Source organism: Lynx canadensis, chromosome B2, assembly GCF_007474595.2.
Source record: "Lynx canadensis isolate LIC74 chromosome B2, mLynCan4.pri.v2, whole genome shotgun sequence".
Lineage (NCBI taxonomy): Eukaryota > Metazoa > Chordata > Mammalia > Carnivora > Felidae > Lynx > Lynx canadensis.
Genome location: NC_044307.1, coordinates 52,579,208 through 52,723,386, shown reverse-complemented (window position 1 = coordinate 52,723,386; position 144,179 = coordinate 52,579,208). Strand labels below are relative to the sequence as shown.

Sequence of the window (144,179 nt, the reverse complement as noted above, 5' to 3'; positions counted from 1 at the left end):
TCATCCATTCATCCATTGAAGGACATCTTGATTTCTTCCAAGTTTTGGCAAGTATGAATAAAGTTTCCATAAATATTCCTAATTCCATAAATTATCACTGTAATTTTTTTTTAATTCTACAGTTCAGTAGACACACATATAGGAAGCCCAAGACTTATTTCCATGAATAAATAAGCCCTAGAAGCTGGCTAAAAAGAACTCTTGGTGGTAACCCATTTTAAAATACTTTATTTCTCTCTCACTAGAGTGAAGAAAAAGCATTATAAAAGCATTCTGTAACTTGAAATTCCAGACAAGTGGGTATTTAATATATAATTATAAAATCTTGTTTAAAGACTGAAAATAGTCAAAACAATTCAAATAATAATAAACACAGTCCATTTTACTTAATTTAGAAAACTACTCAAAATACAATTTACTATATAAATTATATTTATAAAATATATTAAAAACTATACATAAAATATATTAAAAATATAAAAATATATAAAAAATTATAAAATATATATAAATATATATTAAAACATAAAAAAAATCAAACTATGAAACAATGATAGCTTACAGAGGAAGGAAGATAAGGCAAATTATGAGATCACTAACAATTTTTATAAATATCACAGCTAACATTTATATGGTGTTTACTATGTACAGGTTCTGTTTTAAATGTTTTTTTTTTTTTTATTTTTTTAAAAATTTTTTTTTTCAACGTTTATTTATTTTTGGGACAGAGAGACAGAGCATGAACGGGGGAAGGGCAGAGAGAGAGGGAGACACAGAATCGGAAACAGGCTCCAGGCTCTGAGCCATCCGCCCAGAGCCTGACGCGGGGCTCGAACTCACGGACCGCGAGATCGTGACCTGGCTGAAGTCGGATGCTTAACCGACTGCGCCACCCAGGCGCCCCTTAAATGTTTTTATATACATTAATAAATTTACTCCTTACAATTATGCAATGTGTTGATACAATTTTAAACTTGATTTCACCAATAAAACTTTTCAGTTACCATGAAGAGGCAAGATGGATCTTCCCCAAATTTTGGTTTAGATGTCGAGATAGTTGACACCACACATACATAGAGATTATGAAAATGTTTGTAACACATGATAACATTTTTTAGGAAGAAGAAGGTAGACTCCCAAGTAGATACAAGAATGGCTTGAGAGAGAAGAGAAAAGAAACTGACTAGCTGTTTGAGATGGTTAGACAGTAGGAGTGAGGTGCAGGTTCCTGAACATGGTTTGAGCCTCCCATGGTTTGAGTGCAAAAGAAGGAATCCTTCAGGCTTTACTATGAGATTTCCTAGCCACAAGGAAGAAGGGGAATAGGGCATGATAGGGCCTGGCAACTAACAGCAGTCAACAAAAATGGAGTCTGATTTATTACAAACAGAAAGGTTTTTAAGTGTTCAGTGTAGATAGCTTACCCTGGTCATAGAGCTTATCTATGGGAATAAACTGCAGATCTGGGACTAAAACCTAGGTGTTCCTTCCAGCACCCATGCTCTTAACCAAGATACTAATTTTCTGATTGTAAAAGCATTGCTTGCTTACTGTATAAAAAACAGAGTGTATAAATAAATTGAGAATCGAAAATATAAATTATTCATATGACTCATGGAAAACCAGTTATATTTAGTTTATTTTTGTACTACCCTTTAACATTTATCCTATTTTAACACCCTATAAGCTGCTTTGAATCTTCCTAAGTTACATATTGAACATTTTTCAAAGAATTAAATATGCTCCCAAATGGTAGACAGAATTGTAAGATGCCCTCCATCATCTCTAGCCCTTAGTGTTGTGTCCTATGCTGTCTTCCACAATGGAGTATGGACAGAGTTTCATCAATAAAATATGCAAAGGAACTGGGATGCCACTCTCATAATTATGTTACTTTATGTAACAAGGTAGGAGTATTGTACACATATAATTACAATGTTTTGTGGCACCTGGGTGACTCAGTTGGTTGAGCGTCTGACTCTTGATTTCATCTTACGTCAGGATCTCACAGTTCCTGAGATTGAGAACGGCTCAGGCTCTGTGCTGACAGCATGGAGGTTACTTGGGATTCTCTCTCTCTCCCTCTCTCTATCTTTGCCCTTCCGGCCCACGCTTCACGCATGCACACGCACGTACACACACACACACACACACACACACACGCGCGCGCGCGCGCGTACACACACACATTCTCTCTCTCTCTCTCTCTCTTAAAATGAATAAACTTAAAAATAAAATAAAGATCTTTTGAGTTCATCAAAAGGGATATTATCCTAGGTGGCCATGATGTGATCAGGTGAGTCCTTTTTTAATTTTTTTTTTTACATTTATTTATGTTTGAGAGAGAGAGACAGAGCACGAGCGGGGGAGGGGCAGAGAGAAGGAGACAGAATCCAAAGCAGGCTCCAGGCTCTGAGTGAGCTGTCAGCACACAGCCCAATGCAGGGCTAGAACTCACGAACCGCAAAATCATGACTGAAGCTGAAGTCATATGCCCAACCAACTGAGCCACCCAGGCGCCCCCAGGTGAGTCCTTTTTTTTAAAAAAGGCCTTGGCCTTTCCTGAAGAAAGACATTCTTCTGTATTGTTTGATTTCATAAGTGCAAACTCACATCCTTCCCATATATCTACCTACCCACCTACCCAAACACCCAAAGGGTCAATCCTCACTATTTGTTGATTCTATTTTTGTGAATTTCCTACCCACTAAAATGTGTATGTAACCCCAAAATCAATACTCCCCCAATTTGTGGTCATTTACACACATGTGCAGAGTGCTGAAAACTGTGAGCAGCCCAACAAACACATTCCCGGGTGAGGTCAAACATTCTGCCTCCTTATTTTAGCTCTCACACTGTAAACAAGTATTCTTTTCAAAGACTATGTGTTATGTTTTTGCATTTTTGTGCTTATTGGAGTGATTTTGGTTTAAAATCGCTTCCAGCCATTAGGCTGAAGTGCTGTCTAGAGTTCCTAAGTGCAAAAAGCCTGTGATGTGCCTTATGGAGAAAATGCCTGTGTTAGATAAGTTTTGTTCAGGCATAAGTTATAGTGCAGTTGGCCATGAGTGCATGTTAATGCAGTGAGATAGTACACTGAAAAAAAGGAAGAATGTTCTATACATGAACATTCTTCAGTCCAGAATGTGCTAAAGTAACATCTACAGTGCATGATGAAACTATGGAAAAGATGGAAAAGTGGTTAAATTTGGGGTTCCTGAGACGATTATAGATTAAGAAAAATAAAAGAGGCATAGTGGTCAGCATATGTGAGGCTGAAAGCCAAAGAAATTTGTCATCACATTATCTGGAGTCAGGAAAATGTAAAACCTTCCTCAGTACTGGCTGGTTCACACATTTCCAAAGGTGGTAACTACATGGAACATGTTAAACTGGCAAGCTAGGCAATTAAAAAAGTACTTGATAAGTGTTTAATAGGAAAAAGGTTATTATGGAAGAACAGATTTCCAATAGTCATAAGACTAGCCTATTTCACAAGAACATTGATAAACTAGCCTACATAATGCAAATGGCACTTTAGCTGACGAAAATGTGACTAAAGTCTTGCAAGAACCTTACCCAGTATTTCCCTTGGAGCAATAGCTCAGGAGTTGCTGATGCAGCATTTACATGACTTTATAGGACATCATTATGATGAATAGCCAGAATCAACTATGTATGTATAAAATGTGTGTATATATTATATATATATACACATTATAATTATATATGTTGTTATATAACACACTCACTACAAACCAGTTTGTTTACTGCTAGCAACTAAAAATACACTATAAAGACACTGGATCAAAGGCAGAACGTTAATCACTCTTAATACAACTTGCCAAAGTTGTTCTTCAGAAAGGAAAGATATAAAGACTTTCCCAAACAAACCAAAGCTGAGGAAGTGTGTCACCATTACATCTGCCTTTCAAGAAATGCTAAAGAAAGTTCTTTAGATGGAAATGAAAGGAAATTAACAGGGTAAAAACATTGTAATGGTGGTGCCTAAATCATTTCAACTCTAGCCTAAAAATTAAATATACATATATAATATATATAATTTATATATAATGTGTATGTATAAATATACATTATATATAATATATATAAATATATATATATACAATAACCATAATTGGTTTTTGATTCTTCATGTAAGGAGATCAGAAGTAAGCACTCCATCCTGACAACAAATAAAGCAGAGTGAAAAATCAACAGTACCTCTTGGATCCTTAAGAGAAGGGAGGACACAGGGCAAATCAATGCCCCCAAATTAGAGAGACCAGGAAACACAGGGAGTCATGGCTGGCCAGAGCAGGGATTCAGGAGCAGAAAAAAGCCCTGGGAACCAGAGCTGGAGTAGGAAAACCTGAGCTATAATTGAATTGCTGGAGGCTCAGTGTGGATAATTATGAGCTAAAACCTCAAGGGGGTCCCAGGCATCAGAGGGCCCCTACAATACTGTGAGATTTACCTCTAATAGCTTAGAGAAATTCCCAGAGCACGTATCAAGAAAAGTCCCCTCAGGCTTCTAGTGTGGGAGGAGAAAAGGAATCACTTTGAAATATTCCAAAGTAATCAGGATCTTCTTAACAAGACCTACTTTCAGGAGAAACTAGTTAACAAGAGCCTAAGCATCTGGGGTATTATCAAGGCATAACTGACCTGGGTAAGAGAAACACCCAACTCCAACACACCCTAGCCAACCTCTCCCCCAACTCTGATTAATATGCTCAGAACTCTAATGGATAAAGCTGATAGCATGTAACAAAAGATGGGCAATGTAAACAGGGAGATAGAATTCCTAAGAATCAAAAAGAAGTGGTGGAAAAATCACTGTAACAGAAGTGAAGAATGCCTTAAATGGGCGTATTAGTAGACTGAACAGGGCTAAGAAATAAACCTCTGAGCTAGAAGTTATATGAACAGACTCCAAAAAAAAAAAAAACTGAAAAGCAAAGAAAACCAAGACAGAAAATAAAATACAAGAGAATATCCCAGCACTGTGGGTCAACTACAATAGTGTAAAGTAAGAAAAATGGGAACACAAAAGGAGAAGAAAAAGAAACAAAAGAAATATTTGAAACAATAAATACTGAGAATTTGCCAAATTAATGCCAGAAACCAAACCAAAGATCTGGGCAGCAAAGAGAATACTAAGCAGGGTAGATGCCAATAAAACCACACCTAGGCATATCATTTTTAAATTAGAGAAAATCAAAGATTACCAAGAAAAAAAATCCTCAAAGATGCCAGAAGGGAAAAAAATAGCTTATCTACAGAGAAATAAAGATAAGAATTACATCCAATATCTCCTCAGAAACCATGCAAGCAAGAAGAGAGTGGAGTCAAATATTTAAAGTGTTGAGAGATAAAAACAAAATAAAACAACACCCCAACCTAGAATTCTGTAACCTTATAGAATTATCATCCAGAATGAAAGGATAAATAAATATTTTCTCAAACAAAATGTGAGGGAATTTGTTGCCAGTAGAATTGCCATGAAGGAAAAATTAAAAGAAGTTTCTAATACAGAAGGAAAATGATAAATATGAGAAATTAGATGATTTTTTACAAAACTAAACAAAGTCCCACCATATGACCCAACAATCATGATTCTTGGTATTTACTCAAACTTGTTGAAAACCTATGACCATGCAAAAATCTGTAGATGAATGTTTACAGCAACTTTATTTAAAATTGCCAAAACTTGGCAGCAACCAAGATATCCTTCAGATAATCTGCAATACACCCAGACAATAGGATATTATTCAATGCTAAAAAGAAATAAGTTAATGAGCCATGAAAAGACATGAAGAAAATTTAAAGGCACATTTGTAAGTCAAAGAAGCCAGTTTGATAAGGAGTCCAAGTGTACAACATCCTGGCAAAGGTAAAACTATGGAAGCAGTTTTTAAAAATCAGTGGTTGCTTCATGAAAAGATGTTCAGCGTCGCTCCTTATCAGGGAAATACAAATCAAAACCACACTCAGGTATCACCTCACGCCAGTCAGAGTGGCCAAAATGAACAAATCAGGAGACTATAGATGCTGGAGAGGATGTGGAGAAACGGGAACCCTCTTGCACTGTTGGTGGGAATGCAAATTGGTGCAGCCGCTCTGGAAAGCAGTGTGGAGGTTACTCAGAAAATTAAAAATAGACCTACCCTATGACCCAGCAATAGCACTGCTAGGAATCTACCCAAGGGATACAGGAGTACTGATGCATAGGGGCACTTGTACCCCAATGTTCATAGCAGCACTCTCAACAATAGCCAAATTATGGAAAGAGCCTAAATGTCCATCAACTGATGAATGGATAAAGAAATTGTGGTTTATATACACAATGGAATACTACGTGGCAATGAGAAAAAATGAAATATGGCCTTTTGTAGCAACGTGGATGGAACTGGAGAGTGTGATGCTAAGTGAAATAAGCCATACAGAGAAAGACAGATACCATATGGTTTCACTCTTATGTGGATCCTGAGAAACTTAACAGGAACCCATGGGGGAGGGGAAGGAAAAAAAAAAAAAAAAAAAAGGACGTTAGAGTGGGAGAGAGCCAAAGCATAAGAGACTGTTAAAAACTGAGAACAAACTGAGGGTTGATGGGGGGTGGGAGGGAGGGGAGGGTGGGTGATGGGTATTGAGGAGGGCACCTTTTGGGATGAGCACTGGGTGTTGTATGGAAACCAATTTGTCAATAAACTTCATATAAAAAAAAAAAAAAAGAATAGATATCCAAATGGAAAAAAAAAAATAAATAAAAAATAAAAATAAAAATCAGTGGTTGCTAGTGATAGGTTGAAGAGAGAAGGATGAATAGGCAGAGCACAGAGAATTTTTAGGTCAAAAAGAAAAGTTATGAATGACCTTTTAATGATGAATGTATGTTATTATACATTTGCCTAAACCCAAAGGATATAGAACACCAAGAATGAACCCTACCATTTAAAAAATGAACCCTAAAGTAAACTATGTAATGATGATGTGTAAATGTAGGTGCATTGTTTGTGCCAAATGTACCATTCTAGTGAGTAATGTTGGTAATTGGAGAGGGTATGTATCTGTGGGTCATGGAGTATATGGGAAAAATCTGCACCATCTCCTCAATTTTGTAATAAACCTAAAGCTAATGTAAATAATTAAGTGTTTTTTTTTTTAATTTTTTTTTCAACATTTATTTTTGGGACAGAGAGAGACAGAGCATGAACGGGGGAGGGGCAGAGAGAGAGAGGGAGACACAGAATCGGAAACAGGCTCCAGGCTCTGAGCCATCAGCCCAGAGCCTGACGCGGAGCTCGAACTCACGGACCGCGAGATCGTGACCTGGCTGAAGTCGGACGCTTAACCGACTGCGCCACCCAGGCGCCCCAATAATTAAGTGTTTTAAAAAATAGAATAACAAAAGCAAAAATGAACTATTGGGACCTCATCAAAAGTCTTCTGCACAGTGAAGTAAACAATCAGCAAAACTAAAAGGCAACCAACGGAATGGGAGAAGGCATTTGCAAATGACATATCAGATAAAGGGTTAGTATCCAAGACCTACAAAGAATTTACCAAACTCAACACCCAAAAAACAAATAATCCAGTGAAGAAATGGGCAGAAGACATGAATAGACACTTCTTCAAAGAATACATCCAGATGGCCAACCGACACATGAAAAATGCTCAACATCATTCATCATCAGGGAAATACAAATCAAAACCTCAATGAGATACCACCTCACACCTGTCAGAATGGCTAACATTAACAACTCAGGCAACAACACATGTTGGCAAGGATGCAGAGAAAGACGATCTCTTTTGCACTGCTGGTGGGAATGCAAACTGATGCAGCTGCTCTGGAAAACAGTATGGAGGTTCCTCAAAAAAATTAAAAATAGAACTACCCTATGACCCAGCAATTGCACTACTAGGTATTTATCCAAGGGACACAAGTATGCTGTTTCAAAGGGACACATGCACCCTAATGTTTACAGCAGCACTATCCACAATAGCCAAAGTATGGAAAGAGCCCAAATGTCCATCGATGGATGAATAGATAAAGAAAATGTGGTATATATATACAATGGAGTATTACTCAGCAATCAAAAAGAAGGAAATCTTGATATTTGCAACTATGTAGATGGAACTGGAGGGTATTATGCTAAACGAAATTAGTCAGAGAAAGACAAATAGCATATGACTTCATTCATATGAGGACTTTAAGATACAAAACAGATGAACATAAGGGAAGGGAAGCAAAAATAATATAAAAACAGGGAGGGACAAAACGTAAGAGACTCTTAAATATGGAGAACAAACAGAGGGTTGAGGGTTACTGGAGGGGTTGTGGGAGGAGGGATGGGCTAACCTGTTAAGGGGCAGTAAGGAATCCACTCCTGAAATCATTGTTGCACTATATGCTAACTAATTTGGATGTAAATTTAAAAAATAAGTAAAAATCCCTCCCCTCCCCAAAAAAGAATTTTAACCAGGGGGGAAAAACATAAATCTGCTCTACATAAAAAAATAAATACCTGAATAAAATTAAACAAAGAAATAGAAGGGAGACATTTGAAATAAAGATGACAAAAAGAATCATACTAATCTATAAGAAAAGGGCTAAGGTATAAATAGAAAAAAAAAAAACCTGAGAACTTAAATGATCAAAATAAACATGAAGAAACATAAAAACACAACTTCAATAGTAAATAAAACATGAATTTAAAAACAAACTATTTTACATTTGCTAAATTCATAGAAAAGTGAATTTACATGAGAATGGTTAATGCTAGCAAGTATGTTGTAAAATAAACAGTATCTTTAATGTTTTTTAATTTTTATTTAATTTTTTGAAGTGTTTTTTTATTTATTTTTGAGAGAGAGAGGAGAGCGCAAGCAAGTGACAGAGCATGAGCAGGGGAAGGGCAGATAGAGAGGGAGATAGAGAACCAAAGCAGGCTTCAGGTTCTGAGCTGTCAGCTTAGAGCCCAAAGCAGGGCTCGAACCCACAGACTGCAAGATCATGACCTGAGGTGAAGTCTGACGCTTAACCAACTGAGCCACCCAGGTGCCCCTAATGTTTTCTTTTATTTTGAGAGAGAGAGAGAGAGAGAGCGTGTGAGCGAGCATGGGCAGGGAGTGACAGAGAGAAGGAAAGAGAGAGGGTCCCAAGTAGGCTCTGCACTGCCAGCACAGAGCCCTATGAGGGCTCAAACCCATGAACTCTGAGATCATGACCTGAGCTGACACCAAGAGTCAGACACTTAACCGGCTGAGCCCTCCAGGTGCCCCTAAAATAAACACTTTTATATCCTGTACTGATTATTGAAATTGAACTATTTGCCAATACATTTCAAACTTTTACTCATTCGACCCAAATTTGTGACTATGTATATACACGTATATACATAAAATATATTTAGGGGCGCCTGGGTGGCTCAGTCGGTTAAGCGTCCGACTTCGGCTCAGGTCATGATCTCGCGGTCCGTGGGTTCGAGCCCCATGTCCGGCTCTGTGCTGACAGCTCAGAGCCTGGAGCCTGTTTCGGATTCTGTGTCTCCCTCTTTCTCTGACCCTCCCCTGTTCATGCTCTCTGTCTCAAAAATAAATAAATGTTAAGAAAAAAATTTTTAAATAAAATATATTTAAATGGGGATGTTTTATACAAAATTTATAACGGAAGGAAAAATAAATGTCTAATACTAGGAGGATATTTAACTGCATTATAGTTCAAACATATTATAGATTATTACGTAAGCATTAAAATTGATGTTTATGATAACTTATTTTATGGGGACAAGCTTATAAGAAGTTTTAAAAACGCAGCCTAATTATGTATATAGTTTGCTTTTGACTTAAAAGAAATGATAATCTATGAGAATAAACCAGAAACTAAGGGGAAATTCATGAAAATGTCAAAAAAGCTTTCATATAGTTGATGAATTTATTTTTTGAGTATTTTCACTGTATTTTCTACAGCTTCTGTAGCACAAGATAATAGTCTAATGAATAGGAAGAGAAACTATTTTAAAAAATTAATCACCTAAAAATACCTTCTTTCTCAGCATCCTTCCTTTTAATTTCTTCCTTTTGTATGAGTGTGCTATGGTTGTTGTAACAAGGTGCCCATCACGGATGGCTTAAAATAACAGCAATGTATCGTATCACAGTTCTGGAGGCTAGACGTCCAAATCAAGGTGTCAGCAAGTTCATGCACCCTCCCAAGCCCGCAGGGGAGAATTCTCTCCTGCTCTCTTTGTAGCAGTTGCCATATGGGCTCTGGTCAGTCTTTGGTGTTCCTCAGCTGATGATAATACTATGCCAACCTTCTCATCCATCATCACATGCTGTTTCTGCTTGCTCTCATATCATTTTCCTCCTGTGCATGTCTGCCTCTGTGCTTAAATTTCTCCTTTTTATGAGGACACCGGTCATATTGGATTAGGGCTCACTGTAATTACTTCATTTTAACTTGATCATGTCCATAAAGACTCTGCTTCTAAACAAGGTCACATTCTGCGGTATTTCAACGTGTTTTTTGCGGGGAAGGCGAGGGAGACAATTTCAACTCATAAATTTCTGCTTGCAAAGTTATGATGCCCTACCAACTTCTGTCTTCAGAGAGATTATCTCTTAACGCTGAACATCTCTCTTAACTCTTGTCAACATGTCCTGAGTCTATGCCATGGCTTAGAGGCTTCTCAGTTGAATATTTCCTTATCGGAAAGGGCGTGGTTAAGGGCAGGGGTAATGTTCATTAATGGCTCTTGGGGTCAGACACTAGGGATGGACTGGAAGATATTTTTCACCACCTCTCCAATCCTATCACATAAGAAGAGTGACAAAGTGCTTCACCTAATTCAGGAGAAGCAGAATGAAGCAGCTGTCAGGACCCTGGTTCGCTGGAGACAACTAAGGAGGACAAGATTGAGGATCATTGAGAAGGGGCAGAAATGTCATGTTGGATAATATGTTGAGCTACCCTTGAACTGCTTAATAAGGTGCTATTTTGCTTAGAGATATCTCTCTTGGAAACAGGTAACAGTTTCAAAGGAGAAAATAATAGCATGAACCTAGGACCAGTTTCCTTGCTTTCTCTTTAAGTCTGCACTCAAAATATAAGAAGGGGAGATACATAAGAAGTGCGGTAATTTAGGTAGTCTTGGTAATTCACAGTAAAAACATTAAAAAAAGAATTAAGTATTCAGGGGATACTAGGCATTACTTACTCACTGAATGGGTTACAGATTTAATCCCCAGAGTAAATCTTTAATTTTGAAGACAGTAAATGACAAATGTGGGAACAATGAACTATTAATATTTTTTCATCCTCCCCCTCTGCCAACCCCTATTCCTTTGGCAGACCATATAACGAATAGCTTTCTGGGACAAATTATGAACAAACTATAAATGGGAGGGTTTTTTTTTGTTTTGTTTATTTTAAAGGTACTTTGGATTCAGGGTCAGTATATACTATTTAGATCTATATACCAAATTACATGGCAATTTATTCTAGTTAATTCCTACATTTAAAATGTATTTGCTGCGTGGTGTTGCATCTACACACCGACTTGTAGGAATGACTTCCAGAGGCAACTCTCTGGCAGAATCAGTCCTAAACTATTACCTCAGCAGGGCTTTGAGGCATCATACTGGGAGAAATGCCATTTCTGGTCGGGACAGTGATTTCTCTGGCCCTGTCCATGCAGGCTCACTATAGCAGAATGAGTGGCTTTGACCTAGTGATGATTATTTGAGGCCGAGCCTAAATTACAGATTTGTGTCCGTCCTGTATCTGTAAAAACAGGATCATCCGAATAGAACACCTGCATTTGAAATCTTCTACGTACACATTTAACTACTATTGTTATCTTCAAGCCAGGATTGTATTAGAATGTCATTTTTTGTTGTTGTTATTCTGAGTCAAATGAAGATTTATAACAAAAAAATCTTAGGTCCAAGTACAATTCAGGTAAAACTGCCATTTCAAATAGATGGTCTCTGAAATTCCCAAGCAGGCAATCATTAAAGCTGTAAGGCAAACATCAGGGCTGCACGATTCTCAAAAGATTTTTTTTTTTACTTTCTTTTCCATATATGCTTTAGTCTTTATGATACTGAATTCAGGGAAATGCTGTAAGCTTCCAAACACAGGATTCTCATGCATGACTTCCTCATTATGCCTAAATTGTTTCTTAGCAAAGCAGCTAGGTCTATAGGCCCAACTTCCTCTCAAACTATTTTTCTGGTGTATATTCCTATCTTGAATTTGTTCAGTACTTGGCCCTTATTGGGATAAATCAGAATGCAGAATTTCAGGGCACCCGGGTGGCTCAGTTGGTTAGGTGTCTCACTCTTGACTTTGGCTCAGGTCACGATCTCACACTTGGGGAGTTCGAGCCCTTTGTTGGGCTCTGTGCTGGCAGCGTGGAGCCTACTTGGGATTCTCTCAATCCCCCTCTTTTTCTCCCCCACCCCTGCTTGTTCATTCTTTTTCTCTCTCTTGCTCTCTCTCTCTCTCTCAAAATAAATAGACAAACTTAAAAAATTAGAATGCAGAATTTCATTTTATTTTTATATAAGACAACTACTTTAAAGTCGCTGGCAGTTTCTTTCTTGTACAGATACCAAATCCTAAACTTTAAAAAGGTTGCCACAATGCACTCCCCAGTTATCACGTCAAAATAAAGCAAGTAAATCATAATGCATGTCTCGTCTTTGTAAACATCTTTGGCTTAGGAGTGGGTGTGGGGTGATGGTAGATTATTAATGCAGTGTCTTCCATAATGTACATCTTTGCATCCAGACATTTGCTTAGGGATAAAGGAGAAAACAGAAAGGATCAGGAGGAGAACATACACTCCTTCTCCCTGAAGTCTGGATCTCAGAAACAAGTTGGATGGACTAGAGGTAGCTCCCACGAAAGGAGACCTAAAGGAAGTTATTTTAAGATGGGGGATCTGACCCATACCATTAAGGGGGCCTAGCTCTGCACTGCATGCCGGATACTGGGGTCCCTCCTTCCAAACCAGTTACACAGCATGATCGGATGGGTCTTAGCAGAAGAGGCTACCGAAAGAAATAAAAGCATTGCTGTATATGAACTGAGCCTAGGCCTGAAGCCAGAAGTGTTTCTTATTCAAATGACAAAAGCTTCAACATGAAAATGAGTATCATTTGTTTTCTACCTGGGTGCATAAATGAAGCACACTAACTGTACTAGAAACAACACTTTTTGCATATTTGTAGATGGCAAATATAATTCTTATATTTAAGAATATATTATCTATCTATATTAAGAATATATTATCTATTATCTATTATCTATATTTAAGAATATATTATCTATATTATCTATTATAGTAGTATAATTCTTCAAATCGGTTATTATCTCCCTGAGAATAAGCACCATATCTTCTGTATGTTTTTGTGTTTTATGATAGTATCATTAACTGTAATAATTTATGTGTACAGTAACACATGATTCTTTTTATTAACTAATAGTTTTGTGTGACTTTATGGTTCATGATGTGCTTTCATACATACACACACATACAATTGTCTACCGCAGAGAGAGGCAGTTGTGCCAGAATGCTTCTGGACTTGGGAAAATAACAGATCTTTCCATAAAGTTGCAACTAATAATCCCAAGAACCAAAATTTAAACTCGGGCTTATAGAATCTGGAAGCGTCACTTTTCCACAACTGCCATCAGCAGCAATTGGTGGCCCTCAAGCCAAATATGAGCCACAGATTGATTTTTTCCTTTTTTGACTCACCACCAGGAGAGACACCCTCTCCTCAGTTGTCCAGGTAGAGCAACAACTGTATCCCTCAATGACATAGATTCCTCACCTTTCACCTCAAGACTGAAGGCCTTATACTTTACCATCAACTGTGCAACCTGGAAAGCTTCTGTACAAACTTAGGGACACTGCTTAAACCGAAAGTGTCTAAGGGTTAAAAGGAAGCAAAGTAAGCAGAAAGGAAACCTGAGGACTGATGAGAAAATCATTTGTTATGAGAGATCCTCATAAAGATCTCTATGAACTTTGCTGCTTATAGAATACAAAGGAATGCCAAACTGAATTTTGCTTTTAAGCAAATAAAAAGCCACTTAAGATCCCTTTCAGATCACAGGTAGCATATATAACCAGGAAAAGAATTATGTAAGTCTACGGTTTTACTCTCGCAGTATCTGTTTTTAAAAATACACTGTTTGCTTGGCTTATTATATCTTTAGAAAACAGACAGTAACTTGCTCTTCGGTGATACAAATCAAGGGAGTTATGATAGAAAAATCACCAAGGATCCACAAAATCTGCCAGGCGAAGGTAATGGAAGTAGTTAGGATGAATTCACACTTGAGAAAGAAATCCCCTGGCTCCACAGGTCACACCTGGCAACAGCTGCAAGGTCCAAATACTTCTTGGTGTTTCTGTCCCCAATTATTGTACTGCAGGAGTGCCATGAGCCTCTGGTTCAGAAATAACTGAATAGATAACAAGTCCCAAGTCAAGCTAAAGCTGAAAGCAATGCTACGATAGAATCATATTGCTTAGCACCACCTTTAATAGGAACTTAAAAGGGAAGTCTACCCCTTTTGCCCAACCTCTGATTTTCCAGACATTTCTCCTTCATTGAGCTCTTAAAACAATTAGATAAAGCTCAGGCTCAGAGAATGGAATCACCCTTAATTTTGGCAGATCTTAAAAGAGAATTAATATTCTGGTTCACACTGGGGGCCTTTTAAGCACTGGATTGACTTACATTACATCACCTTTATTAGAAGTATGTTTCTCTGTCCTTGCCCATCTTCTCTGATTCCTATGGCATTTTTGAAGACCAGAAAAGAAGGCTCCTTAAGGAGTTCTTTGGATAAAAATGTTCTTCACGTGGAAAATAGATGGAGATTTAAGATTTTTTCCTCTTCTGATGTATTGGTGGTAGTTAAGAAGAGCTCTAAGGCTCTATCAGGCTCCCCAAGAGTTTTCAGATCAATCTGTGGGAGGGCCAGGTATTAGCCATAATCACTGATAATCTTTTGGTCAGTGTGGGCCACGTGTTTAACTCAGGTGGCTCTGGTTCAGGCTTGCTAGAATCAGTACAAAGCAAAGCCCAAGAGCTTTACCAGCTCTAATATAAGGCCGGCAGCTGATTCTGGCTTAGCCGGGGCTTAAGAATACAATTGCAGTATGCATAGGGCAAGGGGGACTGCTCTCCAGGGGCCTGATTGGCAACTACAGCCTAGCAAGTCAAACCCCAATGCAGAAAATTACTTAAGTCTACGCACATGACGTCACTGGGCATCTAGTTGATCTGTTTTGTTGTTGTTGTTTTTATGTAGGAGACAGGCCATGGTGTTTGGGCAGCATTAAGGGTCAGTTAGGCTGAGCCTAACAGGCAAACAGGTTGTGAAGTAGAAATTGAGATTAAAAGGGAGTCACAGAAACTGGGAAAGCCTGGCAAGGTAGAGTAGGACACGTCTGCAGTTTCATGAGCTCAGCACACCAAATCAGGTTACACTAAAGACCCCGTCCCCAAGACCAGTTCAGCACAGTTCCCCTTATCTCCCGCTAGTCCCATGCCTCCCGCTAGCCAGGTTCAGGGTTGGGTATCCTACCTTGGGTTCCAGAGGTCAGTCTGAATGCTCTGAGTGCAGCATGTTGGCAACATGGAGAGAATATATGCTTTTCTGAGCTGAACATAGAATGCAACCCTCACAGACCTAACCTTGGCATGACTGTTTTGACAGGATCTTCACTCTTACCTATGGGAGCAGAATCGGTTCAAACAAACATTACGCTTACCTAGTTCATGTTGCTCAGTACAACATCTCCTACTCGTGCCTGTATATAACTACCCTCACCAAAATCACTTTGATTTCTTATTCGTTCATAAGTGTGGTTTCAAAGAGAGCAGTTGACAGTCAAGAGATCCAATATGAGAAATTGCCAAGTGTCATGGAACACATTTTATGTGAAAGAGCTTTTAGCATATTTGTTGAAATAACTTTCATGTATCTATTTCTTAGAAGATTGTGTCTACTTTGTAATTCGTTTCCAGCACTGTTGGAACAATGCCAATAAACTAAGTGATGGCAATGTGGATGTTACTCTACATGGGAAAAGTAGATATACTTTATTATCAAATAAAATATGAGAGAAGGGAGTGAACCAGGAAGGTGACAGAGAAGGTTCCTGAGCTCCCCTTCTCCCATGGACACACTGAATGTAGAGCTACACACAGAACAATTCCCTCTGAAAGAAATCCGGAAATCAGCCAAACCATTCCTACACATGAGACAAATGAGAAAATACCCATATTGAAATGGGTAGGAAAGGCTGAGCATTCTCTTACCATAACTGCTCCCCGCCCCGCCCTCCAACACCGCACAGTTGACAGGGGACCTCCAACTCCCAGATTCTCCCTGAAGAGCAAAGAGTTTGGATTCCATGTCTAATGCCCCGACTTTCAGGACTCACACTGGAGGGGAGGGCTCCCCAAACACTTAGCTTTGAAAGCCAGTGAGGCTTGTGTCCATGAGGCCCATAAGACTACATTAATAAAGAAGCAATTTTTTTTTTAATTTATTTTTGAGAGAGAGCACAAGCAGGGAAGGGGCAGAGAGAAGGAGACAGAAGATCCGAAGCAGGCTCTGTGCTGACAGTAGCAATCCTGAAACAGGGCTCGATCTCACGAGCCTTGAGATCATGACCTGAGCTGGAGTCATACGCTCAACTTACTGAGCCACCCAGGTGCCCCAGTAAAGAAGTCATTCTTAATGGATACACAAGCATTTGCAACAGCTACCTCTTTGGGGGTCAGAACTCAGTGAACAGGCAAATTCATCAACCTGCCAGTTCTCTCTGGAAAGAGTTTTATCTACATATTTTAAATAAACAGCTTCTGAGCTCAGGCTTCTTATTTAGCAGGCATATGGGGCTGGCTGTGATCCCCCGCTCAGAGACCTGAGAAGCCAGTAGATACCTCTCCCACTTTCTCTCCTTCCAGCAAGCTCTCCCTGGAAGGAACTTATACACATAAACTTGACTCCAGCTTTTTTGGCCTGAAGGACAGGTCCCCAGATCACCTGGCTGTCAGCCAGCAGGGCTTTATTCTTAAATCCCATGACTATAGCACACAAAGGAGTACTTACCAGGTACACAGAAAGCTCTCCACAGCCAACTTCCTATGGCTCATCGCACAGGGAGCAAGTTAAAACACCCACCTTCCAGTCTTTCCCTGAAAGGGGTTTATCTGCAGACTTTAAAATCTGCTGTCTGAGGGCCACGTTTCTAATTTAGCAGCCATCAAGGTGCTGGCCACCAGCCTCCTCAGGAACTAAAGAAAAGACACCTCTCCTGCCTTCTCCCTCCAGCCTGCTCTAATAATAAAACTAAGTCACCAGTATCTCCCTGGAAGAAACTTGTACACACATCTGGCACCCCATCTTTTGTGGCTGCCACCTGAAAGATGGGACTCCAGACTTCCTGCCCATACATCCACCCACTCACCCCATACACCTGGGCCCAGAACAGAGGAACAGTCAAAAACACCCAGCTCCTGCTTTGTCCATGGAAGGGGCTTACCACATGCTTTCTTTCCCAGGTGCTGCCTGACAATCCAATTTCTAATCTGCAATCAATATATAAGTATCAGTTGTGTTTCTATGCAGCAACAACAAACTGTCCAAGAAAGGAGGAAAATTCATTTACAGTGGCATCAGAAATTAAATACTTTGGAATAATTTTGTTTGTTTTTTACTTTTTAAAATTTCATTATTTTTCTGGAATAAATTTGACCAAGAAAGTTAAAGATCCGTACACTGAAATCTATAGGGCATTTACGAAAAAAATTAAAGACACAAATCAATGGAAAGATATTTTGTGTTCAAGTACTGAAGGAATCAATATTGCTAAAATGTCCATACCACCCAAGCAATCTACAGATTTAATGCAATTCCTACCAAAATTCTAACGGCATTTTTCACAAAAATAGAAAAAAAAAAACCCTAATATTGGTACAAAACAACTAAAGACCCAAAATAGCCAAAGCAATATTGAGAAAGGAAAAAAAAAAGGCTAAAGGCATTACACTTCCTGATTTCAGACTGTACTATAAAGCTATACTAATCAATCTAGTATGGTACTGACATAAAAGCAGAAATGTAGATAAAAGAGACAGAATGAAGAGCCCACAGATAAATCCACACAACATAAGGTGAACTTGACAAGGGTGTCAAGAACACACAATGAGAGAAGAAAAGTCTCTTAAGAAATGGTGTTGGCAAGACTGGATATCCACAGACAAAAGGGTCAAACTGGATCCCTCTATTATACCACTAACAAAAATTAACTCAAAACAGATTGAAGACTTCAAGGTGAGACCTGAAGCCTTAAGCTGCTAGAAGAAAACATAGGGATAAGCTCCTTGATATTGGTCTAAGGAATTAGTTTTGGGATTTTATACCAAAAGCAAAGGCAACAAAAACAGAAGTAAATAGGTGGGGCTACATCAAACTAAAAAGCTTCTGCACAGCAAAGGAAGCAATCGACAAAATGAAAAGTCAGACAGAATGGAAGAAAAATATGTGCAAACCCCCACATCCCAGATGAAGTATTAATATCCAAAATATACAAAGAACTCATATCATTCAATATCAAAAACATAAATAAGTCAATAAAAAGGGGCAAAGGATCCTAAGAGATAGGCTTCCAAAGAAAGCAATCAAATGGCCAATGCATACATGAAAAGGTGCCCAAGATCACTAATCATCAGGAAAATGCAAATCAAAACCACACTGAAATATCAACTCACATCTATTAGGATAACTATTACAAAGAAGGTAAGAGAAAATGCTGGTGAGGATATGGAGAAAAGGGAACACCTATATACTCTTGGTGGGAATGTAAAGTGGTATAGCTATTATGGAAAACAGTATGAAGGGTTCTCAAAAAATTTTAAGTAGGACTACTATATGATCTAGCAATACCACTTCAAGGTATATCAAAAGAAATTAAATCGATATCTTGAAGAGGTATCTGTATTCCCATGTTCTTAGCAGCCTTATTCATAATAGCCAAAGGTATGGAAACAATATAATTGTCCTACAGATGAATGGATAAGGAAAATGTGCCCTATGTATATGTATATATACATATACATATATATTCCTTTTTTAATGCTGAATAACAGTTCATCATACATATATATGTACATGTATATGTATATGTACATATATATGTATGAATGATTTATGTACATATACATATATATGTATGAATGATGAACTGTTATTCAGCATTAAAAAAGAAAAAAAGGAGCTCTTGTCATTTGCAACAGCATGAATCAAACTGGAGAACATTATGCTAAGTGAAATAAGCCAGACAGAAAAAAGTCAAATACCACATGTTTAACTTATATGTGGAATCTGGAAAAATAAAAAAAAAAAAAGTCAAACTCAAAGAAACAGAGAATAGAAACGAATAGAAAAGTGGCTTCCAGGGGCTGACGGGTGGGAGAGACAACAAGAAGTTAGTAAAAGGGTACAAACATTCAGGTATAAAATAAGTAATGTCTGAAGATCTAATGTATAACATGGTGACTATAGTTGATAACACCATATTGTATGGCTGAAATTTGCTAAGACAACAAAACTTAAATGTGTTCTCTCTCTCTCTCTCTCACACACACACACACACACACAAGTGCACACCCACACAACGGTAAATATCTGAAGTGCTGGGTGTGTGAATTAACTCAATGGGAGGAATCCTTACAACATGTATGTGTATGAAGTCATTATGCTGTATACTTCATCTTACAATTTCATTTGCCAATTATACCTCAATAAAGTTGAAAAAAAAAAGTGAGAAAGGAAGAAATCATGGTGAGCAGCTGCTCAAATCTGGCAGTTACCATAGTTCAGAACAAATGTTTGTGGGAGAATCACTTAGAGATCTCTCCCTTTTGAGTCATCCTACAGTTTGTGAATTACAGCATTATTAAAATTACCTTAGGTGAATAGTTTCCCTGATTGATTCTTAGAGACCTAATTATGAATGTTAAATGTAAACTATGTACAGGCAGAAAAAAAGTATAAAGATTATTTTAAATGATGTATTATAATTTTAATTATTCCATATTTCAAAGAAACAATGATCTCTGTCTGGAAACTGATTTGTTTGTTTGTTTTTTTTTTTTTTTTTTTTAAATGAATGTGAGAGGCTCTTGGATGGGTCATCAGTTAAGCGTCTGGCTTCAGCTCAGGTCAAGATCTCCTGATTCCTTAGTTCTAGCCCTGCATTGGGCTGTCTGTTGTCAGCGCGGAGCCAGCTTCCAATGCTCTGCCCCTTCTCTCTCTTCCCCTCCCCCAGTCACATTCTCTCTCAAAAATAAAAAAAAGTTTAAAAAACATTAAAAAAAGTGTGAAAATATCCAACGAGTCAAATATTTTTAGTGTTCATCAGTAATGGAATAATGAAATATTATTAAAAATATGAGGGGCGCCTGGGTGGCGCAGTCGGTTAAGCGTCCGACTTCAGCCAGGTCACGATCTCGCGGTCCGTGAGTTCGAGCCCCGCGTCGGGCTCTGGGCTGATGGCTCAGAGCCTGGAGCCTGTTTCCGATTCTGTGTCTCCCTCTCTCTCTGCCCCTCCCCCGTTCATGCTCTGTCTCTCTCTGTCCCAAAAATAAATAAACGTTGAAAAAAAAATTAAAAAAAAAATATGAAAACCATTTCTCTATACATTTCTTAATTTACTGGAGAAAATATGTGGCAAAATGTTTAACTGCTAGAAGTTACGTAGTTTCTAAAAGAGATGGATACATTAATTTGATCTCCTGAAGTATATTTTTAACAACGTTATCCACTGCAGAAAAAAAGCATTGGAACAATGGTATGTACATCATCACTAGTACTAAGATATTTTTGTTTTGTATAAATAAAAATGTGGGAGTTTTATTCAACAATTTGAAAAAGACTTTTTTTTCATTAACTATGACTTCAGACCTGTAATTAAGAGAACACATAATTGAATATGACTTCCTCTGTATATAGTACAGGGCTGGCCTTCTTGTTCTTTTATATTTCAAGCTCAATTTTAACAAAGCATCAGGAAGGAAGCTAGATATAAGGCTGCCTTGAATTTATAAAATAGTTTTCTTCCCAGGAACTCAAAATTACTTGCATTATTCTTACAAGACGCTTGTCAGTTTGCCAGTCTTTATTGTGTTCTAGTATGTGCTAAGATGTCTCTGGCAGAACAAATACCAACTCCTCCTACCTTCTAATCAAGGGACTTGAGCAGAACTAAGCAGATCTATATGGGCTGTGAGTCTGATTTACTTTTAGACATGAGACCTCATACATCTATATATGAGATTGTTTGTGGGAACCCTATCAGAGTAGTCACAGCAGAAGGATAAACATTCCACGAATTTGCTACTGTATCAAATATATTTAGTACTCTCTGGGTAAAGGGTGGTGTTGCCTCCAGAGCCAGTTGGTGGATCACTTTTGTGCCCCACATTACTGTATGAACACATTCATTTTCACCAAACTCAGCTCCAATTTATATTATTTTTCTTACCGTTTGTATCTACCAAATTACCCCCCCACAATGAAGATTTTGTAACCAGTGTAAATATCCAAAGAATGACACAACTAGTCCTTGTCTTTCATAGATATGTATGATAAAAATGATGTTGATAAACATACTATTAGCCAACACTGACTGAAAATTTCCTGAGAGCCAGAAACTATTCTCAGCCCTTTATCTGCATCATTTCATTTAACGCTGAACACAACTCATATAAATGATTTTTTTAATGAGATATTGAGAGATCACATAAGTTGGCTAAGGCCATAGCTAGTAAAACCCTCCCCATATGCAAGTTCAACATTGTCCATTTCCAAGTCATTTATGACCAAGGCAAAGAATACCAGGCAACTGACAAACACACTAGTCACAATACACAAAGTGAGAAAGAAGGATTTGTGGTGTAAAGAATTTGCAACAGAGACAAGATCTCTACCTGAGACGCAGTCTTGAACCGGTACCATTGCATGCCAAAAGAGAGACTTTACCCGTGGACTTGGGCTGATTCAGATTTTGCAGTGCCTGAAACATACTCAATCGTATGACCCTCTCTTTAAAAAAAGACTATAAAAGTATGAATAAAACTAAGGGATGAAGGTGTATATTTATTGGGAATAAGAAATCCCGACAAATAAAAATAAAGAAAGAAAACTGCCAAGCACCACAAATATCACACAAGGCAGGAAAAGAACATATCGGAACTATTAACAAACTGATAACACTGTCTAATACTTTACTTCCAACAATTTTCAGTGCATATTCTTTGCCTCTCCACGTGACAATAATTTTATGGTGCAATTTTCTAAAAAGAAAATAGAATGGTAATATTCCATTGCTCCTCTGGCATGACTGATGGAAAGCTGGCTGCATTTTTAAAAACTGTTGACTCAAAAGTTTCTTTATGTGTCACACTTCTTTACTGATAATGCCATGTCTGCTCAGAAAGGGCTCCCTGTGTGGAGGCACGTCATCAGAGGGCTGCAATGAAAGCTGCCAGTCCAATTCGGCTATGTCCTCCCTGTACCATCGCCTCTTCCCATGCCAGCCTTCACCAGGCCATTGATGCACAGCGTGTGATGCACCCGTGAAGCCTGGTCATGGTAACCTCTGTGTAGGAAGCAGTGGAGCAGATTCTGAATAAAATATTTTTTAAGTCAAAGATGGGATCCAGATAGATAATCTAGATAATCTACCAGGCACAGATCTAACTATTCAAGGTAAAAGTTGTAGTCTATTGGTTTGTCCTCAGCCCCAAGCCACCATCATGGGATAAATGTGTACCTCTTTGGGAAACCACCATCATGGGATAGAGGGTGGTACCCAAGCTGGGCAGCATACCATTCCCAGCACCTCTGCACATCCCCCATAGATGCTTTATTAGCTTATTGATAAAGCTCTATCTGATTACAATAATTTACATATTTATAGAGAAGTAGGAGGTGGCAAATAACACCCCGCGGATTATGCAACAGTGGAAGTTTCCTAACTAGGGAAAGCACTTGTTAGAAAAAGAAAATCCAGGTGAGTCCGAATATTAGCACTGTCTTTAGCCTAGAGGACTTGGGTTCTTCCATTAAGCAAGCTCTGTCCTGCTAGCCAACATTCTTTATCAAAACTTTAAGAGAGAGAGAGAGAGCCAACAGGAGCATTTAGGAGAAAAACTCTCCTCAAGGCTATAAAAGATAATGGGCTTTGGATCCAGATAGATTATGTCTGGTTCTACCACTTAGTATTTCTATTAAATGAAAGCAATACATACTATGGACTGTTGGGTAGAGATTAAATGAGATATTATATATACAAAGGAGAGTGTCCTGCTTGGCTTATATGTTTTTACTGTTAAATCCCAACCATCTCCCCTGAACCCATCAAGACCAATATGCTCCACCAGTGATAGAAGTTTTACTGCTGTAAACTTGGCAGGCATGGAACCTTGCTGCACACTGGAAACTCCAATATGCATCAAGTCACGTCCATCTCCGCACTTTTTGTCTACTACCACATTTGTGAGTTTAACATGCCATGTCCCCAACCTTGCCGGAAATCTCTGCTCACTGAACGAATTCTGAATGTATTCTTAATGAGGATCCTTTGCATAAATGGCTTACTGGTTTATGGACTTTCAACACTTCTTGATATGAGTGACCCCCGCTACCTTGTTCAACCCGCTAAACTGCATTGCCTTCAGCATTGTTGCTGGCCTGGTTAGAACTTGGAATTATTCAACCCTGTGGCACTGAGGAGCTGGCTACAAAGCTTCCATTTTATTTCATCTGGTGCATTCATGCTTCTCTTCCCTGCTGGCTTATGCCTCCAAGTACTCAGCAAGTAGGATGGTCTAATGCAGTCTTTTAAGCCACTTCCCAAAGAGGTACACAAAACCATTCCAAATAACATGGTTGAAAAATATATATTAACTCCTCGGATGACTAGTCTATAAAAACCACACTTACTTGAATAAAAATTGTGAAGGCCAAAATAATCCTAAGAACTTTGCCTTCATTATCTCTCTTACTCTTCATCAGAATTCTTTAAGGGAGCTACTAAAATTATGCCCATTTTATAGATCGGAATTTGGCAAAATATGTACGGCCTTGGGGTCTGGCCCGCTGTTTTTGTGTGACCCAATGAACTAAGGATGATTTTTAAATTTTTAAGTGGTTGAAACATAATCAAAAGAAGAATATTTTGTGACATGTGAAAATTATTTGAACTTCAAATTCTATATCTATAAATAAAGTTCTATCAGAATACAAGACAGTCCCATCCATTTGTTTACCCTTGTCTCTGGGTGCTTTTGCTCTACCAGGGAGAGCAGAATAGTTGCAACAAAAACCCTATAGCTGGGAAGGCATAACACATCTACCTGGTCCCTTGTAGACACCTTTGCTGGCCCCATTTACAGACAATGACACTAAAGATCAGAGAATTCAGTATCTTACCAAAGGCCACCCCCCAAAAAATAAAATCTGGGTCTGATCGATCGAAAAGATCATCCCTTAACAACGGGACACTCTTACTGTAGTTCTGGTTGTTATGAAATTCAGTGAATCTCACCCACAAAATGTCAATCACAGTGAATTACTCTGTGGTCATATTTTCTATCCTGACCATAGCAGATAAGTTTGGCACAAGGGGACCGCTACCACTTCTGTAAAATGGTGTGCTGAATTTATTAAGGACAGCATTTTGCTTTGCTGACATCTGCATGGCACAGTGCAGTTTTGGTCCTACTTCAAGTAAAATGATTGCCAACCCCCATATTATAACCCTTCCACTTCTAAGCTAACTTCAAAAGCTCAGCACATATGTTAGGCTTTTGGAATTGGATGAAAGGTATGGGACCATTCCCAAGAAATAATTACAAATGATTATTCAAAATTATACATTCAGCTAATTGCCAGCAAAGAGAAAAAATGTAATCCCTTCCTCATTTCAGGAGCCAGAAATAGCGGCAAAGGATTCAATCCATTAAATAACTGGAAAGAAATTACATCATCATAGTCATTATCTCAGAGTGACATTTTAATATCCAATATTCATTTTAAGATTAACTTTTAAATACATTTATTATATTATTTTATTTGCACCTTAACAGCTGTTAAGTTTTAGAGACAATGATTGAAAATAATTGAACGGTCTGTTTTTGTTCTTTTTCACCACAGTGGCACATAATGCTGATTTTCAAGAATTCTATTTGCACACGTTACAGCATAAAATGAGGGGCATGAAGGATTAAGGGACAACTGTAGACTGCATCCCTGCATAGACCGGAGCACAGTGACAAACTAATAATTAGCATCGTGGTGATACACTGACTTACAATTAACCAATTTGCCATTGGTATCACATGCTATCCTCACTGCCAATGGTATTAAGACCTGTGGACTGAAAAACAATCTACTTATTTTGTGTCATGGCTGCCCATTCTGAAAAGCTTCATCCTTCAACCATTGCTATATTGGATCTCAGGATATTTGCCTTTGTGACTTGGTAGTAAAGGAAAATGGCACATCTCAGATGAGCCCTGCTTTTGTTACACTAGTAAAGAAGTAAAAGAGATAAAGCTTTTGTGTTTTTTAATTAAAAACAAAAAACAAAAAAAACAACTTCTAGGTAAGAAGAAAGAACATATGTATCAGAACATTGTAAAGGGTAAAGTAACTTGCTAAAAATTAAAGCTGGAAGTTGCCATTGAATCCTAACAACACGTAAAAAGGCATACAGACAGAAAATAGCAACTCTTTTGAATCCATAAGAGAGTGAAAGGCACTGGGAAAATGGCTGCCCCCAAAGACCGAAAAGACACACAGGTCATGACTCACCAGAGCAGAGACTCACGAGCAGAAATCACCATGGAATCCAGGGCCAGAGTGTGGAAGCCTGAACAGAAAGTGAAGAATTGCTGGAGTTTCAGTGTGAACATCTCTGAGAGTTGAAAACTCCAGGGGGGGGGGCACAGGAATGGGAGGGCCCCCATAGAATCAGGAGATTTACCTAGAGGAGGTCAGTCAGATTCTTAGGGGGTGAGTGGGAAAGGACCCATTTTGAAATACTCCACAACACTGTTCTTAACAGGGCCTGCCCTCATGTGAAACGATTTAACTACAGCCTAACCTGCCCTCATGTGAAACGAGTTAACTCCAGCCTAACCTGCCCTCATGTAAAACTAATTAACTGGAACCTAAAAAACTTTGGTAAGAGAAACTACCAAATTTAGCTCATTCTAGCCTTCCTGTCCAACCTGAGAGGGGAGGAAAAAACTAACACATACTTGTGTAGTTCACAGTCCAGAGATGTAGGCTCACTAAAAGACTGACACCTCAACATAGGACAACGCTGAATGCTTTGTGCCCCCCCCCCCCCCCACTTCAGTACCACCTTGCTAAAAAACCTATTGAGAGCAGTTACTTTTACCCAGCACATCACTCCCTCTATCAAGAAAAACTTGCAAGGTACACCAAATGGCAAAGAACACAGTTTGAAAAGATTGAGCAAACCTCATAACCAGACATGGCAGGGGTGTTGGAATTATCAGTGAGTCTTTAAAACAACTAGGATTAATATGCTAAGGGCTTTAATGGATAAAGTATACAGCATACAAGAACAGATGGGTGATATAAACAGGAGATGGAAATCCTAAGAAAGAACCAAAAAGAAATGCTGTGGTACAAACCACTGTAACAGAAATGAAGAATACTTTGGTGGATGGGCTTATTAGGAGACTAGATACACCTGAGGCAGGAATCGGTGCGCTAGAAGGTATATCAATAGAATCCTAAAAAAAACTGTAAAGAATACACACACACACAGACACACACACACACACACACGACAGAAAATTACCAGAACAGAATATCCAAAGACTGTGGCACAATTACAAAGGTTTAAAATATGCATAACGGGAATACCAGAAGAAGAATGAGAGAAAGAAGAGAAAAAAGATCTGAAACAATAATCAGTGGGAAGCTCAGAAAAATACCAAGCAGGATAAACATCAATAAAACTATACCACAGAATAACAGTTTCAAATTAGAGAAAATCAGGTAAAAAAAAAAAAAAAATCCTGGGGGGGGGGGGGGGAAGAGCCAGGAGAAGAAAAAAAAAAGTACAGTAAAGAAAAACAGACCTTATCTACAGAGGAACAGAGATAAGAATTATATCTGACTTCAACTCAGAAATCATGCAAATAGGAAGAGAATGGAAGGAAATATTTAGTGTTGAGAGAAAACCCCCCACAAACCCAGAATTCTGTACCCTATGAAATTATCCCTCAAAAATGAAGGAGAAATAAAGACTTTATCAGACAAAGAAAACTGGAGGGAAATAGTTGCTAATAGTGAAATTGTTGCCAGTAGACCTATACTCTGTCTTTAAACAAATGTTAAAAGAAATTCTTTAGAGAGAAAGAAAATATTATAGTCAAAAACTCAAATTTATATCAATAAAGGAAGCTCAGCAAAGAAGCGTAAGGATACAATAAACATTTTTATTTGTTTTCTCAATTGTTCTAACAGATAACAGTTTGTTCAAAATAATAAAAATTATGTATTTAATACATATGTATATATATTTCAATATATAAGTTAAATGAATTATAGCAATGATACAAAGAATGGGAGAGGTATTAGAATAATTTTATTAAAAGGTGTTCGCACTACACATGCAGTGGTATAGTGTTATTTGAAAGTGGATTTGGACTACTTGTAAATGTATTTTACAAACTCTAGGACAACCAGAAAAAGTATAACTGATAAGAAATGAGAGGAAAATGGAAGCATGTAAAATCATATAAAATGCTAAATTAAAACCACAAACGTGAGAAAAGGAGTGAAAGACCAAAACAGAAACAAAGAATAAGGGGAACAAGCAGAAAATAGTAACATAGTAGACCTTAATCCAATTATATCAATAACCACTAGGAACGTTAATGGTCTAAATGAACCAATTAAAAACATCATCAGAGTGAACCAAAAAACGTGACACCATTATGTGTTACCTACAGGAAATCTCCTTTAAATAAAAAGACACATATAGATTAAACATAAATGTATGGGGAAAAAAATACCATGCTAGCATTCATCCAAAGATAGCAGGAGTAGCCAAATTAATTTCAGACAGAACAGATCTCAATTAAGGAAAGTCATCAGAGAGAAAGGACAGTACAAAATGATAAAGGGATTAATTCTCCAAAAATACATTGTCTTAATGTGCCTGACAAGAGAGCATCATGTTCCGTGAGGCAAAACCTGATGCAATTTCAAGGAAAAATAGATGAATCCACTACCATAGTTTGAGACTTTACAATCCCTCTCTCAGAAATGGATAGATCCAGAAAGCAGAAAATCACTAAGGATATAAATAAACTCAACAACATTATCTATCGATTGGATGTAATGAACATCTGTAGATCATTTAATCCAGCAACAATATGCATTCTTTTTTCTGAAGCCCACATGGAACATTCACCAAGAGAAACCACATTCTGGTCCATAATACAGACATTTACAAATTTAAGGAATAGAAATTATACAATGTCTACTCTCCCAGACCACAATGGAACTAAACTAGAAGTCATTAACAGAAACATACCTGGAAAATTCCAATATTTCAACATTAAAAAGGACACTTCTAAGTAACACACGGGTCAGATGGGAAATCTCAAGAGAAACTTACAAATATTTTGAACTAAATGAAAATGAAATCACAACTTACCCAAATTCCTAAGATTCAATAAAAGCAGTGCTTAGAAGGAAGGTTAGAGCATTGAAATGTATATATTAGAAAAGAAAAAAGATCCAAAATTAATCATCTAATTTTCTACTTTAGAAAACTAGAAAAAGAAGAAAAAATAAACTCCAAGTAAGCAGAAGACAAGAAATAATGAGGATTAGAGCAGAAATTAATGAAAGTGAAAATAGGAAATCAACAGAGAAACTCAATAAAAGCAAGAGCTGTTTTTTTGAAAAGATCAGTAAATTGATAAGCATAGTAAAAGAGCAATGAAATACCACTACACTCTATTAAAATGGCCAAAATCAAAAACAATGGATAAACCAAATACAGGTGAAGATATGGGGCAACAGGACCTCTCATTCCTCATTGACCAGAATGCAAAAACGGTAGTCACTTGGAAGACAGTTTACATTTCTTACAAAACTAAACACATTATTTCCATACAATCCACCCTTAGCACTTCTTGGTATTTACCAAAAGGAGCTGAAAAGTTATGTTCATACAAAAACTTGCACATGAATGTTTACAGTAGCTTTATTCTTAACTGCCAAAACTTGGAGGCAACCAAGATGTCCTTCAGGAGGTGAGTGTATAAATAAGCTGTGGTACATCTAGACAACGGAATATTATTTAGCACTAAAAACAAATGAGCTATCAAGCCATTGAAAGACATAGAGGACGCTTAAATGCATATTATTAAGTCAAAGAAGCCAGTCTGAAAAATCCTGCATACTGTACAATTCCAACTATATGGCATTGGAAAAGGCAAAACTATGGAGACAATAAAAAGATCAGTGGTTATAGAGGGTGAGGGTAGGAGAGTAGAGATGAATAGGCAAGGCACAGAGGATATTTAAGGTGAGGAAATACTCCATCTGCTATTATAAGGATCGATATACATCATTATACTTTTGTCTAAACTCATGGAGTGTAAGACACCAAGAGTCAATCCTAAGGTAAACTGTGGATTTTGGGTGATTGTGATGTGTCAACGTAGATTCACCACACTTCCCTGATCAATGTTGTTGCTAACAGGGGAGGATAAGTATGTGCAGGGGAGGGGGGGCAGGGAGCATATGAGAAATCTCTGTACTATTCTATACTCTGTACTCACCTCCCAACCTTGTTAAACCTACAACTGCTCTTAAAGTTTTTAAGTAAGAAATGTTAAAACCAATAAGATATCCCTAAACTGTCTTCTTATTTTTAGTGTCTTAGGCTCATTTTCTGGACGAAACTTGCTTCAAAATTAATTTACTTTCATATAGTAAGTAAGCACTAGGAATCTTTGCCTGGTTAGGTTTCTTCCTTCTTCCTGGTCCTCTTAGGATTTTGTCTGAATGGCTCTTCTTGTGCTTTTGTTTCTTATTATTGCTGTTTATTTACTTGACTCATTCTCCCAAGCTCCATATATTTAGTGTTAACTCTCTGAGGGCAGGTACTTAAGCTTAAAAAAAGTAATATTTATTTTCTCCTATAGGGGTTTAATGAAAAATTATTGGCTTAAATTGGATGAAACATTTAATTGTGGAAATGTCCATTATGAGAAAAGATCTGTGCTTTTGTTCGATAGACACAGGGAAACTATTGTGCACCACAGTTTCTTGTGTTAAACTAATAGACACCTGTCCACTTTTAATGTCTGATTTGCTTTGATCTTTTTCAAAGAGAAAAATTAGAAAAAAATGTGAAGTAGAGAGCAGAATTTATTTTTTTAGGAGAAAGTAAGAAAAGGGGAGGGGAACTTCAGAAAGAGGTTAGATTACCTGAAAAGAACTTGCCATCCCCAAGGCGAGAAATGCACAAGATGTCATATTGGAAGCATCGGAGTGACCAATCTGAACATAGTTTACAGCATGATCTTCCTTCCAGGTACAGTCACAGCATCCGAGCATGCTTCTCTTTTACCCTGTCTCTAATACTTATTAAACATTTAGTATACGCAGAACACTGTGTATTAGGAGCCATCATATTTTGTATTCTAAGCACCTTAAGTTAATTTTGCTGAGATGGATAGATAAATGATTGTTTATTCTAATTCATGATAATGAATCTGATCTGAACAGACTTTGTGGTTAAGACTAGCGGCCATGCCATGTGTTTTGAACTATAGGCAATCCAATGAAAGATGAGCCAATTGTAAAACATAATATTTTGTTCTTTTACAGGCTTTGAAAGCTAATTGTCTTAGTTCAAATTCTGATTCTTCCATGTATTAGCTGCTTGTACTTTGAGATCATTAAGGAAGTTCTATAAGCTTCAGTTTTCTTGTTGGGTACACAGGGATACTAGCAGAATTTAGCCAATAACATTTCTATGAGGATCAATGGAAATAATGCATTTAAAATACCCTGCATATTATTTGTACTCAATAAATACAATTAATACTAGTGTAATTAGTGTTGATCTATTCTACAATTGTTCCTATTATGGATTCCTTGACCTCTGGGGCAGACATTTTTGAGTGGATAGTTAATGCTGATACAATTTGAATTTATTAACTGCACTTTAATAAGCTGTTATTTGTCCATTCAGAATGCTTTATATAAATAGAACTGTCCCAGGCCTGTGAGTCCTTGGCATTTTCTCTCCATACTTAACAGATCACAGAATCCCTAATCTTGATGATCTTTCCATCTTTATCTTCATTTTTAAGTCAGCTATAAATAATATGATGTGTTCAAGTATATCTTATAGTTCATTAGGTATTTAATCTGAATACAATATATAAACCAAAAGAGTGTTTTTAAAATGTAGTTCTGGAATGTTAAGTCTTCTAAGTATGTCAACAGAGTTACTCACGATCTCTTCACTGTGAACATATGATACTGATTGAAGAAGTGAGGGGTAGGCTAGTTTAATCAGCTAAAATGGTTAATCTTACTATTATTTCTAAAAATGAGGTTTCTGTGAGGAGCACCTTATTGGCTTCTACTCAAGCTTATTAAAATTATCATTGATGTTAGGAATAGCTAAAAAGAAGTTCAGAATTCACATTTGATGTCCAGGTTATTTAATAATGTCTTTCCTGCCACACGGGTAGCTAGATGAAAATGATTGCAACCACAAGACTCAGGAGCAAAAGCGAAGGAGCTCCCTTGTCAGTGAATATAGCAAAACATTTAGGAAAAAAAAAGAGAGAGAAATTCCATTCTCAGATGGCAAATTAAATTATATTTTTATGATCTATAAATGATATAGAGTATCTAATTTCAAATATCATTTATCTAATTTTTTTAATGTTTATTAATTTTTGAGACAGAGAGAGATAGAGCATGAGTTGGGGAAGGGCAGAGAGAGTGAGAGAGAGAGAGACAAAGAATCCAAAGCAGACTCCAGGCTCCGAGCTGTCAGCACAGAGCCTGACTTGGGGCTCAAACCCACAGACCACGAGATCATGACCTGAGCCAAAGTCTGAAGCTTAACCACTGAGCCACCCAGGCGCCCCTCAGATATCATTTATTAAAAAATAAACTACATTAGCCTAGAGACAAATAACATTTGTCCCAATATGGCAAACTAGCATACATGCAACCCCTCTCCACTTCTGATACACACAGCTTTCACAGCTGAGTAAGCAAATCTACAAGTTTGGATTGGGTAGGCAAATTAACTACCTTTGCGTAAGTTGAAGAAGGAACCTTCTAGTGCAAAACTATTCTAAGCTTAGAGATGGAAGAAGCATGATTTCTCACTAATAAATATGTCATTTTGAAAATACTGATCCTAGGAAGTACGTGATGTGTGTGGGGCGGTGGGTGAAGGTTTTGTAGGAGATAATGAAGGAAGTAAATCATTCCTAAAGAAACAAATTTTAATATTTTATTTTGGTATAATATATGATGGTTATACATTGTGATTTCAACATTAAATTTTGGTAGTGTCATCTTTCCTGAAATTATTAAGGTTTAGGAATTTTCTTAGAAGTACTGAGAAATTTAGCATTCAGTGGTTCTCAAAATGTGATCCCTAAGCCAGCAGCATACGCATTACCTGGGGACTTAGTAGAAATGCATGCTTTTAGGCCCCACCCCAGAACTACTGACTCAGAAACTGTAGGGGTAAAATCCAGAAATCTGTGTTTTCATGAGCTCTCCAAGAGATTTAGATGAACACTAAAGTTTGAGGACCTCTGGTCTCATCCAATTCCTTGGGAAAAGTATAGAATTTGCCAAAAAGTATAGGACCAAACACAAATCATTAATTTAAGTGGTGTGTATGTCATTGATGCTTTTTCCAGATCCTTTCAGGTCCTGTCTAGCTATTTTACTATTTTGCCTAATTAGAGAACAATGCCTGCTCCTTTCTCCATACCTGTTCCTTTCTCTGTGTTAACAACCTTAAGCCCAACCTCATTTTGGTCTTTAAGATGGATCTTGATCATAGTCCAGGATATTCAAGTAAACTCTAGATCAGTAATTTGAAGTTCAGTGTCATGACGCTCATTGACAATCTGACTCGCCAAACGGGCTAGTTCTACTTTGTGTAGTTAGCAAATTGAGTTCCTATTTCTAGAAAAGAGTAAAACATAAATGCCCCTCTTTTCATATTCCCACCCTTCCCACTGAGGATAGAATGTCTAGCCAAGCATGTGCCTCTGACCACTCAACTTATTAGCTACTCTGAGAGAATGGATTGATTAGTAAGATTAATCAGAAAGGAAGCCATTGAATGGCCACTTTTCACTACCATGCAAAAATACTGTGTGTATTGGTAAGAGGATGAATAATGGGGGTGGGCAGGAAAGGTGGGTGGAGAGGAACAGAGATACTGCAGGAAGCACCCAACAGATACCTACATCTAAGCTTTAGCACTACTTTTCAGCCAAACCCTGAATGTGGTGAGGAATGGCTGCCATGGTATCAGGTGCTTCCTTATCAGAGAAGGCAGAGGAATAAAGCACAGAATTCAAACACTAAATTGCACTCCCTGAAACCCTAATTTGCAGATCTAGTCCCTGTTTTGTTCTCTGAATCCAGATTTCATCCTGGATAACCAAATATGTCCAGTCTTGAAGGACTGCTTCTGCTCTGATAAACACCCAGATTAACTAGAATATGTGCAAGAAACCCTGTCAGGAGCAGGAGAAAGTCAACCATAACTTTCTATGCCAACCACTCTCAGATAAATTAGCAGTATTAAAGTTCTACTTACCTGCCTTTGGGACATCTTACTCCTTGTTAGTACTTCCAAATGTTGGATTATGTTTTAGCCTATCTACTGTGGTCTCTTGTTATAATTCCAATGTTCTAAGTTTTTCACTCCTCTCATCCTTCCAACTAGAGTAGTCAAACTCTCCCCATGTGTCATTAGAAGTGATTATAGTTCTAGCTCTAGGCTTTAGATCTCTCTTTACAATTGTGCTGTAGTTATTTGGTCCATGTCTGATCTTATTTTGAAATACGGTAACTTTACTTGGCAAATGACTTGGTGAGAATGCCTCATCTTTGAGTTTGTGTTTCTATCATGAAAGGCCATCTGGATAAGAAGAGCTCAACAGATAAAACACTTAAAGACTTTATCAAAAGTGTCTTTGGTTGTTGCATTTAGCCTAATGCAGTTTTGCAGTTGCTACCATCTTGAGAAATTTTGGTAGGTATTATACACATTTTTATCAACATCATGAATGTGAAGAAGTATTTAAGTAACACAGCCAGCATCCCTCAGTGGGGCGCCTGATTGGCTCAGTCAATGGAGCACACAAGTCTTGATCTCAGGATTGTGAGTTTGAGCCCCATGTTGGGTGTGGACATAACTTAAAAAATAAAATCTTTATTTTTAATTTTTTAAAAAGTGTTTAATGTTTATTTATTTTTGAGAGAGGGAGACAGAGTGTGAGTGGGGAAGGGGCAGAGAGAGGGAGATACAGAATCCAAAGCAGGCTCCAGGTCTGAGCTGTCAGCTCAGAGCCCAACACAGAGCTTGAACTCATAAACTGTGAGATCATGACCCGAGCCAGTGGGACACTTAACTGAATGAGCCACCCAGGTGCCCCAAAAAATAAAATATTAAAAAAAAGAAAGAAAGAAGCAAAGCAAAGCAAAGCAAAGCAAAGAAAACATAACCAGCATCTTGGATTTGAATCAGAGGTATTCAAAGAAAGATCTCAGGAAAAGTCTCATTGGCTATTTAAAATATACAATAAAGGGGTGCCTGTCCAGCTCAGTCATTTAAGCGTTCAACTTCAGCTCAGGTCATGATCTCATGGTCCATGAGTTTGAGCCTGGTGTCGGGCTCTGTGCTGACAGCTTAGAGCCTGGAGCCTGCTTTGGATTCTGTGTCTCCCTCTCTCTCTGCCTCTCCCCCACTCATGCTCTGTCCCACTATCTCTTTCAAAAAATAAATAAAAAATTAATTTAAAAAATAAAATATACAGCAAATAGCAAAATAAATATATTTTCAGCAGGAGAGAGTCATTTATTTTGTGGTCACTAGTGCAAAAAAAAAATAAGGATAAAAACTGCATTTTCTCTTCTCTCTTTTTATTTCTTTTCCCTCTCTCCCTGGGCAATCATACCCAGTGTAATCATCCAGTTCAATGGAGATTAGTTTCTTTTTTTTTTATTTATTTTAATGTTTATTTCTGAGACAGAGAGAGAGAGCGCGCGCGCGCGCGAGCTTGAGTCGGGGAGGGGCAGAGAGAGGGAGATGCAGAACCCCAAGCAAGCTCAGGCTCTGAGCTGTCAGCACAGAGCCCAACACAGGGCTCAAACTCACAAACCGTGAGATCACGACCTGAGCCGAAGTCGGATGCACAACCGACTGAACCACCCAGGAACCCACAATGGGGATTACTTTCATATCTGTCTCGTTCCCTCCTGACCTCCACATACACACCATTAATGGCTACATACAGCTGAGCATCTCATGGGCATCTGAAACATAAAACAACTGCACATGACTCATCCTTGTCACTCCAACTGCAACATACACCAAGCCCGCTACTCCTTCTTTATGCCTTATCTCAGGTAAGAAGATCATGAGGTCTTCCAAGCTAAAACCTCTCCAACCCCATGTCTCCACTCTTCCTCCCAACCAATTCTCAGCATCACTTCCTGGACTTCTTTTTTGCAAAATCATCATCATCACCAGTCAGTCACAACCATAGTAAAGGCAGGTCCCCCATACTTCAGAGACTTCAAAGATTTCTCACTGCTTCCAAGATGAAGTCTAAGCTTTAGTTTGACACACAGGATATATAATTTGGCTCTAAACTTTCTTTTCTGACATTTACTCTTCCTTCCTTGCACCCCCATAAACACTCAGATCAAACTACACAAACCTTTTCAATGTTTTAGAAAAATGGCATGCCTTTTATACGTTTCTTGGTATATGCCTTCTCTTGTGTCTAGAGTATATCCTCTACTTCATTTTACTGACATTCAGTATTTTCTGAATGTGAGAATGGCTTCTCACATGCGATTCTGTTTTTTGTGACTCTTTGCTCACTAAAATGTGTTCCCGGAGGGAAGGGAATATAAGTAAACTATAGGCATCTAGCAAACAATAGACATTTAATTTCACTGACTACATAAATGAATCCAAGGCAAATGCGTAGTAATTACATCTATAAATAAGGATTTTTGTGATTTTAGAATAAAGTTGATAAATCAGTGAGTAGTAAATTGTTCAAGAGATGCATACATTTAAGAAAGGATGAAAAATCTGGAAAGATACCATTTTTACTCCTCTTTTCCTTGCAGAATGAGGACAATCTTGATTCCACATGGAAAGCAGCCCAGAGAATGCTACTTCACATTCCTATCAAAGAAATTATGTCATAGATTTCCCACATATAACACCTACTCAATCTCCCATGAGTAATGTCAGGCACACTTCTTTTTTTTTTAATTTTTTTTTTTAATGTTTATTTATTTTTGACAAAGAGAGAGACAGAGCATGGGCGAATGAGGGGCAGAGAGAGAGGGAGACACAGAATCTGAAGCAGGCTTCAGGCTCTGAGCTGTCAGCACAGAGCCCGATGTGGGGCTCGAACACACAGATCGCGAGATGATAACCTGAGCTGAAGTTGGACGCTTAACTGATGGAGCCACCCAAGCGCCCCATACTTCTCCTAAGTGAGAGATAGATGGTGACCATGAATGCCACACAGAAACACATGTTTAGGTCTTTGATGATATTAAGGAATAACTGATAACGGTATTGTATTTACATTAGAAAAGAATCCTTAAATTTTAGTGATACAGAGTGAAAACACAGGTGTGACAACAAAGACTGCTTCCCAAATAATATGAAATGGTGAGGTAGTTAAGAGTGTGCTTATGGTAGCTTTAGCTGGTGTGGATGCATGTTTAGGACAGATGATGGATAATGAGCATTTATTAAAATATCTGTCCACTTTTGTAAGTGTTTGAAATTCTCTCAGTGTATTTAAAAATGATTTTCCATCATGATCAATGCCTACCCAATTGTGAACGATTAAAGTGACATTAAATACTTGTTATTGCTACTTGTGATGCACTCTGCAACTTTCTATTTTTATTCTCCCTTATTCTATTAAAAAAAATAATGACTTAAAAAAAAACATAATGCGGGGAGTCTAGGTGGCTCAGTTGGTGAAATATCCGACTTTGGCTCAGGTCGTGATCTCGCAGTTCGTGGGTTCAAGCCCTGTGTCGGGTTCTGTGCTGATACAAAGATTCAGATTCTGTGTCTCTCTCTCTCTCTGCTCTTCCCCTGCTTGCATTCTCTCTCTCTCTCTCTCTCAAAAATAAATAAACATGAAAAATTTAAAAAATACATAATACTGACCCACTAAATTTATTTGTTTTTGCTAATGGGTAATGGAAAACACTGTTTTGTATAGTGGAATAGTTCTTCATGTGTTCATCTCCCCCCTTCCAGTGCTCACTTTAGTTTTCTCTTATTAAATATCAACCTTCTGCCAAGGCTCCAGACTTTGAAGTACCTCATCTCCCTGATGTCACTCTAATTTTGTCACATGGCAAAATATGGCATCTTAAAAAAAAAATGTGACATCTTAAAATTATGTCCCTGACTATATCTTTGAACAGAAACATTACTTGGACCAAAACAGTGTTGTTCCAGGCGAAGAAACTCTGTCCTTTATTCAGACTTGACCCTGGTGTAAAAGGAGAGTCCTGAACACCCACCCTTCCCTACATTCCACCCTGTGTGCCAGCATCTGCACTCTCCTTGTTTTCTTGGTTTTTCCAGCCTTATGTTCTGATTATTCCTTAGCTCTACAACCATAAATAAATGTCCAGATTCATAGACTCTCCAGGCATCCAAGTTGTTCCCTGACTTATGTTTAGATGGCCTGTTTTTCAGATTTTTAAAAACTGAATGTCATTCTGTAGTTTTAAATACTTTTCCATTTACCAAGGTCACTTTCAATCTTATTTTCTACGGCACAAGCTAGGCCTCCTGGGATGGTGCCATCTACAAAAATATACATACTTTTTACATGGCAGAATTCCACAGGATGATAAAGTTGAATACTATGTGGTCCCACTGAACCACCTTTTTTACTGTCTCCTCAACATAGTGACACTTTATTTCAAGCCTCAAACCTATTTCAACTGATCAAATAAATGTAATAAATAATGAACAGCTGAGTACAACTAAGTTCTTGAGAGTAAACCATATAGATTATCTAAAAAGTGACAAATGTAACAGTTTGGGGAAGATTTAATAGGCATTCATCTACAGTACCATATTTAAGAACCATAAGCCTTGGTAAAAATTAATAAATAAGCTTACACATTATGTTATCATCTCACCTTCTATAATTGTTCTTACGTGTTCACATAATTTCCACAAATAGATGTTATAATCCTTGAGGCCTGTTATCCCTAATGTGAAAGATGGTATTTGATGTATGATGATGTAACTTAATACTATGCATAATGAATTAAAATCCAACTCATCTTATTTCTTTAGTATTCTGACATAGGAAGATATAAAGACAAATAACTTCCAGGCACAGAAAAAATAATTTGTTAAGTACTTTAAAAAATGCACCTACAAATGGTTTTTGGTGATTATATATTGACTAATATTTAGAAAAAAAAACCTGAAAAAAGTAAGAAAACTTGAGTTAGAAGTTGCTGCAGACAAGGGGTGCCCAGTGACTCACTTGTTTAAGCATCCAACTCTTGATTTCAGCTCAAGTCATGATCTCACATTTTGTGAGTTTGAGCCCCACACTGGGCTCTATGCTGACAGTGTGGAGCCTACTTGGGATTCTCTTTCTCCCTCTCTCTCTGCCCCTACTCTGCTCTCTCTCTCTCTCTCTCTCTCAAAAATAAATAAATAAATAAATAAATAAATAAAATATAAAAAATTAAAAATTAATTTTAAAAAGTTACTTTTCATGAGAAGATGAAATTACAACTCTGGCTTCAGTGTGATCATTTTTCTCCAGGATTACCTCAACACTGAAGAGGCTTGACCCTTTGGGACAACAAAGCTGTTCGGCTCATCCTGCTTGGCTATCTTCAAATGACTAATACTCTCAACACCAAATCACCATCAAGAAACATTTCAAGATGCTCTTGACCCAGCAACCAAGCCTTCTTACCACCTATGTTCTTTGGAATCCAGTTTCATTGTTGCCTTTGGTCATGTTTGTATCAGACAATCATGGTAGCATCCCCTTTAAGGGAACCAGTTTGAATCTTCTTTCCACATTTTGAACCACTGCCAGGTTACTAAAATGATTTGAAAAAGAAAGAAAGAAAGAAGAAAGAAAGGGAGAGAGAAAGAAAAGGAGAGAGAGACAGAAAGAAGAAAGAAGAAAGAAAAAGAAAGAAAGGGAGAAAGAAAGAAAGAAAGAAGAAAGAAGAAAGAAAGAGAGACTGACTTGAATTTGGAGAAGTCAATATGGAGCCAGATGTAGAAAAGTATGCAACTAGTCTAAAATCCACAGTTTGGTGTGGATAAGGATCACTCCTGGTTGCCACACTTTAAACACATGTTTTGCCACTAGCCAAACTGAGGTGTATTGCTATGGTAGTAGTCAGAATCCCAAACGTTTTTAGGATTCCATGATTTGAGATAAAGATAACTTAAAACTGGCCTCTCACGTTCATTATACATTGAGAAATCTCACAGTCGCTAAAACCATTGCATTTAGGAGTCCAATAAGAGGAAATGGGATGCTGTCCTTTTTACAAATGGAAAAGCTATAACTCCCTGCAAGTGACAGAAAGCCCGAGCAGAACCCGGGCAGCGAGAGGAGCTAGAGCAGCACCTGCTGCCCATGGGCCTGCCCCACACACCCCCCCACCCCGTGCCATCATTCCATTCTAGCCAACTGGTAATCTCTGTTTTTCTTTTTTCTTTTCTTTTTCTAAATGTTTATTATTTTGAGAAAGAGAGAGACAGAGCATCAGCGGAGGAGGGGCAGAGATAGAGGGAGACACAGAATCCGATGCAGGCTCCAGGCTCTGAGCTGTCAGCACAGAGCCCAACGTGAGGCTTGAACTCAGGAACCATGAGATCATGACCTGAGCTGAAGTTGGACACTTAACTGGCTGAGCCACCCAGGTGCCCCAAACCTCTGGTTTTTGATTTTTTGGAACTCACTCAAAAACATTTTAAGCTAGATGATATTTAAACATGTATTTTACCTTCACATGTTTCAAGTTTTAATTTGCAACATCTGGAAATCAACCTCTTCCTCAAACTTTGAGTTTACTGGAGAAAACTACATAACCTCACTTAAAAAATGCTGGTCCTGCTGTGTTAATATTTATCTTGTGCCCTTTTTTCGAGGGAACCCAAATTACAAAGTAAACATCTTTAATATTCAAATACTTCTACAAAGTATCAAATAATTATTTTCATGTATTATAAAGGAAATCAAGTACAAAGAAGTTCAGTGTCAAAAAGTGTTTTGCCAGAAGATAGAAGTACATTCAGGTTTTCACCTTCCCTCTGCTCTTCCTTTTATGTTTATCTAATTTTATTTTAAAGCAAGGCCTTTCATCTTATCATGATTAGAATGCAAAATATTCTCTAGTTTTTCCTCCGGAAATCAAATGAGATTAGCACTTACAGTCAGTCCCTTCCCTGTGCCAAGCACTGTGAAAACACTTGATAGAACAAAGGTTGTTTAACTCTGATTCACATAAAACACATTTTAAGAAATGCTTTGCAAAGCTCAATGCACATTATGTTGTACTTAAATTAGCAAAACAAACAACGGAATTTTCTTTTGTCTTTAAAAAAGCAGTATTATATTCTGCTTGGGGGAGAACACAAAACTCGAACCAAGTGTGGACTCCCCGTGGACTAAAACTGCAGTAGGTGACTGATGTCAGCCTTCTGTGAATGTCTCAAGTGATCTCAACAAGATATCAAAAACAGGAAGAACCAGAAAACCAGTTAAGTGGAGGCATGCAGGCAATATTTTTGAATAACCAGATATGACAAAAACATAATGTATGAAGAGGACCTAAAGGTCTTTCTCCTGTCTATGTGGAAATCAGAAAACCTTAAGTTTTACAACTGTAACCTGTTTTACCTGTGACACAAGTATTTGGAGAATTGCTTGCAAGCATGAATCCTCTCTCTAGGGATTTGTATATATAACCTCCTGTAGCTAACAAGCTTTGGAAGAGTTCCTCAAAGCAATCTCAAAGACTGTTTCCTGGGCTATGGTCCTCAGTAAGATAATTAAATAAAGCATTTACTAACCTATTTTGAGCTTGGCTTTCTTTCCGTTGACAATTTGGCAACCACAAAGACCCCAGAAGAGACAACCACTTTCTCAGCTGCACTCCACCAGGAAATGGAGCCTTGGTACTGGCATGGCCTCCTGTGCCCAACAGTCTCCTTAGATGGAGTATAATAAATAGACTAAGTTCTTCCTGGGATCTGGACCTCCCAACTTGGTAGATGGTCCAGAGGTTATTCATTGTTGTTTCTTTTCTTTCTTCTGCAAAGTCAAGAAAAGATGCCATTCCGTGTGTGACACGGGTTTCGGGTCTTAACGGTTCTTTCTTTCTCCTACAGTCAGGAAAGAGTGCCATTTTGTTCCTAACACAGGTTCCTGGACCCACACGTTGTCTGGTTCCTCCTGCATCATTCAGAAGGGGGCGCTGTTGTGTGTGGAGCACAGGTTGCAGTTCTGTGGGAGAGACAAATCTTCATCCCAGAAATCAAAGATTCTTCATAATTTTGGCAATTTGAATACTCGATGCTACAATGACATACATGAGATTCTGAAATCCAGACTCAAGGGCCAGGAGCTCCTCTCATTGGAGAGTGCAGACATTAAGCTATGCCCTGCAGTGGTCTGGTGGGGATTCCCGCTCACAATACAGATAATTTAGCTGCTCTGCCAAGGGATGCACGAGAGAGTTGCTTGCTCAGCATTCGGAGCACTTCCGATTTCACCAGGCTAACTGGAGAGAAAACTGGGACACAAATACCATCTCTGCTTGAGATTCTCTCTCTCTGTCCCTCTCCTGTTCTCACAGGGGTGGGCGGGTTCTCTCTCTTAAACAAAACAAAACAAAACAAAACAAAACGGGTGCCTGGGTCGCTTGGTTGGTTAAGTAGCTGATTCAGCTCAGGTCATGATTTCCAGGTTTGTGAGTTTGATCCCAACCTCCGCCCCACCCCCACCCCTGCAAGCTTTCTGGAGCCTGCTTGGATTCTGTGTCTCCCTTTCTCTCTCTGCCCCTTCCCTGCTTTGTGCTGTCTCTCTCTCTCTCAAAAATAAACATTAGAAAAAAAATTAATAAATAAAAAAACTTAAAAAAACCGCTAATTGGGGCGCCTGGGTGGCGCAGTCGGTTAAGCGTCCGACTTCAGCCAGGTCACGATCTCACGGTCCGTGAGTTCGAGCCCCGCGTCAGGCTCTGGGCTGATGGCTCAGAGCCTGGAGCCTGTTTCCGATTCTGTGACTCTCTCTCTCTGCCCCTCCCCCGTTCATGCTCTGTCTCTCTCTGTCCCAAAAATAAATAAACGTTGAAAAAAAAATTAAAATTAAAAAAAAAACACGCTAATTGAGGTTTGTTGGTTTAATTAAAATAGGATTTTTTTTAGTTGTCAACATTGAATACAATACTTGTATTCTACCTAGGTTTACTAAAACTCAAATAAGCTCATCTTACCTCTGTTACAGAATTTATCAGCAAGAAAGATAATTTAAAAAATGATAGCTGATAAACCTGATAAACATCTCAATTTTTTTATTAATAACAAGTAGATAGAAAAGTTTATAAATTTTTCAGCAATATTTGTGTCTGCTTAAAGTATGTCCCCTGATTTTGTTTGTTTGTTTGTTTTGGTAATTTAAAACTTTCGAGTTTGCTAAGTTAAATTATATGAAGGATAGCCACTAAATACCTACATCATTTTCAAATAAGATAAGATACTAAAACATTAATTACTAACATAGGTTAGTTATCTACCTTTGACTTCCTAATATAGAGAAACTAAAGATACTTGGGTCTATTAAGAAACATATTTTGTACCATGCTGATAAATTTGCTACAAGAAGGCATCTTTCTAAAACGTATTAAATGTATTCATAAATTCGTTCATCTAAGAAATACTGGTATAACAAACAGTTCACAATTGCTTAGTACTTTAGTTTTCACAATGGCCATTTTTGGATAATCTTCATGCCTGTTGCTGTATGGGCCACACAGAAAGATCACCAGAGACATTCAAACTGAATCAGGAAAATCTATCAGACTGCACTGCCCGCCCTCACTCCATCTGAAGATGCTTCGAGCCAACATAGAAATCATCTCACTGATAGCACTCAGGACTCAGACACTGGATTTATAATTTGCTCCATTAACCTGTGCTTTTCTTTTCTTTCTTTTCTGTTCTTAGTAAATCTAACTGCTTGCACAGTGGGCTAACTTTGAGAACCCATCTGTAGGACCACCTCTTGAAATGAGACAACTGTTTGAACTGACCTGTTCCCAAGACTAAGACTGGTTCAGGAGCTATGAAACAGACTTCTTACCAGGTCCAGAACAGGACAGTTAAACTCCAGCTAAGAGGGAACAGTGTTGATCTGTGATGTTATTCTAAGGAAAAAAAATCATCAAAAGGGGGGAGAATGTTAATTTGTAACCACACCACAAGGACTTTTGGTGAAAACGGATTCCAGATATGGGACATATTTGTGTGGCTGACTCCCCATGAGGGTAGATTAAGTCAGGGGGCTCCACCATGCCAGAATAAGCTAATCATACCAAATATCAGGTTTAAGTGACCCAACACCCAGTCTTGAGGAAATGTTAGCTAACTGGTTTAGTTCTGATATTCTTGATTCAAACTTATTTTAATGTTTCTAGCTAAGACATTAGCCTTTTTACTGTTAACATATTTACTATACAAATTAACTTCTTGTTGTGTGCACGGCTCTACTCAGACTTGCACTGAGCTAATGATGGTCAAACGTCTGGATACTATAAATAATATATACCGTTCTGTACAAGGTTTGGCAGTTTATACCTAGACACAATGAAATACCTCAGGCTATAAAATTCCTAAACTTTAGCAAATTTAGAAGTTTGCAGATGGTTATCCTTTTTAAGACATGTTTGCCTCATTTATCCGACTAGGCAGTAACCTTCCTAGTGCCCTGGGACAAAGAGATACTTGGTCACCATTGTCTGCCATAAGCTGCAATTTGACTAAGAGGGGAAATGTGCACGAAAACTGCCGTAGGTAACTGATGTCCACTTCTGTGAATATGTCAAGTGACCTCAATGAGATATCAAAAACAGGAAGAACCAGAAAACTAGTTAAGTAGAGGTAAGCAGGCAGTACTTTTGGACAATCAGATACGATTAAAAACAAAAACAAAAACAAAAACAAAAACCAATGTATTAAGAAGACCTAAGGGTCTTGCTTTCCTGTCTGTGTGGAAATCAGAAAATCCTCATTTTTGTAAATGTAACGAGTTATATACCTTGTGACACACACATACTTGGAGAACTGCTTGCAAGCATGTACACCCCTTTCCCCTTTTTGTAAATATCATCCCCTGAAGCTAACAAGCTTGGGAGAAGTTCCTCAAAGCAATTTGAAAAAACTGTTTGCTGGGCTTTGGTTCTCAGTAAGACAACAAATAAAGCATTTACTAACCTATTTTGAGGTTGGCTTTCTTTCAGTTGACATCCCATTTATAAAAACACATCCAGTTCTGAGCTTTATCGTAGACCCTTATTAACTAGAACACTTATTTTAATGTAATGAGTAATTTATTTAGTCTTAGTAGTGAACCAAAATAAAATTTTGGTAGTTTGTAAAGCTACACACACACACACACACACACACACACACACCCCAAAAGAACTTTCTTTAAAAAATGTGGTCTACTAGGGGAGCCTGGCTGATTCAGTCAGTTAAGTGACAGACTCTTGATTTGGGCTCAGGTCATGATCTCACACTTCATGAGGTCAAGCCCTGCACTGGGCTCCATGTTGGGTATGAAGCCTGCTTATGATTCTCTTTCTCCCTCTCTCTCTCTCTGCCTCTCTCCCTAGCTGGAGTACATGCTCATGCTCTCTCTCAAAAAATAAATAAATAGAAGTAAAAATTAAAAAAAAAAAAAGGTCTATTAAATCTAGTTGAGTGTCCCTGGTAATCGAGACACATAAAGATTGTTAAAAAATTTTATTCCTACATCTAGAAAAAAAAGTGTAAAGGTAAAATGTGTTGATATCAGGATGTACCCTGAAAGTTGTTCTCTAAATTAAGTCCCTGATAAAATGTTCTTGTTTTTATTTTGTTTGGGGGGGGGGTGGGATTGGCTTCCCCCCCTCCCATTTACCTCTTTCTAATTAAAACAGTGGAGACCATTCTATCAAAATCATTTTGTGAATTTTGTCATAAACACTTTGTTTGTTGTGGATATGTGACAGACATGACTTGTATTGCCCAAGCCATTCTAGTTCAGTAATAAGGGAATGGTAAGTTCCCATCTAAATCTGTTCTGGTAGAATTTCCACCCCTCCTAATTCCCCACTGTATATGTTCTAGGAGTCCCTAGAAGGTTTTACTATCTTGGCTTCCTCATGGTACCTATTCTTTTCTGCTCTGGCCCCCTGTGGTATCGTGGCCAATCGCTGCTCATACCAAAACTGGTAGATGTACCTCATTGTTGTTCAGCGTAGAGTCTGCAGTTGTAGCTATAAGTTAATGTTAGCAGAGACGCTGCTGTTGAAAATGGGAGGCTGTGTGCTGAGGGTCATGGTGAAGGCACCCATGGCGGCGACCCTGACACTGTACTCTCCATGTACCATCCGTGGAGATTTTAGGGAAGTCACTCTTCTGTTGCAGTCCCACATAGATGACTGACATTGCTGGACAATCTGAATGACTTTATATATGGTCACCGCTTCCTTCCCTTGTGCACCAAGTTTCTCTGAGCTGAATTTGAGCAGCTCTACTCCATTTTCCTTCAGAATGAATTCTTCATCAGGGGTTTCCTTTTCTTCCAATATGTAAGAATAATGTAATTCGTGTAATTCTTTTCCCTCAGAAAACGGATCTGTTGGACCTGTAAAGATGTCCAGATTGTAGGGTAAATGTGGCTGAAATTTAAGCTAGGACTCCTGCTGCATTTATCCATCCATATTTTTTAGTACAAATGGCTGCTTAGATACCTATAATATGTACATTTTAATGTATGGATTTATCTAACTACAGTTAAGGAAATGATAGAATGCATACACAGACTATTTATCAGGCAACTCTTCTGTGCACTTTGCTAGACACTAGGAGTACATCAAGGCACAAATTAGGACAGACTTCGGGTAAGATACACATTTTTGCTGTTAGTTTGGGCTATTCTTAAAACACTCATGAAAACTTGCAGCAGCATCTGATTATCCAGACATTCTCTTCTTTTCCCTTACGTCAATGTTCTACTACAACCTGCATACTTGGAACAAAGTAGGTTCCCAGTATGCGTGTTAAAATGAGCCAGATTGGATTCCAGTGGCAGAGGAGTGGATTACCCTGTGCCTAGCAAAATGGATCTTGAGGCTGTGAGTAGATAAACCAGCCCAGTGAAGCTGGCTGTCTTCCCCCATCTGACTGTGGTGCTGTTGGCCATTTGCATTTCTTCGTGCTTAGTTCTTTGTTTATGAGGTACCAAGTACAGTCGGGGTATCAGCAAAGATCTCCTCATCTCCTAGGTTGCCTCACTCTTCATGGGCTTTGGAGTCCTGCTTCTTGCTGCTCTGGGTTGTTATCTACATATGAGCTCCCAAGGGTTCCAACCAGAAGACTTCACCAAATTCTCACTTTTGTAAATTACTATTTTTTTTTTTACTACTGCTTGAAGTGTCCTATTTGCTGTTCAGAATAAAGGCGTATGTGTGACCATCAAAAAACAAACAAACAAAAAAGGCAGATTGTTGAAATAGATTATTATGGGAGAAATGTCCCACTTGGCATGTTGCATTTTGTTAACTCAGGAGTTTTTTTTTTTTTTTTTTTAATTTTTTTTTTCAACGTTTATTTATTTTTGGGACAGAGAGAGACAGAGCATGAACGGGGGAGGGGCTGAGAGAAAGGGAGACACAGAATCAGAAACAGGCTCCAGGCTCCGAGCCATCAGCCCAGAGCCTGACGCGGGGCTCGAACTCACGGACCGCGAGATCGTGACCTGGCTGAAGTCGGATGCTTAACCGACTGCGCCACCCAGGCGCCCCAAGGAGTTTTCATCTCTATATCTCTTGCTTCAGTCTCTCACTGCTTTCAGCTCAGGTAATTTCACCTCGTGTAATTCTTTCCCACAGGCAGGGCACACGCTTACTCCTTTCAGTCCCCTTTCAACTTTAGTCCAATTACCTCAGGTTGGTCTTAGTATGGTCACAAAAGTAAAACCTTATCTATTTTCCTTATCATTCCATTGAACTAGGTTTTTGTTAAACATCTATATTTATGGTAAATGGAGAAAAATTCAAGGTTTTTCCTTAAAATTATACTTACCTAAATTATACTTACATTTGCCTTTAAAACAACACTACTTAATTCCCAATACACAGTATTTGACTGCATCTTAATCTGTGATATAAAGGGCTTTTTTTTTCTAGAAAAAATGCATTTTGAGTTTTAAATAACTTTCAGACTCTAGATTTTTTAATGTCACTAATTGATCTAGTACAAATGCACCTTAAGAATATTTTACACAAGCTAAATGCTGTAACATTATACAAAGGTCAGCTATCAATTTTTTAACAAAATTTCCTCTATTTTCCAAAGTGCCAAGTTATTTAAAATAACTATATATTCCAGTAGAAATAGAAATAGAGAATGGATGTATATGATATTGTGCTTAAGGGAGAGTATTGTCACTGGATATCAAATATGGATAAATTATTGTATGAAATATAATTGCTAATCAAAAATAAAACTTAAAGTGTTTAAGATATTATTTCAAAATTCATAAATAAACATTAAAATGTGCACAAATTTAAATTCATGATATAAAGCTAAGTGAAAACATGTTGTTAAATGGAGAAATGCATATATATCGGAAGATAAAAAACAAACAACATACAGTATATTGATGTTTGTACAAAATTAGTTAATATTTATTTATTAGATCTAAAACCAGGCTAATTTGGAAGAATACTTCTTTGATAACATTTATGTATACAAAAATTGACTCTTTGGTTTATAATTTCATCCTTCTAATTTTAAGTATTCTAGAACCAAACTGACTATTAAGACAAACTTTTTTTCAAACAATATCACATGTAGTTAATGTGAAACAAAGACTCTTCTTTACACCCCTTGGCCATAGTCACATTGAGTCAACAGATATTCACGAAAGACAAGTATCTGTGGAATAAGAGTTGAATAACTGGATAATCTGGAGTAAAGTTAAAGTTGAATGTAGCCAGAGTTCAACTTCTTTCTTGCTTGTCTGGATCACACTAGATGTCATCTTGATTAAACAAGGTCATTTGCTTCCATAAAAAGTAGACTGCCAACATATACCCATCACTCAACACACCACATTAGAAATGTGGCTAATCCCAATCATAATAGTAGAGAGATACCAGCATGTTCAGGATGTAGGCACTTCAACTATTCTGAAGACATCTGCCCCAAACTACCTTGAAATTGTACCTATCTTTTTGAGTTTCTGCGTACAAACTAATGTACGATGTAGAGAGTAAAAACTGCCTTACCAAACCGTAATATGAAAATACATCTAAGTGCCATTATCTTTCCACCAATATTGATATGGGGAGAAAAAGTGTTTTGCTAGAAATGATTATATCCATAAAGCTGGATAGTGTCTGTTTAAAACTTAAACTCTCAAGTAAATTATCGTATTACGTGCTTAGTCTTAACCCTGAGGAATTTCTCAGCCACAGAAACTTTGGAAAGTATAGATTCTGAAATACAGATGTTTCGGGAGGAAAAAATAAATAAATAAAAGGGAAAAACAAGGTAGAAGAATATAAATCTGTGCAAAAGCCCAAGCTACTTGTCACAGGTAGATGAAATAAAGCACCCTGCACTTCTCAATTTCACTAGGGAGAGGAGGGATTCAGGGACTATTTAAAAGCTATCTATGCTTCCAGAAATGATGGCAGTGGCTGTACAAAAAAGCAACAAGCTTTTGCTTGTAATTAAACATGATTAAAACTAGTCTATGTAATTTCAGCTTCAAAGTTATCTTGCTCTACATTTTAGGGCCTCCAATTTCAGAGCTGCCTAAAGACAATTAGCCCATTATCCCCTTAGCCCATTATCCCCTTGCCCCATCTAAGAGACAAAGAATGGGTAATATTAAAGTCAATTTGGTTTGGTTAGCTATGGCTTCTGCCTTTGGTGAGTGGGTAAAGGACCATGGTTCATAATTACGAAAGTGACTTTTTCTAAGAGCAAAATGAAAAATCTCTTTCATTCACTGGTCTCCAATTCTAATGATTTTTAATAATTTTATACTAATATATGAAGATTATACAATTGCCAGAGGATTCTGAAAACTAACCCACTAGCAATTAGGTTTTTTTCATTGCAACTGAATTTATCTGATTATAAGGAAATGCACATTCCAAAGGTCATTTAAAAAATGCAAAATTTTTGTAAATACAACTGGCTACTTTTCCTATTATTTTTCAAGAAAGAAAAATAACTTTCCTTCTCAATTTTATTTTTATGATATTAATTTATTAGGAACTGTGCCAAATTTCCAATCTATTACACAGCTTTCCAAAACAATGGGACTCTTATAACAATAAGATTATGAGTCTTAAAACCCACTTTTATGAATAATGTTAAACTGAGTGTATATTCTGGATTTGTGTTTCTAAAATGCTATTGCTGTACAGTTACTGGTATATTTCTACAATTTGTAAAGATAGAGCAAAGGAGGGAGACAACTTTCAGGAAAGGTTCCTCAATCATGGTGGAGTAGAAGCCAACAAGGTATGGTAAGGTATAGTACCAAACCTACAGGGGGCACCTAGGTGGCTCAGTTGGTTGAGCGTCCGACTTCGGCTCAGTTCATGATCTCGCGGTTCATGAGTTTGAGCCCCACATCGGGCTTGTTGCTGCCAGCATAGACCCAGCTTCGGTCCTCTGGCCAACCCCGCCTTGTACCCCACCCTTGGTCACACTCTCTCTCAAAAAGAAAAAAAAAAAGGTATTAAAACTACAGGCTTTTGTGTTTAAACCCAGTTATACCAATTCAGAGCCATGCAACTCTTGGAAGATTTTGTAACTTCTCTGAGGACTAGTTTTCTCATTTGCGAAAAAGGATGTCCGTACTTCACAGGGCCATTGTCAAGAGTTAAGGGGATCATATATTTAACATTGAGTTCCATTCCCTGCCCAGCTTCCTAACCCAATGGACTGCTTTCCCTAGCACAAACACAGGTTAAATTCACTTATAGTTCCTTTTCCTTCTTTTTGTTGTCACAGGTTAACCAGCACAAGATCAAAATGGTGGCCTAGCAATTAAACCTGGCCTGCTAAGTTACAATCGGAAATTAATGTCAATTTCATTCCCTATCTCACCTACTATGATTATTTTAAGCCCCTGCGTGTCCTTGTTGTCCAGTGGAATTCAACTAAACCTTTCTTAGCGGATTACTGTTGAATCAAAAAATATAAACATTCTCTCATTTAATTCTCAATAGTTCAGGTGAGGCCAATATTGAACACATTTGGGAGGGATATGACTGTATGTTAGACACTTTAGCACCATTACCTTTTAATTGCGTGAGTTAGGGACCTTACCTCTCATTTATCACCTCAATCATCACCTACAAATAATGAGGACAAAGGTACCGCAAAATAATTGTTGTGGGAACTATAGTTTCTATAAAAGTGCTCAATAAATGTTAGGTTTTATTTTCCCCACTGTCATGTTTTCTCTTGTCATGTTCTTATCATGGTATTTTAATACTATGGACAATTATTTTAATGACTGACATTTTAAGGCTGTTCTTTTAATTTAATGACATAGACATTATTTAACTTAGTCTTGAATTTTTAAACAACATACTGGCCACACTGCAGCTCAGAAGCTGTTAAATAATATATTTAAAGTCTTATAGAAACACTTCACACTTCTCAAATGATGCATTGTTTCTTGAATTCTGTACTTTGTGGATGAAGTAAAGTCAAGTTAAATCTCTTTAATGGATGTGGGCCTTTAATTTCATTACTCTAAGAAAGGCAAAGGGTATCTTCTGATGTAAATATCATCATCAGATTAAGATATCGAAGGATTTAAAACTTTCAACCAGGCTCGACTGTCATGGAAGAAATGGGCCAGATACCAATTCTCAGTTTCATCACAGAACTTTTATGAAAACAGTACACAGTCATATTGTATTTGGCACAGTGTAAAAAAGATCAAGGATTTTTGTAAGCAAAACACTAAGCATTGCCATATTAATCCAAGATAAAAATTTAGGCAGAAGTTTACAATTCAAGTTTCCCAAATATCTATTGCTTGCTCTAAGTTTCAAAGAAGGAATTGTTATAAAAGTTCAGCAGCTGACTGGTGAGTGGAATATAGGCTCCCTTGGTCCAGAGTGGAAAGAAACACAACCTGGATGGTTTTCAAAAAATTAGGAAAAGAAATTCCTACCATGTACTATATGAGGCTGAGAGTCTGCAAACACCTCAGTTAAAATGAAAGATGTGCTGAGCTATATAACTTAAATTGTACTGTTGCTGCCCAACCAGTTGCATATGTTCCACAGGAAAATTAATAAAACATTAATAAAATATAACGAGTTACCCTGTAGAATTTAAAGATAATTAAAACCCAAAAAGGCTTTGTCCTATTTTCTCATAATGTGAAGATATGAGAACCCATAAAGATATATTATAAAGGGCCATTGAGAGTATAATGATCCTTTTTTCAAAGGAAAGGCTTTAGAATGAATGCTTAAAATCCATACACCATCTCTCCACTAAAGTTTCTATTTTGAGACTTAAGATCTTCAGTCCGAAGAAAACAATTACATTTTTTTTTTTTTACCACTACCATTTAAAAGTCATGTGTATAGAGAAATTCCATCTACACTGCAATTAAGTACAACTAACTTTATCACACAGAACTTTACTGTATACATTAGTACACTGGTAAACATTTACATCATACCCCCAAACTCTGTCCCTATAGAAATCTATTGACATGTTACAAAAACCATCCACAGGGTTCTTTGGACAAATATTTATAGTTACAGTCATTTGTATTTTTAAAACTATTTGAAGTTACAGTATTTCATTTATTTTTGTGTATGAAGTTTCCAAACTTCTGCATAAATCCTCGGAACTTGTTTTCATTTGGCTGGTATGAGTGATATACACCAGTATTGTAATTAAGCAGTGGGCTGGACCTGCCATAACTATTGCCCACAGTTGTGGATTTTATTTCTGGGCGATGCACACCAGTATTTGGCAGGTTGCTTGCAGGCTGAATAGAGCTTTCAATCTTATAAAATGGCTCAAAACGACTGTAAACGCGCCTGTCAGTTGAGTGAGATCTTAGAAGCTCATTGGGCTTTGGTCTTGGAGAAGAAGCTGGTTTTCTTTCAGGAGCAAGAACTGTATTAATCTCCTTTGAATCTCGGTATTGGATCTGTTCGGTGTTAAATCTAGGGGCAGAAGCATCACCTGCCCTTTCCAAGAACTTGTTCTCAACTGGACCTGAAGAAGGTATTGTTTTACTACCTTCCTCGGATGGAGAACTGATCCCCTGGGATGGGCTAACTGTTACATCTTCCTTACTCTTGTGAATACTGCCTTGAGAGTTTGATGAGGAAGAACGCTTTCTTCTGGGAGATGAATCAGTTTTTGGCTCTGACTTCTTTGGTTTTTGATTCTCTTCAGCCTCAGAAACTAACGTGTCAGAACTGCTACACATTCTATAAAAGGCAGGTGCTTTATTTTTGGATAGATTTTCTTTCTTTTCTGGGGTAAGGCTAAGTAATGACCTTAACTTCTGAGACCCCTTTTTCAAAAAACTTGGCGAACCTTTAACTTCCTTTTTTGAAGTCAGTTCTTTGCTAGGTTCATCTTTATTCATTTCAAGCAAAGCAGCAATGGAAATTGACTTGGTGGTAGTGCCACTCGGAGGGTCTCTCTTGATGACCTCCCTGTCCTCTTCCGCGCTCTGAGTCACATTGTGCATGCTCTTAGAACTTTTCAGCAAATCCTCTTTGGGTTTTTCTGGTTGTCTAACTCGACTCCTGGTGAGTGTACTATATACATAATGCTTACTGTGTCCTTGATCTAAATTGGCTTTTGAGTGGTCAAAGAATGGAAAACTTCGCCTTTTGAGCAGATTCTCATTTTGTTGATTCTTTGGATTTTCTGTCTGCTTATTTACACACAAGGATGTATATAAATAGTTGTTTGACTCTGGATGGCCATTTGTAGTTTGATGTAAGACAGCTGAGTGGTTTTCGGGAACCTGCAAGGTGTGCATTTTGGGTGCCTCCGACTGCAATGGGAGCTTCGGGGTTGATTCCGGCAAGGGCTTGTCTGTCACATGCTGTACACTCGTAGGGGTGTCCAGGACCTCCTTAGGTGTGTCGCTTCCCTGGGAACCGACGACAGTTGAATTTGAGGAGCCGGTTGTACAACTGTTAACTTCCTGCTGCTCAGGTAAAGTGGGTTTAAACACAAAAGAGGAACGAAGCCGAGAATGAGTATAAACAGCGTTGGCTTTCAAATTTTCAGAACTTTCGTAGCCCTCAAACCGGTCACCTAGAGCCGATCCATTTGAATCAGGTGCAGCTTCTGAATGATCATTTAAGTAGGATTCGATTCTCCAGTTACGCAAGAACGACTTTGTGGTATGTTCAAGGGTTGGCATTCGTTGTTGCAAAAAGCGAATATGATTATCTGTCCCATTAAAAGACCGCCGCACATTTGAGTTCCTTTCTGCGAGATTTGTTGTTTTTCTCTGGGCAAGCCGATCAGCAAAACTCTGGGCAGGTGTATTACGGTGACCTGCATAGCCGCCTCGTGATGAGGATGCCACACTCAGACTATCCGAAGGCTTTTTCCAATTACCTGGAGGATTGATGTTTCGATTCAGAGCCCTGTTAAGCAGCAGGTATGGTGTTGTTTCTGGCTGTTCCCCAGCATAACTATGCCTCTTCCAATTTTCATTTAATTGACTGGATTGATACTGACGGACTGTATTTGGACCATTAAAATTTGGAATAAAATGAGGCTTGTAGCCATGATTTCTTATGCTATATTTGTCATGTTCATTTAGAGTGTATATCCCTCTGTTTTTGAAGTAACTGGAGTCTAGTTTGTGAATTTTGTCCTGTCTGCCAAAAAGGTTTCTTTGGCTGGAAACAGAAGCTAGTGAAGAAACTGAACGCTGGTAGGTGCCATTCTCCCAGAGTGATTTGCCATGCTTCACCCTTGCTGATTCTTCCTGGGCGAATGGACTGGGGACACAGGATCTGGCATAGAGAGTTCTAAATTCTTCATCAAAGGACTCAACAAGTTGTCCTGTGATTATCTGAACCATGCTGAGGTGAGCTTTCTCAAACGACCACATGTAGCTGAAAAAGAATCAAAATGGGAAAATTTTAATTTTGCTGTTAAAAGATTAAGGACAATATATAAATCCACTAAGAAAAAAATTGTCATTTAATGACAACAAGAGTATTTTTTGCTTGTTTTCCTCGGCTACCACAATTTAGAACATCTTCAAACGTTACTTGCCTGCAGTCCCTGGAACTCCCTACTCCCCCATTTCATAATTAACATTTTTTAAAAATGTTCTTAATGTTTATTTATATCTGAAGGAGAGAGATACAGAGCATGAGTGGGGAGGGGCAGAGAGAGAAGAAGACACAGAAGCCAAAGCAGGCTCTGTCAGCACAGAGCCCAACGCAGGGCCTGAACTCACAAACCATGAGATCATGACCTGAGCCAAAGTTAGACACCCAACCAACTGAGCCACCCAGGTGCCCCTAAAAATTTTTTAATGTATATTTTTGAGAGAGTGAGACAGAGTGTGAGCAGGGGAAGGGCAAAAAGAGAGGGAGACACAGATTCCGAAGCAGGCTCCAGGCTCTGAGCTGTCAACACAGAGCCTGATGTGGGGCTCAAACTCATAAACCGCAAGATCATGACCTGAGCCAAAGTCAGGTGTGAAATGAGCCACCCAGGTGCCAGTCCCCATTCATATTTTAAATAACAAAGCAATTCAAGTCCTGGCTTTGAAACTACCCATAATTTTTGACATTACTTTCTAGAAGTCCAAAGAAAGCTTGCTGTACATTTTGCATCATTGCCTACTAAGATGTTATGGAATAAAAAACATTGTATTTTATATATAGCATCCTGGCAGAATGCAGGCAAGCCAGTATCAGCAGGAAAGTTGAGAGACCTGGCTTCTGTGAGCTATCCACCCACACGAGCTTGGGCCTCAGTTTCCTCATGTCCAAATTGCTAGCATAATCCTACCATTCCTTATAGTTCTAGCATGTTAAAATGCAAGACAGGCCTTTGCTAATACATGCATTTTATCTCTGTGGCCTACTTAGTAAGTATACTTTGGGAAGCCAGGGCTTTGGGATGCCAAGTGAGATCTTTTTTTTTTTTTTTTTTAATTTTTTTTTTTTTTTTACCGTTTATTTATTTTTCAGACAGAGAGAGACAGAGCATGAACGGGGGAGGGTCAGAGAGAGAGGGAGACACAGAATCTGAAACAGGCTCCAGGCTCTGAGCGGTCAGCACAGAGCCCGACGCGGGGCTCGAACTCTCGGACCGCGAAATCATGACCTGAGCCGAAGTCGGACGCTCAACTGACTGAGCCACTCAGGCGCCCCAGAGATCTTTTAATATAAAATACAATTTCTAGGAAGTTAATGTTTGTAATTACTTTATAGTACTTTGTGGAATTTCTACAATTTAAAAATGACAGTTGGAATTTCATATAAAAATATAAATCTGACATGTAAAAATTTAGATAATGTAACACAGAGTCACTGAGCTAAAAAAGGAATCTCTAATATGCTATATATCAAATATTGTATATGATATAATAGGGGTTAATAAAGGAAAAAGGAGACAGAGACATTCTCTACAATGAACGAGCTTACTGTTTATAGAGGGGACGCAATAGCAAAGGCAGATGAAAATACTAAGAGAATGTGTAGAGTAAGAATTTAAAATATACAAAATATCATAAAGAGTGTACAACTTAAGAATCTTACTATTCTGATATACTCAGTTTTATCTAGTATGCTTACTGAAAGCATGGTATGAGAAGAATCATTTACCGGGTGCTCTTTTTGTGCAGATGCGAGGGCCACCAGGCTGACTTAAAATAAGTGATACAATGTGAATTATTAAAGGAATTTTCAACCCCACTGCAGATATGAATACAAAATTTGTGCAAAAGAGCAAGTAAAGGAATGAATAGTCAGCTATCACCTATGAGAAAAGCCCCAGAGACAAGCAGGGTTTTGGCTGTATTCTGAAAGAGGCCAGATAACCCCGAAGTTCAAGCACGAAAGGCATGGAAGAGTTTGTGTGGAAGAAGAAACATACAGGAAAAGAAAGGAAGCAAGAATGGCCCTATTTTGGTTGAACAGAGAAAACAAATTCTGTTTAGCTGAAGTAAAGAAGTTTTATTACAGACTGATGAACAAGGGGGAAAATCTGGAAAGCAAAGCAGAGAGTTTGTGCAGGATTTATTTCCAAATTCAGATCAATTAAAATAAAAAGATGTTTGAGGACTGATTTTTTTCCCGGTAGCTCTTTGTAACACAGATGTGAAGGATGAGGGACTGCATTTACTGTGATGAGTAAAAGAATTGACATAAGGTGATAAGAGCCTAAGCCAGTACAGAAATTGGAAAATTAAAAAAAAAAAAAAAAAAAAAAAAAAAAAAAAAAAAAAAGGGGGCGCCTGGGTGGCGCAGTCGGTTAAGCGTCCGACTTCAGCCAGGTCATGATCTCGCGGTCCGTGAGTTCGAGCCCTGCGTCAGGCTCTGGGCTGATGGCTCGGAGCCTGGAGCCTGTTTCCGATTCTGTGTCTCCCTCTCTCTCTGCCCCTCCCCCGTTCATGCTCTGTCTCTCTCTGTCCCAAAATAAATAAAAAAAGTTGAAAAAAAATTAAAAAAAAAAAAAAAGAAATTGGAATAAAGAGTAAAAATGTTGAGCCAGTAACAAGAAGAGAGAACCAGAATATTTGCATGTCCTAAAGGACGTGTATAGTATATATAGTATATATAGGGTATATATTCAATTTGAAGATTATTCTCTGGAAACACTGAACAGCCCCAAATAAAAGAACTGTTTTATTGACCTTCAGGGAACTTCCTATAAAATGTGAGAACCCCAGCCAATCACCCTCCTGTAAACCCAACAGTTGATAAGGATTTCCCATGCGATTTCCAATAAGCATTTGAGTCCCTTATCAATACGTAGCAAAAGATCAGCAGACATTTAATGAAAGTTTAGAAGATTCCTTATAAAGCTTAAAAACTTAGATGCAAAACAGAGACCAAAATAAACAGGAGAAAGACAAATGGAGAAAACAGAAAATGCACAAATAAGAATATGTATAAAAACATAGACACATAAAAACTATAATCAGTGTCTTCAAAGCAATAGAGAAGATCATGCATCTATAAAAAAAAACACACAAAGGATACTTTGAAAATGGTGCAATCTGCAGATATTCAAAATATTTGATAGCAAATTTTTTTTTCAATGTTTATTTATTTTTGAGAGAGAGAGAGAGAGAGAGAGAAAGCGAGCACAAGCAGGGGAGGAGCCGAGAGAGGAGACACAGAATACAAACCAGGCTCCAGGCTCTGAGCTGTCAGCATGGAGCCTGATTCAGGGCTGGAACCCATAAACCATGAAATCATGACCTGAGCCGAAGTCGGACACTTAACCGACTGAGCCACCCAAGTGCCCCTATAACAAAAAAAAAAAAACAAAAAAACAAAAAAAAAACAACAAAAAAAAAATTAAGTTATAATAGATGTGTTAGAATGAACAATCGAGAAAATCCCCCAGACATTACAATTCTATCCACTCCCAGATAGAAAATCATAGGGGAAAAAAATAAAAAAACAATGGGAGCAGATATCCAGTTAGTAAGAATTCCAGAGAGAGAGACAATAGAGACAACTGAGGAGAAGAAATGAGCAAAGAATATATGAGAAATTGTTTCAGAATTGAAAGACATGAGTACTTGGATTGCTTAGAACAATAAATAAAAAAGACCTAGATCTAGAAACATAACAAATTTGAGAATAGCAGGGAATAGAAGAGAAACCTTAGACGTTTCTAGAAAGGAGAAAAAAAAAAAGTTACATAAAAAGAATAATAACTGTTTGAGACTTCTCAACAGCATGTTTGATTGCCAGTCAATGTCTTTCAAATTTGAAGGAAAAATGATTCAGCTTAGAGTTCCATCTCTAGTTAAGTCATTAACCACCTAAAATTATAAATTTCTGGACTTAAAAAAAAAATTCCATGCTGATGGAAAGTATTCTTGAGCAAATGAGAGAAAAAACTATGACTTAGAAACAAAAAAGAAGGAAAAATAGGATTAAGATGGGATACAAGAAATTGTGGCTCAAACTGCCCAGGAATACGGGAAATTGAAAAACCCTAGCAGTGTTTCAGGTTAAAGATCTGCCAGTCCAGATTGGACATGACAAACTTGGCAGTAACTGAGCATTTGGAAAAGTTGCTCCTGTGCTAAGAAATCTTCAGAATCAACTGGAAAAAACATAGCAATAGATAAACAGAAAGCAAAAACAATGAATAAAACCAAAACCAAATGGTCATTATTAACTTTGTTATAAAAAAGGAATCATATCACAAATGACTCTATGGCTCATCAGCGATCAATTCTGACACAACTTTAGTAATGTAAATTGAGACTTCTTACTTAGCAAATAATTTTGATAAAACTGTACGGGGTGAATGGCAAGCAGGAGGGAAAGTGGATATGGGTGAATAGAAATATAATCCTTCAGTCATCATACTATAGAGTCAAGACATAATACCTAAAAGTGATAGATTGAGCATTCACAGTATAATCACATTATGTTAGAGAATGGAGTAAGTATGGGAAGAACCAGCTCAAAGAATTAAACAATTGCACCTGGAGATCAGTATCCAGCAATGGAGAGACATGGAGAACAAAAACTTTTGTATTACATATCTTTTAGTAATATTTGATTTTTAAAAAAGTGTGCACATATTTACCTGGATAAAAAATAAAATGAACTTACTACTCCCATTCCCCCCAGACCCACTGTCACACTCCTGCAGTTGGGAATGTGATTATGAATTTACTTATTAAAAAGAGGCTCAAAAACTCTGAGTTCCTGGCTGGGGATCACACAGGGAAGTCTACGGAGTGAAAGCAGTGACATGCTGCTGGCTGTAGCACGGATCTCTCAACGTGACAATCTTCAAGTCTGACCAGAGATGGCACCTGGAAGCCAACAACTTCGGTGAAACTTGTCTTGTGAAAGTAGCTTTTATAGAGACAGCAACATTTAAAAAAATGCTTATAAAATTCTCTCCCAGTCAAATTCGTAGACATTACTTTACTAAATATGTTCCAGATTTCATACGACAATTTCAAGCAAGGGCATCCAATTCACAATTCAATTTGCACACATTGATAAAAAGTATATGTGTTTTATCTCATCAATGTTAGTATCATGAGAGACCAAAACACTTGTCCTGTTTTTGTGATAAAACTGTCATCACAATGATTGAACCGTCACACAATGTGTGACTGTGGTTAGTGCTGACATCAGGCCTCTCTGGAAATAAATGCTTGCAGTTTAGAATAGAAAGACGTTTTATGGCAAAGAATTTTGAACTAAAGACAGTGGCATTTTGATTTGGGCTATAAGGAAAATGATGGTGATATTGGAATATGAGACAAAGACTGGTTTTCACCAAAAATAAATTTTTAACCAGTTTCTATGAAGACTGGTTCATAATTATTCCACCAGATCCTGTTAGAATACTGTTAACAGGAAAGGTCCAAGATAATTAGTAGAAAGAAGAAAAGAAAAAAAAAAAAAAAAAAAAAAAGGGCTGATAACCATATTTTTTTCAAGAAGTGTATTTAAAATTAACATGGACTAATAAGGAAAGTAGAGTTGTTAGATAAGAGTTTGGGTGAATTTTTATCATCTGTAGTACTAGGCATTCGATCCTCACTTCCATAAATAGTAACTTAAATTCTGCCTCTGGCTTATGATGTACATAGAAAGATAAAGGGTTTTTGTTCCTGTGGTTTGTTTGCTTTTCCCAATATCAATTCGAAAGTAGTTTAGCCATTGTCATCTCAATATACAGCACCTATTAATGCCTAGTGGTAGCAAAACAAAGTTAAGGTGAATTTATTGTTCAAGGTAATCTTAAAAGTCAAGTTAAATAATAAAGACAGAAAGCATTCATTATGGTGAGATTAATAAATACCATTCTAGAAGTCAAGCGAACTCCTAATTTTAATTAAAATTTCAATTAAAAACCCTGTAAAACCAAGTGGGTCTGAACAAATACATACACATATAATGAGTCTTTAAAGGGACTCATTAATTTCAAGCACTGGTTGTAATTTCTGCTCTTAACAAGTTTTCCTTTAGAACTACAAACAGCACTTTCAAAAAAGGTCTCTGAGCTTAAAGGGAAAGTTACCAGGTAGTAGTGGCTAAAATATACCTAAAATAATAGCTGACTTTAGGGGTTACGGATGCATTAACTCATTTAATTCTCACGACAAGAAGGTGAGATAGGCTCGAGGATTATCCTTTACAGCGGAGCAAACCTAAGTGGAACCAAGTTAAACAACTTGCCCATGGCCAATCACATCAACATACTGGCTCCTTCTTGTGGACTTTTTAAATTATTAAGGGAAAGAAGCAAAAGTTTCCCCTCGCACTGCCCTGTTTACCCCCCACAGTTCTCCTGGCTCCTTGGGAGTCTGTGCTGCCCTGGTGACCTAGAAGTTCACATGTGCTGTTGGTATTTTAATCTGCCTGTTGATACAATCTGATTGTACATCCCATTCAGGACTGATGCCCGGAATTTGTGAGAGTATTAGGGCAGCACTTTTACTCTGGAACAAGCAGAGCCTGGACTGGGCTGCCAGCCCTGGACTGCTGTTGGCCTTTAGCTGTGGGGTTTTGACAAGTCACTTAACCTTCTGGAACTTCAGTTTCATCACTGATACATGTAGATGCAAACAACTGCTTTGTAGATAAGTGGTAAGGACTGGGGATGACATATGTAGAAGAGACAAGCCGGAACTGAGGAATGGAGGAGGTATTCTCCCAATGGGGACCTTGAATGATGCCGATAATAGTAACCTGTGTAACCTTGTCTAGTGTCTATTATGGCATTTTTAACAGCCAGACTCTGAAATGCGTTTTGGGTAGTACTATACATAGTGACTACATGACTGACTATCAGATTCTAATATACTAAAATAAAAATAATCTGACAGGTTCTTCAAAGCAATAAAGAGCTTCTATTTTTATGAACAAATGTTATTATTAAGCTCATACTGCAATGATTTTCATAAGGAACAAAAACTTTTGGCATTAGAGAACTATAGGGAACCTGAAATGTTTGTTACCCATCTCAATTTGGGGATGAAGAACTTGGAGCAACGAGGAAGTTGTATGACTTCCCCAATGTCTTAATGTTCTTTAGAGGGTACAGCCAGAACTGAAACCCAAGTCTCCAAGCTTCCATGCAAAGGTTCTTTTTTATTTCTAAGAAATATCTAAACAGATTACATTAATATTTGAAACTAATAAATTCTATAAATGATTAATGATGCTGGAGGTAAACACAATGATCTTACCTGTAAGAACCATACATAACTTTCTGGCAGTCAATTAACAAAAACTTCTGTTCTAATTTTCCATGAAATTTTGCTCCTGTTTTTGAGAGATAATCTTGGCCTTTTACTGTCCGCACTCGATATTCTAGAATTACATGTAATATAAAGTTATAACTAGAAAAGAGATATTTTGAATGTGAAATATATGTCAATATAAAATCTTAGTACCAAAAAAGTATACTTGAAATAATCTTTTTGTAAAAAACACATAACAACAAAAAATAGTAAAAGCACATTTTAAAACATCACCCCCCAAAAAAACACCTAAGAAAAAGTCACTAAAAAAATATAGATGTATCTTAGCATAACATAAACAGGAGGCATTATGTTACATTTATACAGAGCGGTTTTATAAACCACCTAGGATCCTATTGTAAGACAGCCTTTCAGGTTATAGTGGCATGATTCCACAATAACTACAATGAAAATCCACACTTTTTTTCAAGAAGCCAAATGTAACTGAAAACACTATGCCTAATGATTGTGATAAGTAACATCTGAATGAAAGAATCACTTGAGTCAGTGGTTTCAAGGTTATATGCATGGAGAAACTGAAGCACTCATTATGACTGACCAAAGTTAACTCAGAAACTTAAGTGCTCCATCATCAAGAAAAGTATCTTATACACCATCATGAGAATGTGTGGTTTCAGTCACATTTCAAAAAGTACAAGCATACCCTTCTGCGATTAATCATTATGCTATCTTAAATATATTTCTGTGTGTGTTACATATATGTAGACATAGATACATATTATATACAGATATATTTGGAATAATATAGCTTAAACTTGCCTTAAATTCAACTGAGATAAAAATGGTACACAAAATAATTGAAGAAAAAAACAAACATGGAATTCTTACCCTGAGTCGTTGAACTTGACAGCCCTGTTTTTCAGTCATATTTAGGAAATGACTAAAGGTTGGACTCATCAAGAAGAATATATACAGATATCCCTCGAGTTGATGCCTCCACTATTTCTTTGAAAATGTCCACATCTGTGAATATATCCATCACTAAAGCAATGACCTATTAAAGATAAAAAGGTAAAACAATTTTAGATACCCAATAGGGAAAGGTTATAAATTGCTTGCTTCCAGCAATAAGATAAAACAGAAAATAATGAAACACATATTACTTATAAATGTATACACAAATGTGTATGCAGCTTCCTAAAATAGAAGATACAAAAATATATTGAAAATAAACAAGTGACTACATACAGATTTGTAGCACAAAATAATTTCATACTGGCTTTAAATAAAAGGAAATCTGCAGTTTAGTAAGATGCTGAGCAAAGGGTGAATCCAAATTACAGATTGCAAGGGTGCAAGTAGGGTAGCGGGATGGGACAAGTAGATGGAAGGTGGAAACAAGTGTTACATGTTTTTGTGGGAAGCATTTCTAGGGAAAAGCAAGCTCTCTGAAACTAGCTGTCAATAATAATGTCTTGCAGTACTGGGACAGAGAAAGAAAATCTTACAGGGGCTCCTGGGTGGTTCGGTCAGTTAGTTGGAGCATCCTACTCTTGATTTTGGCTCAGGTCATGATCTCATGGTTCATGTGATTAAACCCTGCACTGGGCTTTGCACTGGCAGCACGGAGCTTACTTAGGATTCTCTTTCTCCCTCTCTCTCTGCCCTTCGTCTGCTTGCTCTCTCTCTCAAAATAAATAAACATAAAAAAAAATCTTACAGAAATGGAACTAGGTAGGAAGGGGCCAAAGCTGAGAAAAGGTATAGGATTTGAAGACTAGAAATTAAATACATTTGCCTAAAATAAGCTTAACAGACAGAATAAGTGAAAAAAAAAAAAAAAAAAAGGTCACAAAGGCAGTATGATTGAGAAGATGAACAAAGAGAGAAATTTCTTTAAAAACAGGCCCCTAAAATGGAGACAGTCCAAGTTAACTATTGGCAAGAGAACCATTATTGACTCTGAGAAGCAGTGGGAGTGAAATAATGCCGAAAAAAAAAAAGGGGAATCATTCGACTGACCACCTTCTACGCGCTTAGAGAAGAACACAAAATCCCTGCCCTTGGTGAAGATTACATTTTAGGTGGGGGAAGAATCAGGAGCAATAAATATAATAGATAAATTCAGTAATATGCTATCATATGATAAGTTTATTGGGGAAAAAAACAGAATAAGGGAGATCATGAGCCCCTGGAAATTGAGAAGGTTGGGTTTGTGCCTTTCTGGGTAAGTCTCTTTGAGAAGTGTCCCTTGAGCAGAGACATAAAAAGGAATTGAGGTAGTTATCAACGTGGATATCTTGAGAAACAGTGTTCCAGGACAGAGGGTACCAGCAGTGCAAAGGTCCAACATCAGGAGCTTGCCTGGCATATTCAAGAAACAGCAAGTAGGACAGCAGAAATGGAATGAAAAATGGAGAGTAATCACAATTCCTTGAAGGTATTATAAAGCCTTCAGCATGCTGTCCTGAATAAGACTGTAAGCTATTAGAAGCTTTCAAATTGAGGTAGTAATATATCTGATTTATGTTTGAAAGGATTCTTCTGGCTACTGTGTTGATCCTAAGGGTAGGAACTAGGGTGGAAACAGGCAGACCAGCTAGAACTAAGGAGCAATTTTAAGTGAGGGGTGATGTCAGCTAGGAGAAGGATGGTCCTTGTCCTAGTCACCATCAGTGACATCACCATCAAATGGCCTAATGCTGGCCTTTGAGCCACATGATTTCTGAATGGATTGAGCATAGGATGGGAGAGGAAAGGGGGGAAAGGGGAGACTCTAAAATGTTTAGCCTCATCCACCTAAAGGACCAAGTTGTCATCAACTGAGAGAAGGAAGAATCCAGCTACACTAAATTTTAGCTAAGTTTGAGGGGCCAAGTGGAATGCTAATTGGAGAAGGTCTAGGCCAGACATGTCAATGGGGTGTCAGTTGTGTAGAGATGACAATTAAATCCAAGTCACCAAGGGAGACTGGATAAATAGAAAGGGAGACCAAGGACTGAGTCCTAAGACAAGGGGAAGGAACCAGCAACGGTCACTTCAGTTTTTGTGGAGTGGTAAGAGCAAAAGCCTCACTGTAAGGGGTTTAAGAGGGAATGGAAGACAGATACTGGAAATAGCAGGTATGGGCAACTCTTTTTGAGTAATTTGGCTGTAATAAGAAGCATAGAAATGAAGAGGTAGCCATGGGTAAAGCTGGGTCAAGAGGAGTTGTAATTTTTTGTTTTGTTTTAGGGTGAGAGAAATAATAGCATGTCTGTATGCTAATGAAATGCTCCAGTGAAGAGTGAAAATTCATGATGCAAGAGATGGTGGGAGATGGGTGGGGAAGGAAAAGAATTGCTGGAACAATGTCTTGAGTAGGTAATAAAAGAATCTAATGTAAACATAAAGTAATCAGAGCACAGAGAATAAAGACCAGTAAAAGATCATCCATACCATCAAGACAGAAAACCAACTATGAGGGTGCAGATGCTGGTGGAAAGGCAGGTGTGGTAATGGTGCTATGAAAGATCTTCTTGTGAATGCTTCCAATTTTTCCCGTGAACTGGGAAGCAAGATCTGCAACTAAGAACCCCCTAGATTATGGAAGACATGTTAAAAGATCAAGAAAGGGGTATTAAATAGGATGGTAGGAAAGAGAGTAGACCACAGAAATACAGTTTAATTACAGGGCAGTAATAAAGGACTCCACCATAAATTTCAAACGAGAACAGTCAGCCTCATGGTGCTTACCCCCAGGCTGTATTCTTATACTGGCTGCACAGAAAGGAGTAAAATCCACCCATCTACACCACAGCCCAGGCCCTTTGCCTGGTCTGTACTACGAATGGGAGGGCATGGAAGAATAAGTAAATAAAATGAGAATAGTCAATGTAGTTGTCAGTTACTCTCCAACTTTAGTCAGCCGCAGGGATACAAACATGGAGCAGGCTAAAAGTTTGATGTAACCTTGGATGTATTTGTGGCCATGAGAGCATAAGGAGATTAGATTATAATGGGACTCTCCCTCTCCCTCTCTCTCTGCCCCTGTTTGTTCTCTCTCAAAATAAAATAAAAAAATAAACAAATAAACTAGACAGAGGAAAAAGGATGTCATGGATGTGACAGGCAGTAAAATGGCGGTGGGATCAATGAATATGAAGTCTGGCTGGGTTAAAAACTATTGGGGCGCCTGGGTGGCTCAGTCGGTTGGATGTCCGACTTCAGCTCAGGTCATGATCTTGCAGTTGGTGGGTTCGAGACCTGCGTCGGGCTCTGTGCTGACAGCTCAGAGGCCTGAAGCCTCCTTCAAATTCTGTGTCTCGTCCTCTCTCTGCCCCTCCCATGCTCATGCTGTGTCGTACTCTGTCTCTGAATAATAATAAATGTAAAAAAATTTTTTTTAAATTAAAAAAAGACCAGTTAACTATTAAAAAATTATTGTTTTTTTCATGTTGATAGTAATATAATAAAAAAGATAAACATGTATTATCTAAAATATAGTTATTAATATAAACATGAAATGTTACCTTTATTTACTTCACATTACAGTAGATGAGACAAAATTGGCAATAAATTGATAATTGTTGAAAGTGGCTGATAGTACATGAGGGTTCTATATACAACTTTCTATTTTTGGAAGCTTCCATAGCATACAGTTTAGAAAAAGAAATAAATAAAGGAATATTAGATACTAGTAGGTACCAGAGGGAATAAGGCAGAAATATATGTAGAAGTGATAGTCAGATGGGGGATACCTGAATTAGGTTATAAGGAGCTTCATTAAGGCTATGCTATTATCAAGGATATGGCTGGGAGTCAATGGCTGATGTATAGGTAGGACAAGATCATGGGAGGCAAGGAACTGGTCTTTAGAAGGATCTCTTAATATACAGTTGAGACAGGAATAGTATTGAAAAGAGTGATGGGAGACCAAGGAACAAAACATGTCAAGAAATGAGAAGGAATGGAAGGACACACATGGCAACAAGAGTCGGAATAATGTCACGGACCATTGTGAATATGTTAGAAGATGAAGGAAAACCACGGATAATATGTAAACTTGTTTTTATTTACTCTAATACAGTGTTATAACAAAATACTGGACCGCACCCAAATAACACAAGTTGATGATATTCTTCAAACTACCTGTGAAACATACTCAATCAGATATTTTTTCTAGGAAGAACAATCTCAATCATTTAAGGTAGCCTCACACGACCCCCTTTCTTATTTATGAATGGTAGGAGGTGCCAGAAGAAGGAAACAGATAGTGATAACACCTCATTCATGTCTTGTGCATATTCTTTATAAAATTAAATATGTGAAAAACCTTTAAATCACATCAATTAATTAATGCATTTACTATGCAATAACAAGTGGTATGATGATGTAGAACATTGACATAAGGAAAATAAAATGTCCATATTATAACTTATTTTACATAATAAATTCTAAAAATACATGTATAGAACAGTCATTTTTTTAAAGAGAGGAATTTTCTTAAATAAGGAAATACTATTATGCAACATGGTATTGTTTAAGAAATTAATCAGCACATCTAAAGAATTTATCTTTTATTTGATAGAGTCCCATGTAACAAATTAATTAAGACTTGGAAATGAACAAAACACATTACCATGATAAATAAAGGTTTCTGTTTGCAAAAAGTAATTGAAGTCAGTCAGCCAATGGATGATTCTAGCATACTAAATGTAGAACAAATTATAGTCTCTCTTGTGTGACAGATATTACACTCGATCAGGATCAGAAACTAGATTACACATCTTTGACAAGCTTATCTGATGTCAACTGAGGTCAGGTAGCTTATCAGGACTTCTGGTTTCCTGCACCCTCACTAGATGGAAAATTATAAAAAGTCTACAGAAAATTTCAGCTGTGCCAAGAAAGGCAAAATAAAATGTAGCTCATTTTTTTTTTTTTATGGTGGGTATATTCCTGGAAAGGGATAATAATTACAAAGGAAGTATGCCAAACCTGATCTGAAAGTATTAAATTCCCAGTTAGTTACCTAAATCACATCATGCTGTAGAAATGACTATATACAATGAAAGAATATTATATACCTGATTAGTATAAGGCTTTTCAAAAGGTACATCAATTGACTTTTTAAAGTCAATAAAGAAACCAGTCAGTCACATTAATGGTATTTATTAAACCACTGTGATATTATATACTATTTAAATTCTCCTTTTGCTTCTTCACTATTTCCTGTTTTATTCTTACTGAAAAAGTAAACAAATAAATGCATTCATCAGCCACATGAGACTTAGAACATTTTTAGAAAGAAATCCTGGGTCATTGTTAAGATTTGAGTGAAGGGGCACCTGGGTGGCTCAGCTGGTTAAGCGTCTGACTTCATTCAGCTCAGGGTCATGATCTCACATTGCAGTTCATGGGTTAGAGCCATGCATTCGGGTCTGTACTGACAGTTTGGAACCTGGAGCCTGCTTCAGATTCTGTGTCTCCCTCTTTCTCTGCCCCTCCCCTGCATGCACTCTGTCTCTGTCTCTCAAAAATGATAAAGTTAAAAAAAAAAAATATGAGTGACACTTCACATCTTTTAGTAGCTTGAGAACCTGACTCAAGAATGGTTGGTTTGCACTTAACCTTTCTCACAGTAGCAAATTCTCTCAAGTGACCCAGACACTGGAGGTCACACTGAATGAACTTAACATAAACACTGACACTAAATTTCTCATAAGTTCATAATCACGACACAATTTAAGGCCACTCAGGAGATTATATAATCAATTAAGTAATACACTGTAAGAGTAATTCAGAGGAAGAAAAACAAATGCTCCATATGTACATGGTTGTTAGGGGTGGGTACAGGGCAGAAGGAAACAGACTAACAGAGCTTCATGGATAAGCCTTACATATGAGTAAGGGGTGCCTAGGTGGCTTAGTCGGTTGAGCGTTTGACCCATTTCAGCTCAGGTAGTAATCCCACAGTTCCACCGTGAGATCAAGGCCTGCCTTGGGGTCTTTGCTGAGTGTGGAGGCCTGCTTAAGATTCTCTCTCCCAGTCCCTCTACCCCTCCCCAAGTCTCAATCAATCAATAAAAAACGTAAAGATTATTTTAGCCATCCAACCTGGAAGACCAGCACTGCAAAGACAAAGAGGCAAAGATTAGAATGAAAATGATAGTAATATTTTTTTAATGTTTATTGAATTAGCCTAAAGTTAAACACAAAGGTCATTATTTATGGATATGGAATAAATTTAGTTAGGATTATATAGGTTATAAAAGGTCTTGTAAATCTGACACTGTTTAGATTTGATATGGAGTGCAATTTAAATCCTGAAAAATTAAATATCTGATCAAAATAACGTCTTGAGAAAATGAGTCTGATAGCAATATTCATATTGAAATATCTAAATTCCACTGAGTGATATTGACTGGAGATTATGAAGTCATTATTCTTAGTGTAATGCTCATATCTCTAAAATGCACTAAAATGCCAAAAAATAAAGGTAAGGCAGAACTTAGCGATAGGATGAAAAGAACTGAAAATTCTAGACAGATCTGATAGAGAATGTTTATCACAATGTTAATGTTCAATACTTGCACTTCCCTAGAAACGTGTTTCACAATCTTTAAATGTTAATTTTGAGCCCCATCTTATTTTTTCATTGTAACCATTAGGAAAGAAAGCTATTAGCAATATGTTCTAATATGACCTAGATACTTCATGAAATGTAAGTATACCTTGAGTTAATGTTCTGTAGTCACAGAACTGTCATTATCATCCTCAAAATTGAAAAATTGAGTATCATGCCTTTTATGCTTCAAAATACTAAGCACCATTTGAAAGGGTTCAGACTTCCTTGGTAATTGCCTGCATAGATACAGGAGGATTTCTATTTTCTAACAGAAGAAAAGCTAATAAGGAGTTCAAATTTAAAAAAAAAATAATAAATTATGGAGTTCTATAATAGCTATATTTTAATAAAATTCAACACAATTAGAAACTTTGAATTGAGTAATAGAAATCAAGAGTAATGATCACTTAGGGAATTATATTTTTTGAGTCTGTAATATCAAAAGCAATGAGCTAAGTGGATTTCAGAGGAAAGAGAGGCTGATATTAAGAATAAGTGCTTTTGGGGAGCGCCTGGGTGGCTCAGTCGGTTAAGCGTCCGACTTTCAGCCAGGTCACGATCTCGCGGTCCGTGAGTTCGAGCCCCGCGGCGGGCTCTGAGCTGATGGCTCAGAGCCTGGAGCCTGCTTCCAATTCTGTGTCTCCCTCCTCTCTGCCCCTTCCCCGTTCATGCTCTGTCTCTGTCTGTCTCAAAAATAAATAAACGTTAAAAAAAAAAAAAAAAAAAAAAAAGAATAAGTGCTTTTGGCCCTTACCTTGCAGCCTAAGTAAAAATGTTCATTTTGTGTAAAATTTCATATATGGTGCACAGTATACTATTGTTTAGTAAGTTACAGCTTACATTGAATGCCTACATTATGAATGCAGGTATTTAAGTATCTATACTAATAACTGTTATTAATATATCATTTGCTTGGTCTATCTTAATATACCTTAGGGAAGTCACTGAAATGATTCTGAATCTCACTGATGTCTATCATACATTAAATACACCAGAGAAGATCTTGCATTTTACTAAGTTCTAAAATTCTATATTTCAACAACTGTTGATTTACTCCCAATTACTCAACCCCTGGGGGAATGTTTGGGTCATATTATGGCTGCAACATAAATTTATAGAACTAGTATACATGTGTGACAACTCCAAACAGACATTGCAAAAATTATTTCCTACATTTTTTACGTTGTATTATACGATTGAAAATACTTCTTACACCGTTAAAGAATGTGTCTGTGTTCTCCCAAAATTCGTTTGTTGAAATCCTAATTCCCTGTGTGATGGCATTTGGAGATAGAGACATTGGGAGGTAACTGGGTCACGAGGGCAGAGCCCTTGTGAATGGGTAGGGTGACTTTATCACAAAGACCCCGGGAGAGCTCCTTGTACCTACAACCATGTCAGGACGGTGGGAAGACAGTTGCTATAAACCAAGAAGGGAGACCCCAGCAGACACTGAATTGGCCAGCATTTCGATCTTGGACTCCAGAACTGTGAGAAATACACATCTGCTACTTAACCTACCCTGTCTGGGGTATTTTTATGTAGTCGGGATGCACTGAGACAGCTACAGAAATGATAATTTTAGCAAAGCCTTCTATCAGCTCTGTGCAAGTAGGCATCTTTGTTTTTTTTTTTTTTTAACGTTTATTTATTTTTGAGACAGAGAGAGACAGAGCATGAGTGGGGGAGGGGCAGAGAGAGGGGACACAGAATCCAAAGCAGGCTCCAGGCTCTGAGCTGTCAGCACAGTGCCCGATGTGGGGCTCGAACCCACAAACCGTGAGATCATGACCTGAGCCAAAGTCGGATGTTTAACTGACTGAGCCACCCAGGCGCCCCATAGGCATCTTTGCTTTTTAAAATAGCTTTTACCCTAATACCTCAAGAAATCAGAAAGAAAAAAGAATTAGAAGCAGGCCTAACCAGCCTGAAAGCAAGTACAAAGAAGAGCCATACTCCTTTCTCTGATTTCAGTTAAGTCCTCTTACATATTCTCATTTCCCTAGTACTTTCCCTAAAGTGATTCTTCCTGAAATCTGGCCTGGCAAGGGTCTCCTCGCATGAGCTCCCAGAGCTGAGGTGTTGGAGAGTTGATGATGGTGGGGAAAAAGAGCCCAGGGCTTCCAAGCCTATATGACCACAATAACAGTCCGCTTGACAAAGCCTAAGCAGAAGCTCCCCCCAGTAATGACACTGGGAGCTGAGACAAGGGGGAGACAGCGCCAAGGCTGGTTCCATTCAACCAGCAACAGTTATAATCCCCCCGACTTGGTCCAAAACCCAACTCCATCTGTCAAAAGGATTTTTTTTTTAATGTTTATTTTTGAGAGAGAGAAAGAAAGAATGAGTCAGGTATGGGCAGAGAGAGAGAGAGACAGACAGAGGGAGACAGAGAGAGGAAGACAGAATCCCAAGCAGGTTCCACCCTGTCAGCGCAGAGCCCAATGCAGGGTTCGAACCCACGAAGCCATGAGATCATGACCTGAGCCAAAACCAAGAGTCAAACGCCAAACCGACTGAGCCACCCAGGTGCCCCAGGAGTGGAAAATTCTTAAAAAATTAACTTATAGTCTTATAAAAACTGTAATTTTAAGTAAAACATCTATTTAGACTAAAACATATTTAATTATTCTAAGTATTCTATAATTATTGGGTTAGTTAGGTCTTTCTGTAATTAACTCCAAAACCTTGAGTATATTTACTTTGTTAACTAGCTCCAAGGTAGGTATAACTGAAACAGATCAGGTGTTTAATTAACTTTTGTGGGGATGAAGTAGCTACATGGTGTCTGCTCTCAAGAAGGGCACCATTTTATAAGAGATTCATCTGTAGAACTATCAATGTGTTATCTGCCATAATAAAATTATGACCAAACTACTATAAGGGAACAATTCCTTCTAACTAAGAATTGTATGTCATTGGTACCTGGAGCCTAGATGAGTGAGGTGTCTCCTTAGATCTTGTTAAATAAAGGAATGAGACTACCTTCTAAGAATTAAATGTCATTAAAGAGTGGATCAAAGCACCACTCCAGCATCTGTTAGCAGAGAGACTGAGGTCTGAAATATGACTACAGCCAATGAATCTAGATAAATGACAGTAACATAAACAAGAGTAGATGCTTCAACAGAAGAAAATGGCAGTTGGTTGGTAAATTGTGGAATCAGAGTCACAGAGATAAATACTGCCCACGTTCATTTAAGTATTGTCCAGAAGGACAGGGGAATGACCGAAGGCATGAACTTGACCTTTCTGTACTATTGGCCAAGTAGAGTTAGTTTAATAATGGCATCTGAGCCAGATGCATTTTAAATGTCATGTGACAAGTTCCTTTTATTCCAATTTTGTGACCTTCAAGTATATGAGGGCTTACTATGCATAATGCCACAGGGGGAGAATGAGACAACTAGGTAACTAAAATCTGTTAGGACAGTGAGCCCTTAGAATGGTATTGTTAAAATGGCAATCTGATGTCAGACATCATTATTCAAAACTTAGGTTAAAATAAATTTATTTATTTCATTTTATTATAGGGAGAGAGTGCATGAGCAGGGGAGAGGGGCAGAAGGACAGAGAATCTTAAGCAGACTCCATGCTCAGTGTGGAGCCTGGTGTGGGACTTGATTCCATGAACCCGAGATCATGACCTGAGCAGAACTCAAGAGTCAGATGCTCAACCGATTGAGCCAGCCAGGCCCCCTCCCCCCCCCAAAAGAATGTCACTTTAAAGAAATGGATGAGGCTCTTAAGTCTAAGGTCCAGAATTTAGGTCTTGTTAAGTTGACTAAAGTTAACTTCTTTCCTGAGACTCCTGGGAGGTCTTTTTTATTCTGAAACAGAATCATCCATGTGCTTGAAATGGTGTGTATGTGAATTTCTGCAATATAAAGGGGTGTCTGTTATGAAGAAAGGAGTGAAGGGCACTGAAGTCAGAAAGAGAAGAGGGAAGAAACAGTAAAAATCAAGGTGTGTTAGGAACTTTAAAGAACTGTGCCTCAAGAGGAGGAAGGGTTTCGGTAATGGGAGCTGAATCATAAGGGAGGCTCAGAGGCAAGGCAGCACTAGTGGGAACAGCTAGTGATCCAATTCTGCTGAGACATGGAAATCTGCTGAGGAGTTAGCCATAAGGCTAGCAAGACTAGAATGGCCAATTTGGCCCAGAATGCAGGGGAAGTCCTTGAAAGCCCATCCAATCACAGATTCCATAAGGCACAAGGGTTAACAGTTAAAGCTTTATAACCAAAGAATGATGTGATCAAAACAATACTTGAGAAGATTAATATGTTGGTACATATGGGACGAGTTAGAAACTGGAACACCCACCTGCAGGTAGAGGAGTTAGGGGGTTTCAATCCTAATGCAGCATAAACGTATAGGATCCCAATGTGGATGGTGAAGCAGGAATAAAAATTAGGGGTGGAGGTAAATTTGCAAAGGATGTTTTGACAAGACTCAGTGGCTGAGGGCTTCAGGAACACAACACAGAGCAGCTAGCCAGGGATCACTAGGGATAAGAGACCTAAATTAAATGCATAATTATTGCACCATTATAAGAAAACTCAAAATTCAAAAGTAGTGTTTCATTTTTGTATGTAAGGAAAGCCCATACGATGTGACAATGTGCTAAAAAGTTGTATTCTTTGACTTCTCTACCTACCTATCGATCCATTCACCAATCTGTCCGTCTACTCATCCATCCACCCACCCACTCATCCATGCTTTGTTCTTTTTATAATTTTTTTTTTAACCATTGAAACTTCAGCATTAGGCAAACTTGAAAAGCTGGGTGGACACCAAAAGAATAAAATAGGAAAGAGGTGACTTGGCTGATGGTGTAAGATCTCAGTGGTGTTAGAATGGCATGAGGTCAGCACAGGAAGAAAAGTCTGCCTTTGAATTAGGTTATACGAAAGTGCTAAGACCACAGGGAACAGAAAACGGGTGGTAACTGAAAGAAACAACAAATACTTCTCGGTTGCAGGTAAAGTGTTCCTTTAGGTGTGGCCAGGAAGAGCTTAGACCATGGGCTTGCACAGGAATGAAAAAGAGCTGGTGTCAGGAATCCCATAAGAAGTTAAAGGGACATGAAAAGAGTCCGCAGTGTAAAGTGAGAGACCAACTGTGATAAAAAAATTAAAATAAAAAAATACACTTCTCATTGACATTTTACCAAGTTTTAGATAAATTTCCCAGCAATTTTCAACAACTATCAAAGACATTTATGTAATGAACAGGGAAAGTTTAATATTGACTGGATATTTAAAAAAAAAAACTTTTTAATGTCTATTTACTTTTTGAGAGAGAGAGAGAGGGAGAGAAAGTAGGGGAGGGGCAGAGACAGAGAGGGAGACACAGAATCCGAAGCAGGCTCCAGGCTCTGCACAATCAGCATAGAGCCTGATGTGGGGCTCAAACCCACAGACCGTGAGATCATGACATGAGCTGAAGTCGGATGCTTAACCAACTGAGCCACCCAGGCGTCCCGATACGCAATGGAAATTTAATAAAATTAATGATTTTTTTAGGTTTGATAATGTAGTTTTTTAAAAAAGCCCTTATGTTTTAGAGAATGAAACTGAAACAATTATAGACATTGTATGTGAATTTATTTTTAACTTAATTCAGCAGCAGTGGCAAATATGGAAGAGGCAAAATTGACAGCAAGTTGATAATTACTGAAACAGAGTGGTGGGCACAAGAAGTTACATTATATTGTTTTCTCTTTCATGTATGTTTGAAAACTTCCCTAACAAGATAAGCAATCATGAAACTATCTAGACTTTGACTGGATCCATCTTATCACCTCTCTCTCTTCTTTTTTTTATGTTTATCTTCTTAGCTCATGTCACCCATGCTAAATTTTCCATTTACTTTTGTACTCATTCTCCTAAGTCACTTTTAGAGTTTTCCTTTTCTTCTACAAATGTCTGTCCCTACATATCTATTTGAGTCTGGGATCAGCCACTTTCTAGGGGTAAACTCCAGAGAGAAAAGTTAATGTAAGCCTCAAATTTCTCATCTATCAAATCAAATAAATAACTCCTATCCTGTAGGGATTGTTGGGGAAATTAAGATGATGTATATCAAGTTGTTGGTCAGTGGCCCATGATAAAGGATGGTAAGCATCATACACACATGGCAAAGGATCATTAAATAGTTCTATTATTAAGAAAAAATGTTGGTGATAACACAGCTTGAAGAATAGACATTTTATTGTATTTGAGCAGAACTTCATAGTTCCTAATTTAACAAGAAGAGTAGAGTGTTTCACATTTCTCAATTCATTGTTCTCTTAATTAATAATATTGGCCTTAACCAAATTATTCCTGAATAATTAAAACAACTACCACAAAACTTTCTATTCCTGCTTTAAAAGGCTACATTCTTGGGGCGCCTGGGTGGCGCAGTCGGTTAAGCGTCCGACTTCAGCCAGGTCACGATCTCGCGGTCCGTGAGTTCGAGCCCCGCGTCAGGCTCTGGGCTGATGGCTCAGAGCCTGGAGCCTGTTTCCAATTCTGTGTCTCCCTCTCTCTCTGCCCCTCCTCCGTTCATGCTCTGTCTCTCTCTGTCCCAAAAATAAATAAACGTTGAAAAAAAAATTTAAAAAAATAAAAGGCTACATTCTTGGGGCGCCTGGGTGGCGCAGTCGGTTAAGCGTCCGACTTCAGCCAGGTCACGATCTCGCGGTCCGTGAGTTCGAGCCCCGCGTCGGGCTCTGGGCTGATGGCCCAGAGCCTGGAGCCTGTTTCCGATTCTGTGTCTCCCTCTCTCTTGCCCCTCCCCCGTTCATGCTCTGTCTCTCTCTATTCCCAAAAATAAAATAAACGTTGAAAAAAAATTAAAAAAAAAAAAAGGCTACATTCTTTATTTGGGCATAACTATTTCCCTTTATTTTTTATTTTTTTTTCAACGTTTATTTATTTTTGGGACTAGAGAGAGACAGAGCATGAACGGGGGAGGGGCAGAGAGAGAGGGAGACACAGAATCGGAAACAGGCTCCAGGCTCTGGGCCATCAGCCCAGAGCCCGACGCGGGGCTCGAACTCACGGACCGCGAGATCGTGACCTGGCTGAAGTCGGGCGCTTAACCGGCTGCGCCCCAGGCGCCCCACTATTTCCCTTTAATATCAACTACAAACAACTAATTCACAGGACACAAAAAATCAAACCTACTTCATGGCAAAAATACCACAAATCCTATTTATTCTAGTAATTTCTATTTGAATAAGAACTTAAATATCAAGGAGTTCCATTAAAGGCATGAAATAATTGTGATGGCTTTTGTATTTAATACATGCATCATTCCAGTGTCTCTACCCTACAGTCAAATTATACTTCATCCCCTGATAATTTAATTCGACTACTCCTCTTTTCTATTGGGTAATTTTCACAATAATGACTTCTGTGAATGTGTAATTTTCACTGAGCTTGAAAGTTACAAGATAGCATACCTATGGTATAGGTAACAGGGTTTCTAAAAGCTAGCAGATATGGACAATAATTTTCAGGAGACCATCAAGCTCATTTGAAAAACTTCAGCCACATTACTTGGACCATTTCTTGTGTAATTCCTCTCCCACAAACTTCACGTTTCTTAAGCATTTTGAACACCTAATGGCAGTCATTCTATACAAACAAATGGTACAGAGACACAAAACAGCCAATGTTTTTAGTTGGGCTCTAGTAAGAAGACACAGATTTTGTATTTTATTAGCAGCTATTTTATTTTTAAGTTTTCAACAATATTATTAAAATCCCATTGTGAATATCTTCACTTTCTCTAAGAAAATTATAAATTATAATCTGTTTGTTTTCCTAAAGTAGTTCATTAGAAGACACTGGTCAGATATCTACATAAAATCCATTTCTGTTTTATTATTTTGCATCTGAAAGTTGAGGTTTTATCAAAATGAGATTGCCATCAGAAGCAGAAATAATCACACTTATTCCAACCATTTTCATTACATTAAGCCCACATGTTTTTCATCTGTAAAATTAAGAAAGTTCCATGCCTTTATATCACCTTTGATTGATATTCTATATAAATGTCATTTAAAAAATAAATGTGTTCCATATAATACATCCTCAAGCAGTCAAGCTGTAAATAGAGGAAAAAGGAAAGTCAATGATTAAAGAGGAACAAAATGAGATAAGGACAAAAAACCAGAGAAACTATACAAAATATCTCTTGGAATAATACATCAAATTTGTACTTCCATTCTAACAAAAATCAGACTGGAGTTTCAATTTGGGCAAATATTTTTTTTTTTTAAATATGCCTGTAATTTAGGTTTCTTGAGAGGCTTCACTGTTGGAAATAGATCAAACGGCAAAAGAAACTTACACCAGATAGGTATTAAAACATTCAGATAATCAGAGCAGAAGAAAAAAATTATCCAAATCATTAAAATGTAGAGCAATTCAATAAGAAATCCAACCTGAAGCTTTTATTGTTAAGCTAATGAAATGCAGCAGTAAGACTGCCAACTGATAAGGGACCCAAAGTACTTTGTCCTCTGAGAAGAGTGTAGAAAAGGGTTATGCAAAATACTCTTGGGGATTTAAATATCCGAAAGAATGCATCATTTAATTAATTCATTAATTCATTCATTTATTCATTTATTTAATTTCAAATCTTTAATTAAATTCTATTTAGTAAATATATAGTGTAATATTGTTTCCAGAAGTAGAATTTAGTGAATTATCACATACACCCAGTGCATCACAACAATTGCCCTCCTTAATACCCATCACCCATTTAGCCTATCTCCCCGCCCACCCTCCTGCAACCCTCAGTTTGTTCTGGATCATTAAAAGTATCTTATGGTTTGCTTCCCAATCTCGAGATCTCTCCCTTTGGTTTTCCCTTCATTTTAAGTAACATATTTAGTTTTGAGTTAAAGTACAATTCATGAGGATCTAGAAAAGACTCCCAACTTTACTTCATATATCCAGTGAAAAGATCATCTCACAGTTTTTTTAGACTTAATGTTAGATTTGCCCTTTTTTAATTGAACTCAAGCCTTCTAAGTAAAATTTAGGGGTATCTCTTTCAATTCTAGCACCTGGATCAGAAAGTAAACATACCAGCAGTTAGCGACATTTTTATAATATCAAAAAAGTTATACAATATTTGCCTATTATACAAATACAGTTTGTCTAATTCTATCCACAGAGTAAAAATTACAAAACAAAACAAAATGAACCAAAAACAGAATAAATAAAGAAAAATAGCAATATTTTCGCAATTATTCCAGGGACAATGGCATTTCCCTTTCATACTGGAGTATGCACATTTTTTACAAAATTGAGATCGTGTTATTCACATAATGCCATATGCTGTATATTGGTCATTATAGAATATTATCCTATTATACAAACTGTCATAACATCACATGTTCAGAAAAGATAGTTCTCCAAAGCAGTGTGAAGAATGTAGTCTGGACACAGAAGGACCAGTTAGAATTTCACTGCAAAAGTCCAGAAAAGTAATTGGCAAAGAGGATTGTATCTTCAGAGTTCTGGCAGAAAAATAGATTTCCTTCAGAGTTTTAATGTTGAAAATTTATAAAAAGACGATTTACAGAAATGTGGGCATAATTAAGGGTACCAAGAAGGGAGACGGAAGCCTGGCACTTAAGCAGGGAGTGTGCCAGGCAAAAAACAAAACAAAGAAAACAAAACAGAAAATGAACTTTTCTCTGTCCTGTGTTTACTCTCCTGCTGGCATCTCCCAGTGGGCACCCAACCCCCAAGAGGAAGGCAGGCAGCAAGGACCCAGGTGATGTGGCCTACTCCAACAGCCTTTGAAAACCAAAGGGCAGAGAAAGGTGGAAAAGAGATCTGACAAGCATGGAGCAAGAGGCGAACAGGCTCGCAGATGTAGAACAGAAGCCAGATTTCAGAGATATTAAGGAAGTAGGTGACAAAAACAACATATGACAGTCAAATGGATGGCAGGGTACATGAGGAGACAATACTTGTGGAAAACTTCCAGATTTCTGGATTGGGTGACTGAGTAGTTGTTATTGTCAATCACAGACCCAGGCAGATGGGAGGCTGGAAAAGAACGAGCTTGGTTTCAGGTCCGTCGAGTTTCAGCAATCTATGACACAGTAGGTGCAAACCCTTATAGGCTACTAGTTTTTGGGGTCTGGGATTCAGGAGAAAGCTTCCAATTTCATAGATTCCATTCTGCATTTCAGACTATTTGAAAATAACTTACAGAATCAAATGTGAATTCTTTACAATGGCATTCACCATCTAACTTTTCTTCTTAGTTTCATACGTCACTGTGTATTCCATGCATCCCCCTCTGATGACCATGTTTTTTTTTTTTAATGTTTATTCATTTTTGAGAGACAGAGAGAGACAGAGCACAAGTGGGGGGGGGGGGGAAGAGAGAGGGAGACACAGAAACCAACGCAGGTTCCAAGCTCTGAGCTGTCAGCACAGAGCCCAAAGTGGGGCTTGAACTTACAAACTAGGAGATCAGGACCTGAGCCGAAGTCAGATGCTTAACCAACTGAGCCACCCAGGTGCCCCTCTGTGACCATTTTCTCACCCCATCTTTCATATTACAGTTGTACAGTTTCTCTTGTCTAAAATCCCCATCCCCTTTTCTCTATGAAAATCCTATCTTTCAAACTTTAGTCTACTTGCAGGCCCCTTTCACAAAGCCTTGGCCAACTCCCTGAGCCTAAATTAACCACACCCTAATTCCATATATTCCATCTACAAGCTATTTATACTTTTAGCATAGCATTTATTTCATTCAGCCCTGTCGATTACTTAAACTACTTTTAAGGAAGTAATAAGCTACCAGAGGGTGGGAGGTAAACTTCAATAATTTTTGTGTCCCCATCAATTTACCAATAGAACTCAATAAATTTATTAAATTTCGACCATTTCTCCAAAGCATCTAGTTATTTTGAAATAGTGAACAAGCAAATATTTTAAATGAATATTTACGTTTCTTCTTTTGAACTCCTCAAAATTCTTGTGATTTTCCAAATAAAGCACTGTCTCAGAAAAACTCATGGTGCTTTTCATTTAAAACTGAGGGAGTTCTGGGAAGGATATGGGTGGAGCCTGTTGACTGCTGTTGTTACTATGTTTACTGCTCTTTGGTTTGTAGGCAATATTTTATGTATGTGCACCTGTATGAAAAAGCTAGAAGCTTTCTAAAGGTTATCTGCCTGCTTTGCAAATACAGTATGTCCTGAAGTATATTGTAATTGCCACAGGTAAGCATGTAAAAAAATGTGGGTCTTAGTAAATTGGGAATAATAACATTTGCACTGTGGAAGGTGTTAATAAGAATCATATTTCTCAAAACAACCCTATGAGTTGGGCTGGAGAAGTAGCATCACACACCAATGACACCCATGACATAAAGGTAAAGACCACAGAAACTAAGATATTTACTTAATATCACACAATGATGAAGTTATGACAAGAACTAATTTTCTTCTAGTCAGCACTCTAATATTATGCCGTATGACCCCAGTCCTGACTGAATCAGGGGCAAGTGTGCATCCTTGAGGGGGCTCCAGGACATCATGGCCATCTCTTTTGGTAGAATCCAACCTGATCCCAATTGTGTGATTAAATGCTTCATTGATAATAAGAGGGAAAGTATAATTTGATGCAGAGTTGCATTCTTGAAATAAAACTGTACTGTATGTTCTGAATTTTGTTTAAAAACTTCTGACAATCTCCATGTTATTATCACAGAATTAACTATTATTTAATTCTACTTTATCTCTACAATTTATGTAGAGCCATATCTAAAGCCACCATGGGGCAGAAGCCTAGTCTGAGAGGCTCCATTCCAGATGTATATAAACCCATTATGAATGATTTCCCATATATGCCTAAGTTACATGAGATATGAAAATTATAGCTAGATTTTTTTTTCTTAAAAAGTATAGCTTGAAAAGTGGTTATTTGAAAAATCTATCTCATTAATTTAAAAATTAAAAGTCAAGGAATCAGGGGGTGCCTGGGTGGCTCAGTCAGTTGAGCGTCTGACTTCGGCTCAGGTCATGATCTCACGGTTCGTGGGTTCGAGCCCCGCATCAGGCTCTGTGCTGACCGCTTGCTCAGAGCCTGGAGCCTGCTTCAGATTCTGTGTCTCCTTCTCTCTCTACCTCTCCCCGCTCACGCTTTGTCTCACTCTGTTTCTCAAAAATAAATAAATGTAAAAAAAAAAATTAAGAAAAAAAAAAGTCAAGGAATCAGAACGAATGATATGCTGGTCCATGCTAAAATTCACAGGATATTTTAATAAGACAGGTTTCGGAATGCTTAAAGGACCTCTTCTCTTTGTGGTAGGACCATAGTTATAAATATTTCTAAAAATGGAAGAACCTCACCTATTTAAAGAGTCAGTACTGCAAAAGTATAAATAGAATGGCACATGAAAGAAACTGCTTCATTTCTAGTAAAGAAATGGAGGGGGAAAAACGGAACGAGGGAATAAGGAATACGAAAATGAATGAAATCACTGACTACAACTTCTATTAGTAGAATACTTTTCCCAACATCTTTGCCAGCATTTGCTAGGCATTTTTTTTTTTTTCCATGAAATCCCAAGAAGGCAAAGATCTCTATTTGGTCTACAAACAAGGTAGCAAGTGTCAAGTCCACTTATTTTTTTCTCCTCTAAATTTTGGTAAAGGAGAACCTTAAATAAGTAATGGTAATTTTTTTAACCCCTGTAGTGGATTTTCTTTCATAATAGGTTCAGTATCACATCTGTTTAATGCCATTCTTTTGACAAACAAAACAAACACGTGACTCTGGGGAGCCTGAGCCGCTCAGTCAGTTAAGTGCCCAATTCTTGACATTGGCTCAGGTCGAGATCTTGTGGTTTCATGAGTTTGGGCCCCCAAGGTGGGCTCTGCACCAGTAGTGTGGAACCTGCTTGGGATTCTGTGTGTGTGTGTGTGTGGTGTGTGTGTGTGTGTCTCACTCTCTCTGTCCTCCCCCACTCGTGCTATCTCTGTCTCTCTCAAAGTAAATAAATAAACCTAAAAAATCATATGGTGACTCAAATAAAATATTTATCATAACATTTATGATATTTGGTCTCTTTCCAAGTCATTATACAGCAATGTTAGCTTTAGAAATTGAGATTCCTTTAAAATTTTTATTTCAAGTGTTTATTTAAATTCTAGCTAATATATATAGTAAAACTTGGTTTCGGGTGAGAGTCCTTCAAATTTTAATACATTCTCTGAAATTTGGTCACCCTACAATGTTTAACTGGAGCCCTCCATAGAATAGAAGAAATTCATTCATTGATCAAAAGCATAAATTAGGTCAATTCTGACCTCTGAAATTCTTTCAAACTCTGAGACTCCATGCTTCTATTAAACACACACACACACACACACACACACCACACACACACACAAAACCCAAACAAAACAAAACAAAAAACAACTTTATAAAACACATTCCCCATGAAAGTATCACCAAGACTTCTATTTCCTTGGTCTCATGCTATCAGTAGGCTCCTTATGTTACAAGCTAATGAGATGTTAGGTACAGAAGCTGAACAAAGATCAAATGAGAGCAAAGAGAGTAAGGAACTGAAGAGATACAGCATTCCCTTTATGAGAATGGCTAACATTACTCAAAAATGTTAGCCACAGTGAATGAAACTTTTTACTTCTATATTTTAGCAACATTTTAACAATGCTTTGGAGTTTGATTGTTCTCCATGGTAACATTTCCAAACAATTGAGATCAGTAAATACAATTACACTAAGAAAAATAACACATTCGTAAATATTATTTCACTGAATAAAACAATGATAGGAATAATCTTCTTTAGTCTAATTAAAAGCATAACGACTTCTTTAGATAATGACTATACAGCACTAAAGAAACAAAAACAAAAGAGGCCGGAATATGTTTCCAACATTTGTGGTTTTTATGTTTAACCAGCATTCAAGAAAAGGCACAGGCTAAAAATGGATGCAAGGCACATATTAAAAAGTAGGCTTTTTCCATATAACTGTAATGAGGCTAATATTTGATGGTATTGTTTACTCTAAATACACAGCAATAATAAAATAAAATGGAAATGGGTACTTCATAAAACAGAATGAATTTTAATATAACCAGAAAAGGACATCTAACCAAAAGCATTCATGAATATATATAGGATGAAAGAGATTGCGTAATCACCGATGTACCTGTGGATGGATATTTTACCACGTTGTATTTAGTCATAATAGTTTACCAAAAATTAAAGATAATTCTTAACAACGTTATATCAAATTTCCATTAAAAAAATCTATAGCAACTGTGGGAATAGTTAATAACTGGTTTCGACCATACAGTCTATAGTACAGAGTTAGATTGAGTTCTAAGTGTAGGAAACACTGATTTTTAACTTTAAATTTAGATGATATAATCAGATAAACAGATAAAGTGGCAGCTCAGTTAGGCCCATGTATTACCTATATAGGATCATTGTCACAGGCTCTGGTGCTTTTATCTGTTAATAGTATAAATGACCTAGTTTATTTCTAAACTTAACTAGACATTCTGTAAGTTGTGGTCCTTTTAAAGTTCCACTTAAGTGGAATTTAGATTTCTGTAGTGATGGAAGAGGATGGTTAGTTGAAGCAAGATTCAGATTCTTCCTTGAGTTCTGTCAGCACAATCACACATACATGGATGGCTTCATATTGGAACAACGGGGGGACCTGTTTCCCGAGGAGTAGATTGATCCCTGGCACGTGGTCATGATGAGAGCAGCTCTGAGAGGCATAGCTGAAGCCCACAGTGACCTCAAACTGCTCCAAAGCGTTCGATTCTCTGCTTACCCTGAGTCCTTTCCTACCCTCCCTCTTACCCTCAGGGGAAACAGAAGAGACTTCACAATGAGGAAGCAGCAAGACGTGGGCAGGTGCAGCTCCTCCCGATTTCCACCTACTCTATCCCTGCCTTCCACATTGGCTCCTACCTCTGGGGACCGTCCCCAGGCCTTGCCAGAACATCCTTCCTTTTCCTTACAGGTGTCAGTCTTCCCTCCTGTCCCCTCCCTTCTCCTCTGTCACTTCCTCCTCTCTCATTTTGTTTCTCTTTTCCCTTTTTCTCTGTCCCTCAGGATATATTTTTTCTTTGCTTCTCTTGACCCCATTGGCTTCTCCACAAAGTTAGTTTTTGCCTCCCACTGCCACTTGGCAACTCTGGCTTGTGTCAGGTTCATGTAGCCCAAGCTAGACTTGGAGTCTTAGTATTCATGGCTTCACAGCTCTAGTGCAAATGTCGTCTATAGGTTCAGTCTCTGAATCTCTTAATGTCTTAGCAGTCAGAATCTCTTAAGCCCACCCATGAAACAAACACTAATACAACTGAAAATGGGCAGAGGTGGGGTTATGTCCATCTGTTTATTTTTTATTTAAAAAAACTTGTGGGGGTGTCTGGGTAGCCAGTCAGTTGAGCATCTGGGTCTTGATTTTGGCTGGGGTCATGATCCCAGGGTCCTACAATTTAGCCCCACGTCGGGCTCTGTACTAGGTATGGAGTCTGGTTGGGATTCTCTTCTCTCTCTCTCTCTCTCTCTCTCTCTCTCTCTCTCTACTCCTTCCCTTTTTTTCTTCTCTCCCTCCCTGTGCCCCCTCTCCCATTCACACACACACTCTCTCTTTTCTCTTGCTCTCTAAAAGAAAAAAGAAAAAACTGTGTACTGAGCTTTCATTCTCTGTCAGACACTGTGAGAGGTATTATTGGTGCAGGAAGGTGGGCAGGGTTCTGTGGATGACTGTTTATCTTAAATTACTTAAGAGTGGGGAGGCAATAATCTAGATAACAACAATACTTAATTTTGGGGCAATACTACTTCTAGATGGAAAGGTAATATCTGTAAATTCACTTGACTGGGTGCCTTAGGACTTTGGAAGATAATGCTACTCACCGCTTTTGAACAAATTTTGTTTGTTCCGGTGAAGTTGTTGTTATGTGCCTTCCTATCAACATGTTTACTGATCATTACTCCTTAACATGATTAAATATCTGAGAAGAACAACTACTTTTTAGAGCCTTTTATAAGAAAAAGAGTCTTTCAATTATAATTTTTAAAAACATTGACTCATTTGGGGTACCTGGGTGGCTCAGTCAGTTCAGCATCTGACTCTTGAATTGCACTAGGGTCATGATCTCACTGTGTGTGAGATAGAGTGTTATGTCAGGTTCTGCGCTGACAGAGCAGAGCCTGCTTGAGAGTGTCTCTCCCTCTCTCCCTCCCCCTCCCCTGCTTGTGCTCAGTCCCTCTCTCTCAAAATAATTGAACTTAAAAAAAAATTGACTCATTACTTAATAACTGAACATTGAACAAACAATATGTAAACAAAGACTTTAAGCTATTTGTGATTAGTCACAGGAGCCTTAAAAAAAAAGCAAATATCTTGGCTAAATGGGGTGGGACAATAACAATCTAGGGTGCATGAGGTAATTTTCAGTATAACAAAGAAGTCTTCCCCTAGTCATAGTGAATAAGAGTTGACACTAATTCCTTAGGGAGGAAGAAGTGGGTAGTGCTGTTAGAACCTACTCTATATGTATATGATCTATAAATATGTGGATCACGATTCTAATATTTGCCTGGAAAATAAGATTTGAATATATAGAAAAATTCACAGAAATCTGAGTAACTGTGATATATATATTTCACTAAAATTAAACAGTATGATACTAACAATATAAAAATAGTAGAAAGGAATGGAGAAAAAATACAGGAAAGAAGAATGAGTAAAAAACCCATTCGAGGTGTTTTGATAAAGACGATTATAGAACAGTTGAAAAAGAATGATGTATTACATTAATAGAGCTAGGAAACAAGAAAACAAAGACTACTACTTCTAATAATTAAAGCCAATATACATGGCCAATAAACATAGGAGAAGATGTACAAGACCTCAATAACAGACAGGAGTGCAAATTAAACTAGTTGTCGTGTTTTACCTATCACCATGTCAAAAAACTGAAATGATTGACAACACTCAATGTTGGCAGGTAATGAGAAAAAAAATTTGGTACTCACATGGAAATCTCAGCAGGAGTACAAACTGGAACAATTTTCCAAGATGACAATCTGACAATTTTTTTTTTTTTTTCCTGACAATATTCTTTACAGTTAGTAGGTGAACAAACTATACCCTTTTACCACACCTGACCAACTCTCTGGGCTTAGCCTAAGGGACACATAACTCAGATGGAGAGATTTATGTACTTGAATGTTTGAAAAAACACTCTTGAAAACTTTTTTTTTTTAATTTTTTTAAGTTTATCTTTATTTATTTTGAGAGAGAGGGGCACACATGCATGAGCAGGGGAGGGGCAGAGAGAGAGAGAGAGAGGGGGAGAGAGAGAGAGAGAAAGAGTGGAAGCAAAAATCCCAAGCAGGCACAGAGCCTGATGCAGGGTTCAACCAGATCCCATGGACTGTGAGATCCTGACCTGAGCGAAATTAAGAGTCAGATGCTCAACTGACTCAGGCACCCAGGGGCCCTAGAAAAAATCTGTCTTAATGAGACTAATTTCTGCCTGAGTGAACCATGGGTGACATGTATAAAAGATTTTGGACATCACTAGTGGAGTAGTAGAAATAAAATGAAGAGAACAATCTTACTCTTACACAAAGTAAGGGAGTTCTGCCTGGAATTCTGCAGTCCTTTTATCTTAGGACAAACCTGAAAGTATTAAAAATTGTCAAAAACAAGAGAACTATAATTAAGAAGGGCATGTATAGTCTCTCCAATAACCAAGACAAACTGGTTAGAATTCTCAGAAAGATATTATCACAACATGGTTAAAGAATCTCATGAGAGACCTGGACAATTGCTACTAATGTGTCCTTAGATAATATGAAATTCCATATGGGGATTAGACTTATAAAATTTCTACTTCTGGAAGTCAGTACAGTCAAAAACAATGGAAATATGGTCCAAAATTACTGAAAGTGAATTCAGGATTTTTAGATTCGCATATGCCTCTGAAATAGATATCTAGGGGCATTTGGGGACACTGTCTTCCAATTTTGGAGTCAACATCATGAAACACAATTACTCTGCTATCTCACAACATGCAGTTTGATTTCAGTGTCAGAAACAAAACAGAGAGATACGGGAAACAATGTTTGACCCAAAAAGGCAATCCCTTTGCCATGAAATTAGATGAAATAAACAACTATCCTGAAAGTGGTTCAAGCAAATGGTGGCAACATTCACATATTCTGAATGCAAATAAAGTCAGTCGTATCCTCCCTAAATAAGAAAGACCCAAGGATGGGAAGACAGCTGACCTCTACAGATTTGGAAAGGAAGCAGGAGAGGGACTCCTGAAAGAAAATGCAGTCTGTCATATTAGCGACTTGCCATACAAATGGCACACCTGTCACTAAACAACATCGACCTGTCAAAGTGCTTAATTACCTCAAATTATTTCTTTATAAAACTGGTTAATAAAAATGATGTGAATGTAAAATACTGACTTCTCTTCAAAGTCATTCCAAGGTAGAACTTGGTACTACCTCAACAGCATGACTTCAGCCAGCAAATGTTGCCTTTTCTCGGTTTCAATCTGAAGGAACCGATAAAGGAAGCAATGCTATATTTTTAATAAGAACCTACAGGTTATTTTATTAACTACCTTTATCATGGCAATGCTGTGTCACCAAAATATTTTTAAAAGCTTCTTTCAGTGGGTATGTGGTGTTACATATTCCTTCATAGGACAGGAAATTCTTTACATAATGGTTTCAGGAAATAAGACCATCACCTCTTTGCCTTATCATAACAGGCTTTTACCACATTTGCTTCAAGAGTAGAAGAGTACAAAATTTCTCATAAAGGTGAGCAACCCTGTAAACCTGATACATTTTGCTTATTGACATACTATATTCAGCTAGGTGTTTACCAAATCCCCTAGTCCCGGTTGGTGTTTCCAATCTAGGAAAATGGGGTAAATGTACTAAGAGGAGGGCAACAGATTTCAAGGATAATAGCCTCAAATAAAAGCAGGAGCAATATAGATCATATTCTGAGACGTTTATCATCTTTAACCTTCAGGCTTTTTGTTTTCAGACCATTCAAGAACCCTGGTTTGGCTAGATATATAGACAGATTCCCAGTTTTGTCTACACATGTGTCAATGATAGCTTTTGTTGCCAGCAACTCGGCAAAATTGACTAGTGTCACAGAACAATCATCTTCTATTGAAAAAATTTAAATTCTGACCTATGACTGCCCTTTAATGTCTGCAGACACAATTAATGTTGTTTTGAATGTTGAGTATACCAGTGCATGACATTACTTAGCAGTTACACATGTAGACAGAGTTCTTATGGTCTTGCACCCACATTTCCCAGCCATTCCTACTCAGTAGAATGGGTAGTCTATCATGCCCTTCAGTTTGGTATCTCTCACTTCTTTACTAATATTTATTTTTATTTATTATGTATTTATTATTTATTCACTTTTTGAGAAAGAGAGAGCATGTGTGAGTGAGGGAGGGGCAGAGGGGAGGGGGACAGAGTATCTGAAGTGGGCTCTGTGCTGACAGCAGCCAGCCCGGTGTGAGGCTTGAACTCATGAACTATGAGATCATGACCTGAGCCTAAGTTGGAAGCTTAACTGACTGAGCCACCCAGGTGCCCCTTCACTTCCTTATTAAAGGAACATATTTGAGGCATGCCACCATTAAGCTACAAGCACAGAGAAAGCCTTAATTTGTCAAGCAATTTATTTGCTATGTATATGTTAGAGTGATATGTTACATATCACTGATATGTCCCTTTTGCTCCCCTCAGTCACCAACATTTAGTTGAGTAAGAGAAAAGAATCTGTGGCACTGAAATTATTTTATGAATACTACACTTCTGTCAAGTAAAAGCTGTCATCACACATGGCGATTCCTACTGGGTACAGGAAGAATGAGCAGTTTGAAGAGGCCCCCACAGATTCTGATATGCTGTCACGGTGGGATGAGGCTGGAAATGCCTCATTGTCTTCCAATCCCTCCACCCCACTGAAAGGCAATGATCTAAAGACAGAAATTCGGGGCACCTGGGTGGTTCAGTAGGTTGACTTTCCAGCTCTTGGTTTTGGCTCAGGTCGTTATCTCACAGTTGTGTGAGTTTGAGCCTCTCATGGGCTCTGTGCTGACAATGCAGAGTCTGCCTGGGATTGGGATCTTCTCTTCCCTCTCTATGCCCCTCTGTGCCCCCCACCCCCACTTGGTTTTCTCAGTCTCTCTCAAATAAACTTTAAAAAAAAGATAAATTCTATGCTCTTGCTTTCAAGTCATGCCTTGTAATAATTTGCATGAGGATACTAAAAGCTGCAAAGCCCATTAAGCTGAAGTATGCTGTAATAATTATTGCATTAATAACTTTATGTACATAATTACATTTTGCACATAAATGTAACTGTTCACAAAATTTTAGCCAATTTTAAATGTGAAACTGCATTGTATAATCTGTAAACTATTTATCATGGAATAAATGACATCACGGTATAAAATAAAAAAACCTGTTTCATACACAGGTTTTATTTTTGCTTATTTTTTACCTGAATGATTTCATTTTATTAGGATTAAAAAGTGTGCTCTGGGTCACTTGGTCCCTGGAGCTCAACTTATCTTCAGTCACCAATATCCGAGAATAAACACTTGAAAAGCATTCAGTCGAACAATTTCCCTTAGCTGTGAAACTAAGTGGACACTGACAGAACAAAGTAGAGTGCTGAAGTATTAGGTATGACAAAAGACAAAATGTGTATTTTGATTCAGGCACAGAGTTGCTGCATTTACTACTATATCCTAAAATCACAGTGTAAAATAATCTTTGCTTGTGATTTTTTTTTTTAATGTTTACTTTTGAGAGAGAGAGAGACAGAGCATGAGTAGGGGAGGGGCAGAGAGAAAGGGGGACGCAGAATCTGAAGTAGCCTGCAGGCTCTGAGCTGTCAGGACAGAGCCTGACACAGGGTTTGAACCCACAAACCGTGAGATCATGATCTGAGCTGAAGTCGGACACTCAACCTACTGTGCCACCCAGGTGCCCCTCTTTGCTTGTGATTTTTAAAATACCTAAAAGAGAGATGTCAGGGAAAACCTGCCACTTCTTCTTCCACTAACATAAATGATGTACATAATAATGTCTGCTTAAAATAATAATAAGGCCTTCCTAACTGCTGCTTTCTCAACTTATACCACTAATTTTGGATTTCATAACAAATCACAACTTTTTCTATCAATTTTATTTAAGAAACATGCTAGGTATTTACCATGGGCTAGGAATTTTAAAGTATACAAGACAAAGGTCCTTTCTCAAGGACTTCAAAGTCTAGTTGGAGAAACAGAGGCATAAACAAAGATGTGAATCACAGCATGAGTAAGAACTACAAAGATGTGCATGGGAGCAAGGAAGATAATACTGGACTAAGGTGGGAAGTTCAGGAAATGCTTAGTAGAGAAGACATATTAATTAAAACTTGAAGGTTAAGGAGAAATCAGTAGGAAGGAACACTGCAGGAGAACAGATAAGAGGTTCCCAAAACGATGTAGGCAAGAGACCACGCAAGCCCAAAGTAGAGCAGACGGCACTGGGGACAGAGCAGATAAAACCCATTTGGCATGTGTTGGTGAGAGAATCCACAGGTCTTGATAAAGATTTTAAATGGGAGGAAAGGAAGGTATATGGGAGACGGAGGAGTTAAAAACTGATTGCAAGTTTACTATTTTGAATGCACAGTAAGATCGCGATACCATTACCCTACTCAGAACATATAAATACAGTATCTGATTTGAAAGAAGGGTAAAGATAAAGAGTTGAGGAAGTAATAAGTCTGGGGTACATGAGGCACTCAGGAGGAGATGTCCAGAAGACAGTGATTGTGAACTAGTGATCGGCAGCAATTTGTTCTTTCTGCTTTGGTCCCAATTCTCAACAAGTAACAAATGACCTACAAGGCCAGCCATCTCCATGTCTGAGTTTCCACAAAGGATAATGAGAACCCAAACCTGCTTCACACCTGAACACAGCTAGTGATGAGTCTCCAGAGGATTCCTATTATTCCCACACAGTCTTGGGAGTTGGCAGAGAATTCTTTTCTGAGCTAGAGGCGTCGTGGGAGGAGAAGAGCAACTGAGGGCACCAAGAGGCCAGTTTGAATGTTCCAGAAGCTTCTTGATCATCTCAGGCATTAACTCCCACGGGATATACAGAGAAAGTTATGTTGGTTCCTTGGAAACGCTACTCAAGAAAAAAACAAACGTAGCTGAACATCCAAAGGGGTAGGAAGATGGTAACTTTAGCCACTCTAAGAAAGGCCAACCTGAGTAGAGTAAGGAAAAGTGTGTAGGTGATATCCTGATTTTGGAAATGTCTCTTAATTCTCTGTAAAAATATATAGTAGTTCAGATATTTTTTCTTATTCAGGTCTTCTCTTTGGTACAAATAATTGATTGTTTAACTTGACTGTGCTGTAACACTGAAATCCCTGAAACTTTAAGGTTGGCTGATTTGGAAAATAATACAGGCATTATTTCTATTTTATACATGCCTAACCCCTATCTGCTGGCCAAAAGCATTGCTGACTGTGAAGGGAGCTGTTCAATTCTTCTGTTAGATAGCTTCATGTTACTTCCATGCCTTTATTCTCACATTATCCTCCTAGTCCAGAAAAAAAGAGTTGCTAAGAAGTTCCAGAATATAAATCTACCACACAGAAGCTTAAACACTCTGACCTGAATTTGACACCTAACTTAGCAGTTAGGTTTTGTGTTCTTTTGCATTTTTCCAGACATCTGCAGAACATTTCAGATGGAAATTATTAGGATTTCTGCCAAAAGTTCTAAGAAAATTTCCTTAACCCTCTGCCCCTATATTCTATTCAGGGAGAATACAATATTATGTAAGTAAATGTCAAAAATTTTAACTTTATTTAAGCAGCTTTCTATTTATAATATCTAAACTACTGAGAATACACACAGTGATGTAATCAAGACTTTCACTATTAGCAAGATTATTATTTTAGATTAACCATGGTACCCAGAGCTGTATCCCATCTGTGGTTTCCCTACTTTCCAGATGTCATTGTTGTTTTCCGCTGGGCCTCATGGTGGGTCATTGCCACACCAGTGCAGCAGGAGAATTAGCAGGTAAGGCTGTTCCAGGTCTGTTAGAAGGAAGTAAGTAGTCTAAAGGGTCTCAGGGAGAGGACATGGGAAGGAATGGATGCAGTGTTAAGTAGAAAAATATATGAAGTATTAACAACAACACAGAAGACTCACGTGAAAAAAATCCACAGACAACTTTTACTTAAATACTAGGACGGTGTCAAATGTATTTTTATATTATTTTGCATTCCTATTTTTTCCATCTGACCTCTAAGAATCTAGGCTTGACCATAATATTCCATTATGTTTAATTTTTAACAAATATGATTGATTTTTATCAAAGGAGTTCCTTCTAAGGATTTTGGCTAACATATATACACTCAAACCAGGTACGTTTTCCTGATAGTTGTAGAAATGTGACTCTAAGCACCAAAAGAATTTTGTTGTTTTTAAGTGAAAAACATTCTTATATATGGAATAATCTTCCCTGACTTGTCAAGCATAGTAGACTGAAATTAGTTCAAATCTGGAATTATTTAAAGGTACCCTAAGACAATGACAATTTAAAAACTTGTTGATGGTGCCAACCACTGTATTCTAGAGCCTTAACTGCTATGCCCATGGTCATCTTTTGTATGCTTTGAACAGTTTTTCTCTTGCTATCAAGGTGTCAAACTAACCTTTCCTTTTCTTATTAGTATGGCTCCTTGTATTCTAATTTAATAGTTGTAATCTGATCTAGGCTGGGAAAGATTAGGGAGTTTGTGTGGAAAATAAAGGTAAATAGGTCTGGAGGAGGACCCAGAGGCATGCTGCACCAAAACGTTGCTTTTTGTCCTATATTGGCTGTTTCAGGACTGGCACTGATTTCTTGCTTCCTTGCATTGTTCTAGCATAAACAGGCAGTCTGTTTCCAAGTCTGGAAAGGTAGCAATTAGGTGTATACTTTCAGTTTAGGCAATCAATAAGGTGTTTTAACCAATGATTTTTAAAAATCTGTGCTATATTATTGATTATATGGGTTTTAAAACCCATTTTTCCTGGGGCATCTGGGTGCCTCAGTCAGTTAGGTATCGAACTGTTGATTTCAGCTCAGGTCACGATCTCACAGTTCATGAGACTCTGCCCTTGTGTTAGGCTCTGTGCTGACAACATGGAGTCTGCTTAGGATTCTCTCTCTCCCTCTCTCTCTGCCCTCCCCTGCTCATGCAGGGGGTCTCTCTCTCTCAAAATAAAGAAACATTAAAAAAAAACAAAACACATTTTCCTAATTTAGTTAAAGTGTCTCTCAATAGAAACAACCATTATACACAATCCATACAACCCACACAAAGTAAAAACTGTGAACATGAACCTTACATGCTTACTTTCAGAATATGTGTTGCCTTGGTATGTGTGTATTAAAACTCTCAGGTGAAACAACTATGTTCGAACACATACTGCTTGTGAAAGTAAAAGCCAGAACCGCAAACTGGCAGTATCTGAGGATAGAAAAGATACACAAATATAAAAAGAAACATGCAAGTCTAAAAGAAGTACAAAGACGTATAATAGAATTTTATGCAAGGCTAAAATGAGGACTGAAGGGGCCTTGACATCTTTACCATCCCAATAATACGCTTGTTCCAGTCAAACCAAAACTTGTTCTCTCCAGCTCAAGAGTGGTCCTTTCTTCAATAGCTCCTTGTAATGCTCATTCTCATTGCTCCAGTACTTGTATATTATTGTCGTTACTGTTTTTCCCACATCCCTTCTGAGTTACAAAGTCTACAACCATACAGTATTTGTAAACCCTCCGGCAATACGTCAGAGACAGGTTCCAGTCTTCGATCTCCTAGGTGTATCAGCTATTAATCCTGGTCAAATGACTTAACTTCCTGAAATCTCAGTTTCTTTTTCTGAAAAATGGGAATAAAACACCCTACAGTGTTTTCAAGGATTAAATGAAATACTCTTTTAGGCACGTAGCACCATACCTGCACATAGTAAAAGTTAAGTTGGTAAATTCAAAGTCAGGCAGCCTGGATCCAGAGCCCATGCTCAAAACCATTGCCTTGAGCTGCCACATATACTTGTATTTGGAAGCTTTTCTCTGAAAGGCATAATACCAGATTTGTCCCTGCTGATTTCTAAGCCTTTTCTGGCCAAACAAAGCCACTCTCCACTAGAATCCTAAATTCCAAGGGCTGTATCCTTGCCAATATGTCATCTACTAAAACTTCAGGAAGAAGCTTTGTGTTATATTCCAGTCAAAAACAAAAATGTTAATTCTAATAACAGATGGTTGAGGACAAACCCCTGTAGAGTTCTGTGTGTTACGTTCCCTAAGATGACACATATTCTTAATTAAAATCACTTCAAGTATGTTCTCTCAAATATAGGACACCTGCATAAACCAGATTATATCTGTCCATTTCCTTGAGATACGTGTTTTTTATTGGCAGACATCACACACATATGTTAAGTTGCACAAAGTAGCTTGTATTTCCCCAATTTACCTAGGAGACTGTCATCCTAAACAAAATCAAGAGAATCATCAGAAACCAATAGACTATGTGTACCATCTGACCACTATTCTATGAGGAAAAAAAAAAAATGGTGCTAGGACTTGGGAGTTTGCAAGCTGTTGGTAGATCCATTGCTTCCTGAGTTTAGATATGGAATGTTCGGGACAGCCATTTAAAGCAATGGACACCACAGTCATAGAAAGCCACTGGCTGCATGTACTACAGAATTAATGTGATTAGGGAGCAAAAGACACACTGTTAAATATGAGCCTAGAAAGAACTCTTCTCCCTCACCCTTAAACTAACCCTCTACAAAATAAATGTCCAAATTGAAAGAAGAGTTTTCTTCATGAAATAATTAAAGAGTACTGTTCTCTGACCACCATAAAACATACTGATTCAGGTTAAAATAAGATGACAAAAAACCAATTATACTTTAGCACTTGTAACACTTCAAGTGATTAGATTGTCAAATCACTTCTAAAATGGAGAAGTAGGAAGACTATAGTCATAAAATATTGAGGCGTCACACATAAAAATGTCCATTATAAAGTACTTTTGAGATTCCTTTTTATATTTCTGCTTATAAATGTTATCAAAGGAGAATTTTGGTGCTAAACTTTTGAAGGTTTTTTTATAAAAAAGAATCACTTCCCATCTATATCACTTGTTCAAGTATTCAATCTTAGATTTAATTTAGAAATTGGCTCTTTATGTAACTTGTAACTTGATTTACTATAATCACAACATTTTAATTGGTTCATGGGTGTTGACATACAACATAACTGGAAATATAAAAAACTTAAGATGCTGAGACCATCTTTTAAGAACTTCCAGGTGATGGTAAACATTCACATCTAGAATCTCCCAGGACGTAAAGTGTTAAGTTACTGAAGTGATAAAGAAATTTGGCTCCTATATTCACATAGTTATTAGACAGCTCACACTTGTAAAGCAATCTGCCCTAACACACCAAAGTATAAAGTTTATTGACAAATAATTACAATACAAATAGACAGTGGCAAGGAACATGTCAGTGGTATAAATGAAGAGAATTCTAAGGAGGAATCTCATCTCACCAGTAGAGATCAGGCTTCCTGTATTAGTTACCTATCTCTGCATAGCAAATTGCCCCCCAAATTCAGTGGCTTAAAATAACAAACATTTATTATCGCACCGTTTTATGTGAGAAAAATTTGAGAGAAGCGTAACTAGATAGTTCTGACTCAGAGTCAAGGTTGTGGTCATCTGGAATTGGCTGGGAAGTAGTATCTTGCTCCCAAGAGGCTTTATTTACAAACAGGCCTGTTGGTATGAGGTCTTATTTCCTCACCCATGGGCTTCCCCCTGGTGTCCTCAAGTCACAGAAGCTGGCTTCCCCAGAGAAAGTAATTAAAAGAGAGTAAGAAATAAGCATTATGTCTCTTATAATCTGGTCAAACCATCACTTCTGCTATGCTTTTCATCACAAGGGAGTCACTAAGTCCATTCTACACAAACTGGAGGTGTAAGATGAGAGAGAGATGAATGAAATGTGATGCCAAAGTATTTGGGCCTCGGTGTCAGAACGCGATGACACCTTTCCCAGAGAGAAGATAGCAGGGAGAGTACAGTGACGCTCAGAAGCTTCTAGCTGCTATTTTGGACACATTGAGTGTGAAAGTTCCGTGGGCCAAGGAGGTAAAGATGCTGAACTGTCAGCTAGAATGAAAGGCCAGCGTTCAGAAGACAGGCCACATCAGACTTGTAAACAGCACTGGTGGCTGAAGGTGTGGAAGTTGAAAGCAGCACTAAGGAATAAAATGCAGAGAGAGGACATGAGCACAAAAACCTCTTCAACATTCACTTCCAGGAAACATTAAGAAACAATGGTTAGAAGTACCGGAAAAGGATGAAGAGAGAATTATCTCAGAAACTGGTGGCAAGAGAATTAAGAGTGGACACTACTGACAGTAAAACAGAAGAAACTGAGGGTTATTAAAAGGTTGCCAGGGCGCCTGGGTGGCTCAGTCGGTTAAGTGTCCGACTTCGGCTCAGGTTATGATCTCACAGTCCGTGAGTTTGAGCCCACGTCGGGCTCTGTGCAGACAGCTCAGAGCCTGGAGCCTGTTTCAGATTCTGTGTCTCCCTCTCTCTGACCCTCCCCCGTTCATGCTCTGTCTCTCTCTGTCTCAAAAATAAATGTTAAAAAAAAAAAAAAAGAAAGAAAAAAAAAAAAAAAAAAAAAAAAAAAAAAAAAAAAAAAAAAAAAAAAAAGAAAGAAAAAAAAAAAAAAAGGTTGCCAGTGTGTCTCAGGGGACAACAGTGACATATAAGGCACCAGGTTTGGAGAAGAATGAAACAGAAATCCAGACTGCAGAAATGGGAGGAAAGAAAAATAAGGAAATACACTTGATGGAAACTATTTCTTAAGGAAGTATAATGCTTAAAAAGTAAGAGATAAAAAATGGTAGAAGATAGCAGGATGGAGGCAAGTTTTTTTTTGTTTTTTTTTTCAAAAAAAAAAAAAAAAAACACCCAAAAAATGGGCGCCTAGGTGGCTCAGTCGGTTGAGCATCCGACTTCAGCTCAAGTGATGATCTGACGGCTTGAGAGTTCGAGCCCGCGTTGGGCTCTGTGCTGACAGCTCAGAGCCTGGAGCCTGCTTAGGATTCTGTGTCTCCTTCTCTCTTACCCCTCTCCCACTCATGCTCTGTCTCTCTCTTCTCAAAATAAATAAAAATATTTTAAAAAATTAAAAAAAAAAAACCAGACAGCCAAGTGAGACATGAAAAGATGTTCAATATCACTCATCATCAAGGAAATGCAAACCAAAACCACAATGAGATATCACTTCACATCTGTTAGAATGGCTAGAATCAAAAAGACAAGAAATAACAAGTGTTGGCAAGGATGTGGAGAAAAAGGAACCTTCGTGTACTTGGTGGAAATGTAAATTGGTATTATCACTGTGGAAAACAGTATGGAGGTTCCTCAAAAAAATAAAAATAGAAATACCATATGATCCAATCATTCCAATACTGGGTGTTTATCCAAAGAAAATGGCAACACTAATTTGAAAAGATATATGCACCCCTATATTTTTGGCAGCATTATTTACAATAGCCACGTATAAGGTGAATGGATAAAGAAAATGTGAGATATAATATATATATGTTGTATATTATTATATATGTATAATTATTATATATTATGTGTATTATATATATAAAATATATATTATATACTCTATGTTATTATCTATATATATGTTAGATATATTCTCTATATATTATATATAGAATATATGAATATATAAATTATATGTTATATAATTGTATATAATATCTATAATTAAAGATTTATATATAATATCTATATCTATCTATCTAGAGAGAGAGAGAGAGAGAAGGGGGGTAATTACTGACCCATAGAAAAAATTGAGATGTTGCCATTTGTGACAACATGGATGCACCTAGAGGATATTATGTCCAGTGAAATAAATTAGAGAAAGACAAATACCATATGAAGTTACCTTTATGTGGAATCTAAGCACAAAACAAATAGACACAAAGCAGAATCAGACTTATATCAGACCTACAGAGAACAAACTGATGGTTGGGGTGGGGGAATTGGCAAAATGGGTATAACGGGTGTGAGATACAGTTTCCGGTTATGGAATGAACAAGTCACGGGAATAAAAGGCACAGCATAGGGAATGTAGTCAATGATACCACAACAGTGTTGTATGGTGTCAGATGGGAACTCACTTGGGGCGAGCATAGCAAAACATATAAAGTCATTGAATCACCATGTTGTACACCTGAAACTAATCTAACATCAACTAGAGTAACAAACAAACAAAAAATCAAAGTAATAGAATTGCAGGGGTGGGGGTCAGGATCACAGATTTTTCTTTTTCCTCTGAAGAAAACAGATCAGAAGAGAGGGTAGCATTTGAGGCGAAAAAGCTGAAAATGCAAAGGAATTCACCTGGAAAACGCCCAATTGGGAAGGAAGCTGTGGGGATTTTATCAAAGCAGCCCTTGGCATTTGAGGAGAACAAAATTGTTCAGGCCAGTTTTAAATGTTAAGCCCCAGGATAAACGTGTAGCTTTTAAAAGTTGTTCTATCACAGTTTCTTCTAATAGGACTACATGAGTTGAATATATTGTTACATAGATTACAACAACCTGTAGCAGTTTCTTCAGTAGTAACCAGGAGAAAAATGGACCTTTTTTTACTTCTGATGTTGGGAGAATTTCACGTGAGTAACACATGAGTGCATTCTTTGGGGCACATTTCCTGAAATATTATTTTTAAATAATTGTTTGGCCTCTCAATTTCTTTGATCTTACCTTTAAAAATAAAACAGTGTGTATGTACACATTTATGTGAAACTAAGTTCTGGGAAATCTGTGACTTTGAGCTCTAGGGATTTTGCTACTGTGAAACTATGTAAATAAATCCTAAAAGCTACACTGATTCAATCAGAATGGGTCTACTTGTACAAAAACATGAAATGGCAGCTGACAGGGCAATCTTCTATTTTAGTAATGAGCCGCATGGTTTTTTAAATTGGTTTGTTAACTGAAATAAACTATTTGGAATATAACTTCCAAAGAGAAAAGGTTAGTATACTTGGCTCAATGAATACATTTACTGTTTGAATGTGGCAAATGTTTTTGAAAAAAAAAAGAGGAAATAAACATACACTTGAAAAAAAATTAATATTGCACTTTCCCAAACTCATGTTTCCTAGAATACAACTGTGAAGAACATAATGCTATAAAATTCTTGTTTTTGGTTTCATTCAAGGTTCTTTGTTTTCATCTACATGTTTTTGTTTAAAAAATAAGCTTAACTGCAACAGTTAAAATAGTTATATATATATATATATATATATATATATAATATATGTAATAAAGAAGTTATATATATATAACACGTATATGTGTGTGTATTATATACACACACACTTATAAACTTATATGATATAATAAAGTTATATATAAACTTATGTAAAGTTATATATATAAACTTTATTAAAATTATATATGTATATGACATTTATGATACATGGAGTTATTTTTTTTTAAGGCTTTAAACCTAGGAGAACTTAAATCCTATGAAACTTCCCAAACAGTTAAACATTTGTAAGTGTGTTTCAAGGACTTGCAGGTCTCTAATTTGAAACATGGGAAACTGGAAGTCTGTACATATACCTTCATAAGTACACATGGATGTCTATTCTTACATAGATAGCATATATGTGCACACATTCTCACATGTATATTATTTTTCAACAGTATTTTATTTTATTTATTTTATTTTTATTTTTCCTAACGTTTATTCATTTTTTGAGAGACAGAGTGAGAGTGGGAGTGGGCAGGGGCAGAGAGAGAGGGAGACAGAATCCGAAGCAGGCTCCAGGCTCTGAGCTGTCAGCACAGAGCCAGACGTGGGGCTCAAACTCACAAACCACAAGATCATGACCTGAGGCGAAGTCGAACACTTAACTGACGGAGCCACTCAGGCACCCTGTTTTTGAGTAATATTTTAAACAAAATAATTTATCATTTGTAGGTTATACAGACAGAATTTCATTGGGAAAATGCTTAAAATAATGAGTTTCATGACTTGTACTGCACAGAAAAATGTTGAAAAAGTAAGGCATGAGAAGGAAAAATAAGATACAGGATGGTTTCCTTTTATAAAAATGTTGGAAATGCTCAAAATAAGAGTAAAATAAAACTAGCCTTTAACTGAATGAGTAATACCTGTAGTTTAGTACTAGATATAAATTTTAAATATTTTTCTAAACATTCAAATAGTGATAGCTTATTTGTTTTTATTTTAAGCTCCTTTAATATCTTTTATGTTTTTTTTCTTATATTCACATACAGATTTTGTGATACTTAATCATACTAATGCATTCAAAATATAATAAAAGGGACTTATCTAATACAAGACAATGGTAGTTTTATGGGACCAACTCTCCTACTGGATATAATAAGCTCTGGGAAAAAATAATAAGGGAGCCAGGATTTGTGGGGCCAAGATCATAGATGGAAGAGAAATAACAAGGTAAAACAAATTTCTTCTTCCAGTTTTTCATCTAACACTTTTTCACATTTGCCAATTCAGAGCAAGCCACTGATGCCAAACAGTAATTTATGGTGAAGACCTTTCAGCAATCTCATAGGGATAGAGAAAACACACAAACAAAACTGGAGTCCAGTACCACAAAGGTAAAAAGGACTTGACAAACCTCTAATCAAGGAGCAAAGGGAATCACAATAAACTGAACTCAAAATTCCTTATGGTACTGCCCTTAAGACATTTGCCACATCTTAAATTTTTCACTGAATAAAAGGATGAGAAACCAAAGGAAAACTGATAAGAGGGGGAGAAGTCTTAAAAAACTTTATGAACATCACATTGGAGTTTGGATTCTTCTAGGAAAGAGGCTCCCAGAAGTATTATCCTAGCGGTAATTGAAAACTGAAGATAGATCACTATTCTACAAGACTAGATCTCAGCCTCATTATATTTCAAGCCCTAGCTGGAAGAAGGGAATCTAACCTTGCTCTAGCTATCAATCCAAAGAAAACTAAATCCTCTGTAAAGGAGATGATCTCTACAATTTTTTATACTAAATATCCAGCATTCAATCAAAAACTCCCAAGCATGTGAGAGGACAGAACCAAATGACCAAACACCAAGAGAAAAATAAATGTAGAAGTAGACCTGCAGGTGATCTGGATATTAGTATTATCATAAACATACTTTAAAATAACTTATTTAGGCATTCAAGAATCATATGACTGAAAAATACCAATTCCAAAACTAAGAACTCAACAGACAAGTTTAAGAGTAAATTATACTTAAATGTAGGATTAGTGACTTAAAGCTAGCTATACAGAAATTATCCAGAATGAAGCAGAGAAAATTATAGAAATTACAAAAATGAATATGAAATTTATATGGGATGTTTTAAATAAAGAAACAAAGATGTATATTATACTTCTAATTAGAATTCCTAAGAGAAGAGGAGAAATAGAGTAAGACAGAAGCAATATTTGAAGAGATGCTAGCTGAGATATTTCCAAAAGAGCAGGAATATTTTAAGATAAAGACTTAAGAAGCTTTAATATGTCCAGGGGCACCTGGGTGGCTCAGTAAGTAGAGTGTCTGACTTTGGCTCAGGTCATGATCTCATGGTTTGTGAGTTCAAGCCCTGCATCGGGCTCTCTGCTGTAGGGTCTCTGCATAGACCCTGCTTCAGATCCTCTGTCCCTTCTCTCTCTGTGCCTCCCCTGCTTGTCTCTCTCTCTCTCTCAAAAATAAATAAAAGCATTAAAAAAAAAAAGAAGCTTTACTATGTCCAAGAGGGAAAAAAATTGAAAAATAAGTACTCATATAGTTACATCATATGAAAGCTACTGAAAATGAGAGGAAAAGAAAATCTTAAAATCAGACACAGAAAAAAATACATTATCTTTAAATAAATAACATTAAAGGTCAGTTGACTTTATAATTGAAATGAGTCTGTTAAGGGGCACCTAGGGTGCCTCAGTTGGTTAATCATCCAGACTCTTGATTTCAGCTCAGGTCATGATCTCATGGTTCATGAGCTCGAGCCCCTCAACGGGCTCTGCACTGACAGTACAGAGCATGCTTGAGATTCTCTCTCCCTCTCTCTCTTTCTGCCCCTCCTCTCTCTCTCTCTCTCTCCCCCTCCCTCAAATAAAATTAAAAAAAAAAATCCACAGTAAGTACTATTCATATTTCATGTTATATTTAACATTGTAATGGAAGACATAGCAATAAAATAAGGTAACCAAAAACTATGAAAATTATATGAGAAAATAAAACTAACATTATTTACAGATATGATGGCATATCTACAAAATTTCCAATCTACTAGATGACTATGTGAATTTATCAAATAAATGGACTCAAGTCAAAATACAAAAAAAAAAAAATGTATTTCTATATATTAGCAAAGAAGATAAAAAATTAAAACAAAAGCAATTATTTTTAGAGAGAAACAGCATGAATGCATGAATGGGGGAAAGGTGCAGAGGGAGGGAGAGAGAGAGAGAGAGAATCCATGTTGAGTGTGGAGCTTGATGCAGGGCTCGATCCCACAACCCTGGGATCATGACCTAAGCTAAAAACAAGAGTCAGACACTCAACCAACAGAGTCACCCACGTGCCCCAGAACAAAAAAAATTAAGGTATCATTTCTAATAGGATGAAAAATACTAAATAACCCACAAAAAAAAACAAACAAATGATGCATGGGAGTTATATACAGTAAACTACAGAATCTCACTGAGAGAAACTAATAACTAAAAAAATGGAAGAACATACCTTGTTCATGGATAGGAAGATTCAATATTGTAAAGCCCAAATCTGTTCAAACTGTTCTATGTAATGTCAATGCAAATCTTAGATTTTTTTTTTGTAATTGACAAGATGGTTTTTAAATTCCTACAGAAGAACAGAGGATTTAGAATAGCAAGGGCAATAATAAAGAAAAACAAAACCAGAGGACTTACACTACACAGAGGTGTTTGCTATAAAGGTATGGTAATAACTAAAATACTGTGGTCTTGGCACAAGGAGAGAAAATAGATCAACAGAGCAGAGCCCAGAAATATACCAGTGTATAAGTGGTTACTTGATTTATAGCAATAATGGCATTGCAGTAAAACATGGAAGGGATGATTTGTCAATTAAAGTTGCAGGGTCAACTAGATCTTCATACAAACATTAACTTGGACTCCAACCTCATATCATACACATAAATCAACGCTAGAAGGATCTGTACACCCAAATATAAAAGATAAAACTTCTAACAGCCAACAAATCTTAGGGTAGGCAAATATTTCCCCCAAGAAACACCAAAATAGCTAATCTTAAAAGATTAACAAATTAGGCTACATTAAAATTAAGAACTTTCATTTATCAAAAAAATACCATTACCAGGGTAAAAAAGTAAACCACAGAAGATATTTGCAATACATGTATCTAACAAGAATTCATATCCAAAAAAGAAAAAAAAATTATTACAAATCAATTTAAAAAAAGTAATGCTGTATTGTGACAGATGGTGACTACACTTATGCTGAGTATTGTGCAACACAGAACTACTGAATCAATATGCTATACACTTGAAACTAATAACTCTGTATGCTAATTAAATTTCAATTAAAAGTGAATCTAATCTTAAAAAGAAAACTAGTTTAAAAAAAGGAGAAAGAAAAGAATGAGAATCCCAAGCCCTATGACAGAATGGAGACTATATCTCACCTAAAATCAAAGGACAATTACAAAGGTGACAATATCATAGGAGGTGACTAATTAAAGTCTGGCAAGAGAAATGATCAGGGCTCAAATAAGTAAAATCTAACATGGATTTTTAAAAATTGAATAGGAGGCAAAAAGAAAAAAAAAAAAAAAACTATAGAAAAGGGGGCTCCAAATAGGGGAATAATCATTACAAAATTAAGAAGGAATAAGCTACCATGGAAAGACCAGAAAATGGCAATTCAATAACACCAGAGTTTGTGGCACCTGGGTGGTTCAGTCAGTTAAGTGCCCAACTCTTGATTTCAGCCCAGGTCATGATCTCACAGTTCATGAGTTCGAGCCCCTCATCGGGCTTGATGGTGCAGAGACTGCTTGGGATAATGTCTCCCTCTTTCTCTGCCCCTTCCCTGCTCACTCTCTCTCTCTCTCTCTCTCAAAATAAATAAACATTAAAAAAAATTTTTTTAGGGGCGCCCGGGTGGCTCAGTCGGTTGAGCATCCGACTTCGGCTCAGGTCATGGTCTCGCGGTTTGTGAGTTCGAGCCCCGCATCGGGCTCTGTGCTGACAGCTCGGAGCCTGGAGCCTGCTTCAGATTCTGTGTCTCTGTTGTCTCTCTCTGCCCTTCCCCCACTAGTGCTCTGTCTCTCTATCAAAAATAAATAAAATGTAAAAAAATAAATAAAATAAATATTTTTTAATAACACCAGAGTTTAACGTGACTAATGGAAGGAGGAAGGAGATAAAGCACAAAGGATTCATGAAGAGCCTCTTTCATATATAAAAGTTCATATATGCCATGCTTATTGAGTTGGACTCTATCTGGTAGATCATCAGGGATCAACTGTAACAGTACCTGCACAAGGGTGGTTGCATATTCAGTTGGTTTGCATGATAGCAACATGAAATAGTCTTCTAGAGGTAATACTGATGAGTCTATTAGAGGTAATTTGAGCCCTGCCTGGGCCCCCTGCCTGGGCTCAAATATCAGCATTGCCATTTCCTACTTCTAAATCCTAGTGTAAATTATTTAACCTCTTTGTTCCTCACCCCTGAAAGGAGCTATTGGAAATATGTTAATACATACAAAGAGCCTAGAACACTGCCTGGCATATACCACTCAATAAACATTAGATGTCATTAATGTGGTGAAGAAATTTACTTCTCCTCCCCAGCAGAGAAGCAACAAAATAAAAGTCTGGTAATGGAAATCTAGAAGCTGAATACCATCTACCCAAATATTTACCAATCGGTTGGGTGACTGTGGACTTTAAGACTTACTTAATTTCCAACTGCCCATTTGTCAAAAGAGTACATAGCCACAAACCCCAGTTCTTTTTATTTTTTTTTCCAACAACTGTTCCAGAATTTCAGCAGGCTTCAATATGACTACTACCACACAGACAATGCTTTTTTTCCCCCATGATTATGGATTTTCCGGTAGCCCCTACTGGATTGATATTTAACCAAATGGCTAAATATCACATTTGCTTTTCACATTTATTCACTTGTTTAAAATAGTTGTTTGAATTCTTAAGGGGTAAATTGAAAGGTGATTATTAGTAAGAAATTAATACAGACCAAAGGAAAGTTTTGGTTTGTGAAAGAAAATGTATAGTTACTGTTTTCTGCTTTTAAAGCTTCACAAATCAACTAATTATTGAGTGTCTAATGATTAGACAGAAAGTTATGAAGCTTTGTTCTTTCCTAAAGGAATATTACCATGAGACTCTCATCATGTCAGGACTGGTGTATCAAGGAATGGTAGAAGGGATGAGGGTGGGTGGGGGTAGCAGGGATCTGGTCTCCCTGCAGCAAGGTCTGCTCTGATGAGGAGCAGTATGTTACCACTGGCACTGTTTACAATTGCCAGCATGTAATAAAAAGCAGACTGTCTTTCAGTGAATCCTTTTTAAATTCCCTGGAGATAATGAACTTCCTTATTACCTGCATCCAGGGCAGGCAACTCCCACTGTTGCTGTTTTCTTAAGCCATTGCTTATCAGTACAGGAAATCAATTATTTTATTATGGGAAAAATCCTAAGTGAAAAAAAATAGGAGGCAAATTTTTATACATAATTTCAAGCATGATTTCAAGTATGTTACCTATAAACATTCTATTTCAGAGATCTATATAAGCATTAAAATGCACACACGCACGCGTGCGCGCACACACACACACACACCTGTGTGCCCATGGATTTCTCTATCCATCTATTTACCTTACAGAGAAGAACATTTCTAAATTTTATTTCCTTAACTATTTCCTGTATTCTTCTATGTTTTCTATAAGGAATACCTGTACTCTGGTAATAAGAAAAAATATACCATTTTTAAATACATTTATTGATCTAGTAAGCTGTGTTTGCCATAAATATTTTGAAGGTATTTTATTTATATCAAAATTTTTCTGCTTTGAAACTTTAGGAAATGCCTCCATAATCTGCTAATACCTAAAAGTAAAAAGGTGGGGGAAAAATTCAGATCCTTTATAATACATAGGTCACTCACATAATGTTCATACACCTACAGCATTTTATCAATATATCTCTATGAATCTGTTAGCACAGCTTCCAAATATTAATACTATAAACCACTTGAAGTGTTTCCTTTTCCATTTATATGACATAACAGTGTCTTACATATAGCAGGGATTCAATAGGTACGTACAGATTTAAATTATGCATATACAGTAAACTTTTTGAATTAAAAAAAAATTTAACGTTTTATTTATTTTTGAGAGAGAGAGACAGAGTGTGAGTGGGGGCGGGGCAGAGAGGAAGGGAGACACACAGAATCCAAAACAGGCTCCAGGCTTCAAGCTGGCAGCATAGAACTTGGGGCTCAAACCACAAACCACAAGATCATGACCTGAGCTAAAGTCTGACACTTAACTGTCTGAGCCCCCAGGCACCCCCAGGTAAAGTTTTTGTCAAAAATACATTTTGACTTAAAATCTGTAATTAAGACATTTAAATAGTAGCTTTAAGACACTTTGGGGCACCTGGGTGGCTCAGTCGGCTAAGCGTCCGACTTCGGCTCAGGTCATGATCTCGCGATTCATGAGTTCGAGCCCCGCGTCAGGCTCTGTGCTGACAGTTCAGAGCCTGAAGCCTGCTTCGGATTTTGTGCCTCCCTCTTTCTCTGCCCCTCCCCTGTTCATGCTCTGTCTCTCTCGGTCTCAAAAATAAATAAAACATTAAAAAAAATTTTTTTAAAAAGACACTTCAAAATCACCTTCCTATAGATACAGAATTAAGTAGTTCTATTTTTCTATTCTAGAAGAGAACAGTACATATTTTCACTTCAGAAAGACATCTTGTTTTATGTTGAATTTTAGTCTGCCTCAAGTTATTGTTAGCCTGTTGGTGAGCATTATCCCAGCATATTACAAGCTGTTTATATTTTCCTCTTTGTTTTAACTAACCAACTAAATGTTACGATGTCCGAGGCCAGGTTTCCTGGCATCACTGACTTACTCAAAAACATTTCATGACTTCCTACCAGCAAATCCACTGAACTGGTTTGAAAGATCTCCACAATTTGAGGTCAACGGACCTCTCCCACCAACCCCTGATTTCCTTTTTTCAAACCTACTCTACTGGCCCCACACTCCCTACTGTCTGAAAATGCCAAATTTATTCACCTAAACAACCAATGAAAAAAGTGACTTCCCAAGGGACATCTTCCCAGCAACTCTCCCTTTCGCTCACCTGACACAGTATATGAGAGTGGCTAAACCATTGCCTTTGGGAGGTTCCACTTCTCAGCAGGTTATTTAAGCTCCTGCTTTCCCAGGTCAGAGTCAGGAGCCAGCCAGTCTTATCTCTTGCTCCTTATTTATCTACTTCTTTGTATCCTAATCTTATCTAAGTTACTTTCCATCCCTCAAATGTGCCCTCTGAATCAGGACTGATCTCCAAGTCCAGTCTCTCTGTGTTTAGATTCAAATGTGAACCTGAATCTCCACTCAGAGATGTCTGTAGGTCTTGGTGGTGAGGTTACTTGTTAACCATCCTGGGAAAGTGGTGAAAACAGTAACTTTGAGGCCTCTGTAACTTGGTCTCTTTGCTTCCTGATTCCAACTCTCTGATGAGTTACACTGACTTCAAATGACAATGCCATCATTCTAATTGCTCAGGCCAAAAACTTTGGAGTAATTTTGTATTCTTTAACTTATTTCACACCCCTGTCTTTAAAATATATCCAAAAATCTAACCATCACGGCTGCCATCTGACCAACTAAGATATCATCTCACAGTTGAATTATTTTAAAAGCCTCTGATACTTATTCTTAAGCCCTATAGTCAACTTTCACTAATGCAGCCAGATGTACTCTTTAAAATAGAGCATTTTTGAAAATGACTGTGTCTCTTTTGCTCAAAATTCTCCAGTGGTTCCCCATTTTACATAAAGCATAAACCAAGATCCTCATAATGTCTCATGAGTACCTCCATGTTACTTCTCTAAACTCACCTACTCACCTACTCATCTCCCCTTTGTTTTCTTGGGTCCAGCAGTTGGCATCTTTACTGGCATCCTCTAACAAATAGGAAGCCATCTTCCTGGCCTATAGCTTACCCTGTATCTAGCCTGCTCTGCCCTAAATAGATGGATGGCTCATTTCCTCTTTCCTCAAAAGTCACTTTTTGATGAGGCCTACTCTGAACACCCTATTTAAAATGCAGAATAAAAGCCACCACCACTCTAAATCCTTCTTACCCAACCATATTTGTGTTTTGTTTTCTTTTTCTTCATAGCACTCCTCATTTCTTATGCTTATTATCTACCTCATTTGTATGTAAGCTCCATTCAAAGGCAGGATTTCTTATGTACTTTACACTCATATGTATGTACCCATAGAATTTAGAACAGTACCTGACATGCAGTAGGCATTAAATGTTTGCTTGAATGAATGAACATCCTGCCATATTTTTTACCTATAAGGTTGGCCAAAGACTGACCCCTTATAGTTGAAGCCTGAAGGGGCCAAAGGACAACTTCATTATCACACTGCCCTTTTCTCACTTCTTCAGATTTCCCCTGCATTTGAACTCAAGAGAACCCATTTCTTTTTCGTGCCTCCTGATGGAGTCTGCATTCTAGGTGCTACATCTCATCAAGCTATCATAACCTTCTGTCAATGGCAGGTACGTTATTTTGACTTCTAATAGCAATCCCAGAAAGGCTTTTGTATGTGGTTCATTTAGAAACCAGTGCTTCCACATCTCCACCAATTGGTCTTAATCCTAGACCCTCTCAATCATATCTTCTGATACCTCCATTTAGAAATGGCCTGTCACCACTACTTTCCAATTATGATCACTTTGGATCATTACCACTCTCTAGAGTGATACCTCTCACAAAAAAGCAGATTATCCATCAGTAAAATATAGACGATAAAAAGTACATAATTCACAGGGTGGTTGTGAAGATCAATTTAAGGTAATGCATGTAAAGTGCTTAACACAGTGCCTGGCACGTAAGTGCTAAATAAATAACAGCTATTACTGTTACTAGATTACATAACATAAATCTATTACTCAAAATCAGATCCTTGTTTCAGTCCTGATGATAAAAGCCAACAATTTCTTTTGAGATAATTTGAAGAGTAACTAATTTAAAAAAAGATAATTAATATAAAGGTATACACTATATGATGAATCTGTGGCAACTATAAAAAAGCAGGCAGAATCCTTAGGTACAAAATGTTAATCTGGTGTTACAGCCCTCACCATCTCAAAGGCTCCTGCAGGAAACCCCCATTACATTTTACATTTCATTAGAAGGACAGATAAGTAAAGGACAGTTATATCCTCTTATTCTTATGAAAGTTAACTTTTGATAAGATACCTCAATGTGCACTTCAAGTCCCAGGTTTATCTCATTTAGCCATGAGCAACACTTCACTCGTCACATTTCTAGCTTGGTTCTAAAGGGATCTGAGTTTGTAAGATTCTACAATTCTATCCTTTTTGGAATTTAGGTGTTATTTAAACATTAGGAAAACTGGTATCTTAGGGACATAATGTGTTATGGTGACCATTAGCTTAGCCACTCCAACAAACTACTAAAAGTGTGTTGTCAGGAAAATATTACACGTTTCAGTAACTACATATGTATTTAGTTTTTATTTTAATCCTGTGACAGGAAGGAAAATGACTAAACGGAAATGATCATAAAAATAAGCATCTACTTCAGAGATCCCAGAATACACAGAACCTAATGTTAATAATTGTACTTCAAAGTTCAATACAGATTGTACATACCACATGCAATCTGTACAGGAACTTTCTCATGGATTACTTTGAAGGGGAAAACAACCAGCAAACAAACAAAAAAAAACCCCAAACAAACAAACAAACAAAAACAGAGCACCAAAGGGCAATAATTGAGTAGAGAAAACAGTCTTAAAAATATTTCCCCATGGGGCACCTGGGTGGCTCAGTTGGTTAAGCATCGGACTCTTGGTTTCAGCTCAGGTCACGATCTCAGGGTTCCTGAGTTCAAGCCCTTCATTGGGTTCTATGGTGACAGTGCAGAGCCTGCTTGGGATTCTCTATCTCCCTCTCTCTCTCTGCTCCTCCCCTGCTCATGCTCACCCTCACTCTCACTCTCTCTCTCAAAAATAAATAAACTTATTTTTTTCCCCTGAGAAGTCAAATGCACTTTGAAATAAGTCAAATTTTATACTGTTCCCCTCCAAATATTAATGGAGATAATACGTTAATATATCAAGACAGAGTTTCTGATAAATTTATTACCCCCTGTTAAGTTTTTCTAATTTTTCTTATTAAAAGCTAAATTCTTTCTTAAGTTGCCAATTTTCAAATGAAAATCTGTTAAAAAATCATGGTGATCTTTAGATTTCACCTGATAACACAGTGTCTGATAAAACATCTAAAAAGACTAATTAATAATATTCCTTATCAATTTTGAATTATATCAGAAATATTCAGCAAGTGATACTATCTCATGAACTCAGTTACTTAAACCAACTTTGACATCAAATGACAGTTCTATAATAAATATAAACTTTAAAAGTTACAAAATCTTGTTCTTGTTCATAAATATGAAACCCTTGTATAATGCCTTTCTTTAAAAATCTAATAAAATTGGGGTACCTGAATGGCTCAGTCAGCTAAGCATCTGACTCAGTTTCAGCCAGGTCATAATCTAATGGTCGTGAGATTGAGCCTTGCGTGGAGCCCTGCACCCAGCTAGGTGTTGGGAGTAGAGCCTACTGAAGACTCTCTCTCTTCCCCTCCCCCCTCGCTCCCACTCTCTCTCTTAAAAAAAAAAAATCTAATAAAATTATCACTTTAAAATTCTAGATGAAAATGGAATGATTTTTTCCCCTTGATCTATAGTAATATGTCCCCCTCTCACCCCCCCCTCCTTAGGTTTTCACCAGAGTGCTATCTCTTTTCAAGGTTTCAGATTTTAGGTGAGAAAGGATAATTTAGAATTTTTTCTTCAACAACTTTCTATAAAAAAAGGATACCTTCTTTGCACATTCTGAAGCTGGCTTCGTATACGTCTTATTTTCAAATATATTTACATTGAGTCAATATTACCTCTTAATCAATATTAAGCAAACATTGGGAAAATGTTGTATTGCTCTACAGCTGATGTGGTATGCATAATCATTATAATCATTATAATCATTTTAATACCTCAGAGATGGGTTTAAGTCTTTTTAGGAAACCTTTTCATGAAGAGTTAATAATCCTAGCTGGCATTCCTAGTAACACACTATCTCATTGGATATCAACTTGGTCAAATGTTGCTCTCACTTTAGAACAAATGGCCAAATCCAATGATACAAAATAAGAGGAGAGAGAGAGACGGAGAGGAGAGAGAGAGAGAGAAGAGAGGATAACAGGAGAGGAGGGAAAAAGGAGAAAAAGAGGAGACAGAGAGAGAGGCAGAGATGAGAAAGGATAAATAAAAAAATAGAAAAAGAGATGTAAAGATAGAAGAGAGAAAAGAGAGGGACATATATAAAAAGATATAAGAGATATATAGGAGGTATATAAAATACACATATATATTTATATTAGATATTATACATTATATTATATATATGTATATAAAACATATTTTTTTAAATAAAGGCCTGGAATATGTAGTAAGAGGAGGAGGAGGTGATGGAAAAACGAGGAGGAATCAACAGCACACATACGTTTACATGCATGGTATGTGTCATGTTAGACATGTCAACTACTTCATTCCATCCTCACAAGGATCCTAGGAGTATAAGCATCTCCCTTTCACAGATGGGAAAATAAAATTTAGAGAGGTTATAGTATAATACCTAATACAAACAGCTGTTTGAGTTGAGATTCAAACCAGCCCTAACTGACTCCAAGATTCAGAGTCTTCATACCATTCCATGAACCTCTTAAAGAAGAGCATTATTTAAAGGAAACAATCAATAAAACTAAAAGGCAACTGATGGAATGGGAGAAGATATTTGCAAATGACATCAGATAAAGGGTTAGTACCCAAAATCTATAAAGAACTGACCAAACCCAACACCCAAAATCAAATAATCCAGTGAAGAAATGGGCAGAAGACATGAATAGACACTTTTCCAAAGAAGACATCAAGATGGCCAACTGACACAAGAAAAATTGCTCAACATCACTCATCATCAGGGAAATACAAATCAAAACCATACTGAGACACCACCTCACCCCCGTCAGAAGGGCTAAAATTAACAACTCAGGAAACAACAGATGCTGGCGAGGATGTGGAGAAACGGGGACCCTCTTGCACTGTTGGTGGGAATGCAAACTAGTGCAGCCGCTCTGGAAAACAGTGTGGAGACTTCTCAAAAAATTAAAAATAGAACTACCCTATGACCCAGAAATAGCACTACTACGAATTTATCCGAAGGATACAGGAGTGCTGATATATAGGGGCACATGTACCCCCACTGTTTACAGCAGCACTTTCAACAACAGCCAAATTATGGAAAGAGTCTAAATGTCCATCTGATGAGTGGATAAAGAAGATGTGGTTTATATATACAATGGAATACTACTTGGCATTGTGAAAGAATGAAATCCTGCCATTTTTAGCAACATGGATGGAACTGGAGAGTATTATGCTAAGTGAAATAAGTCAATCAGAGAAAGACATCATATGTTTTCACTCATATGTGGAACTTGAGAAACTTAACAGAAGACCATGGGGGAAGGGAAGGGGAAAAAAAAAATTATAGAGAGGGAAGGAGGCAAACCATAAGAGACTCTTAAATACACAGAACAAACTGAGGGTTGATGGGGTGGGGCGGGGGGAAAATGGGTGATGGGCATTGAGGAGGGCACCTGTTGGGATGAGCACTGCATGTTGTATGTAAGCAATGAGACATGGGAATCTACCCTCAAAACCAAGAGCACACTGTATACACTGTATGTTAGCCAACTTGACAATAAATTTTATTAAAATCAACTTAGTTTAATTTAATTAAAAAAAAGAATTATTTGAATTTGGGTAATTTAAAGAGAGTAGAGGGGAATGAAACAGAGAGAGAGAGAGAGAGAGAGAGAGAATGAGAGAGAGAAGCTGCAGCTTTATGTCTATAAAAGTTTTCAAGTCAACTGAGGAAGCCTGAAACTTGATCTTACAATAAGGTCAGAGTCCCTATATAGTGTCTTCTTTCCTCTCTCCTCTCCCTTAAGTAACTGTGTTAAGGAGCGCCTGGGTCACTCAGTAGATTAAGCGTCTGACTTGGGCCCAGGCCATGACCTCATGGCTCATGAGTTCCAGCCCTGCATCAGGCTCTGTGCTAACAGTGTGGAGCCTGGAGCCTGCTTCAGATTCTGTGTCTCCCTCTCTCTGCCCCTCCCCTGCTTGTGCTCTGTCTCTCTCTCTCAAAAATAAAAAAAAAATAAAAAAAACTTAAAAAAAAATAAGTAACCGTCTTAAAAATTGTATACTTAATATCATCAGAGCTATTACTAATAGTAAGAGAAGGGAGTGAGTGAATGAAATGAGAAGAATGGGGAGTTTGTTTTCTTCCTGTATAGCTCCAGGAGCTTAAAGAGTATTCCCATTCAGAGATAGCAATGGTTAGTATAGCAAGGTCTGTGCAATTTTAATAAGATATCTCTCTCTCCCACACATACATACACATATACATACACATACAAGGTTGTATTGTTATATTATATTATATATTATACATCATTCATATATAAACATGTAATGCATTTTATTTAGGGAAGAGGTATTCAAATTAATGTCACAAGATCGAAACATGTCATTAAATCTAAGCAAAACACATTTCCTGGAAATAATTTTGACTCAAATTCAAAGCATGAAAGTATTCACAGTAAGAGTTGTAATAAGAATGGCAAAGAGGAAAGTCTTAAAAAAAAATTGGGAACATTAGGACAGTGATGATCCTAGCCTAATAAAGGCATTGATAAATAGATCCATATCACTCAGCTGGGCAGGATATGATCACAAAGTCATACAGATGGAAGTGACACACTATGACACAATTAAAATTATTCATATAATGAACTAATTCAGCAAGGAGTATAACATATTGAAATAATCTTGAATTGGTAAGCGCTATCAGAGATGTGGACAAGAATATTAGAATGAAATCTTGCCATTTGCAAAATTGTGGATGGAACTAGTGTTTTATGCTAAGTGAAATAAGTCAGAAAAAGACAAATATGTGATTTCACTCATATGTGGAATTTAAGAAACAAAACATATGAACATAGGGGAAATTAAAGAAAAAAGTAAAATAAGATAACAACAGAGGCGTGGCAAACCATAAGAGACTGTTGAATACAGAGAACAAAGGGAGGGTTGCAGGAGGGGAGATACGGGGATGGGCTAAATGGGTGATGGGCATTAACAAGGGCACTTGTTGGGATGAGCACTGGATGTTATATGTAAGTGATGAATCACGCAATTCTATTCCTGAAACCAGACCTACACTGTATGCTAACCAACTTGAATTTAAATAAACAACGACAAAACACTAAAAGGCTTTGCTTCATGTCTTTCACTAAATAAATGAAGTTACCTGAGGAGGTGCAATGACTTGTTCAATCTCTAACTAGTTAGTGGTAGACCCCTGATAAAAGAGCCTCTAGTCTAGTACTGCTTTTATAATGCCAGGCAAATCCCAGGAAAAGCCCCATCCTCTGTTCACCTTTCCATTTGTGGCCATGGGCCAATTGGTGGTTAAAGTTTCTAGGCATTACTAATAGCTCCCCAGGCCATAACAGCCACACCCAACAACAGTGAGTCAGGAAGGAACCAAGACTTAAGAGAGGCAGTACAGAACACCTCAGGTACTACTCTGCCCTAATTCTCACTAGACTCTTGCTTACGTGTCTTCCTGAGTCCCTATTTCACAAGAGTAAGATTCACACGTCACAGAAGAAGCTAGCCTAGAATAAGAAAACAGATACAAACAGCATTCTGGTTAAGCATTCACATATCAGGAATTATAACTTTATGAATATCCACCACTGGGTTGGCTAGAAGAAAAATGACTTTAATGAAAGATAGCTTTTTAAAGTAATTAGAGAGGATGCTTTCATAAGAGGTGTTCACAGTAATTAGGAATACATACATATATCATCTTGGGAACACCTCTTGAGAGACAAGTAATTACCTGGGAAAAGTCTTGCTAGACGCTATCAGACTTTATAAAGTCAACCCAAATGTAATTATGGCAAGCGCACAGGGAAAACTAAGAAGGAGTTAGAGAAAAGAGCCAGTAAATGAAAATATGGCCCCTTTAGGGCACAAGTAAGAAGTTACCTATAACTAGATTTTCCCAGAGGAAGATTCTCTAATAAGAAAATAAGCAGACATACAAAGAAAAAAAACAAACAAAAGGAAAGAAAAAAAGAAAACAAAACAAAAAAAACCTCTTTACAACTTCTAAGTGACAACTGGCAAAAATAAAATGAATAAAAACAAATCTATGGATTTTTAAAATAGTATAAAGAGTATATTCTGCTTATCAAAGTAGAATGATTCAGAGTCTGTGTTACTTTAGATAGAAACAAGAACACGTAAATTAGTGAAGTTTAAAAACAAGATACTTCCAGTAAAGATGGATATGATATGGTATCATTTTTATTTCCATTCTCAAAGGACTAGAAAGTTAATTTGGTGGTCAGACTTCTAATGCTTGGACCTCTAAGAAAAATGCTTTTGGATTCTTTCCATTATTTTAAGATTGTCCCATAATATGACCTTTATTTTCATAATACCTTATGTCAACTGCAAACAGAACAATGAAAATGGACTGAAATTCTTCTCTGAGATCACTTCGTCGGTTCTGCTTTGCGGGTTCCTAACCCTACTTGTTTGGCCTCATATCTCAACAGTTGTATAATGTTGATTACCTAAAGAATCTGCCTGAGAAATGTGAAGGCAAGAAAATTTGTTCTATTCATCAAAATATACATTATTCAAACATTTAATGAAAAAAAAATCCTCTTCATAATGCCATGACAATTCATTGAGAGTTATCTAATAAAGAGAATATATCTTCTGAAAACAGTTTGAAAACAGGAAGTTGATCCTGAAATTTAAAGAGCTCCCATTCATTCTGAAATTATAAGAAACTAACTTATATCTGCTGAGTAAATGAAAGCCATAAAAGCCATAAAAACCACAATTAATCTACAAAGCAATGTGTTCTGATAAGCTTTCACTTTAAAATAATATTTGTTCTTATTTAACAATTTTTTCACAAGACCTTGTCTGGTATGGGCTAAACAGTGTAACGTTTTGTAAAAATGGGGTCAATAATTCTTTTCTGGAGTACTTCAAAAATCCTTAAATAGACATTGTGGCACATGAAGATATTTCCAAAAGACTGGAGAAATATACATTACATACATACATAGACCACTTGACCTCAATATTTAATGCATCTGAGCTGAAATTAAAATGTTCTCCAATGCTTTTGGAAAACAAAATAACACAAAACAAAACTCTAAGTTATCTGGTATGATTTATATTCAATTGCTATATACTCAATTTACAAGGTTTAAATAATTCTCTTTGAATTTAGCTTGGATATGTATACACAAAATCAAATACAGGCACAATTCTTTCTTATATCATGACATTTTGACTTTGTGGAAGAGAAGCAGAACATTAGATCACTGTTTTACAGTATGGACTTCAAGATCCTCATCTTGCCATTGCAAGTGGGAATTCCCAGCAGACAATGAGCAAGCAGAGGATATTACTTTTAGAGGCTCACTAAATAAATAGCTGTCACATTAGAAAGAAAAATACAACAGTCATGACTACGTTCAGTTTCCAATGAATGCTAAGCAAAAAACTCATGGTATCTCCTGACTCATTTTGCATCACAGAAATGCAATGCTCCAAAGGAAACCAGCTGTGGTGTAGGCTGATGGATTCATAACTACTAAGTTTACCGTAATAATATTAATCTTCACTGATGTATCAATTTTCAATTATTATTATAGTTCAAAAATACACTGTCTCCCTAAACAGAAATTAGCAAATGCTATAGTACAAGATATTTGTTATTTTACCTTTATAAGGATTCATCTATATTCTTGACTTTCCTTCTGCTGTTTTACAAAACACAATTGTATAATGCGTCCACAGAGCATAGGATAGTACAGTTTTAAAAATACCCATAGTAAATTGAACTCACAGTCCAATTCATTCAATAAATTTGGACCCCTACCACACACCTGATTTGTGTAGCTAATTTTAGCAAATGGGATAGATTAGTACTTTCTTTAATGTAATACTGCTAAGTTCATGGCTAAAAGTCAGATTGTTTGAATTCAAAAGGTTGGGGGTGAAAAAAATCCCCTTACTTTTGCAAAGCCTACATTTGACATTAGCCTCAGAACATCATGTCTCCCTGACATGATTGCGAGGCTTTTAGTTGCCTGTCTTGCAAACTACAATGTCATTGTGGATTTCAAGGGTCTTCTATTTCTGTACTTCATAAAAGCAAGCTTTTGAAGCATTTCTGGGTCTTGTTGACATGAAATAAAGCCATGTCATGTATGTGTGGATGCTCGGGTTCCTCTTAGGTCACATTTCTATGTTACATGGTATCAGTAAATAAGAAATAGACACTTTATAGCAAAAAATATTAATTCTTTATCCATTCATTTCAAAACTCTAGGCTGAGTTAAATGAACAGCTTAGGAAATTTTGTTATAATCTCAAAATTTTCTCTGATTGTACTGAGTACCTAGAAAATACTCAATAACTTTTATTTGATTGATTAAAAGAGAATGTCTACAGTTTAATTCAAGCTCTAAAATAGAATTTCTGAGATTTATAAGCCAATATAAATATTTAATAAAGAGCACAGAGGCCCTAAAATGCTAAGCACCTCAGGATCTAACTTCAGAATTTTACATTATCATGCCTGACTTCATACTGTTTCCACAAAAGTGAGGTAATAAATAAGTACATCTATGGTTTATTTAAAAGTATAAACTATATCTACAGCAAGAATTGGCCTCAGTCCTTTTGAGTACAAAACAAATTTCAACTGATTTACGAAAAACACATTAAGGAAAATCGAAGTGCCTTGAACTCAATGTGTCCCATCCCATTCCCAGTCCACGCGGGCAGAAGAAGGTGGACGTACAGTACGAAGAGAAGGAAATCTGCACCTAGAACAGGATCCCAACACCACTCTGTTAAATATACACAAGATATGGGAAGTACAATCCTCCCATGTATTTGTATTCACAGGTATATTTCCTGAGAATAACAGGCATGGTCCAGACATATAGAGATCCCTTTAACATTCATATTTGTTATACTACTTTGATGCTTTTCCACGTTTCATATTTTTCATTTAGAGTGGAATGAGTAAGTCACAGGGATGAAAGGTACAACATAGGAAAGCAGTCAATGGTATTTTAATAGTGTTGTATGGTGACAGATGGTAACTGCACTAGTGGTGATCACCACATAAGGTATAGACTTGGTGAATCACTATGTTGCACACCTGAAACAATGTAACATTGTATGTCAACTATACTTCAATTTAAAAAAGTTTCACTGAAAAACAATTTCATTTAGAAACGGAAAAGATTACCTTTCTTGCTTCTTTTATCATCTTCCGAATAGTTTCCTTAATTGTAAGTAAGTGTGCTCTTGGTGGATGAAAGAGGAGGTCTATATGGGTACCGCCTAAGAGTCCGGGCATCACATACGGCCAGCCTAAGTCAAGATTTGGAGCTTCCACGTCAGACTCAATGGGCCAGTAAGTCCCTGAAGATGAGGTATCATCATAGGAGTTATCAGTACCATATGTTGTACTTTGTGCAACTTTCTGGACATTTTTCAAAATATAATTAATTTCTTCTTCAGCTAGAAAGTCTGATACTCGTTCCTTGGCAAGAAATTCTTGGTATGCTTCTAACCCATGTTCGATCAGTGCATCAATGGCTACTCGATACCATTCCTTGTAGTGAGGCTCAATGTAATTGTCTGATTTACACTCATCATTCAGTGAGGACAACATTGACGAGGTTTCCATGCTCGCGAGCGTTTGACAACCAGCACTTTCAAACACTTTCAAATGTCCATTTGTGCAGTGACGAGAGGTATCTGGGTGTTTAAAAAGAAAGAAATGAAGATCAGTTAGAATTCTGTAACGAAATGTTTTATGACCCACATCAATCATTATTTTTACATTTACTCATTTCCACTACCAGTAGCTCAATAGGACATACATGTCACGACCAAAGTGGCATTAATTGCACCATAATTCACAGATGTATTACAAATGAGCTAAACAGATTTCCATTTATTTATTTATTTATTTATTCATTTATTTATTTATTTATTAACATTTATTCATTTTTGAGAATGAGAGAGACAGAGTGTGAGTGGGGGAGAAGCAGAGAAGAGTGGAAGACACAGAATCAGAAGCAGGCTCCAGGCTCTGAGCTGTCAGCATAGAGCCCAACGCAGGGCTCGAACCCATGAACTGCAAGATCATGACCTGATCTGAAGTTGGACACTTAACCAACTGGGCCACCCAGGCGCCCCCAGATTTCCTTTTATAGGCCACTAGTTGATTACTCTTTTCCAAGGTACCTTTACTTTCAATTTCTCACCTAAGGAAATACACCTTCTTTTCAATGACATCCAGAAAGATCACCCTTCTTAACTTTAATCTGGGACTACATATGGTCGTTTGTTTCTTTAAGTTTTCTTGATTTTGGTTTTACAATTTTTTTTAATAGAATACAATCAGTACCTGTCCATCCATTAATAGAAGCTTTTACTAAGTACTTGTTATGCATATAATCCCATACTAAAAATATAAAAAGCATGAAACACTTGCCTTCCAGAAATGTATGAGTTAGCTGAAGAGGCAAAATGAAACATACACACAAATCTATTATCACTTTGAACAAAGCCATATATTGCTAAGGACCAAAATGAGTACTGCTTGTAGTCAATGCTTTCACATAAAAGCAAGTAGATATCAATGTGGAATAAACAAGCTATGGATAGCCCTGTGCAGGACGCAGGCTTCAGGTGAACCTGGGGTGATGAGTAAGAATATGATCAGGCGGCAAGAAGGAGCATTTTAATCCCACACAAGAGTGAAAAACGTAACAAAAGCACAAAACAGGCATGAGCTTGGTATATTCATGAGCTAGTTAAAAAAAAAAAAAAAAAAAAAAAAAAAGTTGGTCTGCTGGAAAGTATGCTCCTTTCACTAGAAGTAGGAGATAAATTTGAATAGACACGATGCAGCCAGGTGGAGGGACACAGATTCCTGTGATTCAATAAAACCAGTGTTTAAAACAATTAGTCTGGCAGTATTAGGGACTTGAGAGACAACTAGCTAGGTCTTTCAGTGTTCAAACACCCAGTGAAGAAGTGACAATATTTCTGAGCTGATTCAAAGTAAGAACTCCTGAGATTAGATGCTTTGACAGCATTTAGGTGATAAAGAAATTTAAGATATCAAAGATAATTCAGGGATTTCTCTTAGGAATCCAAATCTGCCTAACCAAGCTCATACCCCAGCCCTCTCAACGCTCACAAACTGTCATTCATTCACTGCATAAGATACCTAACTAGACTTTCTCTCAAATAAGGGCCTTTCTAATCTTTTGAAGCCATGCTCTCCATTGTGCAGATTCAAACAAAATAAAGTTCTAGGATGTGCTACAAGCACTAAAGGGCTAATTTGACCAAAAACATCTTTGTTAAGGGCCCTGTCTTAATTTAAAATTCTCCACTTAACCCAGCCTTTTCAGACTCAGGACTACCGAAACTCAAATCTGATTTGGGAGGATAACCCATAAAGCCATAACCATTTATTAACTCCTTAGCTCAAAAGATATAACAAGTCACTAATCAGAGAGACAGTTGTGAAGGAATGGAAAATAGTGCCACAAGTTTTGCTTAAAGGGTGGAGGGATCAGAAAATAATCAACACAAAGGCAGAACTAAAGAAGAAAGAAGATTATAGGGTCCACTTGGCTCTTTTAGTGGAGACAATCCTGTCCCCTAGGCTCAAAATTTTTACCAACAAAGCCTAAAAGGATAGAAAACCTACAGGTTAAATCTGATACAAGAAAAAAAAAAAAAAAAAAAAAAAAAAAAAGAACATGTTTACACTACTGGCATGTGGTACGTAGAGGCCAGGGATAATGTTAAACATACTTCTTGGATACACAGGACGGCCACCTGCATTAAAAGATTATGTGGCCCAAAATGTCAATGGTGCCAAGGTTGAGAAATCTTCATCAAGCTGCTCGCTTAATGTGCCTGGTATCACACTACGAATTTATGACCTTTCTGATGTTCATTAAGGTTCTTTTCTGTACATGATACTAGACTCATTTTTAACAAAAAAAATAGGCTTTTATTTTCTTCATAGAATCAATCCATTTGATTAAAGTGTATTTCCCTAAGGTTTAGTGAGTTGTGGTTTTCATTTGACAATTCCAGTCCATGAAGGGACAGGCATCCAGTGATCACATGAAAATTACATCTATTATTTGTAATTGTTTAAGATAGTAGTTAACTACTGGTTTGTAACAATTTTAAATTTCCTTAGCACTTATTTCCTAAAGTTTTTAACTTTTGAATTCCTGTAATGTGATGGTAAACACTATAATTATCTACTTGGAAGTTAAAATGAATAACAATGCTTGAAAACACTGTATTGATTTCTGAGCTTTACCTACGTAAATATATACTCTGCAACTATAAAAAATTCATTCTTCAGCTATGGGTAAACTGAGAAATCATATGGGGTGCCTGGGTGGCGCAGTCGGTTAAGTGTCCGACTTCAGCCAGGTCACGATCTCGCGGTCCGTGAGTTCGAGCCCCGCGTCAGGCTCTGGGCTGATGGCTCAGAGCCTGGAGCCTGTTTCCGATTCTGTGTCTCCTTCTCTCTCTGCCCCTCCCCCGTTCATGCTCTGTCTCTCTCTGTCCCAAAAATAAATAAACGTTGAAAAAAAAAAATTTTAAACTGAGAAATCATAGAGATCAAAAGGACCATGAAAGCAAAATAAAACCATAAAGACACAGATGAAAAGTTAATTATGAGGGGAAAAAAAAAAACAAATGAAGATTAAAAAAAAAAAAAGGAAAACATTGTGGGGCTAATTAAATAGGAATGCCAGATACAATGCAGAAAAAGACATCATAGAAAAAATGCAACAGCTAAGAGCACTGAAATTGAGTTAATATGTAAAAGAATTAAGATAAAAAAAATAAATATGCTTGGGGCACCTGGGTGGCTCAGTCAGTTAAGCGTCTGACTCTTAAATTTCAGCTCAGGTCATAACCTCACAGTTTGTGAGATTGAGCCTCATGTCTGGCTCTGTGCTGACAACGTGGAGCCTGCTTAGGATTCTCTCTCCCTCTCTCTTTCTGCCCCTTTCTCGCTTGCACATGGGCACACTTTCTCTTTCTCTCTCAAAATAAATAAACATGAAAATGTTTTTTAAATAAAATAAAAATATGCTTGATGTTGTCCTGCTAGAGAAGCTATGCTTTCTAACCACTGTCTAGAGATACACAATTATCACAAAAGCTGTATACAAGGGATAATTGTGAGGAACCATTTATAAACAAATTTTAAGGGAAGATAGTAAGGTAATGGCACTTGCATAAATGGGTACTGCAATAAAATAGCACTTGTATTTAGTTATAGACTTAATACGGCACTCTCAGGAGTTTAATCACTGAACATTTTAAGGGTTTAATTTGAGGACAAAATTAATTGGGTATGTCTTTAAACATGCAAAGGTGTATTATTTTATTAATAACCATTAAAACTCCTAGAAACTATATAAACATATGTAATAGAGTTAATGAGTAGAGAAAAATAAAATTTCACCGTGATATAAAAGCTAAACAGATCAGTAGGCTCATGTGCTAGTTAAGTGACTCATTCCAAAAAAAACAAGCTTATAAAATATGGGATTCAAAACCATGCCTCAAAAGCATTACAAATTCATTTGATACTGAGTCTTTGGTATCATTCATGGAAAGTATAAATTCCAAATGTTAAATCTGTAAATACAAAGGACATAAAACAAGATAGTGAACACTAGACTTCAATTCATGGGCTACTCTGGAAAACACTTCAGTAGTTTCACTATAAAATTAAATATGTAAATGGCATACTTGTTTATGGTTTCTGATCTGAGAAGATTCATTGGGAAAGACTTGTGAAATAACAGGTCAATGGAAAAACGCTCCAAGGAGAAATTATAACTTCCTTAGATCACAAATAGTCCAAGGTTATGATTAGCAATGTGCAAGCAGGTGACCCAAAGTCAAGACTTTGAAACCCATACAAAAAGGGGAGTGCCTGAGGGGCTCAGTTGGTTAAGTGTCCCAACTCTTGGTTTCAGCTCAGGTTTTGATCTCATGGTTTGTGGATGCATGCCTCCTGTTGGGCTACGCACTGAGAGTGCATAGCCTGCTTGAGATTCTCTCCCTTTCTCTCCCTCTCCCTCTTCCTCTCCCTCTCTCTCTGCCCCTCTCTTGCTCCTGTGCTCTCTCTCCCTCTCTCAAAATAAACAAACTTAAAAAACTACAAAAAGGATCACAGCTGCTGTCGTCTCTGAGGTCCATTTTCCAACTTCTGTCTTAGGCTGTTTCTATTCAACTACTGAATGCTTTTATGGGTTAAATATGTCCCCCAACAAAGTATGTTGAAGTCGAAGGCCTTGGTCCCAGTGGAATGTGATCTAATTTGGAAATAGGGTCTTCTTTGCAAATGTAATCAAGTTAAGATGAGATCATATTTAATTAGGGTGGGGCCTAACCCAATATGACTGGTGCCCTTATAAGGAGAGTGACACAAACAAATAATCAGGGAGAATTCCAAGTGACTACAGAAGCAGAGACTGAAACGCTGAGGATTACTGGCAACACTAGAGCTCAGAGAAAGGCATGGAACAGATTCTTCCCTAGAACCTTAAGAGAGAACACTGTCCTAGTAACACCTTGATTTGGAACGGTTAGCCTCCAGAACGATGAGAAAATAAATTCCATTGTTTTAAGCCAAAATTTGTGATATTTTGTTATAGTGGCACCAAGAAGCTAATACAAATGCATATAAAAATCATCTTTATTTTTAAACCTTAAAAATTTTAAATAGAGATACTTAAGAAATTTAAAAAAAATAATTTACCATCCAGAAATGATTTCAAGCACTTTTTTTTCTAGCTTATGTGATGATATAAAACTAGGTCTCTGACACACTTTAAGGTTGAACAAATTTATTAAAGAACATTTGATAGTCTTTCAAATATTGACAAAAAAGCTCGATCAACCTTTTTTTGGGGAGGGGATAAGTGACTTTATATGTCAAAATACCTACCTAGAGAATATGATAAAATGCTTCATTAAAGAGTATTTCAGAACACCTCTGCTTTATAAAATCATAATCCATGGTCCACAATAGTTAAAAATTATAGATCTCTTTTTCCTTTGAATTTTTACCTGTCAAGATTGTCTTTGATTTTGAATTTGATTACCAGAAATTTAAGATGACAATTAAAACATTAAAGAAGGTACTATTAAATTAAAAATTTACTATAATATTCAAGCTGCCAAGTGCAATTTGATATCAAATTGTGGCATCCTAACTTATTAAAAATTTCTCAGCTGGCTTTATAATCATACAACAAAATGGTCCATTAGCACAGATTACAGTCTTCCACAGGGTATGCTTTTCAGGAGGCCAAGGACTACACAAACATATAGCACACTCAGTCACGGGGGTCTGGATGCAAATATCTCCAGGTGTAGATCACAAACAGAATCATCTATGTTATCAGACTTATGAAAAGGAAACTAAATATCTCTAATCCATCTTATAAATCCCAAATAAAAATTCAATTTGCTCAATAGCTAAACATTTATTCATTTCTTTTCATTGGGTGATGGTCTGAAAATATTGCTTTATCAGATTAACTCAAAAAACACCCATTATTCAAGGGGTGCCTGAGTGGCTCAGTCGGTTAAGCGTCCAATTTCAGCTCAGGTCATGATCTTGAAGTTCATGAGTTGGAGCCCCGCGTGGGGTTCTGTGCTGAAAGCTTGGAGCCTGGAGCCTGCTTTCGATTCTGTGTTTCCCTCTCTCTCTGTCCCTCCCTCACTTGTGCTCTGTCTCTCTGTCTCTGTCTCTCAAAAATAAATAAAAACTAAAAAAAAAAAAAAAAAAAAAAAAATACCCATTATTCAATATATTTTCAATCCCCAGTTTAAACTCTAGTCCAGATATAAGAATATAAAGGCCCCCCCCTGGGGCGCCTGGGTGGCGCAGTCGGTTAAGCGTCCGACTTCAGCCAGGTCACGATCTCGCGGTCCGTGGGTTCGAGCCCCGCGTCGGGCTCTGGGCTGATGGCTCAGAGCCTGGAGCCTGTTTCCGATTCTGTGTCTCCCTCTCTCTCTGCCCCTCCCCCGTTCATGCTCTGTCTCTCTCTGTCCAAAATAAATAAACATTGAAAAAAAAAAAATTTTTAAAAAGAATATAAAGGCCCCCAAATACGTTAATGATATTAAAACATCATCATTCACTGACACTTAGAATCACTGAGTGATTCCTGCAGAGAAATCCACAGGAGGAAAAAAACAAACAAACAAACAAACCTTTTCTCAGAGATCATATACTAGATAGTCAAACTGCAGAGGAATACTCTAAGCACGGCTTAAAATGCAAGTGGAATTAAAGCAAATTACTGTTTTACCAACACCTAAACTACTCCTAAATTGCATTATATTATGATTCTAGTACTCCAGAAGGTCCAATGAACAGGATAAGGTAATCCTAATAGGGTGGCATCTTGTGCTGTAAAGTGTTCCATCTTGTCCTGATCCTGATCAATGTATGTATCAATCATTCAGATGAATAAATAGAAAAGCATTGCTACACTTTGCAGAAATAAATAGCATAAACATCAGATGCCACAATTAATATTCAAAATGACCTTAAAGTGGTAAAATAATAAGTCAACATGAACAAGATTAAATCCAATACAACAAATGTAAAAGTAATAGTTTACATTAAAAATTAATCATACAGGGGGCACCTGGGTGGCTCAGTTGGTCAAGCATCTACCTCTTGATTTCGGCTCAGGCCATAATCTCACGGTTCATGGGTTCAAGGCCCCAGTCCTGCATCAGGTCCTGCACTGGCAGTGCAGAACCTACTTGGAATATTCCATCTCTCTGTCTTTCCCCCACTTGCTCTCTCTCACTCTCTCTCAAAATAAACATTAAAAAATTTTTAAAAATTGAACAAAATAAAAATTAATCAGATGGGGCACCTGGGTAGCTCAGTTAAGTGTCCAACTCTTGATTTCAACTCAGGTCATGATCTCATGGTCTAGAGATCGAGCCCCACATCAGGTTCAACACCGGGCATGGAGCCTGCTTAGGGTTCTCTCTTTAAAAACAAGAAAAATGTACCATACAACTACAGGATTGAGCAGACTTTAAGACAGATTGCATCTTGAAGAACAGCTGAAAAATTAGTGTTTAATCTACAGAGAACACTGAAAGAGACACAGAAGAGTAGTCTTTAATTGTGTCAAGTGGGAAAGTAGGACTGAGTGACAAATCACTGGTTGGCTCAGTGACTCAGAGTGGGTGAGATGGCCCAAGTTTTGTCTCTGGCTCTGCCACAAATAGGTTTAAGATTCTGGTCATGTGACTTCAGGGCTCTAAGCCTCATGTCTCTTATCAGAAAAATCGTTAAAATTACAGTACTGACGGCAAAGGGTTCCTGTCGGGTTTAATGAGATAGAGGCCCTCAATTCTGTATCAGCCTTAAAATCCGCTAAAATAAATTGTTACATAGTAAGGAAACACAACTTCAAATACTTCCATTTTGACCTCAGTGTGCATTTTCTAATTGACTAAATTCTTCTTTCCAGCTTATCTGTTAACTCAGGCAAAAGACCCCGCAGGCAAAGCATCCTGTGATGGGGAAATGAAACTATGCTCTCAAACAGTAAGGCCTACTCCGAGCCAGCAAGACTCGCGTGACTGACCCCAAGACAAGGAGGGGCCTGAACTTTCATGCCTCCCAGCAAGTATCCACTAACCTTTGTCCCACATTTGCTTTATATAAACCAGGAAGTAATTTTAGCCCTTTGGAGATAGTCTTCAAGATTCCAGTCCACTGTCTTCGGGCTAATCCTCTATCTTCCTAGTGTTGGCCTCTGCTCTGGACATTGTCAGTGGCGAGTGGCCGAATTTGGTCTGTTTGCGAACCCTGAGACAGGTGTTCTTGTACCCCCACACCCTGGTCACAGCAATATAGGAGAGAATTGTACTTAATAATAAGGATCTATATTTCTCTTACTTTCTTAGTGAGTATCCTCTTTCTGTATGTAATCAAGCAGAGGACATTTTTTTTTTTTTTTTTAAAGAGTCCTATCATGTTTAACAAGTTGTGCTCCAGGCACCTTTGGCTTCAAAATTCTAAATGATAACTTATTTTGCCTGCTGAAAAGATCTGATATACCCACAAACTTGCTAATGTTGTTTGGAAGAGGGAGGTGGTTAAGAAAGTGTTTCTTGAGGTGCCTGGGTGGCTCAGTTTGTTGGGCATCAGCTGATTATTGAGTTGGAGTCCTGCATCTATCTCTATGCTGATAGCACAGACCTGCTTGGGAGTCTCTCTCTCCCTGCACCTCCCCCACTCATGCTCTCCCTCTCTCTCTCCACTCTCTCTCTAAATAGAAGAAAGAAAGAAAGAAAGAAAGAAAGAAAGAAAGAAAGAAAGAAAGAGAGGGTGAGGGGGGGGGAGAAAGAAAGAAAGAAAGAAAGAAAGAAAGAAAGAAAGAAAGAATGAGAGAGAGAGGGAGAGAGAGAGAGAGAAAGAAAGAAAGAATGAGAGAGAGAGGGAGAGAGAGAGAGAGAAAGAAAGAAAGAAAGAAAGAGGGAGAGAGAGAGAGAGAGAGAGAGAGAGAAAGAAAGAAAGAAAGAAAGAAAGAAAGAAAGAAAGAAAGAAAGTTTCTTACTCTAGTGTGACAAGGAACTGCCTGCTGTCCTCAGTTTCTCCTGTCAGCCTTCACAGTTCAGCTTCATTTTTTCGAAGTTAAATGAAGAATATTCTACATATCCATTTTCAAATGTCAAACAAACAAAAAGCCAAGAAAGTCAAAAGCTGCCATAGCAGTTTTGATAGCAAGCAAAAATGCTTATATTATGATGCTATATGGATGATAAGCAGGCTATCAAACCATATAAGAACAGAATTATAATTAAAGAAAATTCATCCAAAAGCAAAAATAAAAACACATACATACAAATGATAATGGCTGCCTTGGTGGTTTTATGGGTGATTTTTTAAACCTTCTTTATACTTTTCTGTTCCTATCAAATGTTTATCTATCGATCTATAGTTTTGCTACAGGAAAAAAAAAGGAATTTTTTAAGGGAATTACTCCAATAGTTTTTTTTTACTTTAGAATACCCTCCTCTGTTTCCATTCACTTTCTAAGTTGACTGTCATATGTAATTCAAAACCCTGCACATAAAACAGTCTTACAGCACAACACATGAACAAGTACAGAATATGAGAAACTAAAGCCATATGGTTTCAGGGATCAAAAAGGAAAAAACTTAAATAAAAATAACTCATACACTTAATGAGGTCTGAGTAAGTAGCTCACTGATGTGCCCTGTCGTCCCCAGCTCCCGGCAGCTAGGAACAGAGCTACGGCAAGGAGCTCCCATAGTAATTTCTGCACATATTATCACTTTCCATGCATTATTTAAATGCATTATTCTGTCCTCTTCACTAGACTGTAAGCTCTGTGATGGCTGAGATTATGTGTGGTGAGCACAATTATCAATGCTCACTACATAAGTGTCACATAGCAAGCTAATGATATACTGCTTTAATAACTCAGCATTACAGAAGGAGTTGATTAAACAGGATACGTCAAAAAAATCCTGAAGTATAAATTCTTTTCAATGATCATACCCACATCCTCGCCAACATCTGTTGTTTCCTGAGTTGTTAATTTTAGCCATTCTGACAGGTTTGAGGTGGTATCTCACTATAGTTTTGATTTGTATTTCCCTGATAATGAGCGATGTTGAGCATCTTTTCATGTGTCTGTTTGCCATCTGGATGTCTTATTTGGAAAAGTGTCTATTCATGTCTTCTGCCCATCTCTTCACTGGATTATTTGTTTTATGAGAAAGGGGAACCTTATTGCATTGTTGGTGGGAATGCAAACTGGCTCCGCCACTGTGAGAAAACAGTGTGGAGGTTCCTCAAAAAATTAAAAATAGAACTACCCTATGACCCAGCAATTGCACTACTAGGAATTTATCCAAGGGATACAAAAATGCTGATTTGAATGGGACACAGGCACCCCAATGTTTACAGCAGCACTATCAACAATAGCCGAAATATGGAAAAAGCCTAAATGTCCATCAGCTGATGAATGGATAAAGATGATGTGGTGTGTGTGTATGTACGTATACACGTGTATGTATGTATACGTACATACACACAATGGAATACTACTCGGTGATGAAGAAGAATGAAATCTTGCCACCTGCAACAATGTGGACAGAAATGGAGAGCATTATGCTAAGTGAAATAAGTCAGAGAAAGACAGATATGAGTTCACTCACACGTGGAATTTGAGAAACTAACAAACATAGGGGAAGGGAAGAAAAAATGAGATAAAAACACAGAGGGAGGCAAACCATAAGACTCTTAAATACAGACAGCAAACTGAAGGTTGATGGCAGTAAGTGGCAGGGAGTGGGTTAAATGGGTGACAGGCATTAAGGAGGGCACTGGTTGGGTTGAACACTGGGCATCATATGTAAGAAATGTATCACTGGATTCTACTGAAGCCAAAACTACATTTATATGTTAACTAACTTGAGAGTAAAAAAGAAAAAAAAAATGATAATATCCATGCAGAAATTTTTAACACTGAAGCACATATTTGTTTCAATTAAATGGAGGTTAATTTTTTGATACTACAAAATATTACCTGTTGAAATGGGCTTTTAAAAGAATAATTAGAAACCTAATGAGCACTGTAAAAGTAAATAGATAAATCCATAGATCTCTATTAAGAATAAACATGGGGCGCCTGGATGGCTCAGTCGGTTAAGCGTCCGACTTCGGCTCAGGTCACGATCTCAAAGTCCGTGAGTTCGAGCCCTGCGTCAGGCTCTGGGCTGATGGCTCGGAGCCTGGAGCCTGCTTCCAATTCTGTGTCTCCCTCTCTCTCTCTGCCCCTCCCCCATTCATGCTCTGTCTCTCTCTCTCTGTCTCAAAAATAAACGTTAAAAAAAATTTTTTTTTAAATAAAAAAAAATAAACATAAATACTAATTTCAAATGAGCACTTTGTCAGAAGGAAAGAAATGTTATCAAGTGTCAATTGGGAATTCTGCCTAAGAACTGTATTTTGAGATGTTTAATTATGTTAAAGTCATTATGAAAATAGTTTCTATGTATTTAAATTAATCTTCATGAAATAAAGTTCTAAGTCTTGTTTTTCAACATGAAACAAATTAGCTATAAAGTGGGAGTCATTTCTCCTTTGTTTTTTGTATCAGTTCTGTTATTATATGAACTTATTTCAGCAGAAAGAAAGGATTCACTGGGTGTTTAAACAGGTTATGATTATAGATGTTTGGTATATCATTAAGGTGCAATTAAACTATACATTCCAGAGCAGTGCTGAGAAGTTTAAAAGTCCATATTTTCCAACATGGTAAAACAGAACACTGTGATGCTTAAGTTTATCCAACACATCATCCAGATGAAAACCCAGATTCTCGTTTCAAGAAGCCTATCCATCTCTCTACTCTAAAGGTAGGCAAAACTTGCAACAGCTAAGTGTCTGTTGCTTTTGTTTTCTTTTGTTTTGTTTGTTTCTCCCTTGACAATGCTATAGTACCAGGGGAAATGGTTTTTAATACCGACTACTGTCACTGCCAAAGGTATCAGAAAATCATTGCTGAGATAGCCTCAATGCCGGGTTCTAGGACAGGAGGCGAAGAGTATCTTTCAAATGTCAGCAAGAGTATCTTTCAAATGTGTTCCTACTATCTGGGCTTAGACTTCAGAACTTTACTTATCTGTACCTTCACTGTTCTCTGTCAATATTCTCCACAGAATAATGTCATCCAGTCTTACAGCAGGAAATATTCTGTATCAATTTTCGATGACTCTCGAAAATCTCCAGATGGGACTGCTCTCCTAGGCTCCAGACTCATATATTCCACTGGTTTCTGGACACCTTCCCTGCTATTTAATAGGCTCACTTTTTTACATTAAACATGCCAAGTTAATTCCCATTTCAGGATCTTTGCACTAGTCATTCCAACAGCCTAGAATTCTCTTTCTTTTCATTCCTGTCTTACTCATGTGGTACCTCCTTAGAGTGTCATTCCAGACTACCCATTTTAAAAAGGACCTACCCGGGGTGGGCAAGGGAGGGGTGCTAGGTGGCTCAGTCAGTTAAGTGTCTGACTTCAGCTCAGGTCATGATGTCACAGTTCCTGAGAGCCCAGCGATGGGCTCTGTGCTGACAGCGCGAACCTAGAGCCTGCTTCAGGTTCTGTGTCTCCCTCCCTCTCTACCCCTACCCCTCTCATGCTCCATCTCTCTCCCTCTCCCTCAAAAATGAACATTAAAAAATTTAATTAAAAAAAAAAAGGATCTAACCAAGACTCCTGGGTGGCTCAGTTGGTTGAGCATTCAACTCTTGATTTCAGCTCTTGTGAGGATCTCATACTTCCTGAGTTCAAGCCCCACGCTGGGCTCCACACTGATGGTGTACATGGAGCCTGCTTGGAATTCTCTCTCTCTCTCTGTCTCTCTGCCCTGTGCATGTATGAGTACCTGTGTGCTCTCTCTCAAAATAAATAAACTTAAAAAAATTTTTTTTCAAGACCTACCTTTCAGCTATGCTTAATTCTATTACCTGGTTTTATTTAACTTTTAGCACTTACCATCAGGTAAAATAATCAAGGTGTTTGTTTACTTGCCATTGCCCATATCCCCCTCACCAAAATGGAAGTTCCTGGAAGGCCACCAAGCTGTTGATTCTAATTTATCTGTGCCTGAGTCATATTGGGTATTCCTCATTTGGAGTATCACTGCTGTCATAGATAAGGCCTACTGTCTTACATTCTAAGTATGCTGGGATCTATGATCCATTCTTCCCTCACTTGTAATCAATCACAAAGGTGAAATTACTAGGGATCTATCTATTCCCTCCATCCTCTGCCTCAACAACCCTCCCCACTTTACACCTATCCACAAATCCTATTACCATAGGAAATGGGTTCGGATCTTTTGACCTCAGTTCTGAACCTCTATAGAATATGTAACAAAGATTTGATACATTTAGGTGAGCATGCACACCATGCAGGTTACAAGGGCCCCAAGGAGTGAAATACTCAATGTGTGTCATACGCACTCTTGTCCCACCTTTTGAGTCTACTTGAGACAACAAGAAAGCCAATCTTGGTGCACGCTGACATTACAGAGGGGCAGGTGCTGTAGGAAATCATAAGAAACATGTGCTCCAATGAAAGTGCTCCTATGAAAGTGGCTTTCCAACTACGTGTAACAAAAACAGTGTGCTTCATCTATGCTAAAGTGAAAGTTCACAAACAAAACGTCTGAAGAAAATGTATTTTCCTTATATATGTTGGGAATGGCTATCAAAAGTCAGGGTTCTAAGTATTTAGCAGCAACAACAAAAATCTTGGACTGTTAAAAAGTAGAGGTTTAAAAACAGAAATAATATTGTGGAAACTGCTCAAGTAGACACAAGTTTATTTAGTTAAAATGCCCCCCCCCCAATAAATGTCATAATATATCTAGCTTGGAAAGATTTTAGTTTAATTTGTATAAAGAGCCCTATAGATATATAAAACATGCAAAGCAATCCCAACGTCTAACAATCCTTTATTAGTCTTTTCCTTCAGGATTCCCTTTTAATTAAGCCTGCTTAGATAGCTGTATCACAGTTGAAATGAAGTACTTCTTTTTTATTTTCCCTCAGAAATTCCCCCAAAAAATCAGATTGGAAAACTAGCCCACTCTAGTTCAGACCTTTTACTGTCTTCTTCATTGGCTTCTCTCACTCACACACATGGAAGTTAAGCAAAAAAAGTATAAATAAATAATTTTTTTTTTTTTAAGTGTGTGAAATACTGCTCGATTTGTATAGATGGATTTCTAGGTCCTGTGGATTACTTGTGAACAGCGTTCCCTGCAATCTCCCCTCACAACTGTGCTTGATTCCTCTGACAGTGTTTCTACCCTGGATGACTGTAATGACTGAGTGAAGGTGGGTGTTTATAAAGCTCTAGACCTGAACCAGAAACTGCACCTGGGAGCTCTTCTGTTTTATTCCCACTTGTCCTTCAGGCCCAGGTCAGTGCAACTGTGAGGGAGAAGGGAGAAGAGACTCCAAATAATGGTACCACTATGTTAGGATCTTAAAACCAAAAATAATAATTAGTTTCTTTCACTCCAATAATTAATGTTTTTATCAATCACTTCTATTTGTGATACATGCACACATCTACTTAGGATGTTCATGGGCTCCTGTCCAAACTTTTGTGGACTCATATTTTAGATCCAAACCTTAGAGAGATTTTATGGTCTTTTCTTTTAATATTTCATGTTTTAACTCCTCTGCATGTAAGATTTAACCTGATAAATGGAAGTAGATCTAGTCTACAAACAGAACACAGAATTTAACATATTGGGAAGACCCTATCTTAATAACAGGGTATTGAATCAAGGCTTTGAGTATACACAAGATATGAATGACTTATCAGAGAATACCTTCAGGTATGAGTATACAAGAATTGGCTTAGTATTGCACACATAAACTTTTGCATTAAAGCACATTTTATGTTACTTTCATTGTATATGGACTGATGCTTTTTGCCTGATGTTAGTAGACACAAATTGTAGACATATGCTGTAATTTTAATTTTCATTAGTATTATTTTCCTACTGAGATTTTTTTAAAGTTCATTTATATGTACTGTAGCCCTCTACTTAGTACTTTTGATCTTTGAACCATTCTACACTAGACAATAACTCTCAAAGTAACTTTCCTGTGATAAATCCACTTTTCAATCCATCAATTAACAAATATTTCAACTTACTGCACAATGAGGGTATGGGCATATCAATATCCAGTTTCAATAACATCATTATCCTTCTTTTTTAATGTCTTATTTGTACTCTTACTTGAATACTTTATTGCAACTTTAGTTTTTTTTTTTTTAGTTTTTGGAAAACAGAAAAATGAAAGTCTCGATTTTCGTAAAATGCTTATCTAATAAATTGAGTATAACAAAGGCAAAGATGGAAATTATTGAACACAGCAAATAAGGCCAATATTTAGTTTTAATCAGATGATCATTGTACACATGTTCCATTGTGAAGGAAAATAATATTTTTTAATGTATAAAATGCCAGAAATGACTGTTGAAAAGGGTATCAAACATTTAAAATAGAACTGGCAATTTTATTTAGAATGTACTTTAACTATTAGAGAACAGAATTACCTCCATAATATGTTATTTGACTTAAATACTATTTGAATTTTACAGACTTTTAGAAATAAACAATGTACCAAAATTGGGGCGCATGGGTGGTTCAGTCAGCTGAGTATGTGACTTCAGCTCAGGTCATGATCTCGTGGTTTGTGAGTTCCAGCCCTGCGTTGGACTCTGTGCTTACAGCTCGGAGGCTGGAGCCTGCTTCGGATTCTGTGTCTCCCTCTCTCTCTGCCCCTCCCCTGCTTATGCTCTGTTTTCTGTCTCTCAAAAATAAACATTGAAAGAAAGAAAGAAAGAAAGAAAGAAAGAAAGAAAGAAAGAAAGAAAGAAAGAAAGAAAGAACCTAAATAAAAAAACTGTGCTGCTATTGAAAGGTGACAGCAAGAAATAAAGACAAATAAATGGATGAACAGATGGAGAATTAGACAAACAGAAGTAAGAAATGGGGGAGATGGAAAAAGAAAAGATGAAATGTGGCACAGAGAAAGAAGAGGAGCCAAAGGATGAGAAGGGACGAGGAGAGAAGGGAAGAGAAGACAGAGGAAAAGAAAGTAAAGGAAGAGAAGCACAAAGAAGGAAGAAAGAGGCCAGAAACCATAAGAGCAGACAGAAGATTGGAGGGACAACAAGAGATGAGAAAGGAACAGAAGAAATGAACCTGAAGCCAGGAATCCGTGGCGAACACGGTCAACAGCTCCTTAATCTAAGAACAGCTTAGCTTTATTTCACCCTTCTCTAACAATTCAGAAGTTACATTTATCGAAAAAGATGATCCTTTTAAAACATCTGTAAACAGCTGCTGAAGGAGCCAAAGGAGGCTAAGTAGTCAGAGCCAAGTCCTGTGAAGAACAGAAGCCTTCGCTTGTTTGTGCAGGAAATAAAGGACAGCAGAACATGCCGCTGAGCGACTCTACTACCGCCATTGAGGTGGAAGAGGCCACTTTTCAGGGCTTTGAAAACTGCCTCTTCTTCCCCAAATGAGTAATGCTTATACAATCAGAGAAGCAACTTGATGATAGAGAACTAAAACCCTCTGAAATGATAATCTGACAAAAGAAGTGAAAACAATGAGCTTCCCAGTGATACAATGGGGAGAGATGTTAGGTAACATTATTTTATGGTACCCTCAATAAGAAGCACAGAGAATTTCAGAGCAGGATGGGACAGGCTAGTGGAAAACCTGAGACACCAAGAGAATTTAGGCACTTTGTCCAAAATCATGACGAAGTGGTCTGCTAGTGTTCAGTTTCACAGAGGATTAATGAACATACACAGTGCCTGCTGGAACTTTCAGAGAATAGGAATGAAACACTAAGTGAATGGACTATAATTGTTATTAAGTCCCTTAAATGTCAGCTTCCCAAGATCCAGGAACAGTATCCTGTTACCTTCCTACCCAGAGTGGAACTCACTGCTAGGCACAAAATAGTCAATACATGCATGTTTAATGAACGGATAGAGTATAGGAGCACAAAGTCGTAACCTTTAGGTATCAGGACTGCATAACTTTTGTGTAAACTCTTTAGAATAGGCCACTGCCAGTAACATGGAGATTACACCTGACCCTATGCCAGTTCTCAACAGGCTGACTGTCCCTAACTTACCTTTCCCAGAGATGGGTGCTGTCTACAAATTACTTCATACACAGCTCAAAAGATAAAAGTCATGTGCCTTTAGGGGACATCTAGCCTCACTCCTAAGGACAGTATGAAAAGAAAACGAAATTACAAACTGGGTAGTAATTAGATGTCCCCAGAGGAAAAGGTTCCTCATATCAGACATGATCACACGATTCAAACACTTCCCAACATAGATGTGCCCAATGGGTAAATAACCCTTATATTTGGATCATCTCTCCAATCCAGTCTCATCTTCCTCATAGCATCATAGCTGCTGAAAAACTTCTTTTGCCTCCCTGATCACCCTACCCCTACCTCCTATATATGTTAGCCTCCTGACTCCTTGATAAACCCTTCTTCCCAAACTTGGAGCCAACTTTCTCCCACTCCACCTCCACCCATGCCCCTTGTGAGCTGAGACAGACACCACAGAACAATGCTAATGCCCACTGGCCTACCTCAGTAATAAGGAAGCTCCATCTGAAGGCTCCAGCATGTTTTCTCAGAGAAATGTCAGTGGATTTAATTTGTGATGGAGCTTAGGTGCTACTTGCATAAAATTTAACCCACAATATCTTGAAATCCATAGTTAGAACGCTATTTGGGGGGTGGTGGGGAGAATGTATTCTGACTCTCAAATGATAAACTCACCAACAAAATTCTAAAATACATGCCACTTCCAGATTAGAAATAATTAAATAAACAAAAGTGCATTGCAAAATTAGCAGTAACATTGTGTGGAACAGACTCTGAATTGTGAAACATCCTTGTAGCACTCATATTTTACAAGTTACAGCGGGACAGATATGCAAGCTTACCTAACTAGCTAAACAAGGACAACTTGTAATTTGACAAATAATTAGTTAAATTAAGATTAAGTGGGGCCTTTTCAAAAGCTCTTCTCCAACCTGATTATGGAGAAGAGGACTGCTTTGCTGGGATCATACTTTCGCCACCAGATTCTCAAGACTTAAGCTACAATGTTACATCTCGGAAACTTATTATTGTATAATGGAATGGAATAAGAAACAAAGTAGGTGCAGGGGAAGTCCGGTCAAGAAAACACTCAATGTATAAACAGGGGATATGGTAGCAGGAGGAGATACAACAGAAGGAATAATAAAATTAATTAACCCATCCCAAAAGAGTTTAGTCAGTTATAGTTACAGTAATAATCTCCGAAGAGTAATCACAAAACACATCACTGAGTCAGCACCAGAGGTGTGGTTTGTCTCCTATGCAATCCCTTTCAGCAACTATTCAATAGGTACAGCTTCCCACAATAAATTCTGAGCATCTGTGGTCTAGAATGTGCCAGCTTTTAAAGGTAGGATCCACCCAGCCCCTCAGGCAAGCTGTGCAGGGCGCAGCCAGCAGCCTAAATAGGCGTGTCCACCACGTGTGCCCTAAACCCAAAAGCCAGGGGGTGGAATTTGAAACTGGAAGGTGTGGGGACTGTCACCATTCTGGGAATTGCAGGAAGACAGGGAAAAAAACAAACATAACAAAGACAGACCCCCAACCCTGACTCTATCCTGTTTCACAGCATTCTTATTTAATTATTTTGAAAAACGAAATAAAAAAAATTTTTTTTAAGTAACTTTCTCTTCTAAGGCCCTCCCTTTTATCGCTGTAGCCTTGTCCTATCTCTTGTCGGGACTGATTCAGCCTCAGTCATGGATTTCCCTGGGGCTCTTGCATTGGTTGGGGATGAGAAAGGGAAAGAGGGGAGGTGTCTGCCAGTGACCTGGCAAAATGTGTGGGAATCTGGAAATGAGTTGCTGGCCATCTTGGTCTACAGCCTTGACTTCCTGTCGCCAGCATGGCTTTTTCTCAGTGTTCTGGCCTCCTGAGCTCTCATCTCCACTTCTGGGTCGAGACCCTAGAACCAAGAACCTCATCACTCCATGCATGATCAGCATGGTATCCTGTGTCCCCACACCCTCCTCCCTACAAAGCACCCCGTCTCTTTACACACGAACGCAGAAGCTTGAACATACAGGCACTTTGCCTCCTCACACACCTTATTATATAGGTGACAATTCCCCCAACGTGTCACAGAGAAGAGGCCTAAAGTCTCCAAGTACCTTTCCAGAAACAAACTCCTCTCCCTCTAGAGCAGTGGTTCTCAAAATCCGGTATGTACCAGAATCACCTAGCCAGCGAACCAAGGACCGAGACCCACACTCAGGCCGGCCGACTCGAGGTTGGGAAGCACAGGTCTGGACTAATTCGGGGGAAGAGGCGGATTGGATACAAACAAGAAACGAGATTCGGTCAAGAACAACCTTCCCTTCCAGTTGCAAACCCCAGGGGAGATCGAAAGAACACTCTGGCCCTTCTTCAGCCTACGCCCCCCCCACCGCACCCCTGCCCCCGGCCCGACCACGTCCCCCCCTTTACTTCCTCCCACGAGGCGCTTCCCAGACCCCCGCCACCGCTTCCCCCCCGGGGTCCGCCGCCAGCTCGGACAGCAGCGGGGGAAACAGACCCCGCGTCCACGGTGGGCGGCGCCTGTCCCCGGGGACACCCGAGCCCACACCCCGCCGGAGACAACTTTTCAAACTTCCCGACGCACTCTCACCTACACGCGAATGAGAGAAAGTACACCCAACAGAGGAGACCGAAATGCCGATCCGCGCGGGCTCCCCAGGGGAGCTCCCCTCCCCTCCCCCTGCCGGGCGGGCCCGCGGTGGGTGCAGCCTGGGGACCCCGCCGCCCCCGCCCGCCCGGGCCGCGGAGGGCAGCCCGGAGCCCCACTTACGGCCAGGAGCGCCCCCGAGCCGCGCGCAGCAGTGCCCGCCGCCGAACGTTTGCCTCCCAGGAAGCGGCGAGGCGGAGGGAGGGAGGGGAGGGGAGGGGAGGGGAGTTACCTGCCGCGCGTCAGGTCGGCGGAGGGAAGCGGGATCCGGCCCCGACCGCGCCTCCCCGGCCTGGGTGCACAGCTAAGTGAGCGCGGGCGGGCTGACCAGTTGCAACAAGTCCCGAGTCGTGTCACGCCAAACCCCGCGCTGCCAGAAAGCGCCTCGGAACCTGTCTGAACTCAGAAACCCAACCCTCCACCCGCCAAGTACAAAGTCTTCCTTCCCCTCCGCCCTCCGGGCTCTCGGGAGATGGCGAGTCCCGACACCTGGAGACCCCAGAGGACCCCCCCCCCCCCCCGCGCTTACCTGGGAAGGGTGGGCCTCGGGAGAGCGGGTTGAGCTCTCACCCGCCCCCCCCTGCGTCCTAGGCTCTGGAATGCGGGGGGTTGGGAGGGGGAGGTTGAAGGGGCCGCAGGGTTGGGGGGGGAGGGGAGGGTTGCACCGCCCTCGGGAGAGCGGGGTGGACGGGACCTGCAGTAGATAATTCCAATCAGTCCAGCAATGCGGGCCCCTACCCAACCGCCTGAGTGTTTCCAGGCTTGGAAAAGACCAGGAGGTGGAAAGGCGGTAGAAACGGTACTTGTGCAGGTACCTTTTTGTGTGAAAGAGCAGTTTTAAACATCATCAAAGATTGGGCATCCACTCTGGACTGTTGTGGTTGCTGACTTGAGATGAAAAGATATTCTTTAAAATAGGAATACCTGCGTGAAAAGCAGGTCACTCTAGGAGCAAGGTTAGGGGAATAGAGGCATTATAATTTGGTTTCAACACAAAATAATTACAGCAATTATTAATAATTTAAATAAAATTTATTTTAAAAATTTGTCTACAGCTCCGTAAATCTGTTAGGAATGTTTCTGGTGATTGTATAACCATATAGTCTTCAAAGTATAGCCACTTGCAGCAAACGTTAAAAATGCAGCCTAGTACGGGAAAAATGAAACTTAGGGTCATAATAAGCACATTTTAAGCTTTTGGCATGATATGTAAATTATCATAAAATGGAATTGACCTTAAAAATGACTTTTATGGATATTTTGCCCTGAATAAAACACTTGGGGAAAATGTGAAACTATTGGGATTTGAGTTAGGTCTTGATTGATGAGTAAGTAGACTTAGACTGGAGGATGAGATTCACATATTCTAGATGCTGAAGCAGCAGGGAGCAAAGGACTAAGTCAGAAAGTAAAAGCAAGTTCCAAGACAGAACAAAAGTAGGCTTCCAGATTGTGATATCTGTGATTTATAGTTTGTTTTTTTCCACAGTATCTAGAGAATTATCTTGGTTTTTATATATGTGACTTTTGTCTTCTGTTCCTGTAATTTACATGTCTAACTTTTTAATATATATTTTTTAATTTTTATAATGTCTATTTATTTTTGAGAGAGAGAGAGAGAGAGTGCAAGCAGGGGAGGAGAAGAGAGAGGGAGACACAGAATCTGAAGCAGGCTCCAGGCTCTGAGCTGTCAGCACAGAGCCCGACTCTGGGCCCCAACTCACAAACTGCAAGATCATGACCTGAGCTGAAGTCAGATGCTTAACTGACTGAGCCACCCAAGCACCCCAATATTTTTGCAATCCTGGTCTTCATTTCTGATACACAATCATCCGACTCACTCAATTCATGTTATCTGTGTGGTATTTCACTTACTGGTTTGCTTTCTCAATGTGCAAAAATAATTCTGAATGTTTCTTATGAGCATTTGGGACTGCATTCATAAATATACACTTACTTAAAAATAGCAAGAATGTTTAGACCACATAAGTTACAATGGGCCCATAGGAAATCTAATTTTGTTAAGATTTTAATTCATACATAAATCAAGTGAAATCTCAAAGAAGGATATCTACTAGAGTGTTAATTATTAAATAGCTAATGAAAGAGAGGAAAGTGTAAGTGGAGAGGGAGAATCTATTAAAGGTACTAGGCTAAAGCCTTTCTGCCCTTAGAGGGATGGAAGATGTAAAATTGACCTGACCCTTAAGGAGCCTAAGCCAGGTGAAGAGGGGACACAGGCTCAGGGAAAGGGAGCTAATAGCACAAGCCAGTGTGAGGAACTAGAAGTGGAAAGCACGTAGGTCTTTATTTAACAGGTAAGAGGAAGAAATGGTAAACTGCTTACATCATTAAGGATTGCTGATGGCTTCACAGAACTGTTGGAATTTGAACTGAATAATGACAAAAGCGAGTATCAATAGACTAAGCTTGTGTCCCTTCAAGACTTTTATTTTTTTTTATTTTTTTTAATGTTTATTTCTTTTTTTTTTTTAATTTTTTTTTTTAACGTTTATTTATTTATTTTTGAGACAGAGAGAGACAGAGCATGAACAGGGGAGGGTCAGCGAGAGGGAGACACAGAATCTGAAACAGGCTCCGGGCTCTGAGCTGTCAGCACAGGGGCCCGATGTGGGGCTCGAACTCACGGACCGCGAGATCGTGACCTGAGCCGAAGTCGGCGCTCAACCGACTGAGCCACCCAGGCGCCCCAATGTTTATTTCTTTTTGAGAGAGAGAGAGAGAGCGTGAGTGGGGAGGGGGCAGAAAGAGAGAGGGAGACACAGAATCCAAAGCAGGCTTCAGGCTCTGAGCTGTCAGCACAGAGCCCGACGTGGGGCTCGAAGTCACAAACTGTGAGATCATGACCTGAGAAGTCGGAGGCTTAACCGACTGAGACACCCAGGCGCCTCCCTTCAAGACTTTTAAAAAATACGTATTTTAATGCAGTTTAAGACAAGGCTTCAAGGCAGATAAAGCCACCCCTAACAGAAAGAATGTCACCTATAACAATAACTAACTAGGGGAACCTGGGTGGCTCAGTAGGTTAGTCATCAGACTCTCAATTTTGGCCCAGATCGTGATCTCACGGTTTGTGAGTTTGAAGCCCTTGAAAGCCCCGTGTGAGCCCCATGACCATGTGTGGGTTTGAGCCCCGCACTGACAGTGCAGGCCTGCTTGGGATTCTCTCCCTCTATCTGTCTCTCTCTGTCTCTCTGCCTCTCTCTCTCTCTCTTCCAAAAAAACACACACAGAGTAATAAACTAGATGTGTTTATCAAAAACATTTTTCCTGGGCGCCTGGATGGCTCAGTCGGCTGAGTGTCAGACTCAGGCTCAGGTCATGATCTCATGGTTAGTGAGTTCAAGCTCCTCCTCCGTCAGGCTCTGCGCTGGCAGCCCAGAGCCTGTTTGAGATGTCTTTCTCCCTGTCTCTATGCCCCTCCCCTGCTCGTGCTCTCGCTCTCTCTCAAAAATAAATAGACATTTAAGAAGAAACACAACATTTCCCCCATGTACTTTGAGGGAAGTTAGGAAGTAAAATTACTAATAGTGTTGGCAAAACCTACTACTGGCTGAATCATCACATTAGTTTCATAGTCTTGTTTCTTGAGATAGGCCTGGATTGCGATGTATTTTCCTCTCAGGACTGCCTTCGCTGCATCCCAAAGCGTTTGGATTGTTGTATTTTCATTTTCATTTGTTTCCATATATTTTTTAATTTCTTCTCTGATTGCCTGGTTGACCCACTCATTCTTTAGTAGGGTGTTCTTTAACCTCCATGCTTTTGGAGGTTTTCCAGACTTTTCCTGTGGTTGATTTCAAGCTTCATAGCATTGTGGTCTGAAAGTATGCATGGTATAACTTCAATTCTTATGTATACTTATGAGGGGCTGTTTTGTGACCCAGTATATGATCTATCTTGGAGAATGTTCCATGTGCACTCGAGAAGAAAGTATATTCTGTTGCTTTGGGATGCAGAGTTCTAAATATATCTGTCAAGTCCATCTGATCCAATGTGTCATTCAGGGCCCTTGTTTCTTTATTGACCGTGTGTCTAGATGATCTATCCATTTCTGTAAGTGGAGTGTTA

At 37.9% G+C, this 144,179-nt stretch overlaps 1 protein-coding gene, 1 non-coding gene and 1 pseudogene across 2 annotated transcripts; 2 read left to right on the top strand and 1 right to left on the bottom strand.

Annotated features, from left to right (window-relative positions):
- The first annotated feature begins 46,831 nt into the window (after positions 1–46,831).
- On the top strand, positions 46,832–47,063 carry LOC115513473 (annotated as a pseudogene).
- A 1,317-nt stretch (positions 47,064–48,380) lies between these two features.
- FAM83B (family with sequence similarity 83 member B) lies at positions 48,381–120,289 on the bottom strand. The gene is made up of 5 exons (XM_032593343.1): positions 119,846–120,289; positions 63,164–63,244; positions 62,396–62,405; positions 62,176–62,299; positions 48,381–54,868 (listed from the first exon to the last, which is right to left on the bottom strand). The coding sequence occupies exons 1-5, from the start codon at positions 120,287–120,289 to the stop codon at positions 52,567–52,569; spliced, it is 2,961 nt and encodes a 986-aa protein (XP_032449234.1). The 3' UTR covers positions 48,381–52,566.
- LOC115515155 lies at positions 65,909–66,033 on the top strand. Its single transcript, XR_003969207.1, has one exon. It is a non-coding gene; the product is annotated as a small nucleolar RNA SNORA51 (small nucleolar RNA).
- Positions 120,290–144,179: the final 23,890 nt, after the last annotated feature.

Coding starts and splice junctions, on each gene's coding strand:
- FAM83B (XM_032593343.1), bottom strand. CDS start 120,289: ATGGAAACCTCGTCAATGTTGTCCTCACTGAATGATGAGTGTAAATCA. Junction 63,245..119,845: donor TGATAAAAGAAGCAAGAAAG/GTAATCTTTTCC, acceptor TATCTTTAATAG/GTCATTGCTTTAGTGATGGA. Junction 54,869..62,175: donor GTTATGTATGGTTCTTACAG/GTAAGATCATTG, acceptor ATTCTTTTTCAG/CTACATGTGGTCGTTTGAGA.